This window comes from Pelobates fuscus, chromosome 9, assembly GCF_036172605.1.
Source record: "Pelobates fuscus isolate aPelFus1 chromosome 9, aPelFus1.pri, whole genome shotgun sequence".
Lineage (NCBI taxonomy): Eukaryota > Metazoa > Chordata > Amphibia > Anura > Pelobatidae > Pelobates > Pelobates fuscus.
Window position 1 is genome coordinate 171,609,207 of NC_086325.1, and position 142,572 is coordinate 171,751,778.

Sequence of the window (142,572 nt, forward strand, 5' to 3'; positions counted from 1 at the left end):
TCCCTCCATCCCATCCATCCATCTTCGGGTCTTAGTCATGTTAGTCTCAGCTATAGAGGTAGACCTGCTATGTCTACTCAGTCAGTTCCAGGTGTGTGATTGGCTGGTTCTGTTCCTTCTAGGAGGTGTCCTGAGGCCCAATGGAAAGTACCCAAATCCTAGATATACTAGATGCCTCCTTACCTTACCGACATCCTCACCAAATACTAGCACCGCAATTGGTGATCAGGGTACCAAGCAACACCTGATCAGATTCATCGGATCATGGTACAGGTGATCCCAAAAGTGCCCTAACTCCACCTAGGAGGTAGAGTGAGCACCTGGGGCCCCTATATCCTTTCCTGACATTGATTTATAGCCCTTTTATTTGAAAGCTCCTGGTCTCTGTGCAGGAGGCCTCAAAGTCCCTCCATAGGCAAAGATTATTGAGGACATAAGGGGTAAGAGTATGGGAAATGTAAGTGGGTATGGAGAACATAGGGAGTGGTTACATGGAGGACATGGGGAGTAAGAGTCTCCTACCCCAACCAATATCCCCCCCCTCCCCCACTCCCTCTTTTTTTTTAAAATCTCATTCACATCCACTACACAAGAAGAATTCTGCTTTGCTTTGCTTCTTCCTACCCACCACTTCTCCCCTCATTTCATTCCCTCACATTTCATTTGCACTGTGTCTCCATCTCTTGCTCTGCCTCTCATTAAAATATTTAACCTGAGGTGTATTTCTTGCAGCCTTCATGCTTGCAACTATAAAAAAGCCAAATATTGACCCAAACTCCCCATCCAACTACCTCCCTATCTATCTCCATACTGCCTGTGACCCCCCTGTCCCTGAATTGTTGTTTATTGACTGGATATGTACTTTTACTGTAGTCCCCTCTCGGGTCCACTGGGGAAAGCCCTTGGAATATGTAATCAGAAACCCCTTTCATGGGGACTTGCATATAAGCCAAGTTATGGCTTTCATTAAAACTGTTCCACTTCACCCTCAACACAGAGCCTTGTCTCGTGATTGTAGGGAACAGCTATACCTGCTTCATTACCGCTTGGATTACTTCTTGGGAATACTACAGCATTACTCAAACTAGGGGGAAAGGACATCTCTGGCGGTGGAAACCCCTCTTCTCTCTGGGTGGCCGCCAGATTTGGTGGCAGTGGTGGGATGGTCCTTTGTTCCCCAGAGGAAATGCTAAATGAATGGAGAATCAGTATGACAAGCTGAAAAGACTGATGTTAAATAATTTATTGGGAAGCCGCGGTCGCACAGCCAGCAACCGACCTCGACAGCAATTACTTGCCGAATTAACTGAATTAGACCGAATGACTGCAATGGCCGAACCAATTGTCCTGAACATGGGAGAAAACGAAACACTGAGGTCCGTTCGGTTGAGGTTGGTGTTGCATGGGCCAAATCCTCCCACACCTTATCAACCAAGTGTTCAGCGCTGTTGAAGCCGAAGCTCAGGAAAAACAGGAATACCAGCTGCAGTTGGCTGAAATACAGCGAGCAGAGAACCCAGCTGTGGCAAATACTACCCCCTCTGTAGAATGGACAAATGTGCCTTGCACAGCATCCAAACAGTTTCAAGAAGCAGAGGGAGAAATAGATGGCTATCTTGCAGATTTCGAGAGACCGTGTGCGCTGCACAAAGTACTTAAAGACGAATGGGTCACCACTCTATTTGGCAAATTGTCAGGTAGAGCCACTGAAGCCTTCCGGGCTATACCTGACGAGACACAACTACCACGCAGTTAAGGAAGCCTTACTAGCCTGGTATGCAGTTACCCCCGAGGCATACCGCCAACGATTCCGGGAATCTAAAAAGAAAGGGGGGGGGGCATGTCGCCTACACCGTACGGCCTCCCACTGGGTCGCCGGATGCCAAGCATTATCGGAAGAGGATGTGCTACAGTTGTTCCTCCTAGAGCACTTCTTAAATTTGCTCCAACCAGAACTGCAGGAATGGGTCCGTGACCGGCGACCACTCACCTTGCCTGAAGCTGCCCGCCTGACAGACTAGTACACGGACGCTAGGTGGATGGAACTGACCACTGTAAGACCCTCTCCTGGCCCAGAGTGCTGGTCTCCGGTTCCCCCAGGCCCCACTTGTTATCAGGGACCACCCAGGTCTCAACAGAGCCAAGATCCGTTGCCATTGTTGCTACGAGTGGGGGTATGTTCACAGCAATTGCCCTGTGGAACCCCACAGGCCCTCGTGGGGGGCAACCCCAAACTTGCCGGACCCCGGCCGCTCACTGCTTGGAAGCTGAGGCCAACTCCGAAGAATATTTGGGAGTACTGTATGAGGCTGACCCTGTGCAAGCAGCCACCCAGGACAACCGCCAACTCCACCAGCAAGTTGGGCTGGTAGATGACCAGTTGGCCCAGGGAATACGTGACACTGGAGCTACCCTGACCCTAGTACAGTGACACTTGGTGTGAGATAAGGAGAACACAGGACAAATGGTAGCTGTCCGGGTTGCTGAGGGAGCTGTTTTTCGCTTACCTACCGCCCATGTTCACCTTAATTGGTGAGCTGGGTCAGGCATTGTGAACGTGGAGATTAGGGACCACTTGCCAGCTGAAGTTTTATTGGGGAATTGTCAGGATTACGAATTGATCCTGCACGCAGAACTGTAGCACACCTAGGGCTAAGGATAATGTCTAACCGGAACTTAGAATGGCCGGACTTAACGTATCCAAGAATAGTCAGAATACTTGCCGAGGTCAGGGATAGAGAATCAGACACAGCGATGAGGAAAAGCCAAAAGACAAGGATACCAGAAATCAGGGAAGTCAAAACTAAGCTAAAGTCAAATACCAAAAAATCAAGATCAGGAACACACTCTCTGATTACCATTAGGCAGAAACCTCGACAGGGCAATGAGAGAATGTAAAAATAAGTTTAAATAACCCTCCTGTTATTCCGATTAGCTGTAATTGGCCTTTGACCTCAAAATGTGTGCGTGTGTGACATCACGCGCACGCCAACGTCATTCTCAACATGGGCGGTCATGGAGCTATAAGGTGGCATAAATCCGCAGCGGCCAGCGTCCCTAGACATGCTGACATTATCAGGTATCCGGGCGCATGGGCAGGTCAGGACTATTCCGGTCAGGACGGTAAATACCATTAACCACTTTACCATAAGCGGATGAATTCTGTGACGGTAGTAATCAGTATTCCTGTTAGATATTCCCTTTTTCCCAATAATAGAATACTGCCAATAATCCACAGGGTAAAATAACGCTGGTATCGCCAAATAATCCACACATGAGCCAAAGCTTAATGCTGGAACAAGACTGATTTATTCGAAGCAAAAGGCATTCAATTTATACAGTACAAGCTCCTCCTCTGGGCCAGGCTAGATAAATGAGTTTCAGCAACATACTAAACTCAATTATCTGCTGACCAGAAAAATTACTATTTTTTTACAATTTTTAAAACTATACTTTATGCACATCATAACAATATAAAAAAACACATCCCTAGATAGCTGAGGATACTGTGAGCAACGTATTCAATTTGCACGAAAATCCGTTCGGTACTTTTTGTGTCGCATCGTGTGGAAGTTTGACTGGCTCGCCATGCGGTTGTATCCGATACAGAGTTCCACGGAATTGGTAGTAAGAGCCAGTCTACGTTCGGATAAAATTACACGAAAACCACTATGGTTAGAATGCAGATGGCAGATGGTTCATGGAGAATGCTCCCTTCGTTCGGTTGTTTGAAACTCCCGAATGCCGTCGTATACTGTAAGTGGAAATAGGTCAGACGGGACTTCCATGGGGACCGGGTGTTCGTGCGAGTGCTATGCCGAAAACAGTTCCAGGCACTTGCTGACCAAGTCCCGCTGGCTGCATTCGGGAGTTTAAGATGGCCGCCATCCATTGTTCTCACCACGAGCGTTTATATGCATTAAATGGCGGCTACCTAGGAGCATTCAATTACTTTTGCGGTTTCGTGTGGTTACATAGTGTTCCATGTTCTAATTGCTACCCAGGGTGGTCTCTGTTCGGTAAAACGAATGATTTACTGAATGAACAAATAAAACGAATGCTTTCAAGGCACTTAAATAGCAGAGAGGGAAAACAGCCGAATGAATATAGGAGAATCCTTCACAAATTCGTTAAAGGAATGATTTGGGCCCCTTAATGTCCCGTTACGTCACCAGTGAACCTGCTGAAGCAAACCCGGTTACTACTCGCCTACAGACCAGAACTGCAGAAGCCAACTCACTGGCTAGGGAGACCCATGTAAGAATAGACCAAACCCCGACTACGACTGTAGACCTTACTCCATTAGCCTGGGACACCCCAAAGGAGTTTGGGAGGGAGAGCCGGGAAGACCCGTCCCTCCATAAATATAGGACCAAGGGGGACTAGAGGGAGAGAGTTTTATCTGGGAACAGGATAGATTGTACCGGTTAACTGAGACTCACAACACAGGAGCAGCCCCATCCCAGAAGCATCAACTGGTAGTGCCCAGGAAGTACCGGTTGGAGCTTCTTCGGATTGGGCACAATATACCCTTAGCAGGTCACCTGCGAGTACACCACACATCCCATCGAGTAACCCAGGATTTCTTTTGGCCAGGAGTCTCTGGGGATGTGTGACAAAACTGCAAGAATTGCGACATCTGTCAGCGGGTAGGGAATGGAGGGGATAACCCCAAGGCCCGACCTGATAGGGCCTCTACAGAGACCCAGTCCATCCGGTAAGAAGTATATACTTACCATAATGGACTACGCTACCCACTACCCTGAAGCCGTCACCCTCTCGAACATTCAGGCAGACACTTTTGCCAGTGCGCTGGTTGGGATGTTCGCCAGAGTAGGTTTTCCAAAAGAAATCCCCTCTGACTAGGGAACGCAATTTACAGAAGATCTTACCCATCAGCCATGGAAGGTCTGTGGTATTAAGCCTCTACTCAGCTCACCATACAATCCCAGACTAATGCTCTCTGTGAACGATTTAACAGTACCCTCAAACAAATGTTGAGGACCTTTACTGAAGAATACAAAGACTGGGAGCGATTCCTGCTGTGACAAACTCTCCTCTCCAAGTGAGTTTGCCACAAGTTCCTGGAAGAGCCTGCTTGCCAGCCTCCTGTCCCTGCAAGGAAACCTATAAAAGACTACCAAACTTGACCGATCGTTAGCACTGATTTCATGGAACTGTTTTGGGCATAGGACCATGTGCATGGTGGGTCAAAATTATGACTTCCAGGAAATTCCTGAACCCCTGAACCGATCTGGGTGATTTTTGGATATGTTGTTAACCTCGATCGGGGCTCAGGGGATGTAACTATGGGGTTTTATGTGTTTTTAAGGTACTTTTTGGGGTTTCATAAAATTGTATGTTTTTTTTGTGCTTAGAGATAATTGGGTTAATTTAGTACAGCTCCTGGTTCAATTATCTCCCAAGCACAGAGGAGGGATTTTATTTGTGTATGGGAGTGTCTCACTGTATGACTCTGTTTATATTGGTTATTCACTTTGTTCCCTGTGCCCAAAAAGGTCCACGTGGCTCCATTGGCTATTCCAGCTTACACTCCAAAACAGTGTGTCGTCCTATTGGAGGGAAAGAAGATTTACTCCTGTGTCTGCTGTTCCAGCTTGCAGGGGATTCAACAGGGTAAGTCCTTGTAAGGACTAGAACTCCCAGGGCTGGGTGTCGTCCAGTGCCTTGGGGTGTCTTAAGCTAATTCCCCATTTGTCTCCAGGAGGGAGTGGTTCCAGGGCCCCAGTCAAGCCACGTCGACTGAGGGCAAGAGTGCTGAGGTTTGTCCCTTGTTCTAGTTAGGAAGCGGTCCTTGGTGGAGGTACCCAGCCAGGGGTACAGGGAGCTCCGTTACACCTGCCTCACCTCTTGTTTGCTTATCAAGAGGTGCCACAGGAATCTACTGGGTTTTCCCCTTTCGAGTTACTTTATGAGAAGGGTACGATGTCCCCTTGATCTCATTAGAGAACACTAGTTGGGGGAAACGGAACACGACCCCCATCATATCATATGTGCTGGAACTCTGGGACCGCACGAAGCAGTTGGCTAAAAAGGTAAAGGAGAACTTCCAGGTGGCCCAGGGGCAACAGAAGGTCTGGCATGTTCCGGGTGGGACAAAAGGTCATGGTACAAAAACCTACCAGCCAGGAAAGTTACAGGCGGCATGGCAGGGCGCTTACAGAGTGGTGGAGCAACTATGTGACACCATGTATATAATTGTCAGCTATGCTGACAAAAGGATCCGGAGATCCTTTCACATTAACATACTAAGAGTATCAGGAAAGGCAGGAAGACATGCTGTATGTGCCCCAGCCACAGATGACCCCGACAGTCTTCCCCTCCTGGGATCCTCAGATTGACCTCTGCAGCCAGGTAAAGCTAGGGGACGGATTAACGTCGGTAGAGCGGGATCAGGTCTGTCAGTTACTAGAAGGCAAGCAACAGAACTTTTCCCAAGAGCCTGGGTTCACCACTCAGAGTGGAGACCCCAGGGCAAGCCCCACTCAGGCAGCCACCCTACCGTATTCCCGAAGCGGGGGGAAATACAGGAAATGTTATAACTAGGATTCCTTGAACCCTCAGTCCGTGGGCTTCACCGGTAGTCCTCGTGCCCAAGAAAGATAGAACCACTCAGTTCTGCATAGACTACCGGCAACTGAACAACAGGACGTGACAGATGCCTACCCGATGACCTGGGTAGATGAAATATTAGATCGCATAGCCAGGGGTTATTATCTGACCACCATCGATCTCTGCAAGGGCTACTGGTAGATTCCCCTGGCCAAGGAGGCTGTCCCCAAATCGGCTTTCAACACCCAGTTTGGCTTGTACCAATTTAAGGTCATGCCATTCGGGATGAAAAATGCCCCGGCCACCTTTCAGCGCTGGGTGGATACACTCCTCGATGGCTTCCAGGATGTCGCCTGTGCGTACCTGGATGACATTGCGATCTACAGTGAGTCCTGGGAGGAACACTTAGTTAATTTAGGGACAGTGCTGGATCAGATTCAGGTCTCTGGCCTGACCCTGAAGCTAGACAAATGCCACCTTGGTATGGGAAAGGTCCAGTATTTGGGACACCGGGTGCGGTGTGGGAAACAGCGACCAGAACCCGCTAAGATTGAAGCGGTCACTAACTGGCCTACACCCCGCAAGTATTTGCCTTTCTGGGGACCGCCAGGTATTATAGATGGTTCGTACCTGACTGCAGTGCTATCGCCAAACCCCTGACGGACTTGACAAAGATATGTTTACCTAGGCAGGTCCTGTGGTCTCGCACCTGTGAAGCTGCGTTTCAAACCTTAAAGAATGCATTCATTCATGCCCCTGTCTTGGCTGCCCCAGTCCCTAACAAACGTTGTTGTTGTCCACACAGACACTTCCATGTTTGGACTGGGGGCAGTATTAAGCCAAGTCAGAGAAGATGGAGGAGAGCACCCTGTCGCGTACCTCAGTAGAAAGCTATTACCCCGGTAGGTGAGCTACGCGGCAGTGGAAAAGGATTGTCTGGCTTTGGTGTGGACCTTAAAGAAACTGATCCGCTTACCTATCCGGATGGGAATTTACACTAATTACAGACCACAACCCTTGGTGTGGCTTAACCGAGTCGCAGGCGACAATGGCCGATTAGTACGGTGGAGCTTGCCACTTTAGTCCCACAATTTCACTATCCAATACCGGCCAAGTAAGCAGAACGGCAACGCCGACGGGTTGTCCCAACAAACATAGCTCAGAAATTAGCAGAAGTCCAGACATCCCCAAGTTAACCCGAAAAGAGTCAAGCCGGGTCTGCCGGAGTGTTCCACATGGGGGGAGCACTGTGACAGATCCCCCTGTCCCTGAAATATAGTTTTATATTGACTTGTGTGAAAGAATTTACCTTGATTCCAAGGTTCTAGCTTATATGTGTCATATTAGATCGCCTATATTAAAATTGGCTAACTTGGACTCAGGAAATGCTTAAATCGACTCTTAAGACCATATATGTCTAGTTACGGAAGCAGATAGCCCCCACCTGAGATGTCTCTCCTAAATCAGTCTGTTTCTTCTCTTTCCTGGAACTTATCTGTTATATGTACATGACGTTCATCCCTATGTCTTATCTGTACTGCTTCCCTGTTATTTCACTCCCTTCCTACTACCGTTCTATTAGTTTTTGCACGTAAGCGGTTACTTTTTAATGTATAAAAGCACAAACTGATAAAATAAACGTAAAAGGCTTATTTTGATAACCAACACGAGTCTGGTGTCTGATTCACGCTTCTCCAAGTGCACTTGATACAATTTGGGTTCCCCTGAATATAACAAAGATCGATATTGGATCTACAGGGAGTGCAGAATTATTAGGCAAATGAGTATTTTGACCACATCATCCTCTTTATGCATGTTGTCTTACTCCAAGCTGTATAAGCTCGAAAGCCTACTACCAATTAAGCATATTAGGTGATGTGCATCTCTGTAATGAGAAGGGGTGTGGTCTAATGACATCAACACCCTATATCAGGTGTGCATAATTATTAGGCAACTTCCTTTCCTTTGGCAAAATGGGTCAAAAGAAGGACTTGACAGGCTCAGAAAAGTCAAAAATAGTGAGATATCTTGCAGAGGGATGCAGCACTCTTAAAATTGCAAAGCTTCTGAAGCATGATCATCGAACAATCAAGCGTTTCATTCAAAATAGTCAACAGGGTCGCAAGAAGCGTGTGGAGAAACCAAGGTGCAAAATAACTGCCCATGAACTGAGAAAAGTCAAGCGAGCAGCTGCCAAGATGCCACTTGCCACCAGTTTGGCCATATTTCAGAGCTGCAACATCACTGGAGTGCCCAAAAGCACAAGGTGTGCAATACTCAGAGACATGGCCAAGGTAAGAAAGGCTGAAAGACGACCACCACTGAACAAGACACACAAGCTGAAACGTCAAGACTGGGCCAAGAAATATCTCAAGACTGATTTTTCTAAGGTTTTATGGACTGATGAAATGAGAGTGAATCTTGATGGGCCAGATGGATGGGCCCGTGGCTGGATTGGTAAAGGGCAGAGAGCTCCAGTCCGACTCAGACGCCAGCAAGGTGGAGGTGGAGTACTGGTTTGGGCTGGTATCATCAAAGATCAAAGCTTGTGGGGCCTTTTCGGGTTGAGGATGGAGTCAAGCTCAACTCCCAGTACTACTGCCAGTTTCTGGAAGACACCTTCTTCAAGCAGTGGTATAGGAAGAAGTCTGCATCCTTCAAGAAAAACATGATTTTCATGCAGGACAATGCTCCATCACACGCGTCCAAGTACTCCACAGCGTGGCTGGCAAGAAAGGGTATAAAAAGAAAATCTACTGACATGGCCTCCTTGTTCACCTGATCTGAACCCCATTGAGAACCTGTGGTCCATCATCAAATGTGAGATTTACAAGGAGGGAAAACAGTACACCTCTCTGAACAGTGTCTGGGAGGCTGTGGTTGCTGATGGTGAACGCAATGTTGATGGTGAACAGATCAAAACACTGACAGAATCCATGGATGGCAGGCTTTTGAGTGCCCTTGCAAAGAAAGGTGGCTATATTGGTCACTGATTTGTTTTTGTTATGTTTTTGAATGTCAGAAATGTATATTTGTGAATGTTGAGATGTTATATTGGTTTCACTGGTAAAAATAAATAATTGAAATGGGTATATATTTGTTTTTTGTTAAGTTGCCTAATAATTATGCACAGTAATAGTCACCTGCACACACAGATATCCCCCTAAAATAGCTATAACTAAAAACAAACTAAAAACTACTTCCAAAAATATTCAGCTTTGATATTAATTAGTTTTTTGGGTTCATTGAGAACATGGTTGTTGTTCAATAATAAAATTAATCCTCAAAAATACAACTTGCCTAATAATTCTGCACTCCCTGTATAACACTGGTCCGGTATACGAACATCACTGAACAGATTGACCCATTTAGTTTGTATACCGAACAATGTACCAAATGGACAGACCACACAGAACAGTCATATGCCGCTCATTGACCAGCCTGACCTCCTTCACATTTTTGCAAACCACAATTATCAACATTTTAAACAATCGACCGGGTGGCCGCTGTTCGTAAAGACTAACACGAGGCAATGGCCATCTTGGTTTCGCAAACGCATTGTCACGGCTCCCGGTCCCTCTGCCGGCGTGCCTGCTTAGTTTGTTTGACAGATGTTTCAGGCTTACTTTGGCCCTGGCGGGCAGCTACCCGATCTCCCTTCGTTCCGGTCCCCAGTGAGACGTTCTAAGTAACGCCAGCCACTGCAGTTCGGGCTTTTTTAAATAAACTTTCCTTCGCCCACATCAAAGATGGCGCCAACATGCGTGCGACGTCACGTCATAGACGCGCACACACGTTTTGGGGTCAGAGATCAGAGACAGCCAATTACAGGAGGGTTATTTAAACCCAAATTACCTTTTCATGAGTGTCCTGTCGTGGTTTCCACCAGCTGGTTATCCAAGAGTGTGTTTCTGATCGTGTTTTTTCTGGTATCCTTGACTTTTGGCTTTCTCCATCGTTGTGTCTCTTTCTGCGTCCCTGACCTCGGCAAGTATTTTGACTATTCTCAGGTACGTTAAGTCCGGTTAAACGTTATACTTGGTCCTAGGTGTGATACTATTCAGAGTGTTGGATCAACAGTAATCCTGACAAGCAGTGTTTGGTCGTCAGGTGTATGGAACTAAAATCGGGCACTCAACGGTGCGAACACTGCTTGGACTTCCAACCCCATGGATGTTCGGTTCTATTAGATTAAGAAGAGCGGCGTTCGGTAGAAACAAACTCCCGAACAAGGGGCACACGACTAACTCATTTATGAACTATTACTTTAGTTATCTTATTGTGTTTTGTACTCCCGAAAGAGACCAACCGCTCAGCCTGAATCTATGGAACTCCTTTGGGCAGGCGCCTCGTGTGCGGTTCGGTTTAACCCCTTAAGGACCAAGCTTCTGGAATAAAAGGGAATCATGACATGTCACACATGTCATGTGTCCTTAAGGGGTTAAACTATACAGCGGTGGGGACTGCCCCTGCAATGTGTCATCAGAAACCCCTTGCAATGGGGACTTGCATATAAGGCCAGTTGTGGCTTCCATTAAAACAGTTCCACATCACCCTCAACACAGAGCCTCGTCTTGTGATTGTAGGGAACAGCTATACCTGCTTTATTACCGCTTGGGAATACTACAGCAGTACTCACTGTGACAGAACTCCCTGTACCCCGACTGGGTACCTCTGCCGTGGCTTGACTGGGGCCCTGGAACCGCTCTCCTGGAACCGAATGGGGAATTCACTCTAGACACCCCCAGGCACTGGACGACACTCAGTCCTGGGAGCTCTAGTACTTACAAGGACTTTCTCCATTGAATTCTTGACACTGGAACAGTGATTAAAGAGTAGCCCTTTCCCCTCGCAGTAACAAGACGATACATAGTTCTGGGAGTACAAGCAGGTCACAACAAGCCTTATATGCATGTCCCCATGCTAGGGGCTCTCCCTCCTGGACCTGAGAGTAACTCACAGTAAAAACAAATACACAATTACATTGGCTCTCAGGTCCAGGACACTCCCATACAAAATCAGATAATCCCTCCCCTGTGCCTGGGAGAAAAATGGATCAGGAACTCCAATTATCTCCAAGCACAGAAAAAACACACTTTTTCTCCAAAAGTACCCTAAAAATGCATAAAACCCCACAAACGTTACATCCCTAGATAGCCCTGATCTGGGTGACCAACATATCCAAAAAATTATGCAGATCAAATCAGGGGTTCAGGAATTTCCTGGAAGTAATTTATTTCACTGACCGCATGCATGCTCCCATGCCCAAAACAGTTCCATATAATCAGGGCTTGCAGTCAGTCTAGTTCGGTAGTTTAAAAAAGTGAACAAACTACCGAACGGAATCCATAGTTCTACCCTGGAGCTTGTTTACCTTATTCAGACAATTATGATTTCACTGAACAGTGTCTTCCTAAGTGTTATAAAACCGAACACAGGCGATCATGGAAGTCCAGCGGTGTTCGGGAGTTTCAATATCTGAAAATAGTTCCATGAATTCGACGACCAAACACTGCTTGTGTTCATGCGAACAAGATGGCCGCCACCTCGTGGTCATCCATAGGACTTGTGCCACCCATCCGAACACTTAGAACACTGAGGTGGAAATTGTTACAAAGTAGCAATTAGGCTTAACAAGCTCCAGGGTGGTCTCCAGTTCGTGCGGCTGTTCGGTTCACAAACCATATAGTCTAATTACAAGAACGGAGACTTTTATATCACAGTTTACAGGATCCATAGTCTGTAGGCAGGAGGCTGGCAAGCAGGCTCCTCCAGGAACTCGTGGCAAACTCACTTGAAAAGGGGAGTTTGTCACACTCACACTAGGGGGAAAGGACATCTTTGGCGGGGGAAAGGACATCTTTGGTGGCAGAAACCCCTCTTCTCTCGGGGTGGCCGCCACACCGCCTCCCTATCTATCTCCGTCCTGCCTCCCTATCTGTCTCCGTACTGCCTCCCATGTAAATCGTGAGTGGCAGGTCACTTCCACATCGGCAGCTAAGGTCTGTCCCCAGTTTTTCCTCTGGTACACCCCACTTCTGGGGATTACCTTAGCAAGAAGCTATAAAGAGCAGATTGAAGCTTTTCTGTCCATGCAATGCTCACAAGCACCGGCATCTTGTTTGCAGCCTTTGCAAGCCTGCCCCTTCTAACCCCGCCCAGACTTTCTGTGGCTGTCCAATCACAGACTTCCCAATGCAGCGCAATGAGAAGTCTGGGCAAGGCAGGTGCTCTGGGCAATTGCTGCTTCTGGAGTTTATCTATACTGAGCTAAACAACCAGGAAATAACAGGGCCGGGTGTCTGACAGCCAGGAGGGGTGTAACAAAGTTAATTTATAAAAGCGCTAATTTCTATTGAAATCTGACCCCCCCCCCCTGCAAAAAAAGAGGACACACTCTTTACACTTACGCAAGCCATGTGTTTAAGGAGTCGGTATTGTCCTGTAAGGGCTACCTGTCAGACTTATTGATGCTTACAGGAAATGGATCCATTGTGCTATTAAATGTATAAAATCTGCTCCCCCGTCAGACAGACCACATGTCAATATCGATCTTCTAGAAATACCCACCTACCCAACGTTCCCCGGCTAAGCTTCATTCTAATGAAGACCTGCCAGCCAAGTGAATTGCCATACGAGATCACGTTTTTACTGACAGAGCTGTTGTGTAAGTTGTCGCCTGATCCTGAGGGATCCAGGTAAGTTGCTCTGTGACGGTGTCAGGACAGTCTTGGAACCATAACCAATACAGCGGACAGTAGTAGTTATGGTGATTGGAGAGATTCTTTAACCCACCCTTGGTGATGTAGCTTTTATTTTATGCTGCAGAAGGGAAAGCTATGAAATAATCAAGGCAGCTTGCTCTGATTATTATTGACATTTACATAGCGCCAACTTATTCCACAGTGCTGTACAATAATATAAACTTAATTTCCTTATTGTGGCATGTGGCCACCACATACAAAGGGCAGCACTTTTCACACTCTGCTCATCAGCAACGTCGACATAGGAAAACATGGGGGTTGGGAGCTAGAGCAGGAAGGAACTCACACAGACCTGATGGCCATAACACAGTATATGAATGCTACATACTGCAGGCTAGCCCTTTCCCATATTGCCAGAAAACATGGTGGATCAAGCAGTCAGGGGGGACATCAACAAAACCACTGCATATCTCACAAACGCCCCTCATTGAAAAACTGAGAAGAACATGGGAATGTGAGAAACTGGAAAATGAAAAGCTGCGGTGGGAAGTGAGGGATTGAGAAGTTGGGGGAACGAGAAGCTGGAGGGATGAAAAACTGGGGGAATGAGAAGCTGGGGGAATTAGAAGCTGGAGGGTTGATAAGCTGGAGGAATAGGAAGCTGGGGGGGATGAGAAGCTGGAGGGATGAGAAGCTGGAGGGGTGAGAAGCTGGAGGAATAGAAAGCTGGGGGGGATGAGAAGCTGGAGGGATGAGAAGCTGGAGGGGTGAGAAGCTGGGGGAATGAGAAGCTGGAGGGATGAAAAACTGGGGGTGAATGAGAAGCTAGGGGTGGATGAGAAGCTGGAGGGATGAGAAGCTGGGGGTGAATGAAAAGCTGGAGGGATGAGAAGCTGGGGGAACGAGAAGCTGGAGGGATGAGAAGCTGGGAGAATGAGAAGCTGGGAGAATGAGAAGCTGGGAGAATGAGAAGCTGGGGTGAATGAGAAGCTGGGGGTGAATGAGAAGCTGGGGGTGAATGAGAAGCGGGGGTGAATGAGAAGCTGGGGGTGAATGAGAAGCTGGGGGGAATGAGAAGCTGGGGGGAATGAGAAGCTGGAGGAATGAGAAGCTGGGTGGATGAGAAGCTGGAGGAATGAGAAGCTGGGTCAATGAGAAGCTTGAGGGATGAGAAGCTGGGGGTGAATGAGAAGCTGGGGGTGAATGAGAAGCTGGGGGTGAATGAGAAGCTGGGGGTGAATGAGAAGCTGGATGAATGAGAAGCTGGGTGGATGAGAAGCTGGAGGAATGAGAAGCTGGGTGAATGAGAAGCTGGGTGAATGAGAAGCTGGGGGGAATGTGAAGCTGGGTGAATGAGAAGCTGGAGGAGTGAGAAGCTGGGGGTGAATGAGAAGCTGGGGTGAATGAGAAGCGGGATGGATGAGAAGGTGGGGGGAATGAGAAGGTGGGGGGAATGAGAAGCTGGGGTGAATGAGAAGCTGGGGGTGAATGAGAAGCTGGATGGATGAGAAGCTGGGGGGGAATGAGAAGCTGGGGGGATGACAAGCTGGAAGAATGAGAAGCTGGGTTAAATGAGAAGCTGGGTCAATGAGAAGCTGGCGGGTGAATGAGAAGCTCGGGGAATGAGAAGCTGGAGGGAATGAGAAGCTGGGGGTGAATGAGAAGCTGGGGGTGAATGAGAAGCTGGGGGTGAATGAGTAGCTGGGGGAATGAGAAGCTGGAGGGAATGAGAAGCTGGAGGGAATGAGAAGCTGGGGGAATGAGAAGCTGGGGGAATGAGAAGCTGGGGGAATGAGAAGCTGGGGGTGAATGAAAAGCTGCATGGATGATAAGCTGGGGGGAATGAGAAGCTGGGTGAATGAGAAGCTGGATGGATGAGAAGCTGGGGGAATGAGAAGCTGGGGGAATGAGAAGCTGGGGGAATGAGAAGCTGGAGGGATGAGAAGCTGGAGGAATGAGAAGCTGGGTTAAATGAGAAGCTGGGTTAAATGAGAAGCTGGGTGAATTAGAAGCGGGGGGTGAATGAGAAGGTGGAGGAATAGAAGCTGGGGGTGAATGAGAAGCTGGAGGAATGAGAAGCTGGGTGCATGAGAAGCTGGGTGCATGAGAAGCTGGGTGCATGAGAAGCTGGGGGTGAATGAGAAGCTGGGGGAATGAGAAGCTGGGGGAATGAGAAGCTGGGGGAATGAGAAGCTGGGGTGAATGAGAAGCTGGGGGAATGAGAAGCTGGAGGGAATGAGAAGTTGGGGGAATGAGAAGCTGGATGAATGAGAAGCTGGGGGAATGAGAAGCTGGGGGTGAATAAGAAGCTGGGGGTGAATGAGAAGCTGGGGGTGAATGAGAAGCTGGATGGATGAGAAGCTGGGGGGAATGAGAAGCTGGGTGAATGAGAAGCTGGGTGAATGAGAAGCTGGGTTGAATGAGAAGCTGGGGGAATGAGAAGCTGGAGGAATGAGAATCTGGAGGAATGAGAATCTGGAGGAATGAAAAGCAGGAGGAATGAGAAGCTGGGGGAATGAGAAGCTGGAGGAATGAAAAGCAGGGGGAATCAGAAGCTGGGATGGAATGAGAAGCTGGGGGGAATGAGAAGCTGGGGGGAATGAGAAGCTGGTGGGGAATGAGAAGCTGGTGGGGAATGAGAAGCTGGGGGAATGAGAAGCTGGGGGGGAATGAGAAGCTGGGGTGAATGAGAAGCTGGGGTGAATGAGAAGCTGGAATGGAATGAGAATCTGGGGGGGGGATGAGAAGCTGGGGGTGAATGAGAAGCTGGGGGGGAATGAGAAGCTGGGGTGAATGAGAAGCTGGTGGGGAATGAGAAGCTGGTGGGGAATGAGAAGCTGGAGGTGAATGAGAAGCTGGGGTGAATGAGAAGCTGGGGGGGAATGAGAAGCTGGAGGTGAATGAGAAGCTGGGGTGAATGAGAAGCTGGGGGGTGAATGAGAAGCTGGGGGGTGAATGAGAAGCTGGGGTGAATGAGAAGCTGGGGGGTGAATGAGAAGCTGGGGTGAATGAGAAGCTGGGGGGATGAGAAGCTGGGGGGGGGGAATGAGAAGCTGGGGTGAATGAGAAGCTGGGGGGGAATGAGAAGCTGGAGGTGAATGAGAAGCTGGGGTGAATGAGAAGCTGGGGGGGGTGAATGAGAAGCTGGGGGGGAATGAGAAGCTGGTGGGGAATGAGAAGCTGGAGGTGAATGAGAAGCTGGAGGTGAATGAGAAGCTGGGGGTGAATGAGAAGAACTAGCTGGTATCAAGGAGGGGAGATTCAGCTCCAGGAAGCTGCAGTGCCATTGCATGTAATGCACCTGGCGGCCAGCAGAGGTCAGGCTGTATGAGATGAGCTCGTCCTCCTCACACAGTTCCTTCTATCCACCTTCATGTAGCGTCTATGGTACAGAGCGGTGCCTGTCTGGCCTTGCTCTCTGCTCTCTATGGTTCTGTGTGGACGGTACCATTGTGCAGACTGGCGGGGGGGTTGCAGTCAGGTTCCCGGTGCTTGCTTACCTGGCCGGTAAAATGGCGCAGGCTCTGTCCGAGGAGGAGTTCCAGCGGATGCAGGTGAGAGATATTCTGACATCAACGTGATGTCACCACCCTCCTTCCCACACTGCGTGACGTCACTGCAAGGAGCTTCATAAATGACGTCATCACAGAGAGAATGATGGGAATATCGGTGGATATTGGGGGTACCTGGAGCTATGAGGGGGTGACTGGAGCGATGAGGGGGTGACTGGAGCGATGAGGGGGTGACTGGAGCGATGAGGGGGTACCTGGAGCGATGAGGGGGTGACTGGAGCGATGAGGGGGTGACTGGAGCGATGAGGGGGTGACTGGAGCGATGAGGGGGTACCTGGAGCGATGAGTGGGTACCTGGAGCGATGAGGGGGTACCTGGAGCGATGAGGGGGTACCTGGAGTGATGAGGGGGTACCTGGAGCGATGAGGGGGTACCTGGAGCGATGAGGGGGTGACTGGAGCGATGAGGGGGTACCTGGAGCTATGAGGGGGTACCTGGAGCGATGAGGGGGTACCTGGAGCGATGAGGGGGTGACTGGAGCGATGAGGGGGTACCTGGAGCGATGAGGGGGTACCTGGAGCGATGAGGGGGTGACTGGAGCGATGAGGGGGTGACTGGAGCGATGAGGGGGTGACTGGAGCGATGAGTGGGTACCTGGAGCGATGAGTGGGTACCTGGAGCGATGAGGGGGTACCTGGAGCGATGAGGGGGTGACTGGAGCGATGAGGGGGTACCTGGAGCTATGAGGGGGTACCTGGAGCGATGAGGGGGTGACTGGAGCGATGAGGGGGTACCTGGAGCGATGAGTGGGTACCTGGAGCGATGAGTGGGTACCTGGAGCGATGAGTGGGTACCTGGAGCGATGAGGGGGTGACTGGAGCGATGAGGGGGTGACTGGAGCGATGAGGGGGTGACTGGAGCGATGAGGGGGTACCTGGAGTGATGAGGGGGTACCTGGAGCTATGAGGGGGTGACTGGAGCTATGAGGGGGTACCTGGAGGCAGTGAGGGGGTGATTGGGGGTGACCAGGGTCAATCAGAAGGTGGCTGGAGCAATCTGGGGGTGATTGGAGGCAATGAGGGGGTAACTGGAGCATTCTGGGGGTGACTGGAGTCAATGAAGGGATGTATGGAGCAGTGACAGGGGGACTGGAGCAGTGACGACTTGACTGGAGCAAGGAGGGGGTGACTGGAGGCAATAAGGAGCTATCTGGAGTGACTGGAGTCAATGACAGGGGGACTGGAGGCAATGAGGGGGTGAGTGGAGTCAATGAGGGGGTGAGTGGAGTCAATGAGGGGGTGAGTGGAGTCAATGAGGGGGTGAGTGGAGTCAATGAGGGGGTGAGTGGAGTCAATGAGGGGGTGAGTGGAGTCAATGAGGGGGTGAGTGGAGCGATGAGGGGGTGACTGGAGCGATGAGGGGGTGACTGGAGCGATGAGGGGGTACCTGGAGCGATGAGGGGGTGACTGGAGCGATGAGGGGGTACCTGGAGCGATGAGTGGGTACCTGGAGCGATGAGGGGGTACCTGGAGCGATGAGGGGGTACCTGGAGCGATGAGGGGGTACCTGGAGCGATGAGGGGGTACCTGGAGCGATGAGGGGGTACCTGGAGCGATGAGGGGGTACCTGGAGCGATGAGGGGGTACCTGGAGCGATGAGGGGGTACCTGGAGCGATGAGGGGGTACCTGGAGCGATGAGGGGGTACCTGGAGCGATGAGGGGGTACCTGGAGCGATGAGGGGGTGACTGGAGCGATGAGGGGGTACCTGGAGCTATGAGGGGGTACCTGGAGCGATGAGGGGGTACCTGGAGCGATGAGGGGGTGACTGGAGCGATGAGGGGGTGACTGGAGCGATGAGGGGGTACCTGGAGCGATGAGGGGGTACCTGGAGCGATGAGGGGGTACCTGGAGCGATGAGGGGGTGACTGTAGCGATGAGGGGGTGACTGTAGCGATGAGGGGGTGACTGTAGCGATGAGGGGGTACCTGGAGCGATGAGGGGGTACCTGGAGCGATGAGGGGGTGACTGGAGCGATGAGGGGGTACCTGGAGCTATGAGGGGGTACCTGGAGCGATGAGGGGGTACCTGAAGCGATGAGTGGGTACCTGGAGCGATGAGTGGGTACCTGGAGCGATGAGGGGGTGACTGGAGCGATGAGTGGGTACCTGGAGCGATGAGTGGGTACCTGGAGCGATGAGTGGGTGACTGGAGCGATGAGGGGGTGACTGGAGCGATGAGGGGGTGACTGGAGCGATGAGGGGGTGACTGGAGCGATGAGGGGGTACCTGGAGCGATGAGGGGGTACCTGGAGCGATGAGGGGGTACCTGGAGCTATGAGGGGGTGACTGGAGCTATGAGGGGGTACCTGGAGGCAGTGAGGGGGTGATTGGGGGTGACCAGGGTCAATCAGAAGGTGGCTGGAGCAATCTGGGGGTGATTGGAGGCAATGAGGGGGTAACTGGAGCATTCTGGGGGTGACTGGAGTCAATGAAGGGATGTATGGAGCAGTGACAGGGGGACTGGAGCAGTGACAGGGGGACTGGAGCAGTGACGACTTGACTGGAGCAAGGAGGGGGTGACTGGAGGCAATAAGGAGCTATCTGGAGTGACTGGAGTCAATGACAGGGGGACTGGAGGCAATGAGGGGGTGAGTGGAGTCAATGAGGGGGTGAGTGGAGTCAATGAGGGGGTGAGTGGAGTCAATGAGGGGGTGAGTGGAGGCAATGAGGGGGTGAGTGGAGGCAATGAGGGGGTGAGTGGAGGCAATGAGGGGGTGAGTGGAGGCAATGAGGAGCAGACTGGAGGCAGTGAGGGGGTGAGTGGAGGCAATGAGGAGCAGACTGGAGGCAGTGAGGGGGTGACTGGAGGCAGTGAGGGGGTGACTGGAGGCAGTGAGGGGGTGACTGGAGGCAGTGAGGGGGTGACTGGAGGCAGTGAGGGGGTGACTGGAGGCAGTGAGGGGGTGACTGGGGGTGACTGGAGGCAGTGAGGGGGTGACTGGAGGCAATGAGGGGGTGCCTGGAGTAATCTGGGGCGACTGGAGGCAATGAGGAGGTGTCTAGAGCAATCTGGTGGTGACCAGGGTCAATCAGAAGGTGGCTGGAGCAATCTGGGGGTGATTGGAGGCAATGAGGGGGCAACTGGAGCATTCTGGGGGTGACTGGAGTCAATGAAGGGATGTATGGAGCAGTGACAGGGTGACTGGAGCAGTGACGACTTGACAGGAGCAGGGGGGGGGGGTGACTGGAGGCAATAAGGAGCTATCTGGAGTGACTGGAGTCAATGAGGGGGTGTCAGGAGCAATGATGAGGTGACTGGAGGCAATAAGAGTGTGTGGATGCAATGAGGGAGAGTCTGGAAAAATCTGGAGATGACTGGGGCAATGAGGAACTGTGTGGAAGTAATGATGGGGTGTCTGGGCAATTAGTGGATGTCTGGGGGTATTAGGGGGTATATGCAGTTACTACCTGGTGTTAAATGGGAGTACCTGGGGTTATTTGGAGATATGAGGTATATGGTGTTATTTGGCGATATCAGTAGGTATATGGAGTTATTTGGAGACATCAGGAGGTGCATGGAGATAGCAGGAGGTACATGGAGTTATTTGGGGAGATCATGATGTATATGGAGTTATTTGGGGAGATCATGATGTATATGGAGTTATTTGGGGAGATCATGATGTATATGGAGTTATTTGGGGAGATCATGATGTATATGGAGTTATTTGGGGAGATCATGATGTATATGGAGTTATTTGGGGAGATCATGAGGTATATGGAGTTATTTGGGGAGATCATGAGGTATATGGAGTTATTTGGGGAGATCATGAGGTATATGGAGTTATTTGGGGAGATCATGAGGTATATGGAGTTATTTGGGGAGATCATGAGGTATATGGAGTTATTTGGGGAGATCATGAGGTATATGGAGTTATTTGGGGAGATCATGAGGTATATGGAGTTATTTGGGGAGATCATGAGGTATATGGAGTTAATTGACTATATCAAGAGGTCAATGGTGTTATTTGAGATATCAGGGCGTATATGGAGTTATTTGGAGATATCAGGAGGCGCTTGGAGTTATTTGGAGATATCAGGAGGCGCTTGGAGTTATTTGGAGATATCAGGAGGCGCTTGGAGTTATTTGGAGATATCAGGAGGCGCTTGGAGTTATTTGGAGATATCAGGAGGCGCTTGGAGTTATTTGGAGATATCAGGGGATATCTGGAGGTATAGAGAGTTATTTGGAGATAGCAGGAGGTATATGGTGTTGTTAGGGGATATATCGGAATAACCTTCTGTAGCTATTGGAGGTATCTGGCGATAAATGGGAGTATACGGAAAACAGTTTTACACTGGCGCTCTGTGATTATTAGAATTTTTATAGTGTCAACATATTCCGCAGAGAAAGGGGTTATTTAGTGGCAAAAAGCTTATAATCTATGAGGAATTGAGGTCGGCAGATATCGTTAGATGTCTTGCCCACGGACTCTTACTGGGTTTCCCAGTTCTAAGACTTTGACCAGCCGATATATAAACAGAATTCTTGTTTGAGTTTCAGGGATCACATGTCAGTGGGCCAAGGGACTACCACAGAGTGAGATTCTCTGTAAGGTTTGAATAAGGACTATACTCTGCTAAATCCTTATGTTTTTTTCCCCTTCTGTGACAGGCTCAGCTCCTTGAGCTCCGGACTCAGAACTACCAGTTGTCAGACAATCTGCGCAAGAATACCCAGGGTAACCATATGCTCTCACGTCTCCCCAACAATCTCCTCCATTGCCCCGTCTCCCCAACAATCTCCTCCATTGCCCGCCTCCCCGACAGTCTCCTCCATTGCCCGCCTCCCCGACAGTCTCCTCCATTGCCCGCCTCCCCGACAGTCTTCTCCATTGCCCGTCTCGCCGACAGTCTCCTCCATTGCCCGTCTCGCCGACAGTCTCCTCCATTGCCCGTTTCGCCGACAGTCTCCTCCATATAATCTATACTACCCCCCTAACCCCAATGGTGCTGTATGGATACTCTCTGTAAGTTTTTTTTTTTTTTTTTTCCCTTTACAGAGTTGTCTTCTCTTCGCCAGAAGCACGGGACATTGGAACGAGAGTTTGTCAAATCTCAAAAGGTAAAGAAACAAGATTCTGCAACAGCTGTTACTTCTAAACATAACGCATAGAATACCTGCTCCCAGCAAGAAACCCCCATAATGTGCCCCCTTCCCCCCCATAATGTGCCACAGCAAGGCTCTATCATTTTCCCTCCATAATTTATATTGGCAAAGATTCCCCCGTTTCCCATAATGTCCCCCCTTCCCCACCCCATAATGTGAGTATGGAAGGCTCTCCGAAACTTATAATGCTTTGTGGATAGTAGCACCCTGATAATATTGTTATTTGGGTATGCTGAACCCCCCCCCCCCCACATGTATGATCACCCCTCCATCATGCTGTTGTAACCCCTTTCTTATTTGTTTCTCTTCTTCTCCTTCTCAGGCTCTGAGCAAAAGCAAGAAAGCACAGGTGAGCTACATGTTTTCTGGTGCTGTCCCTTCCCTGCAAGAGCGCCTGTCCGGATATTTCGCGACCATCTGTTTACTGTTTAGGGATTTTATTGGTTCCCACCATAGATGTCCTGCGTGAGGTTTAGGGAGGTTTCCATAGTGTGCCTAGATCCCTGTTCAAGGAACGCAAGAGACAAATTTGGGGTTTGTCTCTTTTCTGTAGGAGGTGGAAGCTCTCCTGGGTGAGAATGAAATGCTGCAAGGGAAGCTGCAGAGTCAGGAAGATGATTTCCGGCTTCAGAACAGCACATTGATGCAGGAGCTGTCCAAGGTACTTGGGTGTCTGTGCTCGGGAAGGTGGGGGGTTGTATTGGGCTTCTCTTTACACCATGCTTCTCTCCCAGCTATGCTCCCAAATTGAGCAGCTAGAGGCAGAAAATACACGGCTGAAGGAGGGCCATCCGTCTGTGTCTATTGTCCCAGGAGCTGCCGAAGGGGAACCGAGGAACACCGCCTTACAGAGAACCATGTTAGGTGTGTGTAGTGGTGACTTGTTCTTTAACATTTCCGTCTGTCTGTCTGAAGTTTTTCTTTTGGGGAGAGAGGTTGTTGATATGTTTTGGTTTTATTCTATACCCTAAGCTATTTCTCTGTGTTTAGATCTTGGTGGCAAGGAGACATCATCATTGAATGGTCATCAGATCTTGCAGAATGACAGTGGCACAATAACGGAGGCTGTCTCAATTACAGGGGCAGATGGATCCCAAAAGCAGGTAATGCTCCCCCCCATTTATGGCTTACCTTGTACTTCCTCGTTGTCTCTGTGTATGGCCTGTCACAGATTGACTTGGTCACAGTAACATCTAGCTCTGGACTCGGACCAACTCCTCAACAAGAGAGTTTTCATAATTATGTTTTCCCCTCCATGCTGTACAGGACATAAGGGAGCCTCCACTGGCTTTCAGGACACTCCTTTGGGCTGAATGGAGCACCGAACGCTAAAACAGGAGGTATCTAGAAACATCATGGAACTGTACACCGTATGGGAACAATGCTGTGATCCCATGACAATTCGAGTGGGTATCGTTTGGTCCCAGGATCACCAACCTGAGCACTATTTAGAGATGAGATGAGATCAGGGAGGTGATGAGGCACCTAGACACCAAGGGCTTGAAGGAGCTACCTTCTTTGGGGCTCCGAAAAGTCATTATTTGAGACAAGGACTTGGTCCAACTTCCAGCCAGCCGTAACAACCGGTTTCTCCCCCTTTGAGGGGGTCCCTAGATCTCATTTTGGAGCATTGAAGGGAGAAGCAGAGTCCAGAAGGAATGCCTATCATCTATCAACCTGAGTATTATTTTGAGGGGAAATCAGGGAGGTGATGAAGTGTCCAACAACACCAAGGACCTAAAGAAGCTCCCTTCTACAAAGCTCCTAGAAGCCATTATTTGGTACTAAACAGTCTGGAACTCTGTGTCGGATGGGAGGATGGTCGTGGCCCGGCCAAAGTTCAACTAGTGATTACTCAGGCTAGACTCCTCCAGTCCAAGCGCTTTTTGGACAGTTTGCACCTCTAAACTAGAGCTCTCTGGGGGGTGTACAGCTCTTGGAGATAACTTAGTGGTGTCCTGGTATCTATTCATTAAAGGGAATCTCCAGTTCCAGGAAAACGATCCGATGTCCCTCGCCGCTGTCTCCTCCTCCGTGACGCTCCTCCTCTTCATTGCGTCGGCCGGTGGGCGAGACTGATCCCGCCCACCGGCCAAGGAGACCTAATGCGCATGCGCAATGCTTTCCTATGGGGAAATGAGCGACGCTGGAGGTCCTCACACAGCATGAGGACGTCCAGCGACGCTCTAGCACAGGTTTCCTGTGCTATGAAGGAGGATGTGACCTCTAGTGGCTGTCTAGTAGGCAGCCCTTAGAGGTGGAGTTAACCCTGCAAGGTAATTATTACAGTTTATAGAAAAAATTAAATAATTACACTTGCAGGGTTAGGAGTAGTGGGAGTTGGCACCCAGACCACTCCAATGGGCAGAAGTGGTCTGGGTGCCTGGAGTGTTCCTTTAACTAAGTTAACCTGCCTGTGATTGAATTATGTCCCAGGCAGCAAGGCACCGGGGTGGGATTGTATTGTTTGGTTTGATGACCCCTGGTTGAGAATATTTGTATAAATATGTGCGAGTTCTTGAATAAAGTGTGTCTGTTTTACCCTTCATCAAGCCAGAGCTACCGCTTGGGAACTGAGCTATAATCACTGGAGCTGATCTGGGGATATTTAGAGCAGATACTCACTCTGACTATAGGAGTTCCGTCACATAGGCCAACCAAGATTATGCAGTTTCTTATATCATAGAGCTTGGTGTCCTGCCATTCCTATGTCGGTTTATTAGAAGGAGATGATGCCTGGGGTACAGACGTTGCTGGGCGGGTTTATTAGAAGGACAAGATGCTTGAGGTACAGACGTTGCTGGGTGGGTTTATTAGAAGGACAGGATGCCTGGGGTACAGACGTTGCTGGGCGGGTTTATTAGAAGGACAGGATGCTTGAGGTACAGACGTGGCTGGGTGGGTTTATTAGAAGGACAGGATGCTTGAGGTACAGACGTTGCTGGGTGGGTTTATTAGAAGGACAGGATGCCTGGGGTACAGACGTGGCTGGGTGGGTTTATTAGAAGGACAGGATGCTTGAGGTACAGACGTTGCTGGGTGGGTTTATTAGAAGGACAGGATGCCTGGGGTACAGACGTGGCTGGGTGGGTTTATTAGAAGGACAGGATGCCTGGGGTACAGACGTTGCTGGGCGGGTTTATTAGAAGGAGATGATGCCTGGGGTACAGACGTTGCTGGGTGGGTTTATTAGAAGGACAGGATGCTTGAGGTACAGACGTTGCTGGGTGGGTTTATTAGAAGGACAGGATGCCTGGGGTACAGACGTGGCTGGGTGGGTTTATTAGAAGGACAGGATGCCTGGGGTACAGACGTTGCTGGGCGGGTTTATTAGAAGGACAGGATGCCTGGGGTACAGACGTTGCTGGGCGGGTTTATTAGAAGGACAGGATGCCTGGGGTACAGACGTTGCTGGGCGGGTTTATTAGAAGGACAGGATGCTTGGGGTACAGACGTTGCTGGGTGGGTTTATTAGAAGGACAGGATGCTTGGGGTACAGACGTTGCTGGGCGGGTTTATTAGAAGGACAGGATGCTTGGGGTACAGATGTTGCTGGGCGGGTTTATTAGAAGGACAGGATGCTTGGGGTACAGACGTTGCTGGGCGGGTTTATTAGAAGGACAGGATGCTTGGGGTACAGACGTTGCTGGGTGGGTTTATTAGAAGGACAGGATGCCTGGGGTACAGACGTGGCTGGGTGGGTTTATTAGAAGGACAGGATGCCTGGGGTACAGACGTGGCTGGGTGGGTTTATTAGGACAGGATGCCTGGGGTACAGACGTTGCTGGGTGGGGTTATTAGAAGGACATGATGCCTGGGGTACAGACGTTGCTGGGTGGGTTTATTAGAAGGACAGGATGCCTGGGGTACAGACGTGGCTGGGTGGGTTTATTAGAAGGACAGGATGCCTGGGGTACAGACGTTGCTGGGCGGGTTTATTAGAAGGACAGGATGCTTGGGGTACAGACGTTGCTGGGTGGGTTTATTAGAAGGACAGGATGCCTGGGGTACAGACGTGGCTGGGTGGGTTTATTAGAAGGACAGGATGCCTGGGGTACAGACGTGGCTGGGTGGGTTTATTAGGACAGGATGCCTGGGGTACAGACGTTGCTGGGTGGGTTTATTAGAAGGACAGGATGCCTGGGGTACAGACGTTGCTGGGTGGGTTTATTGGAAGGACATGATGCCTGGGGTACAGACGTTGCAGGGTGGGTTTATTAGAAGGACAGGATGCCTGGGGTACAGACGTTGCTGGGTGGGTTTATTAGAAGGACAGGATGCCTGGGGTACAGACGTGGCTGGGTGGGTAGCCCTGTATAATGTGTGTTACTGCGTGGGTTTATTAGAAAGACAGGATGCCTGTGGTACAGATGTAATTGGGCAGGTTTATTAGAAGAAGTCTATGTCAAGTGTCAAGTCGATTCTGGGTGGTCTAGTAAAACGACATGAATATGGGGTTCAGCCGTTACTGGATGTGTTTATTAGAAGGACAGGATGCCTGCAATCCAGTCGTTATTGGGTGGGTTAAAATGAAGGAGATGAGGCCAGGTGTTCGGCCGTTACTGGGTGGGTTTACTGATTTAAACTTGGACTGCAGGTTCTGGTGTCTTTTTAGCTTTGCATTGTTGCTCTTCTAACTGGTGTCTGTTCTCCAGGAATCATCAAGCCGGCCATTCACAGCAGAGGATGCACAGGGTGAGTTACTGGTTCTAATCCTGCATGCACTGACATAGCGTCAGATTGCCACAGTGCTTCCTGTATATAGTATGCTACTGATATTAATGCATGTGAGGTCCAACTTGTGCCATTACTTCCTGTGCGTGGGAGCCCGTTTGTTTGTGGAATTTCTTCTGTATATTTATTGGATTGCATGGTTACATGGGTTAGATGATGCTTTAGACTGCAATTTAAAGAGTCATTTAGCTTGAAGAGAATGTAAGCCCTTTTACTTACCAATTTACCTGATCCGAATTGGTTTGTGCCCCATCGCTGCTCCTCCTCAGTCTTTGTGTATTTTTCATAGGAGGGACCCTGAAATTAGAAGCACAGACTGAGGAAAACCGGCTATTAAGAGAAGAATTAAAGGGCTTGCAGGTAAGTGTCACATTCAGAGACGGGCCTTGTATGGCTCTGTATTAGGCAAACCTTCTATTTGAGGCAGGTAAGTGTCACACTGAGTGCCTTGTTTGGCTCTGTATTAGGCAATCCGTCTATTTGAGGCAGGTAAGTGTCACACTGAGTGCCTTGTTTGGCTCTGTATTAGGCAATCCGTCTATTTGAGGCAGGTAAGTGTCACACTTAGTGCCTTGCATGGCTCTGTATTAGGCAATCCGTCTATTTGAGGCAAGTAAGTGTCACACTGAGTGCCTTGTTTGGCTCTGTATTAGGCAATCCGTCTATTTGAGGCAAGTAAGTGTCACACTTAGTGCCTTGCATGGCTCTGTATTAGGCAATCCGTCTATTTGAGGCAAGTAAGTGTCACACTGAGTGCCTTGTTTGGCTCTGTATTAGGCAATCCGTCTATTTGAGGCAAGTAAGTGTCACACTGAGTGCCTTGTTTGGCTCTGTATTAGGCAATCCGTCTATTTGAGGCAAGTAAGTGTCACACTGAGTGCCTTGTTTGGCTCTGTATTAGGCAATCCGTCTATTTGAGGCAGGTAAGTGTCACACTGAGTGCCTTGTTTGGCTCTGTATTAGGCAATCCGTCTATTTGAGGAAGGTAAGTGTCACACGGAGTGCCTTGCATGGCTCTGTATTAGGCAATCCGTCTATTTGAGAAGCATTTCATGGGTGAGTGAGGGGTAACCGGTGCCTCCAGCGGAACATTTGCCATTATTGAGCCGCTCTGCTCTGACATAGTGTTTATTTCAAACAGGGGAAGATTTCCAAGGTGGAAGAGGAGAATGCCAAGGTAAGTGTGCTTATATAGAGGGTGTGACTGCGCTGGCTGTCCTACAATATCTGATCAATATGTTTCCTTCACATTGCAGGTTGTGGAGAAATTAAAGAAGAAGCAGGAGAGGTTTGTACCCTATTTTCCTCTTTCATTCTCTTGATACCACGAGGAGGATCATTCACATCATGTTCAGTCACTGTAATTCCATGATTCTGTCTGCATACTCTGCATTGTGGGATTGTCGGCCATTTACATTTTCTGCCTGATTGTGCCTTCACAGCTTCACATGTAAAGGAATCTAATAAGCTGTGCGTTCCCCCCATAACATTAGGATTGGAGCTTTGAATGGTAATAAGTGGCTCTATTGCTAGCAACAAGGCTACTAAGGAGATGATGGCTCTGCACAGTTGATAAATAGCTCCCATGTCTAGCTGTAGACCAGGACCAATAAATGGCTTCTGTGTCAATGGATTAATATAGAAATAATCTGCGTGTCCTTCTGGACTGCCTATAGAGCTGCCATTAATGTCCTTATCTCTTCTCCAAAAGCCATGGAATAGTTTCAGTACGAGGGTTAATATTGCAGTCATCCTCAGGGCTGTTTTAAGGAGAAGAAATTGTAGACGTTAACTTGTAGTGCTATATTACACAGAGTACCTAAGGTTTTTAAAGTGTTCCCTTATAGACACTCAAAATACAATATAAGAAAATAAAATAAAAAAACTGTGTTGTTCACCACAAAGTGATCATAATGAAAATAATACAAACTGGATATCGTAGAAGAATTTGTAGAACATTGTCCAGACGGCAGTGTCTCTGTGGATTTTAAATGAAGAAGATGGCGGTGTCCCTAGGGAGGCGACCGTAATCTGAATTAAGGGGTCCGATTCACCGCTAAACAATTAGCCGACAAAGCAGGGGTCAGGGCAGGAGTTCACCCAACATGGTCGCTGAACATACGGCACATAGAACTGCTCAGCTTGCAGTAAGACTGTCTGAATTGAAGGTCAGATCTCCATCTCTCCACCTTCAGCAGGGTAATCCGGCGCCTGTATTTTTAGTATAACAATATCCATGTTGGGTTGTAGTTCTTATAATGCACTTTCTAGGGACTTCTTCCCTGTAGCTCATTGACACGAGCAGGAGCAAGCCCTTCCTGTTGTTTTTCACTGACCGGCTGGAAGGTCACTTATTGGATCCTTCATCAGCTTTGTTGCACTCAGGCTCTTCTCGGCACAATCTCTCTCTGGCAATGTTTCTATCTAAATGGCGAAATTTGCATTGCTCTCTTCTCTGCACCTTTATTCCTATTTGCACCTTTTTTGACATAGCGCTTTTGTTGTGCATGGTGCAATGCATCAAACCACAGGATTGACCCAGGAGCTTGGTCCTATTTAAGCCTCTGTGCCCTCTCATGATTTCAATCCCTTAAGCTCATTATATTTGTTTGTGTTCTTCATTCCGGATTCATTTATTCTGGAATTCTGGATCCGGCTGCTTTATTTGACCTTGAGTATTGTCCTTGGTATTTTTAGTTTAATTGCCTGACAATGCTCCCTAATTCTGTCCGAGTGCTACGCCCGGCCGCTATAAAGTCCAGTAATATCCCATTCTATTTCTCCTCCGTTAGCTTGTTAGCTTACTGCCTGTATCTTGTTGAGGATTTTTCTAATTCCTGATACCAGTTACAGCGATGAACTTTTTTTAGCCATATATTCAGTTTGTGACATGGTTCCTGACTGGGCGAGCCTTGACAAGTTAATAATCAGAATACATTTAGTTTTCTCTTCACTTTGTTCCACTGTTCAATGCGATAGCTAGTTTGAGCCATAGATAGGAGGGCACATGGTCAGGTTGGAATCCTGTGGATTATTGACGTACAATGAAGTAGACATCATAAAGTAATGTGATGTGAGAGGCTCAAGCTTGATCTTGTAGAATAAGGCAAAATCTTTTAAACCCGGTTAGCAATGCAAACTGCGAGGAAGTGGCAAGCCAGCCTGGGGTGTCAGAAAACGAGTAGAATATTGTTAACCCCAGAGTTCTGGATCCCGGATTCTATGAAATTTGTATCATTCCTCTCATCTCACATTTACTTCCCGCTCCCATTGCTCACTGTATACAAGTGTGTTTTCAGAAAAATAGACTGGTGAGGGGCCTATAGAAGAGATCTCTCCATTTTAAAAAAAGGCGAGGGAGGTGCTGGCTTCAATGAAAATCGCCTTCCTATCTCATGTTCCTTATTATCTTGTTATAAAATGTTTTGTATAATGCCTTATTTCTGTGTGTTCCCTGTCCAGCTACGTACAGCTGCAGACTGATAAAGAGGCCCTGTACAATGACAGCAGGTGAGATACCCTCCTGATGATCCTGGTAGCACTGTATAATGACAGCAGGTGAGATACCCTTCCCTTAACACTCCTGATGATCCCGGTAGCACTGTATAATGACAGCAGGTGAGATACCCTTCCCTTAACACTCCTGATGATCCCGGTAGCACTGTAAAATGACAGCAGGTGAGATACCCTCCCCCTTAACACTCCTGATGATCCCGGTAGCCCTGTATAATGACAGCAGGTGAGATACCCTTCCCTTAACACTTCTGATGATCCCGGTATCACTGTGTAATGACAGCAGGTGAGATACCCTCCCCCTTAACACTCCTGATGATCCCGGTAGCACTGTAAAATGACAGCAGGTGAGATACCCTCCCCCTTAACACTCCTGATGATCCCGGTAGCCCTGTATAATGACAGCAGGTGAGATACACTTCTGATGATCCCGGTATCACTGTGTAATGACAGCAGGTGAGATACCCTCCCCCTTAACACTCCTGATGATCCCGGTAGCACTGTATAATGACAGCAGGTGAGATACCCTCCCCCTTAACATTCCTGATGATCCCGGTAGCACTGTATAATGACAGCAGGTGAGATACCCTCCCCCTTAACACTCCTGATGATCCCGGTAGCACTGTATAATGACAGCAGGTGAGATACCCTTCCCTTAACACTGCTGATGATCCCGGTAGCCCTGTATAATGACAGCAGGTGAGATACCCTTCCCTTAACACTGCTGATGATCCCGGTAGCCCTGTATAATGACAGCAGGTGAGATACCCTCCTGATGATCCCGGTAGCCCTGTATAATGACAGCAGGTGAGATACCCTCCTGATGATCCCGGTAGCACTGTATAATGACAGCAGGTGAGATACCCTTCTGATGATCCCGGTAGCCCTGTATAATGACAGCAGGTGAGATACCTTCCCCTTAGCGTCGTCAGAATCCCCATAGGAAAGCATCAGGTCTCCCCCGCCGGCTGACGTTGGCAGGGGAGGAGCATGGGCGGAGCCTGACCCACCGCCGAGGGACATCGGTGACGGATTCAGGTTAGTCACTGAAGGGGTTTTAACCCCTTCAGCAACATTGGGTGGGGAGGGGAGGGGAGAAACGGCTGTGGTTTTCTGGCACTGGAGAATCCCTTTAATCAGGGGGAACAGTGACCCCTAGTGAACTGTATATGAACTACAATTTCTTTCATTGATATTTTTTATATACTATTCTAGTGTGAAGAAAAGTCTTTCTGTCTGTTCACCATCTCTTTTACTATTGTTTTTCCTTTTTTTTTTTTTCTTCTTTTTTTTTTTTTTATGCGTTGGAAGATCATGGGCGATTTTGTCTTTACGTTTAGGGCTGAAACCCCTCAGTCCTGTGGTGGACCACCTTAAACATGATGGTTCTTAAACTTTTTTTTGAGGGTATACTTTTTTTCACCTCGTGCTCTCTGGTTTCTGTCCTCACAGTAATGGCTCCCTGATTACATCAGTTGAATGTCTGCGTGCTGGCTACTGTGCATGCACACATTTTGTCTGATGTCTGTGTGGGAGGAGGCAGGAACATTCGAGTAGAACTCAGGTGACCTAACGGAAGAAGGCTGCAAACCTCCTTGGCTGTTTGATTGACAGCCAGGTGGGTGTTCCATAATTCATTTATAAAAATGCTGATAACTCATAGAACTTGGAACTTTTATAAACTGGGGTTAAACTAGGATACTCCTCACCCAAAAAGCAGTTCAGCAAGCTGGAGTGCTTTTGCAGTGTGTGTTACAAAACCGCTACAGACAAGCGTTATGTTGTTTCCTTGCTATGTTATTGCTTCGGTACTTTAATTTTGTACCCAACTCACGAACGGATTACTTGCACCTATTCGTTAAACGAACAACGGACCACCCGGTCCCTGGTGTGTGCCGCCACTTAACCCCGGTCACCTTTCAAACAACCGAACGACCGACCACCCTGCGAGGGGAGTGTGTTTCCAATTGATCGCCCAGAGAGTTGCGGTCTGCGGTTAACCGCAACCTAATTGACGGCCTCCGGGCATTCCCGTTCGTGCCTTATCTTCCAATATTCAAACTACCGAAAGGGTCACGAACGGGGGGCCACCTACAGCCTGGCATGTGGCCTTAATTAGAACGTTGGGGTTTGCGGTTAACCGCAGGTTAAGTACCCCCTTCACTGCGGTCTATGTTCATCTCCCGAACAACTGCAACATCCAGCAATAGAGCGGGGATTCGCACACAACTCTGTCCGTTACTCGTTCCACGAGTTTGATGCCGAGGTCCCGCTGCCTATTGACTCATTTAAAAACATGGCCTCCATTACAAGCTCGGGACCAAAATATACGAACGGACTTTGAAACAAAGAAACCAAGTGTATGGTTCGTGGGTTTTGGGCACTTTTCGGTTAGCTATTCCACCCAGACCGGGGCTACAGAATGAATGGTGGAAGACCCGCATTGTATCTGAAAATGTTGAAGTTATATATTTTTTTTTTAATTTTTTATTTTTAGGTAGGGAAAATAGTTTATTTTTTTTTTTTTTTTTAAATTCTTTATTTTGTTGTGCGGGTGGGTACATGGTTCTCACAATCGCCACAACAGAGTATATCAACATACATCAACATAGAAAATTAGTATGACAGTGGCTAGCGTAGTCACACATTTTTTTTTTATTTTTTTTAAACGTATGTAGAGGTTACAATTATTGTCTATATAATAGATTGTTGAGGTTACAATTACATGTTGGGAACAGTTGGATGTCTAGCATGCAGCACTTGCTGAAGTGATGCAAGGGTGAGTGTGCTCTCAGCACCTATGGGACAAGGTGTAACAGTTGCCTCTCTGGTCGCTAGGTGGAGCTAGAAGCGTGTTGGAGAGGCCTTTCACTTGACCCCTGGGTCAGTTATAATGACTAATTTCTCTAAAGAATATAAAGGGGATTGAGGGGGGAGTAAATATTGTGCATTGTGCACATACATCAACGGAGAGGGTAAGCACACATGTCTAAAGTAGTGGGCAACATTCTAAACTCAAATAGAAAGAAAAAGAAAAAAAAGCACAAGTACAACGTTGCTTATAAAGACTTGAGAACAGGGTCCAATAAAGTAGACTTAAACGTTGTTAGTGACAAAGAGTTCATGGCACCGATGCCGATGCTTTTTCTCCCCTCTGGGCCGCTGGTACAAAGGGTCGCGCTGTGGCAGGGTTCCAGGCTGTAGTTGTCGTCGGCTTGTTAGGTTCTGCTGGGCCTGGTGTCTGCCGTCCCAATGCGAGCTGCTGCAGGATGTCAGGTATTTCAGTAGCGTCACGTAGTTTCAGATGACCAGTGTCTCTGGGGATAATCAGGGCTTTGGGTGCGCCCCAGCGGTAAGGTATATTATGTGCCAAGAGCTCTGTGGTCAGGGGCCGCAAAGACCGTCTCCAGTCCATGGTGGCCTTAGACAGATCCGGGTAGAAGGTCAGTGAGTGGCCCTCAAAGTTGTAAGGCGTCTTGTTGCGCACGGCCGCCATGAAGGTCTGGCGATCTCAGCCTTGTTGAAATCTGATAATTACATCATTTCCCTTTTCTGGTGCCCCAGTTTGCGGTCTGGAGATGCGGAAGCAACTGTCTAGCGGCATTCCTTTGGCCTGCTTGGCCGTAAAGAGTGTGTTGAGCAATCTGCGAAATAAATGCGGCAGTTCCACGGTCTCCACCGCTGCAGGTAGGCCTCGGATTTTAAGGTTCTTCCAGCGCCTCCTGTCTTCTAGCGCCGCCATATTGTCTTGTTGCTGCCTTTGTGTCTGTTGTAGGGCAGAAATTTGTTGATCCATTGAGTCCAGTCGGGATTCCTGTGCGGCGGTATTAAGCTCTGCGTTTTGCAGGCGGGCTACCACTCTGCTGATCTCATCTCGGAACACGCCTATGTCGGCCGCTATATTGCGGCGTAGTTCACCCAGCATGTCCTTGAGCTTTTCCTCAGTAATGCTAAATTTTTCCGTCGGGTTAGTCGGTCCGCTCACTGCCCCGGTACCGTAGTCGTCGTCCTCTGACTCTGTGGCCTCACTAAATGAGTGGTATAGGCCTTCCAGCTGCGGCGCCATATCGGGCCTTTGGCGGTTTTGAGGCCTCCGCAGAAGTTCTCCGATGTCCGCGGTAGATGGAGGTCTGTCTGGTCTCGATTTTTTTGTTTCGCCGCCCCATGCCTATCCTAGAGCAGGCAGCTGCCCAGTTAGTAGTCGAAGTTATATATTTTTAACCTCTTTTTTATGTGGCAATAAAACGTGGTATTTTGGGCGCTTGGAGATACTTGTATTGTCATAACCGTTAGATTCATTATCTCCAAGCTGGGCGGTAACCAATTCAAACGATACAATGTATTCTTATTGGTTTACCACTTGTATTGTCCCTGTATCCCATCAGGTCCAGAGGGGGCTGTCCCTGGACCTGAGATTTCGCATAAATAGTGATACCTGTGTGCCATTAAAGCCAGTTCTTGTTTGACCTTCAAATCGCAGCCTCGACTCGTTTTGTGGGGAAAAGAGTATCCTAGCTGTACCATAGCTAGTGGGATTGTTCTACATTTACAGGATTCTTTTTGGTCGACTAGCTGAAGTGGCTTCTCTCTCTCTCTGCACTGGGATCCAGACCATCCAAGCGGTCCAGCTTCCAGCTAGCCTGGGGGTAACCGTAACAGTGTGGAGTGGTCCTTAACTTGCTTTAGACATTTTTATCACCTCCTCTGTAAGTTGAACTTTAATTACAATCAGGATGTTCATCTGGGGTCTAGCAAGCTATTAACAGTATTACTTTACTGAGAGGGTAGTGGATGCATGGAATAGCCTTCCAGCTGAAGTGGTAGAGGTTAACACAGTAAAGGAGTTTAAGCATGCGTGGGATAGGCATAAGGCTATCCTAACTATAAGATAATGCCAGGGACTAATGAAAGTATTTAGAAAACTGGGCAGACTAGATGGGCCGAATGGTTCTTATCTGCCGTCACATTCTATGTTTCTATGTTTCTATGTTAACAGAGAAGGAGATAAGAAATTCTAAAGTAAACAAACTGTGTGATAAAGAAATGTTTAAATATTAGATGACTCTTTACAGGAAGTGTTTATGAATGCTGTGTAAGTCACAGGTGTGATTAGGGCTGTATAAACAAAGTGATTTAACAACTAAATGGCAGGGAATTTAGCAGTGAAACTGCAGGGGCATGATGTATACACAAAACTTCTACACGGAATGAGGTTTTTTTTGGTGCCTATAATGGGGCATAAATGGTAGTCATTTTTATATGTTTCTGTCTCGTGCTCTCTGGTCTGTATTTTTATGTCCATTTTTAAACATTTCAGGTTGTATTTATAGGTGGTGGCATTTATACAGTGTTTTCCACACTATTCAGGGTAGATCTGACTTTCTCTTATATGTTTCACCTGGTTTGATCTCTGGCCGATTTAAGGACAAAGATTGAGGAGATTCAGCAGAAGAAAGAGGAGGAAATGAAATCTCTGCAGGCGAAGAATCAGAAAATGCAGCAGGATTTGTTGGCAACTCAGCAGGTTAGTTAAGGGTTAGTGGGAATTAGCAGGGCTTGGGGGAGGTTAAAGAGGGTATGTGGTGGTTACAGAGAGGTAGTGGTTGTAGATCAGGGTGTGTAGTGGTTACAGAGAGGTAGTGGTTGTAGGTCAGGGTATGTGGTGGTTACAGAGAGGTAGTGGTTGTAGGTCAGTGTATGTGGCGGTTACAAAGAGTTAGTGAGGGTGGCAGGAAAATGGTGCGTTGGTTTTATTTTGGTGGTTAAGGGAAGTTAGTGGTGGTTTGTTAGTGTATGTAGTAGGTGGGTATATGTGGCGGTTACAGAGAGGTAGTGGTTGTAGGTCAGTGTATGTGGCGGTTACAAAGAGTTAGTGAGGGTGGCAGGAAAATGGTGCATTGGTTGGTTTTATTTTGGTGGTTAAGGGAAGTTAGTGGTGGTTTGTTAGTGTATGTAGTGGTTACAGAGACTTAGTGGTAGTAGGTGAGTATATGTGGCAGTTACCGAGAGCTAGTGGTAGTGGGTGAGTGTATGTGGTTGTTAGTAGAGGTTAGTGTATGTGGTGGTTACCGATAGGTAGTGGTAGTAGGTGAGTGTATGTGGTGGTTATGGAGTGGTAGTAGTAGTAAGTGAGTGTATGTGGTGGTTACGGAGAGGTGGTGGTAGGGGAGTGTATGGGGTTATTAGTAGAGGTTAGTGTATGTGGTGGTTACCCAGAGGTAGTGGTAGTAGGTGAGTGTATGTGGTGGTTATGGAGAGGTATTGGCAGTAGGTCATTGTATGTGGTGGTAAGTAGAGGTTAGTGTATGTGGTGGTTATGGAGAGGTAGTGGCAGTTACCAAGAGTTAGTGGTTGTAGGTGAGTGTATGTGGCGTTTAGTAGAGGTTAGAGTCATGGTCTGTGTCTTTATCTCTCCTTTTCATGTTATCGAACACGGCAAGATTCTAACAATAAATTGCTCCCATTTTCATCCCTGTGGGTTTTTTTCTGTAGAACTGCACTGAGTTAAAGGATCAACTTCTAAGTGTGAAGCAGGAGCATGAACGGGCCCTCCATGGACTGCAGGAGGAAGTAATTAACCCTTTATTTCTCGTTTTCCTTTCTTTTCCTGGCCTATTGTGCTGAACTCTCCTGCTTTTCTGTGTTTGTCTCTTTGCTCTGTGTTTGGCTGCGTTCGGGGGGCAGGCGACATGGCGCAGTGCGGAGAGCCAGGAGCAGGTGGAAATCATTCTGTCTGAGAACGATGCCCTGCGTACCAACCTAGCCGCCTTGGAGCAGGTACACAGATACCCGGCAGATCAGCGGGGGTAACACGCAGCGTCATGTCCCTAATATGTTGGAAGCTGACACTAGCATTGTGTGTTCACATTCATTCTCACTCCCTAAATGATGATCTCCAGAAATAGTTACCGTGCTGCTTTTATCACCTCACCAGATTCAAACTTCTAGGACTCAGGAACTCAGTCTTCTGCGAGAACAAAGCTTAGCCCTCGGCTCGGAGCTGCACCAGGTACAGGGTGAGAGAGAAACTCTTCTGGCTCAAAAAGAAGATCTGAAAACACAGCTACAGGTAGGCGATTGGTATAGGCACAACTAGGGGTCCCCCTCCCCCACTCTGTACAGGTGTAACATGTCACTATGAATCCCCTCCCCCACACTGTACATGTGTAACGTGTCACTATGAATCCCCTCCCCCACACTGTATAGGTGTAACGTGTCACTATGAATACCCTCCCCCACACTGTACAGGTGTAACGTGTCACTATGAATCCCCTCCCCCACACTGTATAGGTGTAACGTGTCACTATGAATCCCCTCCCCCACACTGTACAGGTGTAACGTGTCACTATGAATCCCCTCCCCCACACTGTACAGGTGTAACGTGTCACTATGAATCCCCTCCCCCACACTGTACAGGTGTAACGTGTCACTATGAATCCCCTCCCCCACACTGTACAGGTGTAACGTGTCACTATGAATCCCCTCCCCCACACTGTACAGGTATAATATGTATTATTAGATATCCATTCCCCCGCTCTATACAGGTATAATATGTATCATTAGGTATCCATTCCCCCGCTCTATACAGGTATAATATGTATTATTAGGTATCCATTCCCTCGCTCTATACAGGTATAATATGTATTATTAGGTATCCATTCCCCTGCTCTATACAGGTATAATATGTATTATTAGGCATCCATTCCCCCGCTCTATACAGGTATAATATGTATTATTAGGTATACATTCCCCCGCTCTATACAGGTATAATATGTATTATTAGGTATCCATTCCCCCGCTCTATACAGGTATAATATGTATCATTAGGTATACATTCCCCCGCTCTATACAGGTATAATATGTATCATTAGGTATCCATTCCCCCGCTCTATACAGATATAATATGTATTATTAGGTATCCATTCCCCCGCTCTATACAGGTATAATATGTATCATTAGGTATCCATTCCCCCGCTCTATACAGGTATAATATGTATTATTAGGTATCCATTCCCCCGCTCTATACAGGTATAATATGTATTATTAGGTATCCATTCCCCTGCTCTATACAGGTATAATATGTATTATTAGGTATCCATTCCCCTGCTCTTATACAGGTATAATATGTATTATTAGGTATCCATTCCCCCGCTCTATACAGGTATAATATGTATTATTAGGTATCCATTCCCCCGCTCTATACAGGTATAATATGTATTATTAGGTATCCATTCCCCCGCTCTATACAGGTATAATATGTATTATTAGGTATCCATTACCCTGCTCTATACAGGTATAATATGTATTATTAGGTATCCATTCCCTCGCTCTATACAGGTATAATATGTATCATTAGGTATCCATTCCCCCGCTCTATACAGGTATAATATGTATTATTAGGTATCCATTCCCCTGCTCTTATACAGGTATAATATGTATTATTAGATATCCATTCCCCCGCTCTATACAGGTATAATATGTATCATTAGGTATCCATTCCCCCGCTCTATACAGGTATAATATGTATTATTAGGTAACCATTCCCTCGCTCTATACAGGTATAATATGTATTATTAGATATCCATTCCCCCGCTCTATACAGGTATAATATGTATCATTAGGTATCCATTCCCCCGCTCTATACAGGTATAATATGTATTATTAGGTAACCATTCCCTCGCTCTATACAGGTATAATATGTATTATTAGGTATCCATTCCCCTGCTCTATACAGGTATAATATGTATTATTAGGTATCCATTCCCCTGCTCTATACAGGTATAATATGTATTATTAGATATCCATTCCCCCGCTCTATACATGTATAATATGTATCATTAGGTATCCATTCCCCTGCTCTATACAGGTATAATATGTATTATTAGGTATCCATTCCCTCGCTCTATACAGGTATAATATGTATCATTAGGTATCCATTCCCCCGCTCTATACAGGTATAATATGTATTATTAGATATCCATTCCCCCGCTCTATACAGGTATAATATGTATTATTAGGTATCCATTCCCCTGCTCTATACAGGTATAATATGTATTATTAGGTATCCATTCCCCTGCTCTTATACAGGTATAATATGTATTATTAGGTATCCATTCCCCTGCTCTATACAGGTATAATATGTATCATTAGATATCCATTCCCCCGCTCTATACAGGTATAATATGTATTATTAGGTTTCCCCCTTCCCCCCGCTCTATACAGGTATAATATGTATTATTGGGTTTCCCCCTTCCCCCCGCTCTATACAGGTATAATATGTATTATTAGGTTTCCCCCTTCCCCCCGCTCTATACAGGTATAATATGTATTATTGGGTTTCCCCCTTCCCCCCGCTCTATACAGGTATAATATGTATTATTAGGTTTCCCCCTTCCCCCCGCTCTATACAGGTATAATATGTATTATTAGGTTTCCCCCTTCCCCCCGCTCTATACAGGTATAATATGTATTATTAGGTTTCCCCCTTCCCCCCGCTCTATACAGGTATAATATGTATTATTAGGTTTCCCCCTTCCCCCCGCTCTATACAGGTATAATATGTATTATTAGGTTTCCCCCTTCCCCCCGCTCTATACAGGTATAATATGTATTATTAGGTTTCCCCCTTCCCCCCGCTCTATACAGGTATAATATGTATTATTAGGTTTCCCCCTTCCCCCCGCTCTATACAGGTATAATATGTATTATTAGGTTTCCCCCTTCCCCCCGCTCTATACAGGTATAATATGTATTATTAGGTTTCCCCCTTCCCCCCGCTCTATACAGGTATAATATGTATTATTAGGTTTCCCCCTTCCCCCCGCTCTATACAGGTATAATATGTATTATTAGGTGTCCGTTGTCCCTGGTTTTTATAATCTGCTTGCTGTATAATCCCTTTCTTTGAAGGAGTCGGTGCGTGCCAATAGTCGCCTGGCCGAGCAGTGGGAGGAACAATCGCAGGACTTAAAGCGGTTACAGCAGGACCTCGATGAAGCACGTAAGGTAGGTTTCTCCCTTCAACTTTGAATCCCAAACCTGCTGTTTGTATGTGAGAGCCTTATTTTTCTGTATTTACAGAGCGCCGATAAACGGAAAGCTATGCTGGACGAAATGGCCATCAAGATGCAACAGGAGAACTCTTGTCACAAGGAAGAGGTGGGGAATGTGAAGCTGCAGCATGAGAAGGAGGTGCTGAGTATCCGAGCCAAGTATGAGAAGGAGCTTCGAGAGCTTCACGAAGAGAAGAATCGAGGGGAAGAAGCTCTGCGCGCCCAACTTCGGGATGAGAAGGTGAGTTAGTGCAGGAACTGAAAGGACAGTCTTACCGAGAGTCGGAATAGCAAAACGTTAGTGAATATGGCAGTACGAGGGCTCCTCTGCCTGTTCTGGTCACTCCCAACTGCTGGCAAATGGTGGGAGATTTCCTAGGACTTGTTTTGGCCAAGCTCTCACACCGTAACACCAGACGAGTCCAAACCCTCAGAATGCCTCACAAGAGGCTACTTCGAGAGAGTTATGGAAGCCATGTCGGCAAAGCTCATACTTACCTGGCAATCAACGGCAAATCAACTTAGGAAGGAGGTCCTTGACCTCTCCAACACAACGTCTTCCTTGGAACAGCAGGGTATGGAATTAACCTTGACCCACAATGTCATGGCAGAACACATACAGGCCATAAAATACAAGAGGGAAAGCATGGAAACCACAACTTGTATACAACCCAGCTGCATTGCCGTCATACCTAATGGTGGCTTAAACAGGCCCAGCTCACTCCACCCTTCTCACATATATTAATGAGTTACCTTGTTCACCACCGGATGTAGCACACCTGCGAACATGTCTGGTAGCACGGACCAGTCGAACCCCTTGAGGCCCAGACGCCAGACCCCCAACTAGCCTGGGGATGCTACCTTAAATAGTCTCCCAACTGTCAACAAAGGGGGAAATGCCTGCACGCTATTGCACAAAGGGTACCTTTTGCATAGAACTAGACGGAGTTAACACAGGTTGTCCACATTACTGTTTTTGTTAAGGATGTTACTTGTGCATTGATTTCTATTGTTTTGATCAAATTTGTTGTTTCTGCTTCCACACACAATCCACACTGTAGCCCAAAAAGCCACCCAATTGGAAGTTTTACTCCTCTCCCCCACGGTGCGACCAGCGTACTATTGTATATATTGTATTAGATCCCTATCCGGATCTCTATCCCCCACCTATCAACTCCTACCTCCTACTCCCATCCCCCATCCAACCTGATCAGGAGACGATCTAACCCAACGCATTGAGACACTTCCAACCTTACTTTCCTTTGCCACTTTCACCATGGGAGTCTGCTCACACAACACTGAGGGGTTAAATACACCACACAAACAGCGCGTACTGCTGGATGATTTAAAATGCATCAAAGCAGACCTATAGTCTGCGTACAAGAAATGCATTTTGTCACAAATCGAGTACCCTCATTCGCTCTCAAGGAATACCCTACTCAAAATCACGCAACGCACTTCTCCAAATCTAGAGGGGACTCAATCCCATTACACAACTTACTAACAGTGGAACTTCGCCACATCAAAAAAGTAATCCAAGGACGATTCTTGATTTTACATTGCATGATAAATAATCTTCCATACATGCTAGTCTGCCTATATAGTCCGAATGAACAACAGCGAAACATTCTTCATAAAGTACTGGCCAAAATACCAGCTAACACGAATGCCCAACTGATCATGTGTGGTGACTTCAACCACACCCTGAACTCCCACACAGACTCCACAATCCTTGCCACCTCTGAGATACATCTTAAGCCAAAACCCACAAACTAGGCACTCCCAAAACTAATCCTAGAACATGGACTATACACCTGGAGGACATTCAGTCCAAACAGTAGAGAGTATAAATTCTTTTCATAGGTACACAAAACCTACTCCAGAATTGACCACATCCTAACCTCAGGTTCTCTTCTCCCGACAATAACTCAATGCACTATAGGGAACATAGTATGGTCTGATCATGTCCTAATTACTTTGACCATGTACAGCCAGTACCAGCACAGAGGCAGGCCACCATGGCGCCTCAACGATACACTCCTGCACGACTCTATATTTACTGCACAGCTGTCGGACAGCATGCAAATGTACTTCAGACTCAACGACACCCCGGAAACTCCAACCCTGTCCGTCTGGCAAGCCATAAACCGGTAATGAGAGGACTATTGATAAAACGCGCATCCTACCTCAAGCGGAAGCAACAGCGAGAACACATTGACCTCCTGCAGAAGCTCCGAGACACGACGAGTGCCCAACTTCTGCGGCCATCGGACACATATGCCCAAACCACCAACCAAATTAACACCAACTCAAGGAAATAGGCAGGGAAACACCTAGCAGCAATGCTCCGACAGAAACAAACCAACTCCCAAATTCCATACCTACTTACACACACTGGTACGAAGATTCACAACCCACAAGATATAAACGATGAAATTGCGGCGTACTTCCATACACTCTCTAGAACCTTAAAAACAACGTCTCTTTACACCAACCAACTGATCAGGATATAGATGACTTCCTAAAACAAATGGCATTGCCCACATTACCGACTGCACACAAACTCACCTTACGAAGCCGATAACACCACAAGAAATACTGGAAACCATTCGGTCGCTCTCCCCGGGGAAGTCGCCTGGCCCAGACGGTTTAACCAACACATATTATAAGCAATTCACACCCATCTTAGCCCCTTTCCTAAAAAAAGCTATTCAATTATGTTACAAATTGCTATTTGTAACTGGCCCTTTAAATGATAAATTGCCCTGCTTCCCTGGATTGTGGAGAAGCCTGTTTGCCAGCCTCCTTCCTCATGACTATGGCCCCTGGGAGATTGTGCCCCTGAAAACGTATGGACTTTTATTGGGTGTGTATGGCCCTTTAAGAACCGTCTGGGGACATATTGTGACTTTGTTGAACAATGCCCCTTTAAGACGGTGTCCCCAAACCTTTAATATACTGTGTTCCTGGCTTTCTCCCACTTGGTTCAGTAAATGGAGCTTACTGAACCAAGTACCACACAGGCGGACCACCCAGAAGTGGAAGTGTGCAGGCAATTTACCTCCCAGGCTGTGAGGTTACTGCAGGTTAATTGCCAAGCGCTGGGTGGCCTCAGTTCGTGCAAACCAACACGTGGCGGCGGCCATCTTTGTTCATTCGAACGAGGTCAGCGGTATGTGTAGCCAAATCCATGGAACTGAAATCGGCTACACATTTCACCGAACACCACTGACCCTTACCTTCTCCTACACCGAACTTTCAGCTGCAGAGACTAAGTCCCGTTCGAAGATTCGAACGCACGTTCGAATGGGACTTAGTCATTTTTCTGCATAAAATTGACCGTCCGCACAGCCCAAATCTATGGAACTGTTTTGGGCAGGAAAATGTGCTTGCGGTCGGTCATAAAGGACTTCCGTCTAACTTTTTATCCACTAGAGGGATTTGTATGATTTTTGGTTATGTTTCTATTTAAAGTATGCTGATTTTAAATATGTAATTTATGAAGATGGTTTTAAAGTTACAGTGTATGTGTAAAAACTGTATTTTTCCTGCTTGTGATAATTATGTTAAGTATTGTGTACCATAATTATATCACAGGCAGAGAGGGAGGATTTTGTATGTAATTGCTGGGAGTGTTTTCTGTAATGTACGTGTGTGATTGGCTGTTCTGTAAAACCCTGTGGGTGGTGGGTGAAACCTGCATAAAAGAAAGCCCTTTGGGTGCCAATAAACAGAATGACTTGACCCTCAATGAAGTGGTCTGGGTGTCAGGTCCCTCTAGTTTTAACCCTGCAGCTGAAAACATAGCAATGTTTACATTTGGGTTAATCCAGCCTCTAGTGGCTGTCTCATTGACAGCCGCTAGAGGCCCCTTCCACGATTCTCAGTGTGAAAATCAAAGTGAGAAGACGCTGGACGTCCATAGGAAAGCATTTAGTAATGCTTTCATACGGGCTGTTTAAATGCGCTTGCGGCTCTTGCCCCGTATGCGCATTTGGATCTGACGTCGGCAGGGGGTGGAGAGTTCCCCAGCACAGAGGGAGCCTGGCGCTGGAGAAAGGTAAGTGTCTGAAGGGGTTTTAACCCCTTCAGCCCAGCGGGAGGGGGGCCCTGAGGGTGGGGGGGGACCTAATGACCCTAAAATGCCAGGAAAACAAATTTGTTTTCCGGGCACTATAGTGCTCCTTTAACTCAACTGATACTTGACAACCCAGATATACACGGGATCCAAGTCAAGGGACAAGAATACAAACTGTCCTTATTCGCAGACAACATCCTTCTGCCCTTGGAACACCCACATATCTCCCTAGCAAACTTCCACAGGATCCAGTCCCAATACAGCAAATGCTCCTACTAAACTCAACATTGCAAAGACCTTGCCTCTAGGAGTAAACATCTCTGCACAAGACATGATGACCCTAAAAACAAACTTCAAGTATGATTGGAGGCAGAACTATATACAATTCCTAGGGGCTAACTGCACACCCACAACAAACACACTGTTCAAGGCAAACTACATAAAACTACTCAGTGAAATCAGAACTATCACACAAGGGTGGAAGGGGAAATTCATATCCTGGACCAGAAGAATCGCCTCAGTAAAGATGACGATTCTGCCAAAAATCCAATACTTATTTCGAACACGCCAACTTAAGCTTCCTACGAAATACATACTGGAAGTACAAAAACTCCTCACCAGTTGTGTTGGGGAAACATAAAACCTAGAGTGGCAAAAACTACAATGTACCGACTATTCTCTCATGGAGAGATGGAATGCCGGACTTACTAGGATACTACCGAGCGGCTCACATAGCCCCCCTACTGTCTGCATTTCACCACCCGAAACAAATGGCTTGGACAGAAATTGAGCGTGGGTGCCAAAATCCCACAGGCCGAAGAATACCGACCTACTGCCTACGACAGCATTCACCCTTGCTATTTGGGATAACTGCTGAAAAAAATGGGACCAATGACACGGACCTCCCCAGCCCTTCCACTGGAAGCCCTACAGCTACTTATCCCCAAATTCAACTACAGGATCTGGACTAGGCATGGCGTACCCACCATGTCACAGTTACTGCAAGACACCCGCCTTAAAAAAAGTTCTCGGATCTCCAAACTGAGTTCACACTACCCACCACAGCCACCTACTCCTATATGCAACTACAATCTTGGTTAAACTTACAACCAAAACAAGCCAGCGAACACCCTCAAGAACCACAACTACTAGCCGCAGAAAAGATCTGCCTTAAACTTAAGCCAGCTAAAAAAAAACTCATTTTCACGATCTACGCCTCTGAACACACCCAATTTAACAAACATTCCCTCTCCTTCAGATTAGCATGGGAAAAAGGCATCAAACACCCACTCACGGATGACCAATGGCAAGAAATTTTTAAAGCCCATAAACAACTGTCACTCTGCATGACCCATGTGGAACTATCCCACAAGCTGCTGTACATATGGTACATGCTCCCAAACGCCTCAAACACAGCTTCCCCGAAACACATCCGATGTCTTCTGGCGATGCCAGGCGGACAGAAGAAATATGATACACACATCGTGGCATTGCCCTGGGCTCAGAAAGTACTGGCAGGATGTAGTGGCCTTGGCCAAACACTGCACCAAGGTACATCTTCCCTTCTTGCCTGAAACATTCCTACTTCTTCTACTGCCACAAAAAATACAAAAAAGCCAGAGATATCTCTTATACCACATCATCATTGCAGCTCTAACAGTCATCAGCAGACAATGGAAGCAAACCCCTCCCCCTACGATTGGACAATGCACCATGGCCATAGAAAAAGCACTACGAATTAATGGCACAAAAGACTATGCCGAGAGCCCTCTACTAGCCCACAGCATATGAAATGTGGGGCAACAACAAATCCTGTCAGACCTAAGGCAGCACCACACACTACATGTATACACCAACAACGCAAGAAAACCATCCACGGGACAAACGGAGCCCATCCACGAACCAAAACAGTGCCAGGGCAAACTATGCGGGAAGCCTATAATGCATAAACCTAAAATTTCCTAGACTGATGACACAGTATCTCTTACCTCTTCAAGCATAGAACAGGAATGCACCATGACGAACACACCCCACAGGGGTCACCCTCCCCCTTCCCACAGCTACTCTACCCACACAGCTTGTCACACACACAATCTGGCACCAAAGGTATGCTCAAGGACACAGTCCATAGCCCTCCCCCAGGGACAAGTAGCCATCAGGAGACGGGGAGCGTGTCTAAACCCACACACAGGGCCACACCAAGTGCCGACACAGACACCTTGGGGCCCCTACACGTATACATACTCGAATACCTAGCGAAGCATTAGCCTTGGCATACTACACAAGCTTAACATAACCGTTTCTATGCTCCGACTGACTACGGTAGTGTTGTGTGTGTCTAGAACCCCTTCCCCATTTTCCCCTTGATACCCCACAAACGACAATGAAAATTTTTAAATTGGCAACTTACATAATGTCTTAGCCCTAGACTGCTAATGATATACCACCACAACACCAGGCGTGGTACACGCCGCCTTCATCAAACTCAACTCGAGGCACATTAATATTGACTTACACGGTGTATCCCTCAGGGAAAATGTCTCCTTTAGGCAATGCTGGGCTATGGGAACCCACATAGATCATGTTTATCATTGATGAACCCCCATGCTCTACTTCTGTATGGGATTATATGTTGCACTACAATGTCACTAAATAATGTACAAAGGGATTTGTAGTGCCCTACACAATGTGTTGTAATTCAAAGTATTATATAGCATTATACATCAATGTGTGTATGCAACAAGACTTATTCATACCCCCCTCTCCTTTTCCTTTCTGTACCTCTCTGCAAAATGACAAAAAGTGTCAAATTGAAGGAAACAAAATGGTTATTAGAAATATAAGAAAGCAAAACTGTAAACACTGACTGCGTGGTGACATTGTAAATCTGAATTTTTAGGCCCGATGTAGAGAGCTTGAAGGATTGCAACAGACTGTAGAAGAGTTGCGATTACAGATCCAGTCACTAGAGGGAACCAAAGGATGGTTTGAACGACGGCTGAAGGAGGCAGAGGTACATCTATGTAAAATCCATGGAGGGAGCTTAAGCTGTATATATCAAGTATCTGGTGTTGCATTTTTGGGGCTATACTGAGTGTTTTGACGTTGATTTGTAATTTAAGGTATCCCCCCCCCCTTGGGTGTTTGGTGTTGGATTTTGGGGGATGTATCAAGTGCATGTTGTATTTCGGGGGTTGTATTGGGTGTTTGTTGCTGGATTATGGGGGCTGTATTGGGTGTTTGTTGGGTATTGGGGGCTGTATTGGGTGTTTGGTGTTGGGTTTTGGGGGGCTGTATTGGGTGTTTGGTGTTGGGTTTTGGGGGGCTGTATTGGGTGTTTGGTGTTGGGTTTTGGGGGGCTGTATTGGGTGTTTGGTGTTGGGTTTTGGGGGGCTGTATTGGGTGTTTGGTGTTGGGTTTTGGGGGGCTGTATTGGGTGTTTGGTGTTGGGTTTTGGGGGGGCTGTATTGGGTGTTTGGTGTTAGATTTTGGGGGCCTGTATTGGGTGTTTGGTGTTAGATTTTGGGGGCCTATATTGGGTGTTGTTTGGGTATTGGGGGCTCTGTGTGATATGTTTAGGGTTGTATTTTAGTGGGCTATATTTGGTTTTTGATGTTGATTTTTAGGGGCTGTATTGGGTGTTTGGTACAGGATTTTGGAGGCTGTATTGGGTGTTTGGTGCTGGATTATGGGGGCTGTATTGGGTGTTTGGTGCTGGATTATGGGGGCTGTATTGGGTGTTTGGTGTTCGGTTTTGGGGGGCTGTATTGGGTGTTTGGTGGTGGGTTTTGGGGGGCTGTATTGGGTGTTTGGTGTTGGGTTTTGGGGGGCTGTATTGGGTGTTTGGTGTTGGGTTTTGGGGGGCTGTATAGGGTGTTGGGTTTTGGGGGGCTGTATTGGGTGTTTGGTGTTAGATTTTGGGGGGCTGAATTGGGTGTTTGGTGTTAGATTTTGAGGGCTGAGTTTGGTGCAGGTTTTTGGGGCTCTATTGGATGTTTGGTGTTGGACTTTGGGGGGCTCTATTGGGTGTTTGGTGTTGGACTTTGGGGGGCTCTATTTGGTGTTTGGTGTTGGACTTTGGGGGGCTCTATTGGGTGTTTGGTGTTGGACTTTGGGGGGCTCTATTTGGTGTTTGGTGTTGGACTTTGGGGGGCTGTATTTAGTGTTTTCCAGTTAATGTATTTTCAGTCACTCACTTACTTACAGGTTTGAAACATCTGTTATTTTATTGCAGGAAACTGTTGAAAAAAATGAGGTTCAGCATAGTGGACACATAGCGGAGATCCGTACCAAGCATTGCGAAGAACTTAAAGTAGGTAATGGTCAGGCCGACCAAACCATACTGTGTGCGCAAACTGCGATTTTACTTGGCATACTGTGAGAGGCGATATCTGTATAGGGGGGGTGAATGGAATATCTAATACTCTGTATAGGGAGGCTGAATGGAATATTTGATGGACTGTATAGGGGGTGTGACGGACTGCCTGGTACCCCGACTGGGTTCCTCTGCCAATCGCTGCTTCCTAGTAGCCTGGAGTACTATAGGCACCACACCGAACACCATAAGCACCTAAGCCCCTTACCCGCCGCAGCTTGGCTGGGGTATCGTGGTCCTCCAACCACCGTGGAACTGAGCCCAGGATCCAGCTTCCAGTGGGTGGACCTCTCCTACTCCAGAGAATCTAGCAGGTATAGCTGTGTAGCTATTACAAGAACCAGTGATTATAGCCAGTATAGCAATCCAAAGCTGGTTTAGCTGGTGTCAGGGCAAGGGTGCGTAATTGTAGATTATGCTAACGTAGTGTACCTATAATCTTAATTTTAATAATGACAGGAGGCGAGTATTTTGCATAACTTTCTTTACTTTATGCCTCCAGCAGCACAAGTCAATCAGAAAACTTTAAACCAATCAGTAACCAGCATCACATCCATATATAAAGCCCTGACAGTCACATGACTTCCTCTTTCTTTGATGCGAAAGCAGTCGATTATAACGTCAGGGAATTCAAATAACAGTCCTGAGTAACGTGTAGAACATAACTTGGAACCTTCCAGCTTTATCTTGTCGAATCCATCTATGATGATTACGCTGAGAAGAACAGAAATACGTGAAAGGTGATGGAAACCAACTGTTGTCCACATTAAATCCAGTACTATACGTATCTATATTTATATTAATTTAATATACCGAAACATTAAACAACCATAGTATAATTAATAATCAACCCGGATCTAACACATGTCAACCAGATAAGCATCCCATAAATCTACTGAAATACCCAAAACCTTATAATTACACTGAGAAAATGACAAGCCAGAATATTAAAATTTCCCAGAGTATAGGGAGGGAAAATATTCGCCTCCTGTCATTATTAAGATTATAGGTACACTACGTTGGCATAATCTACAATTTTATCACATGACAGGAGGCTTCATATTTTGCATTTTTAAAGCTGTGGTATGAGCGAGAAGGATGCGTGTGTGGTTGACGAAAATAAATCTACGGAAGTAGTCTGTCCGTGTCCAATTCGTCTCTGTAAAATATAGAGGGCCCCCCGTGAAGGCCTGAGAAGCATCCGCGCCTCGTACCGAATGAGTACCCAAAACACGTCTCCACCCCCGCTAGTGATAACCAATGAACCCATCTAGACAGAGTGTTCATGGTAACTGGCTTGTATGGTTGGTATAAGACCAGCAGATGTCCTGAATGTGACAATCTAAGTGTTGTCGTGATCTCCATGTAACGAAGTACCGCTTTAACTGCACAAAGACTGGGAAACCGCCGGGAACAGGGTAAGATATGGACACAGATAAGATTTAGTTCTACGAGACACCGTAGAAATCATTCCTTCCGGTGATACCAAAAAGACAGTCTACGTCGAACTGCAGTACATCCGATACCCGACGAAAAGACCTAAAAGTAACGTGACTACGGCTGATGGAGGGATAGGTCCGTATTATCTGACTAGTTCAAAAAGAACCAAATCAAAGTCCCACAACAGTGATACTTTGACGCATGGTTCTGGACAGTTTGATAACCCGCAGAAAGCGGCAAATCAAAGGCTCCTGATCGACCGGAGTGTTGTGAATTATACTATGCGTCGTCAAAATCGCGGAACGTATCCCGTTAATGGAACGGTCCGATCGTTCCGATCGGCCCGTAGTGAAAAAGTATGATAAAGATTCAGCATCGAGGCGATAGGGATAATAAAGAGATCGCAGTCCCTTCCCATACACCAGCGACTCCAGGTGTTCCATGCGGATAAGTTATTTCGGGGAATACTGGTGTCCATGAGTCCGATAATAGGTCTCTAGTTGGTTGCGATAGTCTCTTGACGTACCAGTCTCCCCTGAAAGACACCAATCCACCAACTCCAGACACTCCTGCATTATCAATGGATGATGTTCTCCTTTTGGATCTGCCCGAAGGCAAGTTAAAACTGAAGGAGCAGAGGATAACCTTGATTAAGGACAACCATTCTGGGTGCCAGGCTTGACTCCTTTACCTCGGTAATAAGTACTATCGAAGTCTTCGCTATTCTGATCCCAATTTCATAGGTGTGTCCGGATCTCTGGTAGTGAGCTTTCAGCCGCTGTCTGGCCCGGTTGTGATGCGGTCCTGGGAAATTGTCAAAGGGTTATGGTGCCTTTCCGCCGTACCCGTCGAATTTCCTTACGAATCGTCGCTATCAATGATGTGGGAAGGTGTAATCCGCCCAAGGTGGAATCTATTTCGAAGTAGAGGAACTGAATCACTCAGAACTGGGATCGAACCGACTCCTCTCTGTTCACTATGAATCCAAACAATTCCTGAAACTGTAAACATAAATCTCGTCTGTAAACGTAGTCAGGAATTGGATTTGCAAAAGGTCAGTAAGTCGCCTAGGTATGCGACAGCGGATACCCTTTGCTCTTCAGTGCGCCGTGACCTGCTTCAGAAACATCATGAGGCACCATGTGAACCAGTAGGTAAGTGCACTTCAAATCGAACCTTATGAACCCCTTTCGAGGAGTAGATCCCCTAAGAGATGGATACCTTCCTTCTTGAGGTGTCTGTCTGCCCCAAAACCATTGGGTTGGCGTAGGTTGATGACTGGGCGATAGTCTCCTGTCTTCTTCCTTACTACCAAACCGTTGCTGAGATAAATGGTTCTCCAAACAATAGTCCGTCCGCCTGAGGTCCTCGCTCTTTCGTCCCTAACTTCAATAGTTTGAAATCCATCTTTAATCGGGCTGCTTTGCGTCGTTCTGTGCACCTGTCTGCCTTGTGTTCCCCAACCTACGTATTGCCCTTGCACCCATTCCCCACATTGTGAGCTTCTAGAGGTGAGTCTTGGGTTGGGTCAGGTCCGCAAAGTATAGAATTTTTTTCCCGGGGCTGATCATGTCCAGTATTTCATCCTAACTCATTTTGAGTCCTTCTCCTACACCTTTACATGGACCCCGGCCTGATCGGGACATAAAAATCACCACTGTGATACCGAACTCCATGGTGAGGTCTATCTTGTTTGGTCATAGAGGGTGTAGGCATTCCACCCTGAGCTTGTCTCGAACTTCTTTTCCCATAGGCCTCCTGAGCCAGAAGTGGGCAAAGTGTGCCCGGTGCTCCGGTAAACCCCATTCGGATGACCCTGGGTGTCGGATGGTGCGTGAGTCAAAACAAGAGTGTCCAGTGTGCCAAAGAAAAGCCTTTCTTGCTAGGTGGGTCTTGTCATTTTACCTCTTCAGATGGAGACTCGTCTGCTCTCCATTCTTTCATGATCTCCAGAGAAGGGGGAGGGATGAAGTCCTCGTCCCCTGATGATGGAGCCTGAGCTGATTAATGGACAGGACGTTCTAAGAGACGGCTCCGCTAAAACGGGGTGTTCCCTTTCCCCTTTGGAGAAGCGGCGTTGGAGCCCTTCCAATGGTTGTTTAGATGATAAGGTGACCGACCTAACGTTGTTATGCCCACAGCAGGGAACAGTCCATTCCTAATCCTCCAGACGTACAATAAAACTGTTATTCAACATGTCAATTGTATAGAACAGAATAGAGCAAACTGCCAGCAGACATGAGTACTGCATCCACTATATGCACACAGCTTCCATTTTTTATGCTATCTGATGAAAATAAAGTTTGTTCCAGTATTTCCTGACTTGGCTTCCATTATTTGGCACAAGGGGATCTCTACAGCGATCAACTTAACCTGCTTTTTCAGCATTGTGGTCTCCATCAATTTTCTAAAAGGCGCATACAGTCTGAGCCACTATTTACGGCTCAGCACCACGTGAGTGGGCAATTTTATATTTTATCTCATTTTGTTTATCTCATACAGGCTATACTATGTTCTTTTTTATTTTTAGGACTGTGACGAAGTGCCCTTCGCCACTTTGTCCTGGAGAGGCCTGCTTGCCTGCCTCCTCCCCTGCGACTATGGTCCTGGACTATATTGCACTGTAAACCCTGTATTCAGGCATATGGACTTGTATTAGACTGTCTTTTTCCCTTTATCTATGCTGTAGGTTTGGACTGCTAATATAACCTAACAGCCAGGGGATTTAGGCGAATATATTGCATGAGAATACCATTACTGGAGAATACAGCCGTTCGTATGATTTCATGCGAATTCTTTGTGCTCTGAATAGGTGGCCGCCATTTCGGGACTTTTCCACGTGTTCGCGGCCATCTTGCGTGCGAACAGCGGTGTTTGCCTGTGAACGCATGGAACTGAAATCGGAAGCGCAAACAGGCGAATACCGCTAAGACCTCCAGACATCCAGAACTACGTACGGAAACTACCGAACGACCGGCCGTTCGGTAGTTATACTTAACTTAGTATGGGGATTCTAGCGACCACAAAGATGCGAATGGATGGCAAGAATTTCGTCTATTTTACCGTGCGAACGGAGACCGACCGCAAGGCCAAAACTCATGGAACTATTTTCGGCTAGTTGGTCTGTGCGGTCGGTCAAAACTTTGGAGCTCTGTATCTCCCGAACCATCCATCCGAATGGGCTGATTTTTGGACAGACTGTTCCCCTGAACAAGGGCTATTTGGGGATACCAGATTTAAAGCTGTACCCCCTGTTTTTGGGGTACATCCAGAACTTGGGTAAAATAATGTATGTTTTAATTGGGTTATGTGTTTATCTGAGGGGAGGAGACGTGGGGGTGTTACCATGCATGTGATTGGTCAATTTCATCCTCCCCCTGGGAGTGTCCTGTATGTACCTGATCCTAATAAAAACCAGGCTGGGTGTTCCAGCACCTCAGACCTCTTCTGACCCTCAATACGTAGCCGTGTCTCGTTATTGGAGGGAACTGCTATATCTCACTGGGGACTGCTATGCGCTGCATATTCCCCTGAGCTCTTAATCACTTAGCTCTTGTAAGAGCTTGTTCCGGATACGCTCTCCTGGAGGAGAGGTCTTCCCCACACGGTCCTGGAGGACAGAAGCCGATCCAGGGTGGAAGGAAGACGGCGCGGCTCCAGTTAAGCTACGGCGGTTGTGGAGCCTGCGGTGGTTGTGGTGTCGTCTGCAGTGCTTGGAGTCCTCTGAGAGCGCTAGGAGCATCCATCAACGGAGGGTACTCGGTCGGGGTACACGGAGCTCCGTTACAGTGGTGGCAGCGGTGGGATGGCGTCCTAGTGCGAGGAGAAGCAGCTCAGAGACACTGGTAACGTTTGGAGTTACAATTGAGGGCAACGCTAGCCATTGGGCAGCGCCCCTGGCTACAACAGGATGGCTTCCCTAGTGCGAGGAACAGCATCCTGGGAACACCAAGCAAAACTGGACTATTGGTATAGTCACGTACAGTTTGACGCTATGCTGAAGCGGCGGTTGGCTGTCTACGGGCCCCTCCTAACAGAGGAAATGGTACCAAGAGTAAGGAGAGAACTGGCGGAGTATCTGCAGATGGAAGCAGAATATCGGGCAGTGAGGGCAAAGTATTCCGTCCCTGCGCCCCAACAACAGCGTGAGTTACAGGGGGCCGAAGGGGCCGTCCTTTCCCCCCAGCAGCCGTGTGTCCTACAGAGAGCAGAGACAGTTGGTCCCTCTCTACAGCAACAGGACCATGGTAAGGGAGTGGAGACAGACGGTCTCCCTCTCCAGCGGCAGTATGTACCCCAGGGGGCCGAAGGTGCCGTCCTTCCCCCCCAGCAGCAGTGTGTCCTACAGAGAGCAGAGACAGTTGGTCCCTCTCTACAGCAACAGGACCATGGTAAGGGAGTGGAGACAGGCGGTCTCCCTCTCCAGCGGCAGTGTGTACCCCAGGGGGCCGAAGGTGCCGTCCTTCCCCCCCAGCAGCAGTGTGTCCTACAGAGAGCAGAGACAGTTGGTCCCTCTCTACAGCAACAGGACCATGGTAAGGGAGTGGAGACAGGCGGTCTCCCTCTCCAGCGGCAGCCTGTGTTTCCGGGAAAGGAGCACAGCACCCCCTCTCCCCAGCGGCAGCTTCCCCCAACAAGGGGAGACACCAATCCTCCAGACGGCGCAGATGGGACCGTGGTCTCTGTGCCTGACCTACAGGGATGCTGGACAGCCTTTCCAGATCCCCAACTACCCTCACCGGGACACCCAGAGGAGGGGGTAAGTACAAATTCCCCTCCCCAGCTAACTCCTAGCGTGGCACCGGGGTTAACGGAGGCGATGCTAACCCCTCCTGACGTCCATGTTCCCTTGACTACTGAGCCGGACTATGGTCTCAGTACCCCAGCGGAAGAGCTGGCAGCTGGACAGAGCGCAGTCTGCCTCTGCCCTACCTTTGTCCCTGGTCCAGAGCCCGATGTCCTGCAGGCTACCCCAGCAGAAGAGCTGACATCTGGGCAGAGTGCAGTTGACCTCTGCCCTTCAAGTACCCTCGGCATGTGGCCTCATTACCACAGCCAAATACCCAGGTGCAGTAACTGTGTGTTGTGGGTGGGCTGTTCCTGTACTTTGATGTTGTGGGGGGGCCACTCGGACATCTGTTTATTGTGGGTTGGTGGATCGACTAACGGAGGCACTGACCGACAGAAGGTCAGGTGCCTGGTTAGTCTTCCCCCCAAAGGGGAGATGTGTGACGAAGTGCCCTTCGCCACTTTGTCCTGGAGAGGCCTGCTTGCCTGCCTCCTCCCCTGCGACTATGGTCCTGGACTATATTGCACTGTAAACCCTGTATTCAGGCATATGGACTTGTATTAGACTGTCTTTTTCCCTTTATCTATGCTGTAGGTTTGGACTGCTAATATAACCTAACAGCCAGGGGATTTAGGCGAATATATTGCATGAGAATACCATTACTGGAGAATACAGCCGTTCGTATGATTTCATGCGAATTCTTTGTGCTCTGAATAGGTGGCCGCCATTTCGGGACTTTTCCACGTGTTCGCGGCCATCTTGCGTGCGAACAGCGGTGTTTGCCTGTGAACGCATGGAACTGAAATCGGAAGCGCAAACAGGCGAATACCGCTAAGACCTCCAGACATCCAGAACTACGTACGGAAACTACCGAACGACCGGCCGTTCGGTAGTTATACTTAACTTAGTATGGGGATTCTAGCGACCACAAAGATGCGAATGGATGGCAAGAATTTCGTCTATTTTACCGTGCGAACGGAGACCGACCGCAAGGCCAAAACTCATGGAACTATTTTCGGCTAGTTGGTCTGTGCGGTCGGTCAAAACTTTGGAGCTCTGTATCTCCCGAACCATCCATCCGAATGGGCTGATTTTTGGACAGACTGTTCCCCTGAACAAGGGCTATTTGGGGATACCAGATTTAAAGCTGTACCCCCTGTTTTTGGGGTACATCCAGAACTTGGGTAAAATAATGTATGTTTTAATTGGGTTATGTGTTTATCTGAGGGGAGGAGACGTGGGGGTGTTACCATGCATGTGATTGGTCAATTTCATCCTCCCCCTGGGAGTGTCCTGTATGTACCTGATCCTAATAAAAACCAGGCTGGGTGTTCCAGCACCTCAGACCTCTTCTGACCCTCAATACGTAGCCGTGTCTCGTTATTGGAGGGAACTGCTATATCTCACTGGGGACTGCTATGCGCTGCATATTCCCCTGAGCTCTTAATCACTTAGCTCTTGTAAGAGCTTGTTCCGGATACGCTCTCCTGGAGGAGAGGTCTTCCCCACACGGTCCTGGAGGACAGAAGCCGATCCAGGGTGGAAGGAAGACGGCGCGGCTCCAGTTAAGCTACGGCGGTTGTGGAGCCTGCGGTGGTTGTGGTGTCGTCTGCAGTGCTTGGAGTCCTCTGAGAGCGCTAGGAGCATCCATCAACGGAGGGTACTCGGTCGGAGTACACGGAGTTCCGGTACAAGGACATTCAAGATATATGGTAATATTGCCTGTTTTATACATCTTATCTGTTTTATATTTGGTGTTTAAGACTTTTGCTCTCACTATACCATTTACGCTATTTTATAGAATCTCCCACTAGGATTCCCGGATCCCCACAACACGAGTCGAGGCTACGAGTTGAGGGTAAAACGAACTAACTTTACTGGCACGTAAACATGTCAATTTATGTAAGTCCCCAGGTCCAAGGACAGCCGCCTGTGGACCTGGTGGGATACAGGTACAATACAACAAGGTAACCAATCACAAGACACTGTATCATTTGAACTTGTTACCGCCCAGCTTGGAGATAATGAATCCAACGGTTTCAGTAATACAATTATCTCCAAGCGCCCAAAACCCACGTGTATTTTACACACAGAAAACAGAATAAAAATACATAACTTCAACAGTTTAATAACTATTTCGGTACTTCCACCACTCCGTGTATAGCTCCAGTTCGTGTGTATTAGTTCAACGAATAGCGACTCAAACTCACGAACCCGCTGCTGTATTTCGTCGAGGGAAAGTCTGTTCGTGTGTTTGGGGTCGCAAGCTGAAAATGGCGGCCATGTTTTCAGGTGTAGCAATAGGCAGCGGGACCTCGGCATCAACTCGTGGAACTAATAACAGCCAGAGTTGTGCCCGAATTACCGCTTTCTGGCTGGATGTCGTCGCCGTTCGAAATACGAATTTAGCCCGCCGTGAAGGGGCACTTAACCTGCGGTTAACCGCAACATTCCACATTCTAATTGAGGCCACACGCCAGATTGAAGGTGGTCCCCGTTCGTGCCTCTTTCGGTAGTTTAATCATCGGTAGGTAAGGCACGAACGGATATTGTAACGGATCGCCTGGCACCCCGACTTGGTACCTCCGTTAATGGATGCTCCTAGTGCTTCCTGAGGACTCCAAGCACTCTGGCAGACACCACAATCACCGAATCCGAGAAACCTTTAAATTCTCCCGAGCATATGAATGCTGTAGACCAGTGAATAGGAACCATACGAATAGGCTTGTACTCCTAGCAGTCAACTGGAACAGCATACAATAAATCCTTCCCCCAATAATGAGACGACACATCACTTTGAGGGTAAAACAGGAACTCTGGACTGGCTCATCCAGCCTGGCTTTTATTTCCAACTCACACATACAGGCCACACCCAGGGGGAGGCATAAAAGAACCAATGACATAGATGTTACCTCCCACACATCCCCTCCCCTTAGTGTGACACATAATCCCATTATGCATACAGTGTAAAATATACTTTTACACAACTTTCATAACTTTAAAACCATACATCACATTCACATAAAAATACATATCCACAATCAATCCATTCAGGGGAACAACATATTAAAAAATGGCATGAATCCGACCAGGGGTTCAAAAGTTACTAAAAGTATCTTTTGTTCCTTTCTGGCTGGCAGAAAAACATCCCCACAATGCACCCTGGTTTCCTCCCTTCTGCCCTGGAGTTAATTGGAGAAGTAATCCAATTACCCAGGACTAAAGGCAGACTCCATTAACCACATGGTTGCAAAACAACATAAAACACTTTAAAATACATAAAGTCACATTTACACATAACACAGACATTTCACCTATCCCCAGATAGCTGGGATCTGCACGCACAAAACTACCAAATAGCGCGCAGATCCTACTCACACAGTACAATTGCCATGGAGCTAAAGTCTTTCCCATAGTCTTTCATTATATGAATAGGCTCCATGGTATGGCTATCTGGGGTATCACATTCCCATAAAGTCTGGTCCATAGTCCAAAGGCAAGAGGCGGGCAATCAGCCCCCTCCAAGGACACGTGGCGAGGTCGGTTTCGCCACAGATATATACTGGGGCCGTCCATTAGCCTGCGGTTAACCGCAAACCACAACCCCTGGGTGATCAATTGGTGGCACATGCTCTCAGCCGGGTGGTCGACCGTTCGGTAGTTTGAGAGGTGACCGGGGTTAAGTGGCGGCACACGCCAGGAGCCGGGTGGTCGGTTGTTCGTTTAACGAATTGGGGTATATATATTCCATTCGGGAGAGGGTGCATTCACGTACTGAAGTCATAAGATACAAAATAGTCAGTGTAATCCTGCTTGGTAACAGTCCTGTAACAGAAATATTAATAAAAACAGTTGGAGCAAACTGAAAGTCAAGTAATAAAGTTTAATTAAAGTGACCATTGCAATATCCAGAAAACCAGTTTGGATTAAAACTGAATGTCTAGCACAAGGTGTCTAACTAGAGGGACCATAGTGTAACGGACTCCAGTACTCCGACCGAGTACCTCCGCCAAGTCTGCTTCCTTGTAACTATCAGGGACCCTGAAACTTCAGACGACACAGGATGAAGGTTAAACAGCAACTCCTTTATCAATCAGCACACATGCAGCAAAACAACTTCTCCTCAGAGGAAAACAAAATGACAGTTAAAGACAGACAGTGTGTGAAAAAATGACAGTTATTAAGGGTTTAAACTGGTGTTCTAGGAGGGAGGGGAATAAAACAGTCAAACTAAGTCCATAAAACAGGTTTTCTCTTCACACTCTGCATCCGAAGTGCATAGCAAAACTGCAGATCCTTTGTCAGAGCATTTAAAGGGCCAGAACCAGTCTAATAAAATCCACTATGCTCAAATAACATACAGTTCAAATACAGGCAATAATCAATGCAAAAGTCTCTTGTGGCTGCTTCTGCCACAATGCTCCCCCAGAACCAAGCCGGCATACACAGTCTGATCCCAACGGATCTGCTTGGGGATGTCCGGAGGAGTGCTCACAAAAAGCTGTTTCTAGGCTTTTTCTGCATCAGAAGTGATTCTCCTGCAAGGGCCCTACTTTTACAATCCCAAACATGAAAAATCTGGAGTTAGATAGCAACCATGCTAACTCTGTTTAAAGACAATCTCTAATACTTTCCATAAATACATTTTATACACTTACACAGGAAGAATATTACATTCTAATATTCAAAAAGGCATATTATTTTATACGCAAGTCAACATGTTTCTTTTTATGTCTCTTTTGCGCCTGTTAGATTGCTGGTGATGCTTGGCTGGTTTACTGGACGCGACGGCAGTAGTATCCCAAGACCTTACACTTCTCACAAAGATGCTGTGGATGCTCTTTACTCTGATCAGACACATCAAGGCCATCTGGTTTTTCTAAAGGTCTCTGTTTGTGAGGGTATACGTTGATGTGACACTTTATGCATTCTTGACCCATATTAGCCCAAGAATTTCCACTCATCCATTTTCTTTTGCACGTTGGGCACTTGTATTCCCCGAAGCATCGCTTCTTTCCTTGGTATGGGGTTAGTCCTTCACCTTTTGGATGAGCCTGAGCCTCAGAGTCGGTGGGTGGTGCCGTGGTGCGAGCCTGTTGACGGGTGACGACTGGGTAAGCCTCCTGTGGGGTTGGTCGTGTAACAAAAGCGGAGGTTAGCTCCCCCAAGTCATTCCCCAGAATAACATCCGCAGGCAAGTACTGCATCATCCCCACTTCCACTTGCCCCGACCCCGCTCCCCAATCCAAATGTACTTTAGCAGTGGGAATTTTGTAAATCGCTCCCCCTGCCACCCGGACTGCCACATATTCTCCAGTGAGCTGGTGCTTGGGGACTAGGTGATTGCGAACCAGGGTTATGGTGGCCCCAGAATCGCGCAGACCCTGAAGGCGTTTTCCCTCTACGTGTACCCCTTGGCGGTGTCCCTGTCGGTTGTCAGTAGCATGGATGAACATTACATCGTGCAAAACGCCCAGGGGTTCATCAGCCGACTCAAGCGGCACTCCTGGCAAAGTTGGCTCTGTATGATAATAATGGGCAGCTGCCCGCGGGGCCATATTCTGCCGGAGCTGATTCCAGCTCTGGCGGCTCCGGTTTTGGGTGCACTCCCGGGCCATGTGCCCCCATTGCTTACAGGCATGGCACTGGATGTTGGCCCTGCCATTATAACGGGAGTGGGGAGGTTGTCCCACAAGTGCTGGTCTGGATGGTGCTGTCGCTGGGGCAGGAGCAATAACTGGAAACGGCTGCGGGTTGGGTTTTGCATACCCTCGGTTATTATTTTTATGATGCCTCCTAGCATCATAATGTTGGTCGGCCAATCGTGCCGCTTCGGTTAGGGTGTGAGGATTTCGGTCATTCACCCATTCTTGAGCCTCTGGTGCCAGGCCATTACAAAACTGCTCCAGTAGCAACATCTGGCGTAACTCCTCCATGGTGGTAGCTCTGCTGGCTTGTATCCAGCCTTGTGAGGCTTGGTCAAGCTTGTGTGCCCACTCCGCATGTGAGTCTTTGTCCCCTTTTTTCAATTCTCGGAACTTGCGCCGGTATGCCTCTGGGGTAATGGCATACCTTTCTAATAGCGCCTGCTTTACCTTGTCATAATTCTTGCTGTCCTCTCTGGGTACAGCCCGGTAGGCGTCTGCTGCACGCCCAGACAGTTTGCCTGCCAACAAGGGTACCCACATAGCTTGCTCTACATCATGCAAGTCACACAATCTTTCAAAATCTTGCAAGAATCCATCTATTTCGTCTTTATCCTCGCAAAAAGTTTTAAATGCATGATGTGGTATTTTTGGCCTTCCCTGGCCCACAGTTGAAACAGCAGCGGTTTCTGCTTGAGGTGAGAAGGCTTGATTCCTTTGCGCCATCACGTACTCCTGTGCATCCGCCGAAATTATGGTCATAATTTCTGGAGATACTGGAGCGGGCCAAAATGCCAATCTTGTCCTCATTTCTCGTTCAAATGGGGTCTCCTCCAAGTTTGCTGGGGGTGTAGCACTACGAGCTCGGTCTCCTTCCATTAGCTCGGCAATAAGTCTTGCTTTAGGCTTATTGCTGGCTATCTTACCCCTGGCTTCCAACAGCTCCTTTAACGTTTGCCGTTTCAATATGGTGTAGTCCGTCCCCATTCACTTCTGCATCTGTATCAATTGCCTTCTGCTTTCCAGTATGTCAATTCCAATTGTATAAACAGCGTTTTTCCTGCTGTACGGTTGGATCCCGCCGCTTGCCACCAATTGTAACGGACTCCAGTACTCCGACCGAGTACCTCCGCCAAGTCTGCTTCCTTGTAACTATCAGGGACCCTGAAACTTCAGACGACACAGGATGAAGGTTAAACAGCAACTCCTTTATCAATCAGCACACATGCAGCAAAACAACTTCTCCTCAGAGGAAAACAAAATGACAGTTAAAGACAGACAGTGTTTGAAAATATGACAGTTATTAAGGGTTTAAACTGGTGTTCTAGGAGGGAGGGGAATAAAACAGTCAAACTAAGTCCATAAAACAGGTTTTCTCTTCACACTCTGCATCCGAAGTGCATAGCAAAACTGCAGATCCTTTGTCAGAGCATTTAAAGGGCCATAACCAGTCTAATAAAATCCACTATGCTCAAATAACATACAGTTCAAACACAGGCAATAATCAATGCAAAAGTCTCTTGTGGCTGCTTCTGCCACACATAGCAATATTAATAAAATAACATTTGGAGGAAACTGAATGTTAAGCAATACATGTTTAACTAATTTTAATTTGCAATATCAGTAAAACAGTTTGGAGCAAAATACTCTGACCTGTGCCTTGGCTGGTAAGCAGCAAAGAAAGAGGAAGTCATGTGTCTGTCAGGGCTTAATATATGGATGTGATGCCTGTTACTGATTGGTTTCAAGTATTTTCTGATTGACTTGTGCTGCTGGAGGCATAAAGTAAAGAAAGTTATGCTAATCCTGTCCTGTCGCATCCTGTCATGTGATAAAATGTATTATTGCACTATGGAATATTGCTATTTAATATAACTTGAGCTGTGCATCAATAATTTGACCCCTGGCTAGAGGACAAATGGCAGAGAGAAATTGCTCTTTTGATCAAAAGAGGCTTCTGCAAGGTGTGAAACTGAGTGTCCTTTTTGATCCATCAAAGGTCTTGCAAGGTGAGACTTTTTACACTTGAGCCGCTAGTATGTCTAGTTTCAATGTAAACTAACTGACTCTTTGGCCGGAAACTCTCAATTGATCAATCCTTTGATATGGTAATAGTATTTGTTTCATGAAGACCAGTATGTTCTAGTATCATATCCAAGAGAAACATTACTACTCATCTACAGATTAATAATTACGCCTCATTTTTATTATATTTAGAATGGGACAAGCACAGCCTTTTAATCAAGTCTAAACACCACTTATACAACTTAAACCGGGTGGCAGGGTTTGTGATGTCTGCTATATTAGGTCACACGTAAGTCCTGTGATATATCCCTGGAATGGGAAAATGGTAACAAGTTCATAGAGCCAATTATGTCTGTGGCAAGTACAGTAGAGGAGATAAAACCAAAAGTTTATATTTGGCTTGTTGTTTTCTGGAACACAAGAGAGTGGCTACTTATTGTGTCTATAGGTACGCCTTATCTCCGCCTCTCGGAAGGCTGGGAACTTGAGAGGGTGTAAAGGGTATATAACAAGTGATATTGAAAGGTCTTGGTATGCTTCCTTGGGGCCAAGATCTAATTTTGAGTGAGTCACCACCATCCCTCATTGCCAGTGACCCCCTGGGCAGAAGTTGTACTTTGAAAACCTATGTGAGTAATTGACTTCTGTATTTTATCCTTTTTGTTTTTATCTGTTGGTGTAAATAATTTGTTTATCATATATTTTTATATGGACTGTGACAATTTTCTGCTCATAATAAACATTAATTTATTAAGTTCTGCCTTTGTCTGGTTAAGAATCACATTGCCTGAAGAGACTACCGGTAATTAGTATTTTGCAATTACATAAATGTTGTGATAAGTAATATTTGGTGTGTTTTTATTATTGATTTATCTGGGGGACCAAGGCATCCCATTTATAAATTGTCTTGGTGGTGGCAGCGTTAAAATGGTAATAGTTATATTATTATGTTTAAGTGTGGGTGGTGTTAAAGGGGGATTTTTTTTATTACTTCTGGTCTAGTGCAGACAAATAGTGAACTTGAACCCTTTCACCACCACAACTACGTCACGCACACTCTTGGAGTAGGGTGCATTCGTGACAGCTGGTATAGTTGTTACCTACAATCATGAGACGAGGCTGCGTGTTGAGGGTGAAGTGAACCGACTTTAATGGGACCACACTTGGCCTTTTGTGACAGTCCCCATGCAAGGGGCACTCCCCCCTGGACCTGAGAGTAAACCACAGTAAAAACAAATACACAATCACATTGGCTCTGAGATCCAGGACACTCCCATACAAACTAGGTGAATCTCTCCTCTGTACCTGGGAGATAATTGAGTCAAGTACTGTATTAACTCAATTATCTCCAGACACAAAAACACACATTTTTATACAAAACCCCCACAAACATCCCCTGATGGCTCCGATCTGGGTGAACAACAAATCCAAAAATCTCCCAGATCGGTTCAGGGGTTCAGGAATTTTCCTGGAAGTCATAGTTTTGGCCGACCGCACACATGGTCCAATGCCCAAACAGTTCCATAGAATCGCTGGGGGACCGACCGGGAACTGCGAAGTTTTCATGCCGAGCTAGCGTTCGGTTCTATGGAAAGTGCCGAACCAGGGGGAATAAAATAGGGGTCTTTAACAGTCGATGACCTGGCCCATAGTCTTTTTGCAGGAGGCTGGCAAGCAGGCCTTTCCAAAAGCCCGTGGCCACAGGGGGTATGGGATCTAAAAGACCATCATTCTACTGATTGGATGACTCTCTTAGTTGATAGGTTGCCACCAATGTTTGCGTGCCTGAAAGGAGCGGAGTGTGATTATTTCTGTTTTGATTCCCAGTTGAAGCTCCAGGAGCTGGCTGCAGTCACAGAGAAGGTGGAGGCGTTTGAAAAAGAAAAATCCGATCTTCATCAGACAATTGATCAGCTGAGACAGGTGAGCCCACAGGCCTCCCCCTCATTAGTCTATCTCACCTTTCTCAGTCCTTTAATTCATTGATTGTAAGTTGTAGTGTGATACAAGCTTGGACGATTCTTTCATTTAATTACTAAATACTTTTACTTCAGGAAGTGAAAGATACAACTGATGGACAGAGAATTCTGGAAAAAAGAGGAAGTGCAGCTGTGAGTAAATTTACCTCCGAGATATAGGAATAGATCACCATTTTCAGGACACCTACCTCTCACCGCCTCCTAATACACAGACATCAGGGCACCTACCTCTCAGCTCCTCCTAATACACAGACATCAGGACACGTACCTCTCACCTCCTCCTAATACACAGACATCAGGACACCTACCTCTCACCTCCTCCTAATACACAGACATCAGGACACCTACCTCCCAGTTCTTCCTAATACACAGACATCAGGACACCTACCTCTTACCCCCTCCTAATACACAGACATCAGGACACCTACCTCTCACCTCCTCCTAATACACAGACATCAGGACACCTACCTCTCACCTCCTCCTAATACACAGACATCAGGACACCTACCTCTCACCTCCTCCTAATACACAGACATCAGGACACCTACCTCTCAGCTCCTCCTAATACACAGACATCAGGACACCTACCTCTTACCCCCTCCTAATACACAGACATCAGGACACCTACCTCCCAGTTCCTCCTAATACACAGACATCAGGACACCTACCTCTTACCCCCTCCTAATACACAGACATCAGGACACCTACCTCTCACCTCCTCCTAATACACAGACATCAGGACACCTACCTCTCACCTCCTCCTAATACATAGACATCAGGACACGTACCTCTCACCTCCTCCTAATACACAGACATCAGGACACGTACCTCTCACCTCCTCCTAATACACAGACATCAGGACACCTACCTCTCACCTCCTAATACACAGACATCAGGACACCTACCTCTCACCGCCTCCTAATACACAGACATCAGGATACCTACCTCTCATCTCCTCCTAATACACAGACATCAGGACACATACCTCTCACCTCCTTCTAATACACCGGTATCAGGACACCTACCTCTCATCTCCTCCTAATACACAAACATCAGGACACCTACCTCTCCCCTCCTCCTAATACACAGACATCAGGACACCTACCTCTCCCCTCCTCCTAATACACAGACATCAGGACACCTACCTCTCCCCTCCTCCTAATACACAGACATCAGGACACCTACCTCTCCCCTCCTCCTAATACACAGACATCAGGACACCTACCTCTCCCCTCCTCCTAATACACAGACATCAGGACACCTACCTCTCACCTCCTCCTAATACACAGGTTTCAGGACACCTACCTCTAACCCCCTCCTAATACACAGGTATCAGGACACCTACCTCTCCCCTCCTCCTAATACACAGACATCAGGACACCTACCTCTCACCCCCTCCTAATACACAGGTATCAGGACACCTACCTTTCACCTCCTCCTAATACACAGACATCAGCACACCTACCTCTCCCCTCCTAATAGACATCAGCACACCTACCTCTCCCCTCCTCCTAATAGACATCAGCACACCTACCTCTCCCCTCCTCCTAATAGACATGTGGACACCTACCTCTCACCTCCTCCTAATAGACATGTGGACACCTACCTCTCACCTCCTCCTAATAGACATGTGGACACCTACCTCTCACCTCCTCCTAATACACACATTTTCCTTTCTCCCGGCAGCTGAAAGATCTGAAGCGTCAGCTTCACTTGGAGCGGAAACGAGCAGACAAACTGCAGGAGCGTCTTCAGGAAATTCTCACCAACAGCAAAACTCGCACAGGTAATGGTCCCTTGGAGAAGCTGCGGAGATGTTTATTTAGGCTCCCCAAGGGTAAAACATTCACACTATGCGATGGAGCTTCTCCTACAGAGTACCTCTGCCCAATCCACGTCCTAGCCATTGGGGAGAGAGCATGGAATGCTTCAGCCCCATTTGCCAAAGTTTGACTGGGGTTTCTCCGGAACTCTTTAACCCGACCAGCCTCTTCTTGTTCCCTCTGCCTATTCCTCTGCAGCTCTACTTTTAGTGATTAATATAGCCTTTACAAAGGCACTTCTATTAATCTTGCTTTTGCCCAGGGCTAGAGGGGTCATGGAGCCAGCCAACAGGTCTGAAGACTCAGTTACTGAGATCCCTAAAAATCCACACAGGACACAAGTTACAAAAGAAAGTAACATACATTACTTTTTTTTATCTCGGGACAAACCCAAATGTTCATTACACTTAGAATGCTGTGACAACTTCAATAAAATACAAATATTCAAATCATTGCAGACAAGATACACCAACTTATTATAACACAATAACATATTTATAAAGAGGCGAGGAAGACCTTAATTAACACAAAATATATCTCCTGCCTACAGAATTGGCAATATGCAAATCTACCTGAATATGCAAATTAACAAGCCTTGCTATTTAGGTAGTGCATATAGCTGTTGCTACCAACAGAGGGAGCTATACAGGCCCCATAGCCAAATCCACCTAGTGTGTAGCAAACATCAGCAGGACAGGAGTGCACATAAGCTATTATCAATAAACACATACATTACACACACCCTGCACCTATAATGGGCACAGGGTGACTTAGACGTAGGAGTAGTCCAGGGTCCTTCATAAAGTGTTTGTCTGAAACTCCAGGTGATGGTGACTACCGTCACACCATAGTTTATTATAAAAATCTGTGTCTGACAAAGAGCAGAATTTGTGTCTTATAACCAACTACTAACGTGGCGACATAAAACCCCCCAAAAACATGGTGCTGTAAAAAAGATTCTAGAAGGAGCGGCTCCTATATCTCTCTAATTTGAGTAGTGGCTCCTGTGTCTCTGTTACCGGGGGAGGATCGGCTCCAGTGTCTCTGTTATCGGGGGAGGAGCGGCTCCAGTGTCTCTGTTATCGGGGGAGGAGCGGCTCCAGTGTCTCTGTTATCGGGGGAGGAGCGGCTCCAGTGTCTCTGTTATCGGGGGAGGAGCGGCTCCAGTGTCTCTGTTATCGGGGGAGGAGCGGCTCCAGTGTCTCTGTTATCGGGGGAGGAGCGGCTCCAGTGTCTCTGTTATCGGGGGAGCAGCGGCTCCAGTGTCTCTGTTATCGGGGGAGGAGCGGCTCCTGTATCTCTGTTATAGGGGGAGGAGCGGTTTCTGTGTCGGTTATCCGGGGAGGAGCGGTTTATGTGTCTGTTATCGGGGGAGGAGCGGCTACAGTGTCTCTGTTACCGGGTGCGGAGAGGCTCCAGTGTCTCTGTTATCGGGGAGGAGCGGCTCCAGTGTCTCTGTTATAGGGGGAGGGGCGACTCCTGTATCTCTGTTATAGGGGGAGGAGCGGCTCCTGTATCTCTGTTATAGGGGGAGGAGCGGCTCCTGTGTCTCTGTTATCGGGGGAGGAGTGGCTCCAGTGTCTTTGTTATCAGGTGAGTAGTCCAGGGTCCTTCATAAAGTGTTTGTCTGAAACTCCAGGTGATGGTGACTACCGTCACACCATAGTTTATTATACAAATCTGTATCTGACAAAGAGCAGAATTTGTGTCTTATAACCAACTACTAACGTGGCGACATAAACCCCCCAAAAAACATGGTGCTGTAAAAAAGATTCTAGAAGGAGTGGCTCATATATCTCTCTAATTTGAGTAGTGGCTCCTGTGTCTCTGTTACCGGGGGAGGATCGGCTCCAGTGTCTCTGTTACCGGGGGAGGATCGGCTCCAGTGTCTCTGTTACCGGGGGAGGATCGGCTCCAGTGTCTCTGTTACCGGGGAGGATCGGCTCCAGTGTCTCTGTTACCGGGGGAGGAGCGGCTCCAGTGTCTCTGTTATCGGGGGAGGAGCGGCTCCAGTGTCTCTGTTATCGGGGGAGGAGCGGCTCCAGTGTCTCTGTTATCGGGGGAGGAGCGGCTCCAGTGTCTCTGTTATCGGGGGAGGAGCGGCTCCAGTGTCTCTGTTATCGGGGGAGGAGCGGCTCCAGTGTCTCTGTTATCGGGGGAGGAGCGGCTCCAGTGTCTCTTTTATCGGGGGAGGAGCGGCTCCAGTGTCTCTGTTATCGGGGGAGGAGCGGCTCCAGTGTCTCTGTTATCGGGGGAGGAGCGGCTCCAGTGTCTCTGTTATCGGGGGAGGAGCGGCTTCAGTGTCTGTTACCGGGTGAGGAGTGGCTCCTGTATCTCCGTTATAGGGGGAGTAGCGGCTCCAGTGTCTCTGTTATCGGGGGAGAAACGGCTCCAGTGTCTGTTATCGGGGGAGGAGCGGCTTCAGTGTCTCTGTTATCGGGGGAGGAGCGGCTTCAGTGTCTCTGTTATCGGGGGAGGAGCGGCTCCAGTGTCTCTGTTATCGGGGGAGGATCGGCTCCAGTGTCTCTGTTACCGGGGGAGGATCGGCTCCAGTGTCTCTGTTATCGGGGAGGAGCGGCTCCAGTGTCTCTGTTATCGGGGGAGGAGCGGCTCCAGTGTCTCTGTTATAGGGGGAGGAGCGGCTCCAGTGTCTCTGTTATCGGGGGAGGAGCGGCTCCAGTGTCTCTGTTATCGGGGGAGGAGCGGCTCCAGTGTCTCTGTTACCGGGGGAGGATCGGCTCCAGTGTCTCTGTTACCGGGGGAGGATCGGCTCCAGTGTCTCTGTTATCGGGGAGGAGCGGCTCCAGTGTCTCTGTTATCGGGGGAGGAGCGGCTCCAGTGTCTCTGTTATCGGGGGAGGAGCGGCTCCAGTGTCTCTGTTATCGGGGGAGGAGCAGATCCCTTGTCTCTGTTATATGTCTGAACTTTATGTTCAATCCGTGCTGACCCTGCATTATTATTTCCATTGTGAAATGGAAGTAGTACGGGATTACGCTCTCTGTGTTACTGAGTTGGTGATGTCTCCCTGCTTACAAAGTGTTCATGCTGTTGATTCAAATAATTTGCAGCTAGTATTGTTGTTAGTATTGTTGCTCAGGGAGTCCGTTTTCCTGAATACTGAGCTATGTTGAATAGAAGGGGTAAATGCTGGAAGGATCATGTACCCCTCTGGATAGATCCAGACCTGACCTGAAAACCATTTACCGGTAAGTGAAAGCATGCGGTACCAGGAGGATACCTGACAAGTGTCGTGGAATAATCGGACATCCATTTTTTATGAGCCCTTTGCTTTTGCTGCCTGAAAGAACAAATTAAGATGAAACTATGTGAGATCTGCTTTGTGAGCAGCTCATTTGTGAGAGCGATATGCACTGCGCAATTACTCATTGGATGACCAAGCCTGTTATAGTTCCCACCCATTTCTTAAATGGGGCCGACACAGTTTTATATGTGTGCCTGCTGTCTGTGCGGAGTAGCTGGCTGGCTGCTGTCGGTGCGGAGTAGCTGGCTGGCTGCTGTCGGTGCGGAGTAGCTGGCTGGCTGCTGTCGGTGCGGAGTAGCTGGCTGGCTGCTGTCGGTGCGGAGTAGCTGGCTGGCTGCTGTCGGTGCGTAGTAGCTGGCTGGCTGCTGTCGGTGCGGAGTAGCTGGCTGGCTGCTGTCGGTGCGGAGTAGCTGGCTGGCTGCTGTCGGTGCGGAGTAGCTGGCTGGCTGCTGTCGGTACGGAGTAGCTGGCTGGCTGCTGTCGGTGCGGAGTAGCTGGCTGGCTGCTGTCGGTGCGGAGTAGCTGGCTGGCTGCTGTCGGTGCGGAGTAGCTGGCTGGCTGCTGTCGGTGCGGAGTAGCTGGCTGGCTGCTGTCGGTGCGGAGTAGCTGGCTGGCTGCTGTCGGTGCGGAGTAGCTGGCTGGCTGCTGTCGGTGCGGAGTAGCTGGCTGGCTGCTGTCGGTGCGGAGTAGCTGGCTGGCTGCTGTCGGTGCGGAGTAGCTGGCTGGCTGCTGTCGGTGCGGAGTAGCTGGCTGGCTGCTGTCGGTGCGGAGTAGCTGGCTGGCTGCTGTCTGTGCGGAGTAGCTGGCTGGCTGCTGTCGGTGCGGAGTAGCTGGCTGGCTGCTGTCGGTGCGGAGTAGCTGGCTGGCTGCTGTCGGTGCGGAGTAGCTGGCTGGCTGCTGTCGGTGCGGAGTAGCTGGCTGGCTGCTGTCGGTGCGGAGTAGCTGGCTGGCTGCTGTCGGTGCGGAGTAGCTGGCTGGCTGCTGTCGGTGCGGAGTAGCTGGCTGGCTGCTGTCGGTGCGGAGTAGCTGGCTGGCTGCTGTCGGTGCGGAGTAGCTGGCTGGCTGCTGTCGGTGCGGAGTAGCTGGCTGCTGTCGGTGCGGAGTAGCTGGCTGGCTGCTGTCGGTGCGGAGTAGCTGGCTGGCTGCTGTCGGTGCGGAGTAGCTGGCTGGCTGCTGTCGGTGCGGAGTAGCTGGCTGGCTGCTGTCGGTGCGGAGTAGCCGGCTGGCTGCTGTCGGTGCGGAGTAGCCGGCTGGCTGCTGTCGGTGCGGAGTAGCCGGCTGGCTGCTGTCGGTGCGGAGTAGCCGGCTGGCTGCTGTCGGTGCGGAGTAGCCGGCTGGCTGCTGTCGGTGCGGAGTAGCCGGCTGGCTGCTGTCGGTGCGGAGTAGCTGGCTGGCTGCTGTCGGTGCGGAGTAGCTGGCTGGCTGCTGTCGGTGCGGAGTAGCTGGCTGGCTGCTGTCGGTGCGGAGTAGCTGGCTGGCTGCTGTCGGTGCGGAGTAGCTGGCTGGCTGCTGTCGGTGCGGAGTAGCTGGCTGGCTGCTGTCGGTGCGGAGTAGCTGGCTGGCTGCTGTCGGTGCGGAGTAGCTGGCTGGCTGCTGTCGGTGCGGAGTAGCTGGCTGGCTGCTGTCGGTGCGGAGTAGCTGGCTGGCTGCTGTCGGTGCGGAGTAGCTGGCTGGCTGCTGTCGGTGCGGAGTAGCTGGCTGGCTGCTGTCGGTGCGGAGTAGCTGGCTGGCTGCTGTCGGTGCGGAGTAGCTGGCTGGCTGCTGTCGGTGCGGAGTAGCTGGCTGGCTGCTGTCGGTGCGGAGTAGCTGGCTGGCTGCTGTCGGTGCGGAGTAGCTGGCTGGCTGCTGTCGGTGCGGAGTAGCTGGCTGGCTGCTGTCGGTGCGGAGTAGCTGGCTGGCTGCTGTCGGTGCGGAGTAGCTGGCTGGCTGCTGTCGGTGCGGAGTAGCTGGCTGGCTGCTGTCGGTGCGGAGTAGCTGGCTGGCTGCTGTCGGTGCGGAGTAGCTGGCTGGTTGCTGTCGGTGCGGAGTAGCCGGCTGGCTGCTGTCGGTGCGGAGTAGCCGGCTGGCTGCTGTCGGTGCGGAGTAGCCGGCTGGCTGCTGTCGGTGCGGAGTAGCCGGCTGGCTGCTGTCGGTGCGGAGTAGCCGGCTGGCTGCTGTCGGTGCGGAGTAGCCGGCTGGCTGCTGTCGGTGCGGAGTAGCCGGCTGGCTGCTGTCGGTGCGGAGTAGCCGGCTGGCTGCTGTCGGTGCGGAGTAGCTGGCTGGCTGCTGTCGGTGCGGAGTAGCTGGCTGGCTGCTGTCGGTGCGGAGTAGCTGGCTGGCTGCTGTCGGTGCGGAGTAGCTGGCTGGCTGCTGTCGGTGCGGAGTAGCTGGCTGGCTGCTGTCGGTGCGGAGTAGCTGGCTGGCTGCTGTCGGTGCGGAGTAGCTGGCTGGCTGCTGTCGGTGCGGAGTAGCTTGCTGGCTGCTGTCGGTGCGGAGTAGCTTGCTGGCTGCTGTCGGTGCGGAGTAGCTGGCTGGCTGCTGTCGGTGCGGAGTAGCTGGCTGGCTGCTGTCGGTGCGGAGTAGCTGGCTGGCTGCTGTCGGTGCCTGTGTGTCAGTGAAGGCATACAGTTATAGAATCTGGTATCCTTGTCCTGCAGTTGTAGCAGTGTGATGCTTTGTGCCTACCGTTGCAATGCGGCCTCCACATAACATTTTCCAATATTTATATCAGCTGCAGACAGAAACGTGTCCTGTAAACTGATCTGACTGCACAAGCAATCAATGACTGAGCTGACTGTGGAGGTGGTGGGGTTTTACAGATCCCACCCAATAATCACCTCCTCCTTCCTTCTCTGAATGCAGCCCTCATATATTTTGTATAAACCTTCACTGGAGTAACCAGACTCTGATACTGCTCTAAGAAAGCAATGTCTTTCTGCTAATGACACAAGGAATAAAATCCGTCTTTCCGAGTTAAAGTAAATCTGTTTACTTTAGAGGTGGTTTTTGCTCAATGTCCATCCAATGTCCATCTGGAGAGTTTTGTTCCCATGATAGCCCTTCCCCCTCCTAAATTGCAAAGACAGGCTCCCCTGACATCTATCCTACATCCTTCTAACACCCTCCTCTCTCCCAATTCCCCACGGAGGCATTAAGACCATCCATTTCCAGCAGCACATTAATATTTGATCGATGTGATGAGTCAGTAGGTAGGAGGCAGCAATAAGCAGCCACTGGTAAAAATCAGTGAGAAAGTTCTGATTGCGGCTGATATGTCACCCCTGCATCAGTGCATCGTTACCCCAACCTTTATCCTTACTTTAGCACCATCACTGGACATTCATCATTTCCTATACCATCACACTGACCTCCACCCTGCCACAGCACCATCACTGTGACCTTCATTCATTCCTATACCATCACCCTGACCTTCATCTCTGCCTCAGCACCATCACTCTGATCTTCATACCTTCCTATACCATCACTCTGATCTTCATACCTTCCTATACCATCACCCTGACCTTCATCCCTGCCACAGCACCATCACTTCAACCTTCATCCCTACCTATACCATCACCTGACCTTTATCCTTTCCTATATCAGCACCCTGACCTTCATCCCTTTCCGATACCATCACCCTGATCTTAATCCTTGCCTCCGCATCATCACCTTGACCTTCATCCTTTCTGATACCATCACCCCGACCTTCATTCTTTCCAGTACCATTACTCAACCTTCATCCTTGCCTTAGCACCATCACCCCGACTTTCATCCCTTTATACCATCACATCAACCTTCATCCCTGCTTCAGCACTATCACTTCGACCTTTATCCCTGCCTTAGCACCGTCACATCGATCTTCATCCTCGCCTTAGGTCCATCACTCCAAACTTCATCCTTTCCTGTACCATCACTGGACCTTCATCCCTGCCTAATCCCATTACCCTGCATCAGCCTCACCACCACCACCACCACCACCACCACAACATGCAGCCATGCCTCAGCACCATCATGACATTCATTCCTTGCCTCAGCACCATCACCACCGCGACCTTAATCCCTGCCTCAGCACTATCACCACCTCGACTTTCATCCCTGCCTTAGTACCATCACCTCAAGCTTCATCACTGCCTGACCACCATCACCCTGACCTTTATCGCTTCCTGACCACCATCACCCTGACCTTCATCTCTGCCTCAGCACCATCACCCCGACTTTCATCTCTGCCTGACCACCACCACCCCGACTTTCATCTCTGCCTGACCACCACCACCCCGACTTTCATCTCTGCCTGACCACCACCACCCCGACTTTCATCTCTGCCTGACCACCACCACCCCGACCTTCATCGCTGCCTCGGCGCCACCACCCCGACCTTCATCGCTGCCTCGGCGCCACCACCCCGACCTTCATCGCTGCCTCGGCGCCACCTCCCCGACCTTCATCGCTGCCTCGGCGCCACCTCCCCGACCTTCATCGCTGCCTCGGCGCCACCACCCCGACCTTCATCGCTGCCTCGGCGCCACCACCCCGACCTTCATCGCTGCCTCGGCGCCACCACCCCGACCTTCATCGCTGCCTCTGCGCCACCACCCCGACCTTCATCGCTGCCTCGGCGCCACCACCCCGACCTTCATCGCTGCCTCGGCGCCACCACCCCGACCTTCATCGCTGCCTCGGCGCCACCACCCCGACCTTCATCGCTGCCTCGGCGCCACCACCCCGACCTTCATCGCTGCCTCGGCGCCACCACCCCGACCTTCATCGCTGCCTCGGCGCCACCACCCCGACCTTCATCGCTGCCTCGGCGCCACCACCCCGACCTTCATCGCTGCCTCGGCGCCACCACCCCGACCTTCATCGCTGCCTCGGCGCCACCACCCCGACCTTCATCGCTGCCTCGGCGCCACCACCCCGACCTTCATCGCTGCCTGGGCGCCACCACCCCGACCTTCATCGCTGCCTCGGCGCCACCACCCCGACCTTCATCGCTGCCTGGGCGCCACCACCCCGACCTTCACCCCTGCCTGGGCGCCACCACCCCGACCTTCACCCCTGCCTGGGCGCCACCACCCCGTCCTTCACCCCTGCCTGGGCGCCACCACCCCGTCCTTCACCCCTGCCTGGGCGCCACCACCCCGTCCTTCACCCCTGCCTCGGCGCCACCACCCCGACCTTCAACTCGACCTTCATCCCTACCTGTGCCATCACCTCGACCTTCATCCCTACCTGTGCCATCACCTCGACCTTCATCCCTACCTGTGCCATCACCTCGACCTTCATCCCTACCTGTGCCATCACCTCGACCTTCATCCCTACCTGTGCCATCACCTCGACCTTCATCCCTACCTGTGCCATCACCTCGACCTTCATCCCTACCTGTGCCATCACCTCGACCTTCATCCCTACCTGTGCCATCACCTCGACCTTCATCCCTACCTGTGCCATCACCTCGACCTTCATCCCTACCTGTGCCATCACCTCGACCTTCATCCCTACCTGTGCCATCACCTCGACCTTCATCCCTACCTGTGCCATCACCTCGACCTTCATCCCTACCTGTGCCATCACCTCGACCTTCATCCCTACCTGTGCCATCACCTCGACCTTCATCCCTACCTGTGCCATCACCTCGACCGTCATCCCTACCTGTGCCATCACCTCGACCTTCATCCCTACCTGTGCCATCACCTCGACCTTCATCCCTACCTGTGCCATCACCTCGACATTCAGCACTGCCTCTGCACCTTCACCGCAACCGTCATCGCTGTACAGTAATTTATTGTCACACATTTCTGTTTCTGCTGCAGGTCTGGAGGATTTGATGTTTGCTGAGATAAGTTCCCCCAGCAAAACGCAGACTGGTGACAGTAGCAGTATCTCCTCTTTCAGTTACAGAGAGATGATGAAGGAAACAGCGCCCTCGAGCAGCAACAAGGTGAGCATTGCATTGCCACATCAGTGGGTAGAGGGGATCTTTCTCTTCTTGGGCAAGTTAAGTCAGATAATGACACATATTCCTATCCTGGGGCATGGTAAATGTGGGCAAAGGGTATATGATCATACTATATGGTAGGATAAATGGGGGGTACAGGGTATATGGTCATACTATATGGGGGTACAGGGTATATGGGCATACTATATGGGGGTACAGGGTATATTTTCCTAGGCTGGGTAAGGCGGTTGACGGTATATTTTTCCCTGATGATACATGGGTAGATGTCATACCTTCCTCTCCCATGGGCATTGTTTGAAAAGTCTGTCGGTTTTGCAGTCTAACACTGGGAGCCCTCAGTCCCAGCAGCAGAGACCGGCTGAGCTGTCCGATGAGGAGGTCACAGATCTCTTTCAGAGATTGGCTGAAATACAGCAAGAAAAATGGCTTCTCGAAGAAAAGGTACACATTATCTATCCCCCCCCCACGCTCCATCTATCCCCCCCCACGCTCCGTCTATCCCCCCCCGCGCTCCGTCTATCCCCCCCCGCGCTCCGTCTATCCCCCCCGCGCTCTGTCTGTGTGAGTCCCCCCCCGCGCTCGGTCTGTGTGAGTCCCCCCCCGCGCTCGGTCTGTGTGAGTCTCCCCCCGCGCTCGGTCTGTGTGAGTCTCCCCCCGCGCTCGGTCTGTGTGAGTCTCCCCCCGCGCTCGGTCTGTGTGAGTCTCCCCCTGCGCTCGGTCTGTGTGAGTCTCCCCCTGCGCTCGGTCTGTGTGAGTCTCCCCCTGCGCTCGGTCTGTGTGAGTCTCCCCCTGCGCTCGGTCTGTGTGAGTCTCCCCCTGCGCTCGGTCTGTGTGAGTCTCCCCCTGCGCTCGGTCTGTGTGAGTCTCCCCCTGCGCTCGGTCTGTGTGAGTCTCCCCCTGCGCTCGGTCTGTGTGAGTCTCCCCCTGCGCTCGGTCTGTGTGAGTCTCCCCCTGCGCTCGGTCTGTGTGAGTCTCCCCCTGCGCTCGGTCTGTGTGAGTCTCCCCCTGCGCTCGGTCTGTGTGAGTCTCCCCCTGCGCTCGGTCTGTGTGAGTCTCCCCCTGCGCTCGGTCTGTGTGAGTCTCCCCCTGCGCTCGGTCTGTGTGAGTCTCCCCCTGCGCTCGGTCTGTGTGAGTCTCCCCCTGCGCTCGGTCTGTGTGAGTCTCCCCCTGCGCTCGGTCTGTGTGAGTCTCCCCCTGCGCTCGGTCTGTGTGAGTCTCCCCCTGCGCTCGGTCTGTGTGAGTCTCCCCCTGCGCTCGGTCTGTGTGAGTCTCCCCCTGCGCTCGGTCTGTGTGAGTCTCCCCCTGCGCTCGGTCTGTGTGAGTCTCCCCCCCTCTGCTCGGTCTGTGTGAGTCTCCCCCCCTCTGCTCGGTCTGTGTGAGTCTCCCCCCCTCTGCTCGGTCTGTGTGCGTCTCCCCCCCTCTGCTCGGTCTGTGTGCGTCTCCCCCCCTCCCCCTCTGCTCGGTCTGTGTGCGTCTCCCCCCCTCCCCCTCTGCTCGGTCTGTGTGCGTCTCCCCCCCTCCCCCTCTGCTCGGTCTGTGTGCGTCTCCCCCCCTCCCCCTCTGCTCGGTCTGTGTGCGTCTCCCCCCCTCCCCCTCTGCTCGGTCTGTGTGCGTCTCCCCCCCTCCCCCTCTGCTCGGTCTGTGTGCGTCTCCCCCCCTCCCCCTCTGCTCGGTCTGTGTGCGTCTCCCCCCCTCCCCCTCTGCTCGGTCTGTGTGCGTCTCCCCCCCTCCCCCTCTGCTCGGTCTGTGTGCGTCTCCCCCCCTCCCCCTCTGCTCGGTCTGTGTGCGTCTCCCCCCCTCCCCCTCTGCTCGGTCTGTGTGCGTCTCCCCCCCTCCCCCTCTGCTCGGTCTGTGTGCGTCTCCCCCCCTCCCCCTCTGCTCGGTCTGTGTGCGTCTCCCCCCCTCCCCCTCTGCTCGGTCTGTGTGCGTCTCCCCCCCTCCCCCTCTGCTCGGTCTGTGTGCGTCTCCCCCCCTCCCCCTCTGCTCGGTCTGTGTGCGTCTCCCCCCCTCCCCCTCTGCTCGGTCTGTGTGCGTCTCCCCCCCTCCCCCTCTGCTCGGTCTGTGTGCGTCTCCCCCCCTCCCCCTCTGCTCGGTCTGTGTGCGTCTCCCCCCCTCCCCCTCTGCTCGGTCTGTGTGCGTCTCCCCCCCTCCCCCTCTGCTCGGTCTGTGTGCGTCTCCCCCCCTCCCCCTCTGCTCGGTCTGTGTGCGTCTCCCCCCCTCCCCCTCTGCTCGGTCTGTGTGCGTCTCCCCCCCTCCCCCTCTGCTCGGTCTGTGTGCGTCTCCCCCCCTCCCCCTCTGCTCGGTCTGTGTGCGTCTCCCCCCCTCCCCCTCTGCTCGGTCTGTGTGCGTCTCCCCCCCTCCCCCTCTGCTCGGTCTGTGTGCGTCTCCCCCCCTCCCCCTCTGCTCGGTCTGTGTGCGTCTCCCCCCCTCCCCCTCTGCTCGGTCTGTGTGCGTCTCCCCCCCTCCCCCTCTGCTCGGTCTGTGTGCGTCTCCCCCCCTCCCCCTCTGCTCGGTCTGTGTGCGTCTCCCCCCCTCCCCCTCTGCTCGGTCTGTGTGCGTCTCCCCCCCTCCCCCTCTGCTCGGTCTGTGTGCGTCTCCCCCCCTCCCCCTCTGCTCGGTCTGTGTGCGTCTCCCCCCCTCCCCCTCTGCTCGGTCTGTGTGCGTCTCCCCCCCTCCCCCTCTGCTCGGTCTGTGTGCGTCTCCCCCCCTCCCCCTCTGCTCGGTCTGTGTGCGTCTCCCCCCCTCCCCCTCTGCTCGGTCTGTGTGCGTCTCCCCCCCTCCCCCTCTGCTCGGTCTGTGTGCGTCTCCCCCCCTCCCCCTCTGCTCGGTCTGTGTGCGTCTCCCCCCCTCCCCCTCTGCTCGGTCTGTGTGCGTCTCCCCCCCTCCCCCTCTGCTCGGTCTGTGTGCGTCTCCCCCCCTCCCCCTCTGCTCGGTCTGTGTGCGTCTCCCCCCCTCCCCCTCTGCTCGGTCTGTGTGCGTCTCCCCCCCTCCCCCTCTGCTCGGTCTGTGTGCGTCTCCCCCCCTCCCCCTCTGCTCGGTCTGTGTGCGTCTCCCCCCCTCCCCCTCTGCTCGGTCTGTGTGCGTCTCCCCCCCTCCCCCTCTGCTCGGTCTGTGTGCGTCTCCCCCCCTCCCCCTCTGCTCGGTCTGTGTGCGTCTCCCCCCCTCCCCCTCTGCTCGGTCTGTGTGCGTCTCCCCCCCTCCCCCTCTGCTCGGTCTGTGTGCGTCTCCCCCCCTCCCCCTCTGCTCGGTCTGTGTGCGTCTCCCCCCCTCCCCCTCTGCTCGGTCCGTGTGCGTCTCCCCCCCTCCCCCTCTGCTCGGTCCGTGTGCGTCTCCCCCCCTCCCCCTCTGCTCTCTCCGTGTGCGTCTCCCCCCCTCCCCCTCTGCTCTCTCCGTGTGCGTCTCCCCCCCTCCCCCCTGCTCTCTCCATACCTCTTTTCTCTCTGTTTCACTCTTTTCTCTCCCTTCGGGTACCCCCACCCCCATTTGTGTCTCTGTATCTCCTTTCTCCATTATTACCCAGTGTACCCCTCTTTTTCTTAAATGGCTGACACTCTTGTCCCCAACAGGTTAAGCATTTAGAGGTGAGCAGTGCGTCTATGGCTGAAGATCTGTGCAGAAAAAGCGCCATTATTGAGACCTACGTGATGGACAGCAGAATCGGTTAGCATTAGCGCATGGTGGGGGCAGCTAGTAGAGGGGTTATTGACTGGCATTGCGCAGGGTGTACTTTGCAGTCTCTATGAGTGGGTTAGTCTCCCAGAATGTGAGTACTAGGTTTTATACTTTACTGCCAAATATTTTTTTTTTTAATTACCATTTAGTAGATATGTACCCAGTGAAAACATTCATGGATTTAATTCTGCATTTTTTCTTTGGGGTTATATCTAGAATCAGCTTGCAGTAGCTGCAGGTCTCTTGTTTGCAGCCTTTGCAAGCCTTCCCCTTCTAACCCCGCCCAGACTTTCTGTGGCTGTCCAATCACAGACTTCCCAATGCAGCTCAATGAGAAGTCTTTGTGAGGCAGGTGCTCTAGGCATTTGCTGCCTCTTGAATTTATCTCCACTGAGCTAAACAAACCAGTAAGTAATCGGACCAGGTGTCTGATTGACAGCCGGGGGGGTGTAACCCGGTTAATTTATAGAAGTGACAATTTCTATAGAAAGTCTGCACTTTTTATCAAATGAAAAACGAGGACCCATTCTTCACATAAAGCACATCAGCTAGATGAATGGATTTAAATATGTTGAGTGTTGTTTAACCCCTTAAGGACACATGACGTGTCTGACACGTCATGAGTCCCTTTTATTCCAGAAGTTTGGTCCTTAAGGGGTTAAAGGGGATAGCAATGTCTAATCAAGATACGTCTCCTCCCCACCTCCTTCTGCTTTTCCCCCACCTTCAGGGTTTTTTTTTCGCCCCCCCCCCCCCCCTTCTTTAAGTTGTGATTGCAGGGCTCGGCAATATTTGGTGTAAGTGAATCTAGTCTCATTCTGATAGAGAATGTATGCAGTTGGTTTTTCTGGTTTCTGGAATTGAAGGGGTGGAGGGGTTGGAGTCATGTTGCACCAGGCTTCAACCGTTTACAGGTTAAGTAAAACAAATTGAGATCGCAATCTGTAGAAGGGGTTAAATGGTGCAGTAATTATTCCCTGCCAGTTTTGGGGCACACAGTGCTTTTCGTGCCCCTCTATGTGGTCTCTGGTCATCCCTTTCATACTCAGTCTTTCCTAGGCTGAGCCTAACCGGAGCTGACACACTCTGAATTTTGTGGCTGTCAGCATGCGTGGGGCATCAAGGTGTAAATAATTCAGGTGCAGGAAGAGAGTCATGATTTATTTACCGAAGCCGGGGTGTGCCCTTAGCAATGTCTGACTGCTCAGCAGTGGGGCTGGAAACCGGTATGATGGATTCATTACATCCATGCTTTCTGTGTGTTGTGAATGAGGTTGCTGTTTTCTGCATTATGATACATACCTGTTTTTACTAAACTTTAAAATCCTGGAATTCAGTTCACTGCAATTCACCATTTAGTGAATATACTCCATGTGTTCGAATAAAGTGACCAGAACGTCCTATCAGACAAATAACCTCTCACTATCTGTCTTTACAAATCCTGCTTTGTAAAGAGTAAGCCACTCTTCTTATCAAAAATATGTCTTCACCATGTTTGGAGGTCTCGCTCTGTGCTGGGATCTCCTCATCGTCTTTGGAGGTCCTGCTATGTGCTGGGATCTCCTCATCCTATTTGGAGGACTTGCTCTGTCCTGGGATCTCCTTATCCTATTTGGAGGTCTTGCTCTGTGCTGGAATCTCCTCATTCTGTTTGGAGCTCTCGCTCTGTGTTGGGGCCTCCTCATCCTGTTTGGAGGTCTCACTCTGTGCTGGAATATCAAGTTATCCTGTTTGGAGGTCTCGCTCTTTGCTAGGATCTCCTCCTAATTCTGTTTGGAGGTCTTGCTCTGTGCTGGAATCTCCTTATTCTGTTTGGAGGTCCTGTTATGTGCTGGAATATCAAGTCATCCTGTTAGGTTTCACTCTGTGCTGGGATCTCCTCATCCTATTTGGAGGTCTCGCCTTTGTGCTGGGATCTCTTCATTCTGTTTGTAGGTCTCGTTCTGTTCTTGGATTCTTCTCCTTCTCTTTGGAGGTCTTGTTCTCTGCTGGGATCTTCTCATCCCTTTTGGAGGTCTTGCTCTGTGTTGGGATCTCCTCATACTGTTTGGAGGGCTCCCTCTGTGCTGGGATCTCCTCGTCCTATTTGGAGGTCTGGCTCTGTGCTGGGATCTCCTTGTTCCGTTTGGAGGTCTCACTCTTTGAAGGGAACTCCTCATCCTATTTGGAGGTCTCACTCTTTGAAGGGAACTCCTCATCCTATTTGGAGGTCTCACTCTTTGAAGGGAACTCCTCATCCTATTTGAAGGTCTCAGTTTGTGCTGGGATCTCTTCATTCTGTTTGGAGGTCTCCCTCTGTGTTGGGATCTCCTCATCCTGTTTGGAGGTCTAATTCTGTGCTGGGATCACCTCATCCTCTTTGGAGGTTTTGCTCTGTGCTGGGAACTCCTCAACCCATTAGAAGGTATCGCTCTGTGCTGGGATCTCCTCATTCTGTTTGGAGGTCTCGCTCTGTGTTGGGATCTCCTCATCCTGTGTTGGGATCTCCTCATACTGTTTTGAGGTCTCACTCTCTGCTGGAATCCCCTAATCCTATTTGGAGGTCTCATTCTGTCCTGGGATCTCCTCATCCTATTTGGAGGTTTTGCTCTGTGCTGGGACCTCCTCATCCTGTTTGGAGGTCTCGCTCTGTGCTGGCATCTCGTCATCCTATTTGGAGATCTCGTTCTGTGCTAGGATCTCCTCATTCTGTTTGGAGGTCTCACTCTGTGCTGGGATCCCCTCATTCTGTTTGGAGGTATTGCTCTTTGTTGGGGTCTCCTCATCCTATTTGGAGGTCTCATTCTGTGCTGGGATCTCCTCATCCTGTTTGGAGGTCTCACTCTGTGCTGGGATCCCCTCATTCTGTTTGGAGGTATTGCTCTTTGTTGGGGTCTCCTCATCCTATTTGGAGGTCTCATTCTGTGCTGGGATCTCCTCATCCTGTTTGGTGGTCTCGCTGTGTGCTGGGATCTCCTTGTTCTGTTTGGAGGTCTCGCTCTGTGCTCGGATCGCCTCATCCTGTTTGGAGGTCTTATGTTGTCCTGGGATTTCCTCGTCGTCGTCTGTGCTGGGATCTCCTCATCCTATTTGGAGGTCTTGCTCTGTCCTGGGATCTCCTCATCCTATTTGGAGGTCTTGCTCTGTGCTGGGACCTCCTCATCCTGTTTGGAGGTCTCACTCTGTGCTGGAATATCAAGTTATCCTGTTTGGAGGTCTTGCTCTGTGCTAGGATCTCCTTATTCTGTTTGGAGATCTTGTTATGTGCTTGAATATCAAGTCATCCGGTTAGGTCTCGCTCTGTGCTGGGATCTCCTCATCCTATTTGGAGGTCTCACTTTTGTGTTGGGATCTCCTCATTCTGTTTGGAGGTCTCGCTCTGTGCTGGGATCTCCTCGTTCTGTTTGGAGGTCTCACTCTTTGAAGGGAACTCCTCGTCCTATTTGAAGGTCTCGCTCTGTGCTGGGATCACCTCATCCTCTTTGGAGCTATTGCTCTCTGCTAGGATCTCTTTATTCTGTTTGGAGGTCTCGCTCTGTTCTGGGATCTCCTCATCCTGTTTGGAGGTCTCATTCTGTGCTGGGATCTCCTCATCCTCTTTGTAGGTCTCGCTCTGTGCTGGAATATCAAGTTATGCTGTTTGTAGGTCTAGCTCTGTGCTGTAATATTAAGTTATGCTGTTTGGGGATCTTGCTGTGTGCTGGGATCTCCTCATCCTGTTTTGAGGTCTCATTCTGTGCTGGGATCACCTCATCCTCTTTGGAGGTCTCTCTCTGTGCTGGGATCTCCTCATTCTGTTTGGAGGTCCCGCTCTGTGCTGCAATCTCCTCGTCCTATTTGAAGGTCTCGCTCTGTGCTGGGATCACCTCATCCTCTTTGGAGCTATTGCTCTCTGCTAGGATCTCTTCATTCTGTTTGGAGGTCTCGCTCTGTTCTGGGATCACCTCATCCTCTTTGGAGGTCTCGCTCTGTGCTGGGAACTCAACCTATTTGGAGGTATCGCTCTGTGCTGGCATCTCCTCATCCTATTTGGAGATCTCGCTCTTCGCTGGGATCAAGTCATCCTGTTTGGACGTCTCATTCTGTCCTGGGATCTCATTATTCTGTTTGGAGGTCTCGCTCTGTGCTGGAATATCAAGTCATCCTGTTAGGTCTCACTCTGTGCTGGGATCTTCTCAATTTCTTTGGAGGTCTTGTTCTGTGCAGGGATCTTCTAATCCTGTTTGGAGGACTCGCTCTGTGTTGGGATCTCCTCATCCTATTTGGAGGTCTCATTCTGTGCTGGGTTCTACTCATCCTGCTTGGAGGTCTCGTTCTTTGAAGGGATCTCCTCATTCTTTTTGGAGGTCTCATTTTGTCCTGGCATCTTCTCATCCTGTTTGGAGGTCTCGCTCTGTGCTGGAATATGAAGTCATCCTGTTAGGTCTCACTCTGTGCTGTGATCTCTTCGTTCTGTTTGGAGGTTTCGCTCTGTGCTGGGATCTCCTCATCCTGTTTGGAGGTCTTGCTCTGTGTTGGGATCTCCTCATCCTATTTAGAGGTATTCAGTGTTGGGATCTTCTCATGCTGTTTGGAGGTCTTGCTGTGTGCTTGGGTTTGTTTTCTGGTTCATAGATTTTGTGAAATCTTCATGTTGGTCCAAAGTCTTACTACACTTTTTTTTTTTTTTTTCATCAGACGTCTCTGCTGCACACGGTCAGTTGGACAGAAGCAGTATCAGCAGTGTCCTGCGGGATTTGGTGAAACCTGGTGATGAGAATCTGAGGGAGATGAATAAAAAGTTGCAGAACATGTTAGAGGAGCAGCTCACCAAGAACATGCACCTGCAGAAGGTAAGTATGCTAATATGGTGGAAACAATCTAAATGGTCCCATGGTTTGCAGAGGGGATAGGTAAACCCACAGACTTGAGCATTTACCCCACCCTGGGCTCACTACTCTATCCCGGTGTTTAACCCCCTGGGCTAATGGCTGATCCCTGTGTCCTGGGGTTTACCCCGCCCTGGGCTAATGCCTGTATCCCAGGGTTTACCCTGCCCTGGGCTAATGACTGTATACAAAACAACCAGATAGATTTGGGATACGGCTGAAAGATCTAAAATTAAAAAACAAAAAAATACATAGTGTTATTCAGTTTAACCCCTTAAGGACACACGACATGTGTGACATGTCATGATTCCATTTTATTCCAAAAGTTTGGTCCTTAAGGGGTTAAAGAAATCTATTAATATTCATGAAATGCACTCACAAGATTACATGGAAAATAGCGCTCAAGGATGCCTCCCCAGGTAGTAGTGGGGGGCTAAAGTGTTCCTCCAGTTGCTCCCAGGATGCAGATACAAAACAGGACTTCAAGGATGGCAGAATAAATTCAACGGCTTTATTAAGGATTCATATTCACCCAACAATAAAAGGTGTATATAAAATATAAAACAGCAGAGGTCCAACACCTTTCGTTCGCATTATTGGAACTTCCTCAGGGACCAAAATTACAAATCAAGTATTCAAAACAATAACAAGATGTTTATCCCGCCCTGGGTTAATGACCGTATCCCAGGGTTTACCCCGCCCTGGGCTAATGCCTGTATCCCAGGTTTACCCCGATCTGTGCTAATGACTGATCCCTATATACTAGAGATTACCCCGCCCTGGGCTAATGACTAATGCCTGTATCCCGGGGTCTAACCCGCCCGGGGCTAATGGCTGTATCCCAAGGTCTAACCCATCCTGGGCTTCTGACTGTGTCCCGGGGTCTAACCCGCCCTGGGCTAATGACTGATCTCTGTATCCCGGAGGTTACCCCACCCTCGGCTACCGCCTAATCCCTGTATCCCAGGGTTTAATCTGCCCTGGGCTACTGAATGTGTCCCGGGGTTTACCCCGCCCTGGGCTAATGTCTGATCCCTGTATCCCGGGGTTTACCCCACCCTGGGCTAATGACTGATCCCTGTATCCCCGGGGTTTACCCTGTCCTGGGCTAATGACTAATGCCTGTATCCCGGGGTCTAACCCGCCCGGGGCTAATGGCTGTATCCCAAGGTCTAACCCATCCTGGGCTTCTGACTGTGTCCCGGGGTCTAACCCGCCCTGGGCTAATGACTGATCTCTGTATCCCGGAGGTTACCCCACCCTCGGCTACCGCCTAATCCCTGTATCCCAGGGTTTAATCTGCCCTGGGCTACTGAATGTGTCCCGGGGTTTACCCCGCCCTGGGCTAATGACTGATCCCTGTATCCCCGGGGTTTACCCTGTCCTGGGCTAATGGCTGTATCCCGGGGTTGGCTAAAGACTGTATCCTCGGGTTTACCCCACCTTGGTCTAATGACTGTATCCTGGAGTTTGCCCCACCCAGGGTTATTGACTGTATCACGGGGTTGACCCCGCCCTGGGCTAATGACTGTATCCCAGGGTTGACCCCGCCCTGGGCTAATGACTGTATCCCAGGGTTGACCCCGCCCTGGGCTAATGACTGTATCCCAGGGTTGACCCCGCCCTGGGCCAATGACTGTACCTCGGGTTTGCCCCGCCTTGGTCTAATGGCTGTATCCTCGGGTCTAACCCACCCTGGGCTTTTGACTGTGTCCCGGGGTTTACCCCGCCTTGGGCCAATGACTTTGTCCCGGGGTCTAACCCACCCTGGGCTAATGACTGTGTCCCGGGGTCTAACCCACCCTGGGCTAATGACTGATCTCTGTATCTCAGAGTTTTCCCCGCCGGGCTAATGAGTGATCCCTGTATCTTGGGGTTTATCCCACCTTGGGCTAATGACTGTGTCCCGGGGTTTACCCCGCCCTGGACTAATGACTGTGTCCCGGGGTTTACCCCGCCCTGGGCTAATGACTGTGTCCCGGGGTTTACCCCGCCCTGGGCTAATGACTGTGTCCCGGGGTTTACCCCGCCCTGGGCTAATGACTGTGTCCCGGGTTCTAACCCTCCCTGGGCTAATGACTGTGTCCCGGGGTTTACCCCGCCCTGGGCTAATGACTGTGTTCCTGAGTTTACCCCGCCCTGGGCTAATGACTGATCCCTGTATCCCATGGTTTATCCCGCCTTGGGCTAATGACTATGTCCCAGGGTTTACCCCGTCCTAGGCTAATGACTGTATCCCGGGGTTTACCCCACTCTGGGCTAATGACTGTATCCTGGGGTCTAACTCGCCCTGGTCTAACCCGCCCTGATCTAATGAATGGGCAAATAATTGTATCCCGGGGTTTACCCCACCCTGGGCTAATGACTGATCCCTGTATCCCGGGGTCTAACCACTTTGGGCTAATGGCTGTATCCCGGGGTCTAACCCGCTCTGGGCTAATGACTGTATCCTGGGGTTAACCGCCCTGGTCTAATGACTGTATGCTGGGGTCTAACCCGCCCCGGTATAATGACTGTATCCCGGGGTTTACCCCGCCCTGGCCTAATGACTGATCCCTGTATCCCGGGGTTTACCCCGCCCTGGCCTAATGACTGATCCCTGTATCCCGGGGTCTAACCCGCCCTGGCCTAATGACTGTATCCCGGTGTCTAACCATCTCTGGGCTAATGACTGAATGCGGGGGTCTAACACACACTGAGCGTGGGCAGTGGACTCTCGGTTCAGGGTATCTGGTTAGTGAGGCTGTGGTGAGGAGATAGTGTTGTACGATTGTGATACAGAGGAGTTAGTAAGACTGAGCGATATGGGGTGTTATTGAAGCTAGGATGGGGCGGGGGCGCCTGCTGAGTCTTCTTAAAGTCTATTAGAGTTAGCATTTTACAAACTTCCCAATCAATAGAAAGAATTGTCCATTTCTGCATTGTGCTGATACAGGCTGCTCCGTGCTTCGTCCTGAAACCGCTCTCTAGGATATTCCGCTCATAACGCATTTCTAAGCGTACATTGCTGTGTGCTGATAATTTGGGGGTGCTTCCTGTGTGCTGATAATTGGGGGTGCTTCCTGTGTGCTGATAATTGGGGGTGCTTCCTGTGTGCTGATAATTGGGGGTGCTTCCTGTGTGCTGATAATTGGGGGTGCTTCCTGTGTGCTGATAATTGGGGGTGCTTCCTGTGTGCTGATAATTGGGGGTGCTTCCTGTGTGCTGATAATTGGGGGTGCTTCCTGTGTGCTGATAATTGGGGGTGCTTCCTGTGTGCTGATAATTGGGGGTGCTTCCCTGTGTGTTGATCGTTTGGGGGTGCCTGCTGTGTGCTGATCGTTTGGGGGTGCCTGCTGTGTGCTGATCGTTTGGGGTGCCTGCTGTGTGCTGATCGTTTGGGGGTGCCTGCTGTGTGCTGATCGTTTGGGGGTGCCTGCTGTGTGCTGATCGTTTGGGGGTGCCTGCTGTGTGCTGATCGTTTGGGGGTGCCTGCTGTGTGCTGATCGTTTGGGGGTGCCTGCTGTGTGCTGATCGTTTGGGGGTGCCTGCTGTGTGCTGATCGTTTGGGGGTGCCTGCTGTGTGCTGATCGTTTGGGGGTGCCTGCTGTGTGCTGATCGTTTGGGGGTGCCTGCTGTGTGCTGATCGTTTGGGGGTGCCTGCTGTGTGCTGATCGTTTGGGGGTGCCTGCTGTGTGCTGATCGTTTGGGGGTGCCTGCTGTGTGCTGATCGTTTGGGGGTGCCTGCTGTGTGCTGATCGTTTGGGGGTGCCTGCTGTGTGCTGATCGTTTGGGGGTGCCTGCTGTGTGCTGATCGTTTGGGGGTGCCTGCTGTGTGCTGATCGTTTGGGGGTGCCTGCTGTGTGCTGATCGTTTGGGGGTGCCTGCTGTGTGCTGATCGTTTGGGGGTGCCTGCTGTGTGCTGATCGTTTGGGGGTGCCTGCTGTGTGCTGATCGTTTGGGGGTGCCTGCTGTGTGCTGATCGTTTGGGGGTGCCTGCTGTGTGCTGATCGTTTGGGGGTGCCTGCTGTGTGCTGATCGTTTGGGGGTGCCTGCTGTGTGCTGATCGTTTGGGGGTGCCTGCTGTGTGCTGATCGTTTGGGGGTGCCTGCTGTGTGCTGATCGTTTGGGGGTGCCTGCTGTGTGCTGATCGTTTGGGGGTGCCTGCTGTGTGCTGATCGTTTGGGGGTGCCTGCTGTGTGCTGATCGTTTGGGGGTGCCTGCTGTGTGCTGATCGTTTGGGGGTGCCTGCTGTGTGCTGATCGTTTGGGGGTGCCTGCTGTGTGCTGATCGTTTGGGGGTGCCTGCTGTGTGCTGATCGTTTGGGGGTGCCTGCTGTGTGCTGATCGTTTGGGGGTGCCTGCTGTGTGCTGATCGTTTGGGGGTGCCTGCTGTGTGCTGATCGTTTGGGGGTGCCTGCTGTGTGCTGATCGTTTGGGGGTGCCTGCTGTGTGCTGATCGTTTGGGGGGTGCTTTCTGTGTGCTGATCGTTTGGGGGTGCTTTCTGTGTGCTGATCGTTTGGGGGTGCTTTCTGTGTGCTGATCGTTTGGGGGTGCTTTCTGTGTGCTGATCGTTTGGGGGGTGCTTTCTGCGTGCTGATAGTTTGGGGGTGCCTGCTGCGTGCTGATCGTTTGGGGGTGCCTGCTGCGTGCTGATCGTTTGGGGGGTGCTTTCTGCGTGCTGATAGTTTGGGGGTGCTTGCTGCGTGCTGATCGTTTGGGGGGTGCTTTCTGCGTGCTGATCGTTTGGGGGGTGCTTTCTGCGTGCTGATCGTTTGGGGGGTGCCTGCTGCGTGCTGATCGTTTGGGGGGTGCCTGCTGCGTGCTGATCGTTTGGGGGGTGCCTGCTGCGTGCTGATCGTTTGGGGGTGCGTGCTGATCGTTTGGGGGTGCCTGCTGCGTGCTGTTAGTTTGGGGGTGCCTGCTGTGTGCTGATCGTTTGGGGGTGCCTGCTGCGTGCTGATCGTTTGGGGGTGCCTGCTGTGTGCTGATAGTTTGAGGTTGTTTTTGTTGATTGTGCATGTTTGCGATGTGTGTAGGGCTTTGGGTTGCAGACCGTTTGGGAAGTAAAGCAGTTCTTTTTTAGTAAGTCTCTTCCAAAGAGATGTTATAAACCACAATGTAATCTGGGAATGCATAGGCATAGTCTTGGAGTCCACTGAGTAGGCGATCATCCTTTGGAAAGTGGCCAGGGCATTCTTCATCCCACACATTATGACTCAAAATTGGTACAGGCCGAACAGGGTACACGTACTTTGGAATCCCTCCCAAATCGAGCAGTATTTGCCAGTAGCAAATACTGCTTGTAACGGCACCCCCAATCCTAAAAGGGTTAAACCGCCGTTTAGTAGATCTTTCCCTTCCAGATATACAGGCACAGCTACTGCAGAACACCACACTCCCGAACTGGATACAAAATAGCACTCCAAACTGGAACCTCACGAATAGCTGCCAGCAGACGAACAGGAAAAGCAGACATCAGCTTACACTCCTGGCTATCAGTCTCCAACAGCATACAGTGAATCCCCCCAAGAACGAGACAAGGCTCCGTGTTGAGGGTCAAGCAGTGGTCTGAGGTGCTGGCATACCCAGCCTGGTTTTTATTACGGTTGTGCACATACAGGACACACCCAGGGGGAGGCATAAAATAACCAATCAAGTAATTGAACACTGAAATTGATAGTAGTAAGGAAATGCCCCTGGGGGATCCAGTAACTAATCAACCCCGGGGAATGGCGTACACATCGGTGACAGTCCTTTAGTTGATCGTTTGGGGGTGCCTGCTGTGTGCTGATCGTTTGGGGGTGCCTGCTGTGTGCTGATCGTTTGGGGGTGCCTGCTGTGTGCTGATCGTTTGGGGGTGCCTGCTGTGTGCTGATCGTTTGGGGGTGCCTGCTGTGTGCTGATCGTTTGGGGGTGCCTGCTGTGTGCTGATCGTTTGGGGGTGCCTGCTGTGTGCTGATCGTTTGGGGGTGCCTGCTGTGTGCTGATCGTTTGGGGGTGCCTGCTGTGTGCTGATCGTTTGGGGGTGCCTGCTGTGTGCTGATCGTTTGGGGGTGCCTGCTGTGTGCTGATCGTTTGGGGGTGCCTGCTGTGTGCTGATCGTTTGGGGGGTGCTTTCTGTGTGCTGATCGTTTGGGGGTGCTTTCTGTGTGCTGATCGTTTGGGGGTGCTTTCTGTGTGCTGATCGTTTGGGGGTGCTTTCTGTGTGCTGATCGTTTGGGGGGGTGCTTTCTGTGTGCTTATCGTTTGGGGGGTGCTTTCTGTGTGCTGATCGTTTGGGGGGTGCTTGCTGCGTGCTGATCGTTTGGGGGGTGCTTGCTGCGTGCTGATCGTTTGGGGGGTGCTTGCTGCGTGCTGATCGTTTGGGGGGTGCTTTCTGCGTGCTGATCGTTTGGGGGGTGCTTTCTGCGTGCTGATCGTTTGGGGGGTGCTTTCTGCGTGCTGATCGTTTGGGGGGTGCTTTCTGCGTGCTGATCGTTTGGGGGGTGCTTTCTGCGTGCTGATCGTTTGGGGGGTGCTTTCTGCGTGCTGATCGTTTGGGGGGTGCTTTCTGCGTGCTGATCGTTTGGGGGGTGCTTTCTGCGTGCTGATCGTTTGGGGGGTGCTTTCAGTGTGCTGATCGTTTGGGGGGTGCAGTTTCAGGGGCACAATCAAACCACCATTCCTGCGATCCCTGGGCGGCTAGCTGTTCTATAAATTTTTGCATGTTGAGTCTAATCAGGGTCCTCGCACCAGTCTCGGTTCCCTGGAGCAGATCTATGGGGCCCCGCTTCCCAACCAACATCTCGATTCCTGCAGCATCACCCGGTGCAAACAGGACCCTCCCAGTCCTTGTTAGTGGCCACAAAAGCCTGTTGAACTTCTCACGTAGTCCATTCATCTAGGGATGGTATGGTGAACTTTGCAGGGGTTTAATCCCGCAAAGCCTCCGTAGCTGGTCAGTTAGTTCAGCCTTAAAGTGGTCGAAGCCTACTCTATCGTCTCTGCTAGTATATTGTACTTGGCGACAGCTTCAGGGTAGCGGTCATTAAGATATATTTCTCCCCGGTTGTACTGAGACTGGTCTGCGGTTCCACTATGTCACCCACAAATTGGCAAGAACGCTTGCCTACTATGGACATGGGGTGTAATGTGGCCTTGAGGTGGTCACCGCAGCTCCCTGTTGGCAAATGTTGCAGTAGTCTTGCATGTCTCCTGTGATGCTGAGAAAGTGCCAAGACAGGCATGAAACGCATCCAGGTCCTCTTTCAAGGTTTGCTGGGACCCTCTCCAGTGTGTCGTCGTCCCCCTCCCCCTCCTCCTCGTGGATTTTGCCATCTACAGCTGCCTTTTACTACTTCCCACTTTTTTCCTTTTGGGTGCAGGGTGTTTCATTTCTGTTACGGTTGCCTCCAGGCTGGCGGGAAGTTGGACCATAGAAAGGATGCTCCTAGCACTCACCAAAGGACCATCAGCACCGTAGACACCATAACTACTGCGTAGCCACCATAAGTACTGCAGACTCCACGAACCACCGCTGCTGGGCTGGTATCTCACCGTCTGCTCTGCGCCCTGGACCTATGACCAGGTTCCAGTAGGTGAACCTCTTCCTTCTGTAGAGCGAAGCAGGATCCGGAACAAGAGCTCAGTAGCTAAGGGAGTATGAAGAGCATAGCAATCCCTGTAGTGATTATAGCTGTCCCCTACAAACATGAGTCGAGGCTGCAAGTTAGAGGGTCAAGTCATTCTGTTTTATTGGCACCCAAAGGGCCTTCTTTTATGCAGGTTTTCCTTACATAGGACCACCCAGGGGGTGTTACAAAAAAAACAATCATACACGTACATTACAGAAAACACTCCCAGCAATTACACACACAATCCTCCCCCTCTGCCTGTGATATAATTATGGTACACAATACTTAACATAATTATCACAGGCAGGAAAAATACAGTTTTTACACATACAATGTAACTTTAAAAGCATACATGCAATCTTCATAAATTACATATTTAAAATCAGCATACTTTAAATAGAAACATAACCAAAAATCATGACCGACCGCAAGCACATTTTCCTGCCCAAAACAGTTCCATAGATTTGGGCTGTGCGGCCGGTCAATTTTATGCAGAAAAATGACTAAGTCCTATTCGAACATGCGTTTGAATCTTCGAACGGGACTTAGTCTCTGCAGCTGAAAGTTCGGTGTAGGAGAAGGTAAGGGTCAGCGGTGTTCGGTGAAATGTGTAGCCGATTTCAGTTGCATGGATTTGGCTACACATAACGCTGACCTTGTTAGAAGAACAAAGATGGCTGCCGCCACGTGTTCGTTTGCACGAACTGCGGCCACCCAGCGGTCGGCAATTAACCTGCAGTAACCTCACAGCCTGGGAGGTAAATTGCCTGCACACTTCCACTTCTGGGTGGTCCGCCTGTGTGGTACTTGGTTCAGTAAGCCCCATTTACTGAACCAAGTGGGAGAAAGCCAGGAACAAGTTATTTTACAGGTCTGGGGACATAGTCTTAAAGGGGCATTGTTCACCAAAGTCACAATATGTCCCCAGACGGTTCTTAAAGGGCCATACACACCCAATAAAAGTCCATAAGTTTTCAGGGGCACAATCTCCCAGGGACCATAGTCATGAGGAAGGAGACTGGCAAATAGGCTTCTCCACAACCCAGGGACGCAGGGCAATTTATCATTTAAAGGGCCAGTTACAAATGGCAGTTTGTAACAATTTCCACCTATTTGAATGTGCATATCAGTTACCCATTGGATTTTGGTTTGCATATGGGAGGTGACATCTTATTAGGTGGGCTACTAGTTGCTGCCATTTTTGTTATATTTTTCCTTTATATATATATATATATATATATATATATATATATATATATATATATATTTATAATATTTTTTTTTTTATAAGTTGTGCACTGTAACGGAACTCCCCGTACTCCGCCTGAGTACCTTCCGTTAATGGACGCTTCCTAGCTTGCGCTGAGGACCACAACCACCGCACTGGACACCACAACCACAGCAGACTCCACAACCGCCGTACCTTAACTGGAGTCTCGCCGTCTTCCTTTCACCCTGGATCAGCTTCTGTCATCCAGGACCGTGTGGGAAAGACCTCTCCTCCAGGAGAGTGCATCAGTAACAAGCTCTTAAAAGAGCTAAGTGATTAAAGCTCAAGGGAGCATGCAGAGCATAGCAATCCCCAGTGTGAATATAGCTGTCCCCTCCAATCACGAGACAAGACTACGTGTTGAGGGTCAAGAAGATCTGTGTACTTGGCACCAAAGGTTTTCCTTACATAGGACCACCCACAGGGTTTTTCAGAGCAACCAATAAAAACATTACAACACATACAATAAAGTAAACCATTCCCATTCATCCCAGCAGAAATCCTCCCCTCTGCCTGTGATACAATTATCTCAACACAAAAAACTAACTAAATTATCACAGGCAGAAAATATACAGTTTTTACACATACACTGTAACTTTAAAACCACACATCCAATCTCCATAAAAACATATTATTAATACACATATTATTAATCGGTATACTTGAAATATGAACATACTCAAAAATCATGCAAATCCTTACATTAGTTCAAAAGTTAGTCGGAAGTCCTTTATGACCGACCGCAGGCACATTTTCCTGCCCAAAACAGTTCCATAGATTTGGGCTGTGCGGTCGGTCAATTTCACACTGAAAAAACGACTAAGTCCCATTCGAACGTGCGTTTGAATCTTCGAACGGGACTTAGTCTCTGTGGCTGAAAGTTCGGTGTAGGAGAAGGTAAGGGTCAGCGGTGTTTGTTGAAATGTGTAGCCGATTTCAGTTCCATGGATTTGGCTACACATACCGCTGACCTCGTTCGAATGAACAAAGATGGCCGCTGCCACGTGTTCGTTTGTTGAATGGCGGCCACTTCGACTACTTCGGCACTTCGGCTGCATCCGAAGTGCCAATTTAAAGCTGCAGAACCGCTCCAATACAATTTAAAGGGGCAGCAAGAGTCTTTTAAAATCGAATCTGCTAAAATAGTCTTTAACAGGAAATATCTTCCTGGGGCCATAGTCTTAAAGGGGCATTGTTCACCAAAGTTACAATGTGCCCACAGACTGTTCTTAAAGGGCCATACACAGTCCAATAAAAGTCCATAAGCCCAAATGCTGGTTTAAAAGGGTACAATCTCCCAGGGGCCATAGTCGCAGGGGAGGAAGCTGGCAAGCAAGCCTCTCCAGGACCAAGTGGCGAAGGGCACTTCGTCACATGCACTTTTCCATAGCCTACCTGTATTGTTTTTTTTTTTTTTGTTTTTTTTTTGAGCTACTACCGTGTGCGGACTATAATGGAAATATGGGTTTAGTACATGTCTCCTGTGATCGCTGGCCAAAAATTACCTGGATCGCCATTGCCGACTTTGTCCAATGTGCCCAGACAAAGAGAAGTTGTGTCCTATTTGGAGCTGCTCCAGTCTTAACTTCTGGGTTACTACCAGCTGTCGTCTTGGCACTTGGGCTGCCCCCTTCCCATGGCCCTCTGTCACCCGGTACAGCCGTTCCTTTTCCCAGTCAAACTTCTCTCCTCCCAGCCCTACGAGATCAGTCCCTGCTCTACTCTGTTATGGGTCTAGATTTGGATCTGGCAGGACTTGTTTGGCAAAGTTGCCCGGGTACGGTAACATTAGGGGGTTTCATCTAACCCTGGTCCCATCCAAAGTGGCACACAGTGGTCGAAGAGGTATGAGGTGAGCCAACAACGGACTGACCATTTATACATACAACCTGCCAGCAATGTTGCCAGTTGTCTTTGGCCACTGGTAGGTTGGGGCCATTATAGTGTTCTCCAATCTTTTTCGTTCACTTCTAGTTGGTGGGAGGAAGGGACCCGGACTAGGGTTTGCCCCTTATGTAGGCAGTGTTCCACTGCCCTCGGGCCCCTGGATGGCTGTGGTTCCGGGTGGGCCGGTTTCTCGCCTCTTGACAGTCACTCTATATGTGCCAGGTAGGACACTCAAAGCAGGTTGACCCAGTCTTCCGGGGAGGGCAGGGAACTGGTGTGTCTTGTTGGGGTATCTACTGATCATAGAGTGTATGCCGCTTGTCTTGGAGGAGGTCTGGTGCCAGTTGAATCTGCCCACCACACATCTTGGTATTCATCTGTGACATGCTCCCACAGAGGATCAGCTGGGTTGCATAGGCCGGGTGGTTGCCTGACACACCTGCATCCTGTTGTCTGCCGCCTGCTGCATTTGATGGGCCCATTTAGCATAGGACAGGCTGGTCGCTTTCAGGATTCCTTAAAACTTCAACTAGTATACATTTGGAGGGATGGCATAGCAAGTCTGTAGCTTTTTCTTGATCGGGTGATAGTCTGTGCTATCTTTACCAAGCATTACTTGATAGGCGTTGACAGCTACCCCGATAGCTGGGGTTCACCTCAGGTGGAGTGATTCCTCTCTTGGAATCTGGGCTTTTCCGTCAACCGAAATTAAACCACCGCTCAGCCTTCTTCTCAATGGCCACTTTTGCTTCACTGAGTGCTGTGTTGAATGTGTTTAGCCTCTCCCGCACTCTCCTCTGAAACGCCTGCTCCTACGTTTTGGCCACACTGGCATTGTGGCACTGGTTTCCCTCCATCAGTTCCACTATAAGGACTGTGTTTCTTCCAGTAGATCTTTTCGTGTGGTCTGTTTCATGTCTCTTAATAGCTTTCCACCCACTTCCAAGATCCAGGAGCTTGTTTCCCTTATTCGCTGTCCCAGAATGGAGCTCCTGTGTTCGGACTGAGTACCTCTGCTTCGTTGCTACTATTAGGGGATCCTGGAGCACTACAGACCCTGTTGGCGAAGCTGGAGTGGGGTCTCTGGGGAGCCCTTTTTCTGTATTCCTGTATAGCAGTCGTGATCATAGCCCTTTCCCCCACACATTAGCCGAGACTTAATAAACATTTACTCATAGTATCAGGGTGCAGGGGGTAAAATGAACCTGTTTACTGAATACACCGCATCCTATAGGCACATTAATCCCCTCCTTGGTGCCACTGTGCCTGGTGTCTTAATTGTGTTAGTCCCATCTAACGAGCTAGACTTCTTGACATGGAGCCATGATGTATGAAACTGTATGGGGGGTTCTACACAGTTTGCATATACTCACTGTATGTGGTTTGTGTATACTTGGTATACCTGCCGTAACTCACCGTATGGGGTCTGTGTATAAACAGTGTAACATAGAAACATAGAAACATAGAATGTGACGGCAGATAAGAACCATTCGTCCCATCTAGTCTGCCCAGTTTTCTAAATACTTTCATTAGTCCCTGGCCTTATCTTATAGTTAGGATAGCCTTATGCCTATCCCACGCATGCTTAAACTCCTGTGTTAACCTCTACCACTTCAGCTGGAAGGCTATTCCATGCATCCACTACCCTCTCAGTAAAGTAATACTTCCTGATATTATTTTTAAACCTTTGCCCCTCTAATTTAAGACTATGTCCTCTTGTTGTGGTAGTTTTTCTTCTTTTAAATATAGTCTCCTCCTTTACTGTGTTGATTCCCTTTATGTATTTAAATGTTTCTATCATATCCCCCCTGTCTCGTCTTTCCTCCAAGCTATACATGTTAAGATCCTTTAACCTTTCCTGGTAAGTTTTATCCTGCAATCCATGAACCAGTTTAGTAGCCCTTCTTTGAACTCTCTCTAAGGTATCAATATCCTTCTGAAGATACGGTCTCCAGTACTGTGTACAGTACTCCAAGTGAGGTCTCACCAGTGTTCTGTACAATGGCATGAGCACTTCCCTCTTTCTACTGCTAATACCTCTCCCTATACAACCAAGCATTCTGCTAGCATTTCCTGCTGCTCTATTACATTGTCTGCCTACCTTTAAGTCCTCAGAAATAATCACCCCTAAATCCCTTTCCTCAGATGTTGAGGTTAGGACTCTATCAAATATTCTGTACTCTGCCCTTGGATTTTTACGTCCAAGATGCATTATCTTGCACTTATCCACATTAAATGTCAGTTGCCACAACTCTGTCCATTTTTCTAGTTTACCTAAATCATTTTCCATTTGGCTTATCCCTCCTGGAACATCAACCCTGTTACATATCTTAGTATCATCCGCAAAAAGACACACCTTACCACCAAGACCTTCTGCAATATCACTAATAAAAATATTAAAGAGAATGGGTCCAAGTACAGATCCCTGAGGTACCCCACTGGTGACAAGCCCAAGCTTCGAATATACTCCATTGACTACAACCCTCTGTTGCCTGTCACTCAGCCACTGCCTTACCCATTCAACAATATTGGAATCCAAACTCAAAGATTGTAGTTTATTGATAAGCCTTCTATGTGCAACAGTGTCAAAAGCCTTACTGAAATCTAGGTAAGCAATGTCTACTGCACCACCCTGATCTATAATTTTAGTTACCCAATCAAAAAAATCAATAAGATTAGTTTGGCATGATCTCCCTGAAGTAAACCCATGTTGCCTCTGATCTTGAAATACATGTGTTTTTAGATGTTCAACAATCCTATCCTTTAACATGGTTTCCATCACTTTCCCCACTACTGAAGTAAGGTTTACTGGCCTATAGTTGCCCGACTCCTCCCTATTACCTTTCTTGTGAATGGGCACAACATTCGCTAACTTCGAATCTTCTGGGACTACTCCTGTTATCAATGATTGGTTAAATAAATCTGTTAATGGTTTTGCTAGTACACCACTAAGCTCTTTTAATAGCTTTGGGTGTATTCCATCAGGTCCCATTGACTTATTTGTCTTTACTTTTGAGAGTTGAAATAGAACCTCTTCCTCTGTAAACTCACGTGTAATAAATGACTCATTTATCCTTTTTCTTAACTGAGGTCCCTTTCCTTCATTTTCATCTGTAAATACCGAACAAAAATATTCATTGAGGCAGTCAGCTAGACCTTTATCCTCATCTACATACCTTCCTTCTTTTGTTTTTAATCTAACTAATCCTTGTTTTACTTTTCTTTTCTCATTTATGTATCTAAAAAAAGTTTTGTCCCCCTTTTTTACTGACTGTGCTATTTTCTCTTCTGTGTGTGCTTTGGAAGCTCTTATAACTTGCTTAGCCTCTTTCTGCCTAATCTTATAGGTCATTCTGTCTTCCTCACTCAGTTTTTTTTTATAATTACTAAATGCTAACTTCTTGTTTTTTACTATTTTGGCCACATCTGCGGAGTACTACAGTGGTTTCTTGAATTTTTTGCTTTTACTGACAAGCCTAATGCAATTTTCTGTTGCCTTCAGTAGTGCAACTTTTAAATAATCCCATTTCTCTTGGACTCCATTTAAATTGCTCCAGTCTGATAATGACTCCTTTACACATATTCTAATTTTAGAAAAGTCTGTTTTTCTAAAGTCTAAAACTTTTGTTTTTGTGTGGTGTGACTCAGTCACTGTTCTTATAGTAAACCACACTGACTGATGATCACTGGATCCTAAACTTTCACCTACAGTAATATCTGATACCAAATCTCCATTTGTTAACACTAAATCTAGTATGGCCTCTTTACGAGTTGGCTCCTCAACGACTTGTTTTAGAGACAATCCCAGTAGGGAGTTTAGAATATGTGTGCCCCTGGCACAAGTAGCTATTTTTGTTTTCCAATTCACATCAGGAAGATTAAAGTCACCCATGATGATAACTTCCCCCTTCATTGTCATTTTAGCTATTTCTTCAACTAGTAGATTATCTAACTCTTCAATTTGTCCTGGGGGCCTATAAATCACACCTACACGAGTTACTGTGTGATTACCAAATTCTAACGTAACCCAAACGGACTCTATGTTCGCCTCACTAACCTTTTATTAGGCTAGATTTTATGCTATCCTTTACATACAGGGCCACCCCTCCCCCTTTCTTGCCTTCCCTGTCTTTTCTATATAAAGAGTACCCTGGTATTGCTATGTCCCAGTCATTTTTTTCATTATACCATGTCTCAGTAACAGCGACTAAATCTACACTATCAGTTGCCATTATTGCCACAAGTTCAAGGATCTTATTCCCTAAACTGCGAGCATTTGTAGACATGACTCTAAGCTTATCGTTTTTTAACACACTTGCTACAGACACCTTCTGTCCTTGTTTTTGGGGACAATTGGATTGATGTTTTATCACCCTTTTGCCCCCCCATCCTAGTTAAAATACATTCTAGCAAAACCTCTGAACTGCTCACTGAGAACATTTGTTCCCTTTTGAGAAAGATGCAAACCATCTTTTTTGTACAGTTTATTTCCATTCCAAACAGAGCTACCATGAGCAATAAAGCCAAATCCTTGCTCCCGACACCATTCACCAAGCCATATACCTGCCGTAACTCACTGTATGGGGTCTGTGTATACTTGGTATACCTGCAGTAACTCACTGTATGGGGTTTGTGTATACTTGGTATACCTGCAGTAACTCACTGTATGGGGTCTGTGTATACTTGGTATACCTGCAGTAACTCACTGTATGGGGTCTGTGTATACTTGGTATACCTGCAGTAACTCACTGTATGGGGTCTGTGTATACTTGGTATACCTGCAGTAACTCACCGTATGGGGTCTGTGTATACTTGGTATACCTGCAGTAACTCACTGTATGGGGTCTGTGTATACTTGGTATACCTGCAGTAACTCACTGTATGGGGTCTGTGTATACTTGGTATACCTGCAGTAACTCACTGTATGGGGTCTGTGTATACTTGGTATACCTGCAGTAACTCACTGTATGGGGTTTGTGTATACTTGGTATACCTGCAGTAACTCACTGTATGGGGTCTGTGTATACTTGGTATACCTGCAGTAACTCACTGTATGGGGTCTGTGTATACTTGGTATACCTGCAGTAACTCACTGTATGGGGTCTGTGTATACTTGGTATACCTGCAGTAACTCACTGTATGGGGTTTGTGTATACTTGGTATACCTGCAGTAACTCACTGTATGGGGTCTGTGTATACTTGGTATACCTGCAGTAACTCACTGTATGGGGTTTGTGTATACTTGGTATACCTGCAGTAACTCACTGTATGGGGTCTGTGTATACTTGGTATACCTGCAGTAACTCACTGTATGGGGTTTGTGTATACTTGGTATACCTGCAGTAACTCACTGTATGGGGTCTGTGTATACTTGGTATACCTGCAGTAACTCACTGTATGGGGTTTGTGTATACTTGGTATACCTGCAGTAACTCACTGTATGGGGTCTGTGTATACTTGGTATACCTGCAGTAACTCACTGTATGGGGTTTGTGTATACTTGGTATACCTGCAGTAACTCACTGTATGGGGTCTGTGTATACTTGGTATACCTGCAGTAACTCACTGTATGGGGTTTGTGTATACTTGGTATACCTGCAGTAACTCACTGTATGGGGTCTGTGTATACTTGGTATACCTGCATTAACTCACTGTATGGGGTCTGTGTATACTTGGTATACCTGCATTAACTCACTGTATGGGGTCTGTGTATACTTGGTATACCTGCAGTAACTCACTGTATGGGGTCTGTGTATACTTGGTATACCTGCAGTAACTCACTGCCCCGTCCCTCCATCAGTACACATGTCAGAGTTTTCAAAGCGTTTTCTTTCTGTACTTTTACTTGGGAGACATGGAAGGTCACAGTGTGGAATTAAGGCCATTGATTTTCTGATTGCGTACAGCATGCGGTCTGGGAATATCATATGAATTGGCGTCTCCTTCACCTTCAGCCTCCTGATTACCAGATGGGCTGTCTACACCTCCTGGCCAAGCAGTTCTTCAACTAATCAGCTTTCTGTCTGCTCCACACATTATAGCGGCCTCTCCTCCTGTTTTTTTTATTTGAATTTGTTATTCCTTGTTTGTGAGTTTAGCAATTTCTGGTTGTAGGAGTTTGTTACCACGGCTGGCTGCTGGAGATTGGCACCCGGGGGCTGGCTGCTGGAGATTGGCACCAGGGGAGGGAGGGGGGTGGGCTGGTTGCGGGAGATTGGCACCGGGGGAGGGGGGGGGCAGGCTGCGGGATATTGGCACCCGGGGGCTGGTTGCTTGAGATTGGCACCCGGAGGGGGGGGGGCGGCTGGTTGTGGGAGATTGGCACCCAGGGAGGGGGGTGGGCTGGTTGCGGGAGATTGGCACCGGGGGAGGGGGGGCTGGCTGCGGGAGATTGGCACCCGGGGGCTGGTTGCTTGAGATTGGCACCCGGAGGGGGGGGGGGGCGGCTGGTTGTGGGAGATTGGCACCCGGGGAGGGAGGGAGGGGGGTGGGTTGGTTGCGGGAGATTGGCATGGGGGGGGGGCTGGCTGGCTGCGGCAGATTGGCACCGGGGGAGGGGGGGGGCTGTCTGTGGGAGATTGGCACCGAGGGGGGGCTGGCTGCGCGGGAGATTGGCCGCAGGGAGGTTGGTTCCTCGAGATTGACATGAATTAGATCCCAGTTCTCTGGGAATTTTCATGTAATTAAAGCAGAATGTGTCCTGACTCCTCAATTAAATTCCCTCCCTGGGATCCATCTCGGCATTTAGGAGTTTTTAGGACTTGCATTTTCCCTTCTTCATCCTAGGTTATTTGGGGACTAGTGATAATCTCCAACTTGAAGTCTGTGTCTGGGCCCGTGGCATAGATAGGTGGTCCCACATTCCATGACATTTTTTCTGTTATTTTTCCATTTTTATATTTTTATTGGCTTAGCTAATTCAGATACACCTGAGTTGCATTTTCTGAATGCTAATTTTAGCCTCCAAATCGTGTACATTTCCATAAATATTTTTTCTATCTTGGCTCATATATATCCAATTACATTTACCCTGATACCTGGTTTAATTTTTCTTTTGATGTCCCCTAATCGGACCAATTTTTGGCGCTGTGCGCATTCCTTGCCGCTGGCTTTCATTTTGGTGAGATTATATATAATGTTTTATCTGAGTTTAGCCGTGGATCATTTCCTAGATTATCTCCCACGTGACGCTGGCCGTGGTTTTTGCACATTTCTAATTTTACTAATGTAGTATAACTTTGCCTCCATTTGTACAGTCATTGCTGTGCATGCACCCTAGCCTCCTGACCTCCATTCTCCCCTGTGGGAAGCGTTGGATTGGCTGAGGCCATCAATAATGATGATCTCAGCCACTAGAGGAGTGGCAGCCGTGGCAACACTGGGCCCCCAGGGGAAATAAAGTGAGAGAATCTGTTTAATTGATTAATTTGAGTGGGGAGACATTAATCTAAATAGGTTTCTTAATATGTTTATATTCCCAACATTAGACTGTTCCTTTAAGTAATGAATCTGCTGCCAGAGGTTGGAAATAAAATAAAATGAGCAAGCGTCCGAATGCCCTAGTAGTAATCTTTCTTTAACCCCAAATAAGACTAAACTCTTTCTGTTTTTGATACCATGACTACAACCAGTAAAATCCTGTTCAACCAATCTTGTCTGTCTCTACAGGACCTCGAAGCACTTTCACAAGAGATCGTCCGACTCAGCAAGGAATGTGTTCCAATTCCATAACAATACCAGAACCGTGTCCCGTCCATCACCCGTCCATTCTCTGACTGCACCCTTCACTGTGAATTGGAACAAGTTGCAGCTTTATCATAATCAGAGAAGAATTTACACATTTTATTTCAAATTAACTCATCTGACCCTATAATCACCTTTTCAATTCAGCTTCCCCCTCATCTTCTATCAGTACCCCACCAGACCCCCCCTCTTTCGCTCTCTCTACCCCACCCAGATTCCCCCCACTTTTTCTGTACCCTAACCTGATACCAACCCAGACCCCTTCACTCTGTGTACTCCACCCAGATCCCCCTCTCTCGCGTTCTATACCACACCCATACCCCCTTCTCTATACCGCCACCCAGATCCCCCTCTCTCTGTACCCCACCAAGATCCTCCCCCTCTCTCGCTCTCTTTAACCCACCTTTCTCTGTACCACACCCAGATGCCTCTCTCTCGTGTACCCCAGCAATATCACCACTATCTCTGTACTCCAGCCAGTCCTGTTTCAGTATTACATTTTGTATTTCTGAATGTTACTATCATGACTCCCTCAACAGGCTCAGGGTAAATTTATTTCCATTGTTCTCCATCTATCTCACATTCTCTATCTATCTCACATTCTCTGTGTTGCACCCACATTCCTTAGAATCGCAAACCAGGAGATTAACACTTAGACCGTGTCACAACAAGGTCAAGTGGATCACAGCTAAGAAGACATGGTCGAGTAGAGGAGACAAGGCATGCATGCCACCAGTGAGAAGACAAGGTTGGGCTTCCCACCGACAGGCGCACTAGGTGGAGCTGGAACTCAAACTATTCAATTTATTTCATGCACCGTGACTTGTTTAAAGATTTGTATATATTGTGAAATTCATTCGTATTACAAGGTTTCCAAACTTTTTGAAGATGTAAAGCCATTCCTGATTAAACTAGAAAAACATACGTCTTGGCAACGATTAGTCAACGCCTGGCTGCCCTCTGTTCTTTCTGTACAGTCTGCTAATTATTATGAAATAAATGGCAAATTCTCTGAGAGCTTGTGCCCATATAAATGATGAACAGAACTTGCGATGCCAATCATGCAAATGCGTGGCAATCATGAGAGCCAGTATGCCTGTGTTATGATGTCATGCATGTCATCTGCCAGTCTCGAGCAGTAATCAATATATGTATATGTGACTGGTAATAAAGTGGAACTACCTAGCTTCTTGTGCGGTTTATTTAAAATGTCACATTTAAGCTGCCCGTTGGTAGTATTTGGGTGCAGTGCTCTGATATCTTGCCCCCCAATCTCTACCAGTCTCCTTACAATACTCCTTAAGGTTGGATCCATCACACAGTAACAGAGACTCCAGGTTGGTGCCAGTATTGACTAACTATGGGTCCCAAGCACAGGGTTATTTACTAAGGTGAGAATACAAAGATAATTTCAAACATGAAATCATAATTTTACAAATCAGCTTCTCTGGTGCTGTGCGTTTGGAATACAAAACTATTGTAGACGGTAAGCTGGTTTGAGCCAGGTCCTCATCAGCCTATTTTTCTAATATTTTGGAATTGTCTCATGTATTGTTAAATTACCCCTTTATAATATTGTAACGGGCTGCAGAATAAGTTGGCACTGTACAAATGCTAAACACATAATGCTGTAGTGTCCCTCTACCATAACGTTATATTTCCCTCACACACCGGTGTTGAAACCTCTTTCAGCCCAAGCTCCCTCGGCACTGACTCTGCCTCCTCTGACATTGGCAATGGGGGCGATGGACACTGGACTTGGACCGTTTAATGAGATGAAGTGGTCTGGGAGCCTATAGTGCCATTTAAACAATGCAAGAGTTCCCTGTGCACAAGAGATACAGCAACCCCAGACAATCGTTTCGGCCTTGTTTGGACTTTGTCAGGTGTACCTCATACCCCTCTAGGCACAGTGAATGCAGTGTCCAAAGCTGGGAGACCCTAAGTAAATGCTTTAAAACATAAATAAAGAGAAGATAAGAACAGGCAAATCTCAGCAGCTTTCAAACACGTTTTCCTTATTAGACGTACTCCAATTACATGAGACATCAGCCGATCTGTTTCCAACCAATCACTGACCTCCCCTTACAATACAGATAAGACGAGGACAGCAATTGGACGTGGAATTTATGAAAAGTCCGCGATTCAGATCATCTCTCATTGGCTGCGCTAATCTCTTACCTATTACTGAAGACGATGGTTTGTGGAAAAGGGCAGTTTTCCAGCCGAAATATACAAAACCTTTTTCTCACATTTGGGAAGCATGGAGTTTGGTGTTGTTTTTGTAAGTCTAGTATCTGTCTAGAGACGAAATGGAGGAAATGGCTATTCTGTGCAACGCTCCTTGGACTCCGTGACAGGTTGGTTATATATGAACATGTGGGAAGTATTGTTACCATATCTAATTAGAGTACATCCCAGGAAAGGACTGCCATGGGACAGTACTCTACAAGATCATAATCATACTTCAGCAAACCACAGATTTGTTTTCCAGTTTGCTATTTTTACGATATATTTAATACAATAAGCTGTAATAGAAACATAGAATGTGACGGCAGATAAGAACCCTTCGGCCCATCTAGTCTGCCCAGTTTTCGAAATACTTTCATTAGTCCCTGGCCTTATCTTATAGTTAGGATAGCCTTATGCCTATCCCACGCATGCTTAAACTCCTTTACTGTGTTAACCTCTACCACTTCAGCTGGAAGGCTATTCCATGCATCCACTACACTCTCAGTAAAGTAATACTTCCTGATATTATTTTTAAACCTTTGCCCCTATAATTTAAGACTATGTCCTCTTGTTGTGGTAGTTTTTCTTCTTTTAAATATAGTCTCCTCCTTTACTGTGTTGATTCCCTTTATGTATTTAAATGTTTCTATCATATCCCCCCTGTCTCGTCTTTCCTCCAAGCTATACATGTTAAGATCCTTTAACCTTTCCTGGTAAGTTTTATCCTGCAATCCATGAACCAGTTTAGTAGCCCTTCTCTGAACTCTCTCTAAGGTATCAATATCCTTCTGGAGATACGGTCTCCAGTACTGCGTACAATACACCAAGTGAGGTTGTTACGGTTACTCCCAGGCTAGCTGGAAGCTGGACCGTTTGGATAGTCTGGATCCCTGATGTAGAGAGAGAGGAGAGTCGCTTCAGCTTGTAGACCATAAGAATCCTGTAAGTGTAGAACAATCCCACTAGCTATGGTACAGCTAGGATACCCTTTTGCCCACAAAATGAGTCGAGGCTGCGATTTGAAGGTCAAGCAAGAACTGGCTTTAATGGCACACAGGTATCACTATTTATGCGAAATCTCAGATCCAGGGTGTAACGGACCGTTTCAGTAGACAAGGGGTTAAAATCCGTTTAGGCGATATGCCCCTTTCTGAGAGAGAGGCACAGCTACTGCAGAACACCACACTCCCGAACTGGATACAAAATAGCACTCCAAACTGGAACCTCACGAATAGCTGCTAGCAGACGAACAGGAAAAGCTCCCAAGCGGCTTACACTCCTGGCAGTCAGTCCCTATCAGCATACAGTGAATCCCCCCAAGAACGAGACGAGGCTCCGTGTTGAGGGTCAAGCAGTGGTCTGAGGTGCTGGCACACCCAGCCTGGTTTTTATTACAAGTGAACACATACAGGCCACACCCAGGGGGAGGCATAAAATAACCAATAGTATCAGGGGTGCAACCCACACATCCCCTCCCCTTAGTGTGACACATAATCCCATTATACATACAGTTAAAACATACTTTTTACCCAACTTTCATAACTCTAAAACCATACATCACATTCACATAAAAATCCATATCCACAATCAATCCATTCAGGGGAACAACATATTAAAAATTGGCATGAATCAGACCAGGGGTTCAAAAGTTAGTAAAGTATCTTTTAAAACCCCTGGCAGCATGGCAAAAAAACATCCCCACAATGCATCCTGGTTTCATCCCTTCTGCCCTGGAGATAATTGGAGAAGTAATCCAATTATCCAGGACTAGAGGCAGACTCCATTAACCACATGGTTGCAAAACAACATAAAATACTTTAAAATACATAAAGTCACATTTTACACACAACACACAGACATTTCACATATCCCCAGATAGGTCAGGTCTGAGTGAATATTATTAGGTGAATGGCACTCAGACCAACCGAATACAGTTTAATCGCCATAGAGCCAAAGTCTTTAATCACACGAATAGGCTCCATGGCATAGCTATCTGGGTTACCACAGCTCACACAGGGCAAGCACCAAATGACCCACTGTATTTAAAGGGCCAGAATGAGTGACATACACTCTGGTATGGCCGAATACTGTTTTTAAAGGGCCCAATCTCCCAGGGCCATAGTCCAAAGGCAGCAGGCGGGCAGCCAGGCTTCTCCAATGCAATGTGGCGAGATTGCTCTTGTCACATCTCTCCCCTTTTCCAAACAGACTAACAGGGTATCTGACCTCCTGCCGGTCAGTGCCCTTGTTAGTCCAGCAGCCCACCCACAAAACAGAAACAGCAGTACAGCCCACCCACAATAACTGGTTACTACACCTGGGTAGAGGAGAAATTTGTCCATGTCCAGGTGCCTCACCATGACTGTGTGGGGGCTGGTAGGCTGCCTTGGTGGGTTGCTGAGTGGGCAGAGACCAGCGGTACTCTGCCCTGATGCCAGCACTACCACGGGAGTAGTCTGGTTGAAGCCTGGTTGCTGGAGACCGACTGTCTCCCCTTTAGCTGCACTGCTCTGCTGCTGGAGACCGACTGTCTCCCCTTTAGTTACACAGCTCTGTTGCTGGAGACCGACTGTCTCCCCTTTGGTTAAACAGCCCTGTCGTGGGGGGGCAGGACCGACCATCCCTACCCCCTGTGTGGTAAGTGCAGAGACCACGGTCCCATCTGCACCGGTGGGGGGATTACAGTCTCCCCCTGGTACCTTAAGCTGCCGCTGGGGAGAGGGGGTAACAGGCTCCTCTCCCAATAGAACACTCTGCCGCTGGGGAAAGGAGACTGGGCTCTCTATTCCCTGCACATTACGGATCCGCCGCTGGGGAGAGGTGGTAGCAAGCTCCTCTCCCATACATACTTTCCGCCTTTGTGGAGGGAGACCGACTGTCTCTCCTCCCAATACAGTGTCCTGCTGCTGGGGAAAGGAGACTGGGCTCTCTATTCCCTGCTGGACACTCTGCCGCTGGGGAAAGGAGACTGGGCTCTCTATTCCCTGCACATCAATGATCCGCCGCTGGGGAGAGGTGGTAGCAAGCTCCTCTCCCATACATACTTTCCGCCTTTGTGGAGTGAGACCGACTGTCTCTCCTCCCAATACAGTGTACTGCTGCTGGGGAAAGGAGACTGGGCTCTCTATTCCCTGCACATCAATGATCCGCCGCTGGGGAGAGGTGGTAGCAAGCTCCTCTCCCATACATACTTCCATCCTCTGTGGAGGGAGACCGACTGTCTCTTCTCCCAATACAGTGTCCTGCTGCTGGGGAAAGGGGACTGGGCTCTCTATTCCCTGCTGGACACTCTGCTGCTGGGGAAAGGAGACTGGGCTCTCTATTCCCAAAAAATCACGCTGCTGCTGGGGGGTAGGACCAACTACCTCTGCCCCCTGTAACTCAGCCTGCCGCTGGGGAGGGAGGACGCTGCTCTCCTCTCCCTGCACTTCACACTGCCTTCCCGGCATATCACTCTGCTGTTGGGGGGTAGGACCAACTACCTCTGCCCCCTGTAACTCAGCCTGCCGCTGGGGAATGGAGACTGGGCTCCCAATTCCCTGCAGGACCGGTGGAGAGACCTCGGTCCCATCTCTACCGGCCACCTGGGGTTCTTCCCAGCAAATCTCCACAATATCTTCCCAGCGGAATGGGTCTGGATCTGGGTCTGTCACTTTACTGTCCTGCTGAGCCTTCCCAATGGAGTGGAAGAGATCTCGGTAGTCCTGCTCCAGTTCCCACTCCATGGTTGCTAGGTGAAGCAGGTCTTGCCCTACCTCATGGGGGTCATCCCAGTCATGCCTAGCCTCCCTTGTGTAGAAAATATCCTGAAGTCTGGTCTGCGCAGGGCTCCCGAAGTCCGTCTCTGCAAAGGACTCCCATAACAAGCCAGGACCATCAAACTCCTCTCCCTCTGGCTTGTCATGCTCGGCTGTCCAGGGTATATACTGTGCCATATACCACCAGAGTGCCTGGTAGGCATCTTCCAGCCAAATCTCCTGCCATACTCGGAGCTCCAATTCCTTCACCCATTCCTCCAGGGGCTGCTCTCCCAGGAAGGGCATCCGCAGGGCCACTTGCTTCTGCAACCGCTGCTCTTCACTGGGGAGACTCTCACCCCGCTGGTATTGTACATCCAGGGCCTGGTACCAGATGCTTTTCCTTAATGCATCCCGGCGATCCAGGTCCTCCTCCTCGTATAACACTGCTGGTTCCATTCTGTTGCTTTTAGAGTCGCTGTACTGGGACATGTGTTGCCCCCACTTGTAAATCCAAAGAAATGGTGTTTCCTGTAGCTGTCCTTCTGGCTGTAGGAACGATCCCACCGCTTGCCACCAATTGTAACGGACCGTTTCAGTAGACAAGGGGTTAAAATCCGTTTAGGCGATATGCCCCTTTCTGAGAGAGAGGCTGTAACGGATCACCTGGCACCCCGACTTGGTACCTCCGTTAATGGATGCTCCTAGTGCTTCCTGAGGACTCCAAGCACTCTGGCAGACACCATAATCACCGAATCCGAGAAACCTTTAAATTCTCCCAAGCGTATGAATGATGTAGACCATTGAATAGGAACCATACGAATAGACTTGTACTCCTAGCAGTCAACTGGAACAGCATACAATAAATCCTTCCCCCAATAATGAGACGACACATCACTTTGAGGGTAAAACAGGAACTCTGGACTGGCTCATCCAGCCTGGCTTTTATTTCCAACTCACACATACAGGCCACACCCAGGGGGAGGCATAAAAGAACCAATGACATAGATGTTACCTCCCACACATCCCCTCCCCTTAGTGTGACACATAATCCCATTATTCATACAGTTTAAAATATACTTTTTACACAATATTTATAACTTCAAAACCATACATCACATTCACACAAAATTACATATCCACAATCAATCCATTCAGGGGAACAACATATTAAAAAATGGCATGGATCAGACCAGGGGTTCAAAAGTTACTAAAAGTATCTTTTAAAACCCCTAGCTTTCCAGGGCCTTCTCTGTGCTGGAGAAGTAATCCAATTATCTCCCAGCACAGAGACAGACTCCATTAAGCACATGGGGACACAAAGACAGTAAAACACTTTAAAATACATAAATTCACCTTTTACACATAACACACAGACATTTCACCTATCCCCAGATAGCTGGGATCTGCGCGCACAAAACTACCGAAAAGCGCGCAGATCCTACTCACACAGTACAATTGCCATGGAGCTAAAGTCTTTCCCATAGTCTTTCATTATGAATAGGCTCCATGGTATAGCTATCTGGGGTATCACATTCCCATAAAGTCTGGTCCATAGTCCAAAGGCAAGAGGCGGGCAATCGGCCCCCTCCAAGGACACGTGGCGAGGTCGGTTTCGCCACAATCCCAAAAAGTCCCAATATGTCCATCGATGATTTAAAAGGGCCAGTTGCAGCAATATAAAGTACAATATGCCCCAAATAACCCAGGGGCCATAGTCAGCAGGTAGGAGGCTAGCAAACAGGCTTCTCCAGGGCCCAGTGGCGAGGTTGGTTTCGCCACATTTCTCCCCTTTTCCAAACAGACTAACAGGGTACCTGACCTCTTGCCGGTCAGTGCCCTTGTTAGTCCAGCAGCCCACCCACAAGACAGAAACAGCAGTACAGCCCACCCGCAATAAATGGTTGCTACACCTGGGTAAGGGAGAATCTTGTCCATGTCCAGGTGCCTTACCACGGCTGTGTGGGGGACTGGTAGGCTGCCTTGGTGGGTTGCTGAGGGGGCAGAGACCAGCGGTACTCTGTCCTGGTGCCAGCACTACCACGGGAGTAGTCTGGTTGGAGCCTGGTTGCTGGAGACCGACTGTCTCCTCTTTAGTTGCACAGCTCTGCTGCTGGAGACCGACTGTCTCCCCTTTGGATACATAGCTCCGCTGTTGGAGGGGGAGACAGACTGTCTCCCCTTTGGCTAAGCAGCCTTGTTGCTGGGGGACAGGACTGACTGTCCTTACCCCCTGTGCTGTAGGTGCAGAGACCACAGTCCCATCTGCACAGTTGTGGGGCTTACAGTCTCCCCCTGGTACATTAAGCTGCCGCTGGGGAGAGGTGGTAACCAGCTCCTCTCCCATTAGAACACTCTGCCGCTGGGGAGAGGTGGTAACAATCTCCTCTCCCATGCATACTTTCAGTCTTTGTGGAGGGAGACCGACTGTCTCTCCTCCCAATGCAGTGTCCTGCTGCTGGGGAAAGGAGACTGGGCTCTCTATTCCCTGCTGGACACTCTGCCGCTGGGGAAAGGAGACTGGGCTCCCAATTCCCAACAAATCACACTGCCGCTGGGGAGGGAGGACAGCCCCTTCAGCTCCCTGTAACTTGGGCGCAGAGACCACGGTCCCATCTGCGCTGGTGTGGGGCTTACTGTCTCCCCTTGGTGAGCTGCGCTGCCGCTGGGGAGAGGGAATAACAAACTCCTCTCCCTTACACACCTTCAGCCGCTGGGGAGAGGGGATAACAGGCTCCTCTCCCTGCACCGTAGACTGCCGCTGGGGAGCAAGAACGGCACCTTCAGCTCCCTGTAACGCACACTGCCGCTGGGGATCTGGGCCGACTGCCCAGCATCCCTGTAGGGCCGGTAGAGAGACCGCAATCCCATCTCCACCTGCCATCTGTGGGTCTTCCCAGGACCAATCCGTGAGGCCCCTCAACATTTGTGAGTAAGGGCCAGGGCCACCTGCCTCCCCACCTGGCAACTCTGGCTGCTGCTGGGGATCTGGGCCGGCTGCCCAGCATCCCGGTGGGCCCGGTGGAGAGACCCTGGTCCCATCTCTACCTGCCTGTTGTGGTTCCTCACAGGACCAGTCTATGAGGATCCCCACTTTGGGTTCCTCCCGCCGCCTCAGGGAAAGACGGCTAACCTCCTCGGATGCAGCCTCTACTCGGCTGCTGTAACGCTCCTGCTGCTGAGCATACTTCCTCTCTTTCGCCAACCGGAATTCTCGGTCCAGCCTTGTGTTTCGCTCAGCCATGACCTGGTTCCAGATCACCCGGCGTGTCTCCATGGGTATATCATCCCCATACTCGGCCACTCGCTGCCTCACCTCGGCCAGCCAATCATCTCCAGAGCCAGAACCTTCCATACTTGTCTGCTCCCAGGGGCGCTGCACGACTGCTAGCGTTGCCCTCAATTTGTAAATCCAAACAGTGTCTCTGAGCTGCTTTACCTCGCACTAGGACGCCATCCCACCGCTGCCACCAATGTAACGGATCACCTGGCACCCCGACTTGGTACCTCCGTTAATGGATGCTCCTAGTGCTTCCTGAGGACTCCAAGCACTCTGGCAGACACCATAATCACCGAATCCGAGAAACCTTTAAATTCTCCCAAGCGTATGAATGATGTAGACCATTGAATAGGAACCATACGAATAGGCTTGTACTCCTAGCAGTCAACTGGAACAGCATACAATAAATCCTTCCCCCAATAATGAGACGACACATCACTTTGAGGGTAAAACAGGAACTCTGGACTGGCTCATCCAGCCTGGCTTTTATTTCCAACTCACACATACAGGCCACACCCAGGGGGAGGCATAAAAGAACCAATGACATAGATGTTACCTCCCACACATCCCCTCCCCTTAGTGTGACACATAATCCCATTATTCATACAGTTTAAAATATACTTTTTACACAATATTTATAACTTCAAAACCATACATCACATTCACACAAAATTACATATCCACAATCAATCCATTCAGGGGAACAACATATTAAAAAATGGCATGGATCAGACCAGGGGTTCAAAAGTTACTAAAAGTATCTTTTAAAACCCCTAGCTTTCCAGGGCCTTCTCTGTGCTGGAGAAGTAATCCAATTATCTCCCAGCACAGAGACAGACTCCATTAAGCACATGGGGACACAAAGACAGTAAAACACTTTAAAATACATAAATTCACCTTTTACACATAACACACAGACATTTCACCTATCCCCAGATAGCTGGGATCTGCGCGCACAAAACTACCGAATAGCGCGCAGATCCTACTCACACAGTACAATTGCCATGGAGCTAAAGTCTTTCCCATAGTCTTTCATTATGAATAGGCTCCATGGTATAGCTATCTGGGGTATCACATTCCCATAAAGTCTGGTCCATAGTCCAAAGGCAAGAGGCGGGCAATCGGCCCCCTCCAAGGACACGTGGCGAGGTCGGTTTCGCCACAATCCCAAAAAGTCCCAATATGTCCATCGATGATTTAAAAGGGCCAGTTGCAGCAATATAAAGTACAATATGCCCCAAATAACCCAGGGGCCATAGTCAGCAGGTAGGAGGCTAGCAAACAGGCTTCTCCAGGGCCCAGTGGCGAGGTTGGTTTCGCCACAGAGGCACAGCTACTGCAGAACACCACACTCCCGAACTGGATACAAAATAGCACTCCAAACTGGAACCTCACGAATAGCTGCTAGCAGACGAACAGGAAAAGCTCCCAAGCGGCTTACACTCCTGGCAGTCAGTCCCTATCAGCATACAGTGAATCCCCCCAAGAACGAGACGAGGCTCCGTGTTGAGGGTCAAGCAGTGGTCTGAGGTGCTGGCACACCCAGCCTGGTTTTTATTACAAGTGAACACATACAGGCCACACCCAGGGGGAGGCATAAAATAACCAATAGTATCAGGGGTGCAACCCACACATCCCCTCCCCTTAGTGTGACACATAATCCCATTATACATACAGTTAAAACATACTTTTTACCCAACTTTCATAACTCTAAAACCATACATCACATTCACATAAAAATCCATATCCACGATCAATCCATTCAGGGGAACAACATATTAAAAATTGGCATGAATCAGACCAGGGGTTAAAAAGTTAGTAAAGTATCTTTTAAAACCCCTGGCAGCATGGCAAAAAAACATCCCCACAATGCATCCTGGTTTCATCCCTTCTGCCCTGGAGATAATTGGAGAAGTAATCCAATTATCCAGGACTAGAGGCAGACTCCATTAACCACATGGTTGCAAAACAACATAAAACACTTTAAAATACATAAAGTCACATTTTACACACAACACACAGACATTTCACATATCCCCAGATAGGTCAGGTCTGAGTGAACATTATTAGGTGAATGGCACTCAGACCAACCGAATACAGTTTAATCGCCATAGAGCCAAAGTCTTTAATCACACGAATAGGCTCCATGGCATAGCTATCTGGGTTACCACAGCTCACACAGGGCAAGCACCAAATGACCCACTGTATTTAAAGGGCCAGAATGAGTGACATACACTCTGGTATGGCCGAATACTGTTTTTAAAGGGCCCAATCTCCCAGGGCCATAGTCCAAAGGCAACAGGCGGGCAGCCAGGCTTCTCCAATGCAATGTGGCGAGATTGCTCTTGTCACACAGGGACAGCCCCCTCTGGACCTGATGGGATACAGGGAAAATACAAGTAGTTAACCAATAAGAACACAATGTATCTTTTGAAATTGTTACTGCTCGTAGGGTGGTCGGCCGTTCGGGTATTGGAAAGGTAACTGGGGGGTCCAGGGACCGGGTGGTCCGTTGTTCGTATAACGAATGAGTAGCAGGCAATCAGTTCGGGAGTTGGAGTACAAAATTGCAGTACTGAAGGTTGTGTGTGAAACATAGGGAAGGCAACGTTGTAACTGTCTGTAGCGGTTTCGTAACAGTCCCCATTCCCTGTATGATGCAGTGAGGTGGTCCCCATTCCTTGTATAATGCAGTGAGGTGGTCCCCATTCCCAGTATGATGCAGTGAGGTGGTCCCCTGTCGCGAAAGTACGGCCTCTACATGCCTCAGGTGTTCTCCCCATGTTTCGCTATAGATCGCAATGTCGTCCAGGTACGCGCAAGCGAAGTCCTGGAAGCCATCAAGGAGCCTATCTACCAAGCGTTGAAATGTAGCTGGGGCGTTCTTCATCCCAAATGGCATGACCTTAAATTGGTACAAGCCAAACGGGGTGACGAATGCCGACTTGGGGATAGCCTCCTTGGCCAGGGGAATCTGCCAGTACCCCTTGCATAAATCAATGGTGGTCAGATATCGCCCCCTGGCAATGCGGTCTAATAGTTCATGCACTCTGGGCATGGGGTATGTATCGGTCACTGTATGGTCATTGAGTCGCCTATAATCTACACAAAATCTGGTAGCTCCGTCCTTTTTGGGCACTAGGACTACTGGTTGAGCCCAGGGGCTGTCGGATGGCTCTATGACCCCCAGTCTCAACATCTCCTGTATTTCCTTTTTCATTTCCTCCTTGACTGCTTCAGGGATTCTGTATGGGGTCTGTCTAAGAGGGGTTTGCCCTGGGGTTTCTACGTAGTGGGTCGCTAGCATGGTGTATCCTGGTTCCTGGGAGAACATTAATCTCTTTTCCGTTATTAACTGTCTAAGCTGACCCTTTTCCGCTGAGTTTAAGCGCTCCCCTAGTTGCACCGTACTAAGCAAGCTATGGGGTCCGGTGGGTGCTAAAAGGTCTGGGATGGGTAGGCTATCGGGGTCCTCTGAAGCAGGGACGCATATAGCGGCAATATCCTGTGGCCTCTCTTGATACTCTTTAAGTAAGTTAACATGGAAGGATTTCTGAATCCTTTCATCCTTGCTGCTGGCAATCACATAAGTAGTGTCGCAGACTTGCGCTACTACTTTGTAAGGGCCCTGCCAAGAGGTCTGGAGCTTATTCCCCTTTACCGGTCTAAGTACCAGAACCTTCTGTCCCACCTGGAATGTTCTCTGTCGGGCTCCCCGATCGTAGCAACGTTTCTGTCGACCCTGGACCGCATGGAGATGGTCCCGTGCCATCCGGGCTAACTGCTCCATGCGGTCCCGCATCTCCAGAACATATGGCACAATGGGGACCCCCTCGTGTTCCATCTCTCTTTCCCAGTGCTCCCGGATGAGGTCGAGGGGTCCTTCCGTAGAGCAGTTCGAACGGAGAGAACCCAGTGGATTCCTGCGGTACCTCTCGGTATGCAAACAAGAGGTGCGGCAAGAACCGCTCACAGTCTCTGTATTCCGCTGTAAAGGTCCGCAGTAACTGCTTCAGGGTACCATTAAAGCGTTCACAGAGACCGTTAGTCTGGGGGTGGTATGGCGATCTGAGGAGGGTCTTAATACCGCAGACCTTCCATAACTGTTGGGTTAGATCTGCGGTAAACTGTGTCCCTCTGTCAGACAATATTTCTTGTGGGAATCCCACTCTTGTGAATATCCCAACTAGAGCACTGGCGACAGTGTCAGCCTGGATATTCGTCAGAGCGACGGCTTCCGGGTAGCGGGTAGCGTAGTCCACCACGGTAAGGATATATTTCTTACCGGATGGGCTGGGGTTTGGTAGGAGTCCTACCAGGTCGACTGCCACCCTGCTAAATGGTTCCTCGATTACTGGCATCGGTGACAGTCAAGCTTTAGGGTGATCCCCTTTCTTCCCTACTCGTTGGCATATGTCGCATGCAGTGCAGTAGCGCCGCACATCCTTTGAGATCCCCGGCCAAAAGAAGGTCTGGGTGATCCGGTAGGCGGTGCGGTTACCCCCCAAATGTCCTGCCAAGGGGATATCATGGCCAATTCGGAGAAGTTCCAACCGGTACTTTCTGGGTACCACTAGTTGGCGCTTCTGTGAAGGGGCACAGCCTCTCTTCCTACCTTCGGTCAGTCGATATAACCTGTCATTCTCCCATACAAAGCATTCCTGCTCATCCCCCCCACTGTCAGCTATCTCACGGTATTTCTGGAGGGTTGGGTCCTCCTCCCATACTCCTCTGGGGTGTCCCAAGCTAGAGGTTTCTCTATCGTAGGGCATCTAAGGGTCTGTTTTTGGTTTACCTGGGTCTCCCGTCCTGTTGTGGGGTCGTCTGCAAGACGGCTCTGGGCTCGGGTGGTCATGGGGCAAGCTGCATCTGTGGTGGGCAAGTAGGCCGAAGTCATGGGGCCAATATTGTTGCCCAATATGACTTCAGCAGGCAGGTTGTCCATGATGCCCACAGTGGTCTTTCCGGACCCGACCCCCCAGTCCAAGTGCAGCCGGGCTGTGGGTAAACGGAATACAGCTCCTCCTGCTACACGGACAGCAACTGTGTGTTTGGACAGATGCTCTGGTTTCACCAAATGTCGTTGCATCAAGGTAATGGTAGCTCCGGTATCTCTCAAGCCTTGAGCTACTTGTCCATTTACTCGTACTTCCTGACGATGATGCTGACGGTTATCTGGGGATGCGGCTTTTATCGGGTCTGCCTCATATAAGATGCCCAAGCATTCCTCTGGGCCCATCTCAGTCTCCAGGCAGTGGGCAGCACGTAGGGTGTTGTTCTCTGCAGTGGGCGGGGTGCGCCTCCAATTATTAGCGGCCGACCCCAAAGGGCAGTAACGGGCAATATGTCCAAGGTTGTTGCACCGGTGACAAGTCACTCTAGACGAGTCCCGGGGGTAGTTGTTGGACCCTTGAGGACAAGATGGCCCTGGGGGTATGGGAGCACGGAACGCCGGGCGAGGGGTGGCGGCTGGGGTACGTGGTTCCACTTTGTTAGCTGGCCTTGGGGTACCCTGGCTCACTCTCCTAGTTTCGGCGTACTCGTCCGCAAGCCGAGCTGCCTCGCTTAGGTTGTTGGGTCGCCGGTCCCTTACCCAATCCTGCAGGTCGGCAGATAAACCTTGGAAACAGTGTTCTAATAAGAATAGCTGCAGTACTTCCCGCCGGTGTTGGCGTTGCACCCTCGTACCCAGTGTGATGCCACCCGCTGTAACTTATTAGCCCATTCCATGTGGGAGTCCACAACCTTTTTCTTGGACTCCCGGAAGCGACGGCGGTAGGTTTCTGGGGTTACGGCATATCGGGTTAGCAGCGCCTCTTTAACTCGCTGGTATTGTAAGATATCCTCTGGAGCGAGAGCCCGAAAGGCTTCATTGGCTTTGCCCGACAATTTCCCAGACAAAATAGTGACCCATTGCTCTGGGGGTACCTGATGTAGCGAGCACTGTCGCTCAAAATCTGCTAAATATCCATCAATTTCCTCTTCATTCTCAACAAAGGCTTTAAATGCCGTAAAGGGTACCTTCTTTGCTGCGGTAGTTGGAGGGGGAGTATGAACTGTCTGTGGAACGGGTTGTCTTGCCCTTTCCAGTTCAATTTCGTGTCCCCTTTTCTCCCGAATTGCTGTTCTTACTTCCAAGAACAAACGCTCAATCAGTTCCACTGATGTTGCTGGATACATGGCCAATCTCCTCTGGACAATATTAGTAATTTCCTCCTCCTCGCTGACAGGTGCAAGGGGCTCAGTTACTTCCATGGATCTATCCATTTCGTCCAGCTTCAGCTACCACGACTCTCCAATAAATCTTTCAGTGAGGGTCTTTTTAGCCTGGCGTACTGAGACTCCATTCAGCACTTGCTCTTTGGATAAAAGGACCATCCCACCGCTGCCAACCAATGTAATGGCTACCCTGGTAGTGAGAGGGTATCGCCCGTTGGAGACGTCCTTTTCCCGGCAAGTCGCTGTGTAGAAGTAGAGCTAGTATAATCCCATCCACAAGATCCAGGGGGAGAGTCAGGTTCAGCTGTAGAAAAAGGCAAGGTAATAATCCAATACAATCCCCTTCCAAGAACGAGACGAGGCTACGTTTTGAAGGGTCAAGAAGAACTGAGTGCTGGTACACCCAGCCTGGTTTTTATTACAGTTGTGCACATACAGAACACACCCAGGGGGAGGTATAAAATGACCAATCAAATAACAGTACAACCCACACATTCCCTCCCCTCAGATAAACAGTTAACGTAATTATTATACACACATTTTTACCTGAGTTTTGGATGTACCCCAAATACTTGGGGTACATCCCTAAATTCAGTATCCCCAGATAGCCCTAGTCTAGGGGAACCACATATTTAAAAATCAGCCCATTCGGATAAACGGTTCGGGAGTTATTGAGCTCCAAAGTTTTGACCGACCGCACAGACCTACTAGCCGAAAATAGTTCCATAAGTTTTGGCCTTGCGGTCAGTCCTCGTTCGTGCGGTAAAAAGGCACGAAAATCTTGCCATCCATTCAGTTCTCGATGGTCGCTAGAATCCCCATAGTCTATTAAGTCTTTCTACCGAACAGCAGGGTGTTCGGTAGTTTTGGCACGAATCCCCGGTGCTATGGAGGTCTCAGCGGTATTCGCCTGTTCGCATATCCGTTTTTAGTTCCAGAGGATTGCTGACAAACACCGCTGTTCGTGCGCAAGATGGCCGCGAACACGTGTAAAGTCCCGAAATGGCGGCCACCTATATTTTACACAAAGGATTCGTGCTGAACCATGCGAACGGCTGAAATAGAGCTGGGAGGTAAAATATCCCTTAATTACCAGCCGGGTGGTCCGGTATTCGGTCTTTTACAACATTAAATACGAATTATTCCACATGAACCAGGTCATTCTAAGGTTCTGTTACAGTTCCCATTCCCAGTATGATGCAGTGAGGTGGTCCCCCCATTCCCAGTATGATGCAGTGAGGTGGTTCCCATTCCCAGTATGATGCAGTGAGGTGGTCTCCATTCCCAGTATGATGCAGTGAGTTGGTCCCCATTCCCAGTATGATGCAGTGAGGTGGTCCCCCATTCCCAGTATGATGCAGTGAGGTGGTCCCCCATTCCCTGTATGATGCAGTGAGGTGGTCTCCCATTCCCTGTATGATGCAGTGAGGTGGTCTCCCATTCCCTGTATAATGTAGTGAGGTGGTCTCCCATTCCCAGTATGATGCAGTGAGGTGGTCCCCCATTCCCTGTATAATGTAGTGAGGTGGTCCAACATTCCTTGTATGATGCAGTGAGGTGGTACCCCATTCCAAGCATGATGCAGTGAGGTGGTCCCTATTCCCTGTATGATGCAGTGAGGTGGTCCCCTATTCCCTGTATGATGCAGTGAGTTGGTCCCCCATTCCCAATATGATGCAGTGAGGTGGTCCCCCATTCCCAGTATGATGCAGTGAAGTGGTCCCCATTCCAAGCATGATGCAGTGAGGTGGTCCCCCATTCCCAGTATGATGCAGTGAGGTGGTCCCCATTCCAAGCATGATGCAGTGAGGTGGTCCCCCATACCAAGTATGATGCAGTGAGGTGGTCCCCCATTCCCAGTATGATGCAGTGAGGTGGTCCCCATTCCCAGTATGATGCAGTAAGGTGGTCCCCCATTCCCTGTATGATGCAGTGAGCTGGTCCCCCATTCCCAGTATGATGCAGTGATGTGGTCCCCAATTCCCTGCATGATGCAGTGAGGTGGTCCCCCATTCCCTGTATGATGCAGTGAGGTGGTCCCCCATTCCCTGTATGATGCAGTGAGGTGGTCCCCCATTCCCTGTATGATGCAGTGAGGTGGTCCCCCATTCCCTGTATGATGCAGTGAGGTGGTCCCCCATTCCCTGTATGATGCGTGAGGTGGTCCCCCATTCCCAGTATGATGCAGTGAGGTGGTCCCCCATTCCCAGTATGATGTAGTGAGGTGGTCCCCCATTCCCAGTATGATGCAATGAGCTGGTCCTTCTATTCCCAGTATGATGCAGTGAGGTGGTCCACCATTCCCTGTATGATGCAGTGAGGTGGTCTCCCATTCCCTGTATGATGCAGTGAGGTGGTCTCCCATTCCCTGTATGATGCAGTGAGGTGGTCCCCCATTCCCTGTATGATGCAGTGAGGTGGTCCCCCATTCCCTGTATGATGCAGTGAGGTGGTCACCCATTCCCTGTATGATGCAGTGAGGTGGACCCCATTCCCAGTATGATGCAGTGAGATGGTCCCCATTCCAAGCATGATGCAGTGAGGTGGTCCCCCATTCCCTGTATGATGCAGTGAGGTGGTCCCCCATTCCCAGTATGATGCTGTGAGGTGGTCCCCATTCCCAGTATGATGCAGTGAGGTGGTCCCCCCATTCCCAGTATGATGCAGTGAGCTGGTCCCCCCATTCCCTGTATGATGCAGTGAGGTGGTCCCCCATTCCCTGTATGATGCAGTGAGGTGTTCCCCCATTCCCTGTATGATGCAGTGAGGTGGTCCCCATTCCCTGTATGATGCAGTGAGGTGGTCCCCCATTCCCTGTATGATGCAGTGAGGTGGTCCCCCATTTCCTGTATGATGCAGTGAGGTGGTCCCCCATTCCCTGTATGATGCAGTGAGGTGGTCCCCAATTCCCTGTATGATGCAGTAAGGTGGTCCCCCATTCCCTGTATGATGCAGTGAGCTGGTCCCCCCATTCCCTGTATGATGCAGTGAGGTGTTCCCCCATTCCCTGTATGATGCAGTGAAGTGGTCCCCCCATTCCCTGTATGATGCAGTGAGTTGGTCCCCCATTCCCTGTATGATGCAGTGAGGTTGTCCCCCATTCCCTGTATGATGTAGTGAGGTGGTCCCCCATTCCCAGTATGATGCAGTGAGCTGGTCCCCCTATTCCCTGTATGATGCAGTGAGGTGGCCCCCCATTCCCAGTATGATGCAGTGAGGTGGTCCACCATTCCCTGTATGATGCAGTGAGGTGGTCCCCCATTCCCTGTATGATGCAGTGAGGTGGACCCCATTCCCAGTATGATGCAGTGAGGTGGTCCCCATTCCAAGCATGATGCAGTGAGGTGGTCCCCCATTCCCTGTATGATGCAGTGAGGTGGTCCCCCATTCCCAGTATGATGCTGTGAGGTGGTCCCCCCATTCCCAGCATGATGCAGTGAGGTGGTCCCCCATTCCCAGTATGATGCTGTGAGGTGGTCCCCCCATTCCCAGCATGATGCAGTGAGGTTGTCCCCCATTCCAAGCATGATGCAGTGAGGTGGTCCCCCATTCCCTGTATGATGCAGTGAGGTGGTCCCCCATTCCCAGTATGATGCTGTGAGGTGGTCCCCATTCCCAGTATGATGCAGTGAGGTGGTCCCCCCATTCCCAGTATGATGCAGTGAGCTGGTCCCCCCATTCCCTGTATGATGCAGTGAGGTGGTCCCCCATTCCCTGTATGATGCAGTGAGGTGGTCCCCCATTCCCTGTATGATGCAGTGAGGTGGTCCCCATTCCCTGTATGATGCAGTGAGGTGGTCCCCCATTCCCTGTATGATGCAGTGAGGTGGTCCCCCATTTCCTGTATGATGCAGTGAGGTGGTCCCCCATTCCCTGTATGATGCAGTGAGGTGGTCCCCAATTCCCTGTATGATGCAGTAAGGTGGTCCCCCATTCCCTGTATGATGCAGTGAGCTGGTCCCCCCATTCCCTGTATGATGCAGTGAGGTGTTCCCCCATTCCCTGTATGATGCAGTGAAGTGGTCCCCCCATTCCCTGTATGATGCAGTGAGTTGGTCCCCCATTCCCTGTATGATGCAGTGAGGTTGTCCCCCATTCCCTGTATGATGTAGTGAGGTGGTCCCCCATTCCCAGTATGATGCAGTGAGCTGGTCCCCCTATTCCCTGTATGATGCAGTGAGGTGGCCCCCCATTCCCAGTATGATGCAGTGAGGTGGTCCACCATTCCCTGTATGATGCAGTGAGGTGGTCCCCCATTCCCTGTATGATGCAGTGAGGTGGACCCCATTCCCAGTATGATGCAGTGAGGTGGTCCCCATTCCAAGCATGATGCAGTGAGGTGGTCCCCCATTCCCTGTATGATGCAGTGAGGTGGTCCCCCATTCCCAGTATGATGCTGTGAGGTGGTCCCCCCATTCCCAGCATGATGCAGTGAGGTGGTCCCCCATTCCCAGTATGATGCAGTAAGGTGGTCCCCCCATTCCCAGTATGATGCAGTGAGGTGGTCCCCCATTCCCAGTATGATGCAGTGAGATGGTCCCCATTCCAAGCATGATGCAGTGAGGTGGTCCCCCATTCCCTGTATGATGCAGTGAGGTGGTCCCCCATTCCCAGTATGATGCTGTGAGGTGGTCCCCATTCCCAGTATGATGCAGTGAGGTGGTCCCCCCATTCCCAGTATGATGCAGTGAGCTGGTCCCCCCATTCCTTGTATGATGCAGTGAGGTGGTCCCAAATTCCCTGTATGATGCAGTGAGGTGGTCCCCCATTCCCTGTATGATGCAGTGAGGTGGTCCCCATTCCCTGTATGATGCAGTGAGGTGGTCCCCCATTCCCTGTATGATGCAGTGAGGTGGTCCCCCATTTCCTGTATGATGCAGTGAGGTGGTCCCCCATTTCCTGTATGATGCAGTGAGGTGGTCCCCCATTCCCTGTATGATGCAGTGAGGTGTTCCCCCATTCCCTGTATGATGCAGTGAGTTGGTCCCCCATTCCCTGTATGATGCAGTGAGGTTGTCCCCCATTCCCTGTATGATGTAGTGAGGTGGTCCCCCATTCCCAGTATGATGCAGTGAGCTGGTCCCCCTATTCCCTGTATGATGCAGTGAGGTGGCCCCCCATTCCCAGTATGATGCAGTGAGGTGGTCCACCATTCCCTGTATGATGCAGTGAGGTGGTCCCCCATTCCCTGTATGATGCAGTGAGGTGGACCCCATTCCCAGTATGATGCAGTGAGGTGGTCCCCATTCCAAGCATGATGCAGTGAGGTGGTCCCCCATTCCCAGGATGATGCAGTGAGGTGGTCCCCCATTCCCAGTATGATGCTGTGAGGTGGTCCCCCCATTCCCAGCATGATGCAGTGAGGTGGTCCCCCATTCCCAGTATGATGCAGTAAGGTGGTCCCCCCATTCCCAGTATGATGCAGTGAGGTGATCCCCCATTCCCAGGATGATGCAGTGAGGTGGTCCCCCCTTTCCCAGGATGATGCAGTGAGGTGGTCCCCCCATTCCCAGTATGATGCAGTGAGGTGGTCCCCCCATTGCCAGGATGATGCAGTGAGGTGGTCCCCCATTCCCAGTATGATGCAGTAAGGTGGTCCCCCATTCCCAGCATGATGCAGTGAGGTGGTCCCCCATTCCCAGTATGATGCAGTAAGGTGGTCCCCATTCCCAGGATGATGCAGTGAGGTGGTCCCCCCTTTCCCTGTATGATGCAGTGAGGTGGTCCCCCCATTCCCAGTATGATGCAGTGAGGTGGTCCCCCATTCCCAGTATGATGCAGTAAGGTGGTCCCCCCATTCCCAGTATGATGCAGTGAGGTGGTCCCCCATTCCCAGGATGATGCAGTGAGGTGGTCCCCCATTCCCAGTATGATGCAGTAAGGTGGTCCCCATTCCCAGTATGATGCAGTGAGGTGGTCCCCCCATTCCCAGTATGATGCAGTGAGCTGGTCCCCCCATTCCCTGTATGATGCAGTGAGGTGGTCCCCCATTCCCTGTATGATGCAGTGAGGTGGTCCCCCATTCCCTGTATGATGCAGTGAGGTGGTCCCCCATTCCCTGTATGATGCAGTAAGGTGGTCCCCATTCCCAGTATGATGCAGTGAGGTGGTCCCCCCATTCCCAGTATGATGCAGTGAGCTGGTCCCCCCATTCCCAGTATGATGCAGTGAGGTGGTCTCCCATTCCCTGTATGATGCAGTGAGGTGGTCCCCCATTCCCTGTATGATGCAGTGAGCTGGTCCCCCCCATTCCCAGTATGATGCAGTGAGGTGGTCCCCCATTCCCAGTATGATGCAGTAAGGTGGTCCCCATTCCCAGTATGATGCAGTGAGGTGGTCCCCCCATTCCCAGTATGATGCAGTGAGCTGGTCCCCCCCATTCCCTGTATGATGCAGTGAGGTGGTCCCCCATTCCCTGTATGATGCAGTGAGGTGGTCCCCCCCATTCCCAGTATGATGCAGTGAGGTGGTCCCCCATTCCCAGTATGATGCAGTGAGCTGGTCCCCCTATTCCCTGTATGATGCAGTGAGGTGGTCCACCATTCCCTGTATGATGCAGTGAGGTGGTCCCCCATTCCCAGTATGATGCAGTGAGGTGGTCCCCCATTCCCTGTATGATGCAGTGAGGTGGACCCCATTCCCAGTATGATGCAGTGAGGTGGACCCCATTCCAAGCATGATGCAGTGAGGTGGTCTCCCCATTCACAGTATGATGCAGTGAGGTTGTCCCCCATTCCCTGTATGATGCAGTGAGGTGGTCCCCCATTCCCTGTATGATGCAGTGAGGTGGTCCCCCATTCCCTGTATGATGCAGTGAGGTGGTCCCCCATTCCCTGTATGATGCAGTGAGGTGGTCCCCCATTCCCTGTATGATGCAGTGAGGTGGTCACCCATTCCCAGTATGATGCAGTGAGGTGGTCCCCGATTCTCAGTATGATGCAGTGAGGTGGTCCCCCATTCCCAGTATAATGCAGTGAGGTGGTCTCCCCATTCCCAGTATAATGCAGTGAGGTGGTCCCCTATTCCCTGTATGATGCAGTGAGGTGGTCCCCATTCCCTGTATGATGCAGTGAGGTGGTCCCCCCCATTCCCTGTATGATGCAGTGAGGTGGTCCCCCCATTCCCAGTATGATGCAGTGAGGTGGTTCCCCATTCCCAGGATGATGCAGTGAGGTGGTCCCCCTATTCCCTGTATGATGCAGTGAGGTGGTCCCCCCATTCCCAGTATGATGCAGTGAGGTGGTTCCCCCATTCCCAGGATGATGCAGTGAGGTGGTCCCCCCATTCCCTGTATGATGCAGTGAGGTGGTCCCCCCATTCCCAGTATGATGCAGTGAGGTGGTCCCCCCATTCCCAGTATGATGCAGTGAGCTGGGCCCCCCATTCCCAGTATGATGCAGTGAGGTGGTCCCCCCATTCCCAGTATGATGCAGTGAGGTGGTCCCCCCATTCCCAGTATGATGCAGTGAGGTGGTCCCCATTCCAAGCATGATGCAGTGAGGTGGTCCCCCATTCCCAGTATGATGCAGTGAGGTGGTCCCCCATTCCCAGTATGATGCAGTGAGGTGGTCCCCCCATTCCCAGTATGATGCAGTGAGGTGTTCCCCCATTCCCAGTATGATGTAGTGAGGTGGTCCCCCCATTCCCAGTATGATGCAGTGAGCTAGTCCCCCCATTCCCTGTATGATGCAGTGAGGTGATCCCCCCATTCCCTGTATGATGCAGTGAGGTGGTCCCCCCATTCCCTGTATGATGCAGTGAGTTGGTCCCCCCATTCCCAGTATGATGTAGTGAGGTGTTCCCCCATTCCCAGGATGATGCAGTGAGCTGGTCCCCCCCATTCCCAGTATGATGCAGTGAGGTGTTCCCCCATTCCCAGTATGATGTAGTGAGGTGGTCCCCCCATTCCCAGTATGATGCAGTGAGCTGGTCCCCCCATTCCCAGTATGATGCAGTGAGGTGTTCCCCCATTCCCAGTATGATGCAGTGAGGTGGTCCCCCCATTCCCAGTATGATGCAGTGAGGTGGTTCCCCCATTCCCAGGATGATGCAGTGAGCTGGTCCCCCCATTCCCTGTATGATGCAGTGAGGTGGTCCCCCCATTCCCAGTATGATGCAGTGAGGTGTTCCCCCATTCCCAGTATGATGTAGTGAGGTGGTCCCCCCATTCCCAGTATGATGCAGTGAGCTGGTCCCCCCATTCCCTGTATGATGCAGTGAGGTGGTCCCCCCATTCCCAGTATGATGCAGTGAGGTGGTTCCCCCATTCCCAGGATGATGCAGTGAGCTGGTCCCCCCATTCCCTGTATGATGCAGTGAGGTGGTCCCCCCATTCCCAGTATGATGCAGTGAAGTGCCCCCCCCCATTCCCAGTATGATGCAGTGAGTTGGTCCCCCATTCCCTGTATGATGCAGTGAGGTGGTCCCCATTCCCAGTATGATGCAGTGAGGTGGTCCCCCCATTCCCAGTATGATGCAGTGAGGTGGTCCCCCCATTCCCTGTATGATGCAGTGAGTTGGTCCCCCATTCCCTGTATGATGCAGTGAGTTGGTCCCCCATTCCCTGTATGATGCAGTGAGGTGGTCCCCCCATTCCCAGTATGATGCAGTGAGGTGGTTCCCCCATTCCATGTATGATGCAGTGAGGTGGTCCCCATCCCCTGTATGATGTAGTGAGCTGGTCCCCCCATTCCCAGTATGATGCAGTGAGGTGGTCTCCCCATTCCCTGTATGATGCAGTGAGCTGGTCCCCCCATTCCCAGTATGATGCAGTGAGCTGGTGCCCCCATTCCCTGTATGATGCAGTGAGGTGGTCCCTCCATTCCCAGTATGATGCAGTGAGGTGGTCCCCCATTCCCAGTATGATGCAGTGAGGTGGTCCCCCATTCCCAGTATGATGTAGTGAGCTGGTCCCCCCATTCCCAGTATGATGCAGTGAGGTGGTCCCCCCATTCCCAGTATGATGCTGTGAGCTGGTCCCCCCATTCCCAGTATGATGCAGTGAGGTGGTCCCCCCATTCCCAGTATGATGCAGTGAGGTGTTCCCCCATTCCCAGTATGATGCAGTGAGGTGTTCCCCCATTCCCTGTATGATGCAGTGAGGTGGTCTCCCCATTCCCAGTATGATGCAGTGAGGTGGTCCCCCCATTCCCAGTATGATGCAGTGAGGTGGTCCCCCCATTCCCAGTATGATGCAGTGAGGTGGTCCCCCATTCCCAGTATGATGCAGTGAGGTGGTCCCCCCATTCCCAGTATGATGCAGTGAGGTGGTCCCCCCATTCCCAGTATGATGCAGTGAGGTGGTCCCCCATTCCCAGCATGATGCAGTGAGGTGGTCCCCCCATTCCCAGTATGATGCAGTGAGGTGGTCCCCCCATTCCCTGTATGATGCAGTGAGGTGGTCCCCCCATTCCCAGCATGATGCAGTGAGGTGGTCCCCCCATTCCCAGTATGATGCAGTGAGGTGGTCCCCCCATTCCCAGTATGATGCAGTGAGGTGTTCCCCCATTCCCAGTATGATGCAGTGAGGTGGTCCCCCATTCCCAGTATGATGCAGTGAGGTGGTCCCCCCATTCCCAGTATGATGCAGTGAGGTGGTCCCCCATTCCCAGTATGATGCAGTGAGGTGGTCCCCCATTCCCAGTATGATGCAGTGAGGTGGTCCCCCATTCCCAGTATGATGCAGTGAGGTGGTCCCCCCATTCCCAGTATGATGCAGTGAGGTGTTCCCCCATTCCCAGTATGATGCAGTGAGGTGTTCCCCCATTCCCAGTATGATGCAGTGAGGTGGTCCCCCCATTCCCAGTATGATGCAGTGAGGTGGTCCCCCCATTCCCAGTATGATGCAGTGAGGTGGTCCCCCATTCCCAGTATGATGCAGTGAGGTGGTCCCCCCATTCCCAGTATGATGCAGTGAGGTGTTCCCCCATTCCCAGTATGATGCAGTGAGGTGGTCCCCCCATTCCCAGTATGATGCAGTGAGGTGGTCCCCCCATTCCCAGTATGATGCAGTGAGGTGGTCCCCCCATTCCCAGTATGATGCAGTGAGGTGGTCCCCCCATTCCCAGTATGATGCAGTGAGGTGGTCCCCCCATTCCCAGTATGATGCAGTGAGCTGGTCCCCCCATTCCCTGTATGATGCAGTGAGGTGTTCCCCCATTCCCAGTATGATGCAGTGAGGTGGTCCCCCCATTCCCAGTATGATGCAGTGAGGTGGTCCCCCCATTCCCAGTATGATGCAGTGAGGTGGTCCCCCCATTCCCAGTATGATGCAGTGAGGTGGTCCCCCCATTCCCAGTATGATGCAGTGAGCTGGTCCCCCCATTCCCTGTATGATGCAGTGAGGTGTTCCCCCATTCCCAGTATGATGCAGTGAGGTGGTCCCCCCATTCCCTGTATGATGCAGTGAGGTGGTCCCCCCATTCCCAGCATGATGCAGTGAGGTGGTCCCCCCATTCCCAGTATGATGCAGTGAGGTGGTCCCCCCATTCCCAGTATGATGCAGTGAGGTGTTCCCCCATTCCCAGTATGATGCAGTGAGGTGGTCCCCCATTCCCAGTATGATGCAGTGAGGTGGTCCCCCCATTCCCAGTATGATGCAGTGAGGTGGTCCCCCATTCCCAGTATGATGCAGTGAGGTGGTCCCCCATTCCCAGTATGATGCAGTGAGGTGTTCCCCCATTCCCAGTATGATGCAGTGAGGTGTTCCCCCATTCCCAGTATGATGCAGTGAGGTGGTCCCCCCATTCCCAGTATGATGCAGTGAGGTGGTCCCCCCATTCCCAGTATGATGCAGTGAGGTGGTCCCCCATTCCCAGTATGATGCAGTGAGGTGGTCCCCCCATTCCCAGTATGATGCAGTGAGGTGTTCCCCCATTCCCAGTATGATGCAGTGAGGTGGTCCCCCCATTCCCAGTATGATGCAGTGAGGTGGTCCCCCCATTCCCAGTATGATGCAGTGAGGTGGTCCCCCCATTCCCAGTATGATGCAGTGAGGTGGTCCCCCCATTCCCAGTATGATGCAGTGAGGTGGTCCCCCCATTCCCAGTATGATGCAGTGAGCTGGTCCCCCCATTCCCTGTATGATGCAGTGAGGTGTTCCCCCATTCCCAGTATGATGCAGTGAGGTGGTCCCCCCATTCCCAGTATGATGCAGTGAGGTGGTCCCCCCATTCCCAGTATGATGCAGTGAGGTGGTCCCCCCATTCCCAGTATGATGCAGTGAGGTGGTCCCCCCATTCCCAGTATGATGCAGTGAGGTGGTCCCCCCATTCCCAGTATGATGCAGTGAGCTGGTCCCCCCATTCCCTGTATGATGCAGTGAGGTGTTCCCCCATTCCCAGTATGATGCAGTGAGGTGGTCCCCCCATTCCCAGTATGATGCAGTGAGGTGGTCCCCCCATTCCCAGTATGATGCAGTAAGAGCCAGTGTTGTAGTGAGGAGGTTAATGTCCCTGTAGCCCCTCTCTGACCCCCTCCTTTGCTGCAGATCCTCCTCCTGCAGAGCGATTAACACGATGAGAAGGGAGTGAGTGAGGCTGGAGGGAGGGGGTGAGTGAGGCTGGAGGGAGGGGGTGAGTGAAGGCGGAGATATTGCTGCTGCTCCCGGTGCTGAGATGAGGAGAGCTGCCCTGCTGTATCCCTGCCCTGAGCTGCACCCACAGGGGGAAACAAGCACTGCACCAGGGGAGCTGCATGGCCACAAGGTGGGCAATCCCAGCCACTCACTGACTGTGTGTGAGAGAGACATGGCTTGTAGTACTGACTGAGTGTGAGAGAGACATGGCTTGTAGTACTGACTGAGTGTGAGTGAGACATGGCTTGTAGTACTGACTGAGTGTGAGTGAGACATGGCTTGTAGTACTGACTGAGTGTGAGTGAGACATGGCTTGTAGTACTGACTGAGTGTGAGTGAGACATGGCTTGTAGTACTGACTGAGTGTGAGTGAGACATGGCTTGTGTGACTGTGTGTGAGTGAGACATGGCTTGTGTGACTGAGTGTGAGTGAGACATGGCTTGTGTGACTGAGTGTGAGAGAGACATGGCTTGTGTGACTGAGTGTGAGAGAGACATGGCTTGTGTGACTGTTCGTGAGTGAGACATGGCTTGTGTGACTGAGTGTGAGAGAGACATGGCTTGTGTGACTGAGTGTGAGAGAGACATGGTTTGTGTGACTGAGTGTGAGAGAGACATGGCTTGTGTGACTGAGTGTGAGTGAGACATGGCTTGTGTGACTGAGTGTGAGAGAGACATGGCTTGTGTGACTGAGTGTGAGAGAGACATGGCTTGTGTGACTGAGTGTGAGGGAGACATGGCTTGTGTGACTGAGTGTGAGTGAGACATGGCTTGTGTGACTGTGAGAGAGACATGGCTTGTGTGACTGAGTGTGAGAGAGACATGGCTTGTGTGACTGTGAGAGAGACATGGCTTGTGTGACTGAGTGTGAGAGAGACATGGCTTGTGTGACTGTTCATGAGTGAGACATGGCTTGTGTGACTGAGTGTGAGAGAGACATGGCTTGTGTGACTGAGTGTGAGGGAGACATGGCTTGTGTGACTGAGTGTGAGTGAGACATGGCTTGTGTGACTGAGTGTGAGCGATAGAAGAAAGGTCCAGGCACTCCAAGGTACAAAAAGGCAAATTTACTGAGTATTTAGTCCCTGGTACTGGGACTGGCCTGGTTGCACCCAGCTACATAACACTTAGGATAGAGTGCAGTTCCACCTCTCTACTACAACTACTTCTGTGTGTGAGAGAGACATGGCTTGTGTGACTGAGGGTAAGTGAGACATGGCTTGTGTGACTCTGTGTGAGTGAGACATATGTGTAGGTGTATATAGTTATATATAGGTGTGTATAGTTATGTGTGTAGGTGTGTATAGTTATATATAGGTGTGTATAGTTATATATAGGTGTGTGTAGTTATATATGGTGTGTATAGTTATATATAGGTTTGTGTAGTTATATGTAGGTGTGTGTAGTTATATATAGGTGTGTGTAGTTATATGTACATGCATATAGTTATATATAGGTGTGTGTAGTTATATATTGTGTGTATAGTTATATATATGTGTGTATAGTTATATATAGGTGTGTGCAGTTATATATAGGTGTGTATAGTTATATGTAGGTTTGTGTAGTTATATGTAGGTGTGTGTAGTTATATATAGGTGTGTGTAGTTATATGTAGGTGTGTGTAGTTATATATAGGTGTGTGTAGTTATATATTTTGTATATATTTCTATGTAGGTGTCTATAGTTATATATAGGTGTGTGTAGTTATATGTAGGTGTGTATAGTTATATATAGGTGTGTGTAGTTATGTATAGGTGTGTGTAGTTATATGTATGTGTGCGTAGTTATATATGGTGTGTATAGTTATATATAGGTTTGTGTAGTTATATATAGGTTTGTGTAGTTATATGTAGGTGTGTGTAGTTATATATAGGTGTGTGTAGTTATATGTACATGCGTATAGTTATATATAGGTGTGCGTAGTTATATATTGTGTGTATAGTTATATGTAGGTGTGTATAGTTATATATAGGTGTGTGTAGTTATATGTAGGTGTGTATAGTTATATATAAGTGTGTGTAGTTATATATAGGTGTGTGTGTAGTTATATATGGTGTGTGTAGTCATATGTAGGTGTGTATAGTTATATGTAGGTTTGTGTAGTTATATGTAGGTGTGTGTAGTTATATATAGATGTGTGTAGTTATATGTAGGTGTGTATAGTTATATATAGGTGTGTGTAGTTATATATTTTGTATATAGTTATATGTGCGTGTCTATAATTATATATAGGTGTGTGTAGTTATATGTAGGTGTGTATAGTTATATATAGGTGTGTATAGTTAGGTGTGTAGGTGTGTATAGTTGTATATGGTGTGTGTAGTTATATATAGATGTGTGTAGTTATATGTAGGTGTGTGTAGTTATATAGTGTGTGTATAGTTATATATAGGTGTGTATAGTTATATATAGGTGTGCGTAGTTATATATGGTGTGTGTAGTTATATGTAGGTGTGTGTAGTTTTATATGCTGTGTATAGTTATATGTTTAGGTGTGTTAGTTATATGTAGTTATATGTAGGTGTGTATAGTTATATATAGGTGTATATAGTTATATATAGGTGTGTATATAGTTATATATAGGTGTGTATATAGTTATATGTAGGTGCGTATAGTTATATATAGGTGTGTATAGTTATGTGTGTAGGTGTATATAGTTATATGTAGGTGTGTGTAGTTATATATAGGTGTGTATAGTTATATGTAGGTGTGTATAGTTATATATAGGTGTGTACAGTTATGTGTGTAGGTGTGTATAGTTATATGTGTAGGTGTGTATAGTTATATATAGGTGTGTGTAGTTATATATGGTGTGTATAGTTATATATAGGTGTGTGTAGTTATATATAGGTTTGTGTAGTTATATGTAGGTGTGTGTAGTTACATATAGGTGTGTATAGTTATATGTAGATGCGTATAGTTATATTTAGGTGTGTGTAGTTATATATTGTGTGTAGTTATATCTAGGTGTGTGTAGTTATATATAGATGTGTGTAGTTATATATAGGTTTGTGTAGTTATATGTAGGTGTGTGTAGTTATATATAGGTGTGTGTAGTTATATGTAGATGCGTATAGTTATATTTAGGTGTGTGTAGTTATATATTGTGTGTAGTTATATCTAGGTGTGTGTAGTTATATATAGGTTTGTGTAGTTATATGTAGGTGTGTGTAGTTATATATAGGTGTGTGTAGTTATATGTAGATGCGTATAGTTATATTAAGGTGTGTGTAGTTATATATTGTGTGTAGTTATATGTAGGTGTGTGTAGTTATATATAGGTTTGTGTAGTTATATGTAGGTGTGTGTAGTTATATATAGGTGTGTGTAGTTATATGTAGATGCGTATAGTTATATTTAGGTGTGTGTAGTTATATATTGTGTGTAGTTATATCTAGGTGTGTGTAGTTATATATAGGTTTGTGTAGTTATATGTAGGTGTGTGTAGTTATATATAGGTGTGTGTAGTTATATGTAGATGCGTATAGTTATATTAAGGTGTGTGTAGTTATATATTGTGTGTAGTTATATGTAGGTGTGTGAGTTATATATGGTGTGTGTAGTTATATATTGTGTGTAGTTATATGTAGGTGTGTGTAGTTATATATAGGTTTGTGTAGTTATATGTAGGTGTGTGTAGTTATATATAGGTGTGTGTAGTTATATGTAGATGCGTATAGTTATATTTAGGTGTGTGTAGTTATATATTGTGTGTAGTTATATCTAGGTGTGTGTAGTTATATGTAGGTGTGTGTAGTTATATATAGGTGTGTGTAGTTATATGTAGATGCGTATAGTTATATTAAGGTGTGTGTAGTTATATATTGTGTGTAGTTATATGTAGGTGTGTGAGTTATATATGGTGTGTATAGTTATGTGTGTAGGTGTGTTTATAGTTATATATTTAGGTATTTATTTATATATAGGTGTTTATATAACTAATAAGGGACTCTCCCTCGCTCTATATATATATATATATATATATGTAGGTGTTTATATAACTAATAAGGCTCTCTCTCTCTCTATATATATATATATAGGTGTTTAATAAGGTACTCTCTCTATATATATATATATAGGTGTTTAATAAGGGACTCTCTCTCTCTATATATATATAGGTGTTTAATAAGGGACTCTCTCTATATATATATATAGGTGTTTAATAAGGTACTCTCTCTCTCTAAATATATATATATATAGGTGTTTAATAAGGGACTCTCTCTCTATATATATATATAGGTGTTTAATAAGGGTCTCTCTCTCTATATATATATAGGTGTTTAATAAGGTACTCTCTCTCTCTCTATATATATATATATAGGTGTTTAATAAGGGACTCTCTCTCTCTCTATATATATATATATATATATATATATATATAGGTGTTTAATTATTATTATTATTTATTATTATTATTGCCATTTATATAGCGCCAACAGATTCCGTAGCGCTTTACAATATTTTGAGAGGGGGGGATGTAACAATAAATAAGACAATTACAAGAAAACTTACAGGAATAATAGGTTGAAGAGGACCCTGCTCAAATGAGCTTACAGTCTATAGGAGGTGGGGTATTAGAAACATTAGGATAGGAAATATCAAGTAGGAGTGAAGCAGAGCTGGAGGAGAGAGCAAAGCACTATCCCATAGGGACAGGTATGTAAGGGAGAGATTACTCTGGGAGGCCATACGCTTTCCTGAAGAGATGGGATTTAAGGCCCTTCTTAAATGATTGAAGACTAGGGGAGAGTCTGATGGCAGTAGGCAAGTTATTCCATAGGAGAGGAGCCGCCCGTGAGAAGTCCTGCAAGCGTGAGTTGGCCGTACGGGTGCGAGCAGCGGTCAGGAGGTGGTCGCGGGCAGAGCGGAGGGTACGAGGAGGGGCATACCTCTGGATCAGTGAAGATATATAAGAGGGGCTGGAATTGTTCAGTGCTTTAAATGTATGGGTTAGCACTTTGAATTGACTCCTATAGGATACAGGGAGCCAATGTAAGGACTGGCAGAGGGGCGAGGTGTGAGAGGACCGACTGGATAGGAAAATCAGTCTAGCTGCAGCATTCATTACAGACTGTAGCGGGGCAGTACGGCTTTTGGGGAGACCAATCAGGAGAGGGTTACAGTAATCCATGCGGGAAATTACTAGAGCATGGACAAGCTCCTTGGTAGCATCTTGCGTAAGAAAGGGGCGGATGCGGGCTATGTTTTTGAGTTGGAACCTACAGGACTTGGCAACAAACTATAAGAACTATAAAAAACTATAAAAAACTATAAAAACTATAACAAACTATAACTATAATAAGGTTCTCTCTCTATATATATATATAGGTGTTTAATAAGGGACTCTCTCTCTCTCTCTCTATATATATATATATATAGGTGTTTAATAAGGGTCTCTCTCTCTCTCTCTCTCTCTATATATATATATATATATATATATATATATAGGTGTTTAATAAGGTACACTCTCTCTCTCTCTCTCTCTATATATATATATATATATATGTAGGTGTTTATATAACTAATAAGGCTCTCTCTCTCTCTCTCTCTCTCTCTCTCTATATATATATATAGGTGTTTAATAAGGTACTCTCTCTATATATATATATATAGGTGTTTAAAAAGGGACTCTCTCTCTCTCTATATATATAGGTGTTTAATAAGGTACTCTCTCTCTCTCTCTATATATATATATATAGGTGTTTAATAAGGGACTCTCTCTCTCTCTATATATATATATATATATATAGGTGTTTAATAAGGTACTCTCTCTCTCTCTATATATATAGGTGTTTAATAAGGGACTCTCTCTCTCTCTATATATATATATATATAGGTGTTTAATAAGGGTCTCTCTCTCTCTCTCTATATATATATATATATATATATATAGGTGTTTAATAAGGTACACTCTCTCTCTCTCTCTCTCTATATATATATATATGTAGGTGTTTATATAACTAATAAGGGACTCTCTCTCTCTCTCTCTCTCTCTATATATATATGTAGGTGTTTATATAACTAATAAGGCTCTCTCTCTCTCTCTCTCTCTATATATATATAGGTGTTTAATAAGGTACTCTCTCTATATATATATATATATAGGTGTTTAATAGGGGACTCTCTCTCTCTCTATATATATATATATAGGTGTTTAATAAGGGACTCTCTCTCTCTATATATATATATAGGTGTTTAATAAGGGTCTCTCTCTCTCTCTCTCTCTCTCTCTCTATATATATGTATATATATATATATATATATATATATATATATATATATAGGTGTTTAATAAGGTACACTCTCTCTCTCTCTATATATATATATATATATATATATATAGAAAATCAAAAAATTACCGGCACTCATGGACTTCTTTCATCCGATTTATTTTAGGTGAGTATAGTCAGGTTGACGTTTCAGCTCCCGATCGGAGCTTTCATCAGGACACCAAAGACATTTTACATGGCATAAAACAAACATATATAGGACATATAAACCATATTGACAAACCTGTGGCCCGACATTTTCTGGAAAAACAACACCCACTCTCTGCCCTACGCTGTGTGGCATTTGATCATGTGCCTGTGGCGGCTAGAGGTGGGGACAGAGGGAGACTTCTCTTACAAAGAGAAACTTATTGGATAATGGAACTTGATACTATTTCTCCTAAAGGTCTCAATGAAAAATGTTCATTTATTTCTTTTCTATAATTGATTTCCTGTTTTTGTTAAATAGTAGTTTCCTCTTGAATATGTATCTATATGTCCTCTTTATTCAAGTGTATGGAAAGAAGGAACATTTCTGAGAGTCACCCTTGGGAGTGAGCTGCAGAAATACCGTAGTTCCTCTTGTAAATAATATAATTTTTTAAATTGAACACATTTTTTAGAGAAAAAGATATTCTGGATAATCTGGAATTTTTTAAACATTAAATGCATTCAATAATGTTGAGGGTTACAACCATAGACACTGACCTAAAACTATCTACATATCCTAACCTAGAAGGTTTGTAATCCACATATTTTGTTATATATTCTTTCTTCTTTCACTTAACTGTCATTTAGGGGCAGACTAATAATGTTGAGGCACATATAACACACCTATACCCATATTGAGGCACACCTATGTCTCATACACTTTTTATCATATCACTGTTTATCAATAAGGGGTTTTTCCCTCTATAAGTAAGTCACAAGTGTAAATATCGCCCATACATTAAAAACACTATATTACACTAATACCCTAATGGTTATGCATATGGATTTGCATTTACATTTAACAGAATAGACACATGTCTTCACCTGCATATACATGTTTTTTCTTGTGTGTATACACAAGCTTCCACTTTATTGTTCACTTATTTATGTTATTATTTTTTGATCATTAGTAATTAGTTTGTAACACAATTGTCTTTTTTTATATAACTAGTAAAGATGTACAAGTGATTGGATTTAGATATTAATATTAATATATATATTTTGATAGTGTCTTAATTCATTAGGATTTTCGGCAAGCACCACGATCGGAACGGTAGAACCCGATGTCACCGAGGGGCTGGCTCTGTATCAGAAGGGAGAGTTCTCCTGACGGTGGCTGGAAACATAGTAGCAACCTTAGCTGATTGCATCAGCGGTTGCTAAGATACTGTGACGCTACCAGGACAGAGACCCGGCCTCCCGATCACGTGACGCGGAAGTTCATACCGGCGGTAGACATGCGCAATAGTGCTGAGTGCACGCCGAACATCAGAATGAATGGAACACAGCTGATAAGGTCAATGTTTATTGGTTAATATGGTTTATATGTCCTATATATGTTTGTTTTATGCCATGTAAAATGTATTTGGTGTCCTGATGAAAGCTCCGATCGGGAGCTGAAACGTCGACCTGACTATACTCACCTAAAATAAATCGGATGAAAGAAGTCCATGAGTGCCGGTAATTTTTTGATTTTCTATGAATTTGGAACTTGGCACCTGGCATTATTATTTAGAGTTGGAGTGCAAGAGTTTTCTCAATTTGTATATATATATATATATATATATAGGTGTTTAATAAGGGTCTCTCTCTCTCTCTATATATATATATATATATATAGGTGTTTAATAAGGGTCTCTCTCTCTATATATATATATATATATATATAGGTGTTTAATAAGGGTCTCTCTCTCTCTATATATATATATATAGGTGTTTAATAAGGGACTCTCTCTATCTATATATATACAGGGAGTGCAGAATTATTAGGCAAATGAGTATTTTGACCACATCATCCTCTTTATGCATGTTGTCTTACTCCAAGCTGTATAGGCTCGAAAGCCTACTACCAATTAAGCATATTAGGTGATGTGCATCTCTGTAATGAGAAGGGGTGTGGTCTAATGACATCAACACCCTATATCAGGTGTGCATAATTATTAGGCAACTTCCTTTCCTTTGGCAAAATGGGTCAAAAGAAGGACTTGACAGGCTCAGAAAAGTCAAAAATAGTGAGATATCTTGCAGAGGGATGCAGCACTCTTAAAATTGCAAAGCTTCTGAAGTGTGATCATCGAACAATCAAGCGTTTCATTCAAAATAGTCAACAGGGTCGCAAGAAGCGTGTGGAAAAACCAAGGCGCAAAATAACTGCCCATGAACTGAGAAAAGTCAAGCGTGCAGCTGCCAAGATGCCACTTGCCACCAGTTTGGCCATATTTCAGAGCTGCAACATCACTGGAGTGCCCAAAAGCACAAGGTGTGCAATACTTAGAGACATGGCCAAGGTAAGAAAGGCTGAAAGACGACCACCACTGAACAAGACACACAAGCTGAAACGTCAAGACTGGGCCAAGAAATATCTCAAGACTGATTTTTCTAAGGTTTTATGGACTGATGAAATGAGAGTGAGTCTTGATGGGCCAGATGGATGGGCCCGTGGCTGGATTGGTAAAGGGCAGAGAGCTCCAGTCCGACTCAGACGCCAGCAAGGTGGAGGTGGAGTACTGGTTTGGGCTGGTATCATCAAAGATGAGCTTGTGGGGCCTTTTCGGGTTGAGGATGGAGTCAAGCTCAACTCCCAGTCCTACTGCCAGTTTCTGGAAGACACCTTCTTCAAGCAGTGGTACAGGAAGAAGTCTGCATCCTTCAAGAAAAACATGATTTTCATGCAGGACAATGCTCCATCACACGCGTCCAAGTACTCCACAGCGTGGCTGGCAAGAAAGGGTATAAAAGAAGAAAATCTAATGACATGGCCTCCTTGTTCACCTGATCTGAACCCCATTGAGAACCTGTGGTCCATCATCAAATGTGAGATTTACAAGGAGGGAAAACAGTACACCTCTCTGAACAGTGTCTGGGAGGCTGTGGTTGCTGCTGCACGCAATGTTGATGGTGAACAGATCAAAACACTGACAGAATCCATGAATGGCAGGCTTTTGAGTGCCCTTGCAAAGAAAGGTGGCTATATTGGTCACTGATTTGTTTTTGTTATGTTTTTGAATGTCAGAAATGTATATTTGTGAATGTTGAGATGTTATATTGGTTTCACTGGTAAAAATAAATAATTGAAATGGGTATATATTTGTTTTTTGCTAAGTTGCCTAATAATTATGCACAGTAATAGTCACCTGCACACACAGATATCCCCCTAAAATAGCTCAAACTAAAAACAAACTAAAAACTACTTCCAAAAATATTCAGCTTTGATATTAATGAGTTTTTTGGGTTCATTGAGAACATGGTTGTTGTTCAATAATAAAACAATTCTGCACTCCCTGTATATAGGTGTTTAATAAGGGACTCTCTCTCTATCTCTCTCTCTCTCTCTCTCTCTCTCTCTCTCTCTATATATATATATATATATATATATATATATATAGGTGTTTAATAAGGGACTCTCTCTCTATCTCTCTCTCTCTCTCTCTCTCTCTCTCTCTATATATATATATATATATATATATATATAGGTGTTTAATAGGGGACTCTCTCTCTCTCTCTCTATATATATATATATATATATATATATATATATAGGTGTTTAATAAGGGACCCTCTCTATATATATATATATATAGGTGTTTAATAAGGGTCTCTCTCTATATATATATATATATAGGTGTTTAATAAGGGTCTCTCTCTCTATCTATCTATATATATATAGGTGTTTAATAAGGGTCTCTCTCTCTCTCTCTATATATATATATATATATAGGTGTTTAATAAGGGTCTCTCTCTCTATCTATCTATATATATATAGGTGTTTAATAAGGGTCTCTCTCTCTCTCTCTATATATATATATATATATAGGTGTTTAATAAGGTACTCTCTCTCTCTCTATATATATATATATATATATAGGTGTTTAATAAGGGACCCTCTCTCTCTCTATATATATATATATATATAGGTGTTTAATAAGGGACCCTCTCTCTCTCTCTATATATATATATATATAGGTGTTTAATAAGGGACTCTCTCTCTCTCTATATATATATATATAGGTGTTTAATAAGGGACTATCTCTCTCTCTCTCTCTATATATATATATATAGGTGTTTAATAAGGGACTCTCTCTCTCTCTCTATATATATATATAGGTGTTTAATAAGGGACTCTCTCTCTATATATATATATATATAGGTGTTTAATAAGGGACTCTCTCTCTCTCTCTCTCTCTCTATATATATATATAGGTGTTTAATAAGGGACTCTCTCTCTCTCTATATATATATATATAGGTGTTTAATAAGGGACTCTCTCTCTCTCTCTCTCTCTATATATATATAGGTGTTTAATAAGGGACTCTCTCTCTCTCTATATATATATAGGTGTTTAATAAGGGACCCTCTCTCTCTCTCTCTCTCTCTCTCTCTCTCTCTCTATATATATATATATATATATATATATATAGGTGTTTAATAAGGGTCTCTCTCTCTCTCTATATATATATATATATATATGTGTGTGTTTAATAAGGGTCTCTCTCTCTATATATATATATAGGTGTTTAATAAGGGACTCTCTCTCTCTATATATAGGTGTTTAATAAGGTACTCTCTCTCTATATATATATATAGGTGTTTAATAAGGGACCCTCTCTCTCTCTATATATATATATATAGGTGTTTAATAAGGGACCCTCTCTCTCTCTATATATATATATATAGGTGTTTAATAAGGGACCCTCTCTCTCTATATATATATATATATAGGTGTTTAATAAGGGACTCTCTCTCTATATATATATTTATATATATAGGTGTTTAATAAGGGACTCTCTCTCTCTCTCTATATATATAGGTGTTTAATAAGGGACTCTCTCTCTCTCTCTCTATATATATATATAGGTGTTTAATAAGGGACTCTCTCTCTCTCTATATATATATAGGTGTTTAATAAGGGACTCTCTCTCTCTCTATATATATATATATAGGTGTTTAATAAGGGACTCTCTCTCTCTCTCTCTCTCTCTCTCTCTCTCTATATATATATATATATATATATATATATATATAGGTGTTTAATAAGGAACTCTCTCTCTATATATATATATATAGGTGTTTAATAAGGGATTCTCTCTCTCTCTCTCTATATATATATATATATATATATAGGTGTTTAATAAGGGACTCTCTCTCTATATATATATATATGTGTTTAATAAGGGACTCTCTCTCTCTCTCTCTATATATATATATATATAGGTGTTTAATAAGGGACTCTCTCTCTCTCTCTCTCTCTATATATATATATATATATATATATATATAGGTGTTTAATAAGGGACTCTCTCTCTCTCTCTATATATATATATATATATGTGGCGAAACCAACCTCGCCACTGGGCCCTGGAGAAGCCTGTTTGCTAGCCTCCTACCTACTGACTATGGCCCCTGGGTTATTTGGGGCATATTGTACTGTATATTGCTGCTACTGGCCCTTTTAACAGCATCTATGGACACATTGGGACTTTTGGGACTACTGTCCCTTTAAGACTGTGAAGCATATTCGAGTGTACTGCCTGTAATATTATATATGTATTTATAGATGTGTTAAGTGTATCCTGGGTGATTTGTATGCAACATTCATCTGATTGTTCGGTAGAATCACTCCATTCAGTATATTGAGTGAAACTACCGAACAACCAGACCACCCAGGAATGAGTGTGCCTCCAATTACAGTTTGTAACAATGTTGCAAACAGGTAATTGGCAATCAGTGCAGTGTGGTCTTTGTCCTCTGGGTGGCCGCCATTCGGGAAACAAACACGTGGCGGCGGCCATCTTAAACTACCGAACAGCGGTGTTTTGCCGTCGAGTGTCTGGAACTAAAATCGGACACTTGACTAGGCAAACACCGCTGAGCCCTCCATACTTCCAGAAATTCGTATGGAAACTACCGAATGACCCGCCGTTCGGTAGAAAGAGCCCCATAAACAAGGGAATTCATTCAAACCCTCTCCAGGCTCTATAACACAGGCAATTCGCCTGTTTTCATTCCCTTGTTTGTGACCGACCGCAGGGCCAAAATGCATGGAACTGTTTTCGGATACTTTACCCATGCGGTCGGTCAAATCTTTGGAACCCCATATCTCACGAACCATTCATCCGAATTACTTGAATTTTGGATATGTTGTCCCCCTGAATAAGGGCTATCCAGCGATGCTGGATTTAAAGGTGTACCCCCGGGTTTTGGGGTACATCCAGAACTTGGCTGAAAAAGTGTACCGGATAATTGAGTTTAATGTTATCTGAGGGGAGGGGATGTGTGGGCTGAACCATGTATGTGATTGGTTATTTTATGCCTCCCCCTGGGTGTGGCCTGTATGTGGATTAGTGTAATAAAAGCCAGGCTGGATGAGCCAGTCCAGAGTTCTTGTTTTAACCTCAAAGTGATGTGTCGTCTCATTATTGGGGGAAGGATT

General features: G+C 48.4%; 2 protein-coding genes across 4 annotated transcripts; one reads left to right on the plus strand and one right to left on the minus strand.

Annotated features, from left to right (window-relative positions):
- Nucleotides 1–13,899: 13,899 nt before the first annotated feature.
- On the minus strand, nucleotides 13,900–16,652 carry LOC134573740 (proline-rich protein 36-like). Its single transcript, XM_063433517.1, has 3 exons — nucleotides 16,629–16,652; nucleotides 14,874–16,475; nucleotides 13,900–14,823 (listed from the first exon to the last, which is right to left on the minus strand). The coding sequence occupies exons 1-3, from the start codon at nucleotides 16,650–16,652 to the stop codon at nucleotides 13,900–13,902; spliced, it is 2,550 nt and encodes an 849-aa protein (XP_063289587.1).
- A 7-nt stretch (nucleotides 16,653–16,659) lies between these two features.
- On the plus strand, nucleotides 16,660–103,805 carry GRIPAP1 (GRIP1 associated protein 1). Of its 3 annotated transcripts, XM_063433162.1 has the most exons (28): nucleotides 16,660–16,831; nucleotides 21,462–21,528; nucleotides 21,850–21,911; nucleotides 22,279–22,305; nucleotides 22,510–22,617; nucleotides 22,691–22,820; nucleotides 22,947–23,059; nucleotides 26,612–26,651; nucleotides 26,980–27,050; nucleotides 27,832–27,867; nucleotides 27,947–27,978; nucleotides 30,153–30,200; nucleotides 35,628–35,727; nucleotides 36,696–36,773; nucleotides 36,888–36,980; nucleotides 37,138–37,272; nucleotides 40,113–40,208; nucleotides 40,284–40,496; nucleotides 47,233–47,346; nucleotides 48,568–48,645; nucleotides 64,435–64,530; nucleotides 64,662–64,718; nucleotides 66,273–66,372; nucleotides 75,461–75,588; nucleotides 75,925–76,047; nucleotides 79,173–79,266; nucleotides 83,935–84,089; nucleotides 102,546–103,805. In XM_063433162.1, the coding sequence occupies exons 1-28, from the start codon at nucleotides 16,790–16,792 to the stop codon at nucleotides 102,606–102,608; spliced, it is 2,499 nt and encodes an 832-aa protein (XP_063289232.1). In that variant the 5' UTR covers nucleotides 16,660–16,789; the 3' UTR covers nucleotides 102,609–103,805. The 3 variants fall into 3 exon arrangements, with proteins under 3 accessions (XP_063289232.1, XP_063289234.1, XP_063289233.1); XM_063433164.1 differs by lacking the exon at nucleotides 36,888–36,980; XM_063433163.1 differs by lacking the exon at nucleotides 36,696–36,773.
- Nucleotides 103,806–142,572: the final 38,767 nt, after the last annotated feature.

Excerpts from the sequence above, each read along its gene's own strand:
- LOC134573740 (XM_063433517.1), bottom strand. The coding sequence starts at position 16,652 with ATGAAGGTGGATAGAAGGAACTGT. Across the intron at positions 16,476-16,628 it reads AGGTGGATAGAAGGAACTGT|CTTCTCATTCACCTCCAGCT; the intron begins GTGAGGAGGACG and ends ATTCACCTCCAG. Across the intron at positions 14,824-14,873 it reads AGCTTCTCATTCACCCGCCA|CTTGTCATCCCCCCAGCTTC; the intron begins GCTTCTCATTGA and ends TCATTCTTCCAG.
- GRIPAP1 (XM_063433162.1), top strand. The coding sequence starts at position 16,790 with ATGGCGCAGGCTCTGTCCGAGGAGGAGTTCCAGCGGATGCAG. Across the intron at positions 23,060-26,611 it reads CAGATGGATCCCAAAAGCAG|GAATCATCAAGCCGGCCATT; the intron begins GTAATGCTCCCC and ends TCTGTTCTCCAG. Across the intron at positions 76,048-79,172 it reads AATGGCTTCTCGAAGAAAAG|GTTAAGCATTTAGAGGTGAG; the intron begins GTACACATTATC and ends TGTCCCCAACAG.